The sequence below is a fragment of the Scatophagus argus genome, chromosome 5 (genome assembly GCF_020382885.2).
Source record: "Scatophagus argus isolate fScaArg1 chromosome 5, fScaArg1.pri, whole genome shotgun sequence".
Taxonomy (NCBI): Eukaryota; Metazoa; Chordata; class Actinopteri; family Scatophagidae; genus Scatophagus; species Scatophagus argus.
This window is the reverse complement of record NC_058497.1, coordinates 3785066-3910370: the sequence shown is the minus strand read 5'-3', so window position 1 is coordinate 3910370 and position 125305 is coordinate 3785066. Positions and strand designations below refer to the sequence as shown.

At 40.2% G+C, this 125305-nt stretch overlaps 6 protein-coding genes across 13 annotated transcripts; 1 reads left to right on the top strand and 5 right to left on the bottom strand.

The window, feature by feature from the left end:
• Positions 1–21419: 21419 nt before the first annotated feature.
• On the bottom strand, positions 21420–25185 carry dhrs13b.2 (dehydrogenase/reductase (SDR family) member 13b.2). The gene is made up of 8 exons (XM_046388467.1): positions 25033–25185; positions 24513–24689; positions 24166–24441; positions 23694–24023; positions 22741–23088; positions 22552–22644; positions 22355–22374; positions 21420–22238 (listed from the first exon to the last, which is right to left on the bottom strand). Exons 1-8 carry the CDS (start codon positions 25076–25078, stop codon positions 22224–22226), a joined length of 1305 nt encoding a protein of 434 aa, XP_046244423.1. The 5' UTR covers positions 25079–25185; the 3' UTR covers positions 21420–22223.
• A 264-nt stretch (positions 25186–25449) lies between these two features.
• On the top strand, positions 25450–32064 carry gemin4 (gem (nuclear organelle) associated protein 4). The gene is made up of 6 exons (XM_046388466.1): positions 25450–25731; positions 26478–28529; positions 29750–29906; positions 30009–30279; positions 30699–31433; positions 31646–32064. Exons 1-6 carry the CDS (start codon positions 25719–25721, stop codon positions 31865–31867), a joined length of 3450 nt encoding a protein of 1149 aa, XP_046244422.1. The 5' UTR covers positions 25450–25718; the 3' UTR covers positions 31868–32064.
• A 267-nt stretch (positions 32065–32331) lies between these two features.
• Positions 32332–35171, bottom strand: LOC124058871 (TLC domain-containing protein 3A-like). The gene is made up of 5 exons (XM_046388468.1): positions 34694–35171; positions 34117–34200; positions 33752–33971; positions 33543–33638; positions 32332–33258 (listed from the first exon to the last, which is right to left on the bottom strand). Exons 1-5 carry the CDS (start codon positions 34813–34815, stop codon positions 32992–32994), a joined length of 789 nt encoding a protein of 262 aa, XP_046244424.1. The 5' UTR covers positions 34816–35171; the 3' UTR covers positions 32332–32991.
• A 3941-nt stretch (positions 35172–39112) lies between these two features.
• usp2a (ubiquitin specific peptidase 2a) lies at positions 39113–80806 on the bottom strand. 5 transcript variants are annotated; one of them, XM_046388432.1, is made up of 14 exons: positions 80587–80806; positions 78024–78147; positions 66560–67391; positions 45893–45943; positions 44717–44840; positions 44296–44407; positions 44079–44189; positions 43379–43443; positions 43082–43185; positions 42718–42798; positions 42413–42491; positions 41390–41494; positions 41153–41273; positions 39113–40490 (listed from the first exon to the last, which is right to left on the bottom strand). In XM_046388432.1, the coding sequence occupies exons 3-14, from the start codon at positions 67331–67333 to the stop codon at positions 40406–40408; spliced, it is 1812 nt and encodes a 603-aa protein (XP_046244388.1). In that variant the 5' UTR covers positions 67334–67391; positions 78024–78147; positions 80587–80806; the 3' UTR covers positions 39113–40405. The 5 variants fall into 5 exon arrangements, with proteins under 5 accessions (XP_046244388.1, XP_046244390.1, XP_046244389.1 ...); XM_046388434.1 differs by having other exon boundaries at positions 42718–42795; positions 80587–80805; XM_046388433.1 differs by lacking the exon at positions 80587–80806 and adding an exon at positions 78967–79331.
• Positions 80807–82007: 1201 nt separating this feature from the next.
• On the bottom strand, positions 82008–98277 carry LOC124059091 (tubulin-specific chaperone cofactor E-like protein). 4 transcript variants are annotated; one of them, XM_046388856.1, is made up of 11 exons: positions 98192–98277; positions 96584–96659; positions 96363–96433; positions 95000–95179; positions 94525–94664; positions 93711–93892; positions 91852–92108; positions 89924–90050; positions 89682–89798; positions 89476–89587; positions 82008–88617 (listed from the first exon to the last, which is right to left on the bottom strand). In XM_046388856.1, exons 4-11 carry the CDS (start codon positions 95145–95147, stop codon positions 88411–88413), a joined length of 1290 nt encoding a protein of 429 aa, XP_046244812.1. In that variant the 5' UTR covers positions 95148–95179; positions 96363–96433; positions 96584–96659; positions 98192–98277; the 3' UTR covers positions 82008–88410. The 4 variants fall into 4 exon arrangements, with proteins under 4 accessions (XP_046244812.1, XP_046244814.1, XP_046244815.1 ...); XM_046388858.1 differs by lacking the exon at positions 98192–98277 and adding an exon at positions 97939–98185; XM_046388859.1 differs by lacking the exon at positions 98192–98277 and adding an exon at positions 96784–96860.
• A 3955-nt stretch (positions 98278–102232) lies between these two features.
• Positions 102233–121116, bottom strand: LOC124058818 (alpha-2-macroglobulin-like). The gene is made up of 36 exons (XM_046388370.1): positions 120957–121116; positions 120610–120784; positions 120241–120397; positions 119412–119464; positions 118541–118561; positions 117931–118096; positions 117740–117824; positions 117488–117638; positions 117064–117181; positions 116835–116944; positions 116576–116743; positions 116079–116306; positions 115022–115085; positions 114742–114887; positions 113592–113741; positions 113151–113291; positions 112957–113050; positions 112656–112845; positions 111636–111861; positions 111169–111295; positions 110904–111025; positions 110741–110792; positions 110313–110396; positions 109748–109924; positions 109476–109551; positions 108478–108634; positions 108046–108120; positions 107430–107592; positions 107160–107347; positions 105654–105866; positions 104009–104133; positions 103636–103726; positions 103480–103548; positions 103291–103396; positions 102620–102661; positions 102233–102386 (listed from the first exon to the last, which is right to left on the bottom strand). Exons 1-36 carry the CDS (start codon positions 121040–121042, stop codon positions 102382–102384), a joined length of 4401 nt encoding a protein of 1466 aa, XP_046244326.1. The 5' UTR covers positions 121043–121116; the 3' UTR covers positions 102233–102381.
• Positions 121117–125305: the final 4189 nt, after the last annotated feature.

Genomic DNA, 125305 nt, shown 5'->3' with positions numbered 1-125305 from the left:
ACTTTGATGTCTTTTATATTCTATTCTATTGTAGCTGTGTTTGATGGCAGGACAAGACAGACAGAGAAGCTGGCTGCTGAGGATCACTACCCTCCCCCTTGTAACTGGACCCCAGCAGAGCAAACATTCAACACCAAATAGCAAGTGTGTGTGTGTGTGTGTGTGTGCGTGGATGCGTATTCCTGTAGTTGTGGGGACAAAAATCAGTTTACACGATCACAATTTGAAGCCCCCCCCCCCCCCCCCCCCCCCCCCCCCATACTTATGGGGACAAAATGCAAGTCACAAAAACCTAAATCATTAAATATTATGGTGAAGAGCTGCTTTAAGTTTAGGTTGAGGTTAGGGTCAGGTTAAGGTAAGAGTTAGGATTAGCCAAGTAATGTTTATTGTTATGGTTAGGTGGTGGTTAATCCTCCAGGAAATGGATATAAGTCTATGTAATGTCCCCAAAAGTGATGGAAACAAGACTGAGTGTGTGTGTGTGTGTGTGTGTGCGCGCCTATGCAACAGAGTCTTGCAAATACTTTGACATTCCACCCTCCTGCTTACTGTCAACAGTGTGCGTGTGTGTCTGTGTGTTAAGAAGTGTGTGAGACAGTGGTGTAACCAGGAACACTGAGAGATGAGGAGGGGGCTTGGTGAGGTGATTTACTGGAACTCTGTCCCCCCACTTTTCCGTCTCTCTCTCACACACAGTAACACACACACACACACACACACACTCAACACCCCCTCGGGGTTTTATGTGAGTCTGCCGGGGGCAGTACAAGACACAGACAGCAACAAACCTCTGTAGAAGTCAGAGGTCACAGGTATCAGCTTCATCAGTCCTCTGAGGTTTTTAAATTGCTGTTGTGTCTTAGATTGTGTCTTGTGTCCACATTAATGCTGATAAATGTGTGTAAATATGTATTTTTTCTGTTTCACATCCTTGAAAGTTTTTTGAAAGCATTTGAGAGGAGAGGACACAGCTGAAAAGCCTGATTTAAAATAATGCTGCTCTGAATCACCATTTTTATTCAGCAATGGAACAAATGACATGTGAATGAATGTGCAATATGAAAAGGATCAGAGCTAATAATGAACCCACAGAGAGTTATTAGCCAACCCTGTTGTTTCCCTTTCAGCTTGTTGTTTTGACTGTCACAGCTTACACCTTTGCTTTTGGTTCTCCCTTAGCGCTCTGATCAACACTGTTTCCAGCAGCAGCAGGCAGATGTTTTTAGTTAAGAAGCTCTGATAAATTTAGGGTACACTACCTGGCCAGCACCAAAGGTACAGACACACAAAATCAGATATTTTTCTCAGGGGTTAGTGTGGACCAAAACAGAGGAAAAAAGAGAGTGAACACTGGGCTCATATTTATTCATATTTAAAAGTCCAAGTATTCAAGTAGAGAGAAGTAAGGTTAAAAATGAAAATGAAAATGGTGCTTCATGTCTGCTGGACAAGCAATTAAACTTTATGATGAATTTACATTTTTATACAACAAATTTGCAATATTAATGTTTATTAATTATTATATTATAATGTTATAAGGGAAATGTAAGGCTGATGGGGAAATGTTATTAACTAACAGATGTGAGAAGTTGCCAACATATATAGAGAGAAGTAAAATATTCACTAACAATGTATTTCATATGTTTTCCAGAACATTTAACCACAAAACAAGGCTTTCCCTACCTTAACTAAAGTGCTTTTATTGTCTAAATGAAACTGCAGACCAGAGTCTGGAATGGATCCATAGCACTTTACTCGCCTGTGATCCACCCCAGTCACCTCCCTGTGACTGCAGTGCAGCACACAAATATAATGTTTGATTCAGCTGATGAACACCATCTCTGAATATAATTCAGGTGCGATTATGTCTCCTCCTTAAACATACAGTATGTGCTGTTACAATTAGCTGTATATAAAGGTAATTTCTAGGTTATGGAGCTGGTCAGTGTTGTGTTCACCACTTGTTTGTTGTTAATAAATCAAAACTTTTTCGGTAGATTTGTTTGCAGAGCATAAGCATAATTCAGTGTGTGACATCATTGTGTAGTTCATTAAATTATTGTTATACTGTAAAATTAAATAAAGTTGATTAGTTTGAAATTAAACTATTTTTCATTTTTACTTAAGGCCTGTTAAAGTCCCTGAAGCCCCCTTGTGGGTCCTTAGACCCCATGGCGAGAACCACTGCTTTCCAGTAACAATGAGTCAGCAGGTTATGTGGTATGACCTATATGAATCAGAGGGGTATGAAATGAAAAACTTCAGCTGTAGTCTCAACAATGCATCTCTCTCTTTCCTTGAACTGCCTCCCACAATCCTAAGTGAGTTTTTTCATTGTTTTGGTAATGACTAGATATGTTTTGCTTCTAGAGTGTCCTTATGCAGACCTGAGGATGTTCAGTGCGATCATTGAGGAGGAGAGGTCACACACTTTGATTTTCTTCTCTTCAGCCAGTAAAAGTATTTGTTGATACTGCAGAGACATGTGCAAACACACTTCTTCCTCTGTGCAGGGCGTCTGCCTCAATTGATTAAGTGTGGATTAGGTCATGTAGCAGGCTGGTAGACATTTGGGTCTTGTGATATATTGGCCTATAGCACACTTGTGGATAAAAATATATCACTGTTGTCAAGGGCCAAACGTGTAAAATGTTTGGCAAGACGTGGAGAAAATCAGTGCTATGTCCCTGCTGATTTTCATGTATTTTTTAAAATAACTGTTCTGGGGGCAGGTTCTGAACTGTAGAAAAGAAGAGTGTGAGGAGAAAACACAGTAGTGTAAATCACAAAACCAATAAATAACTGACACCCTGCCATGCCTTAAAAAGTACCGTCTAAGTGCTCATGAGCAAGGAACTGAAGTGAAGACTAGTCATATACTGGTCATACCCTCCGTTTGCTTCCAAGGCCCACCGGCTCTAGATGGGCGGCCATCTGCCTTGACTGGGACCCTTCATTTCAAATATGTCAGATATGTCATATGTTTGGGGGTTTTACTTATTTTGAGACAAACTGGCATTCAGTACAGCAATACTACTAGAAACTTTAGCAAATTTTACAAAGTTAATCAATGATTCATTTGTTAACATTCAAAAGCTACAGCCCCAAAATGAATCCACAACTTTATCCAGTACAGGAATACACGTGCTCCCTCCCTGGGTCCAGAGATCAAAAATTCAAAGGCTATTTTAATGTATGTGACTAGATAGTCTGAACAAAACTGAAAACTGAAAGGTATTTGAAAAAATTTGCATCACAGAGTGTCTATACAGTAAATGCATGTTTGTTTGGCCTAAAAATTACACTACAAAATATGGTACATTATATTAATACTGATAGTTTGGCTAAATGTAAACCTTCTCTGTCTGTTCATTCACCTACGGGTCATACTGCCCTTCCTCTTTATACCATTCTATATTAATTGCAACACATTTGGTTCCATTTGAGACGTGGGTCTGTTTCATACTTGTCACGAGTCTTGTTTTGCTGACCTGTCTCCGTCTAAAGATTACAACAGTGAAACAAAACTGAAATGACACAGATCTAATCAGTCCAAACACAGATCTCTGATTCAGATAACTGGCTTCAGGTGCACCAAATGTTGCACAATAAATGAAAACAAGTGCAGACAAACACCAGTCAAATGGATGACACATCCTGAGGTAATGAAGGTTCTCACACTGTTCTCTGTGGCTTTTACAGGAAAATGTGATGACAGCATGATCCAGTTCATAAAAACTCAATGTATGAGGACAAAACAAATCCAACACACCTTTTTAATTCACAGGAAAATGCGATTACTGATACCTTTAATATTCTACGTTCACCGCAAATTTTCCTCTGATTCAGTTAGCTTACATGTCATAACTATTTTCTTTTATTTTTTTTAAAAAAAACCCACAATTACCTTTGTGCTAGTACTAATGCAGTGAATTACAACAAGCTGTTTTGGGTGTCATATTGGATTTTAAAATTTGCATTCTGTCATTCTGTCAGGAAGCATGAAATGCTGAATGTAAATCTTATTTAAATTATGGTTTTTTTGTGAGAAGGAAGAACTGTTCTCTGAAACACCAGCTCCTGTCTCCTTCGCCAGTGGTTTTATTGCAACACATTTTTGGCAGCTGTTTACAGCCGGCAAGATAAAAGGAGAATGCAATGCTGTATTTAAGTGAATAATGTCTGATAGATGGTCATTAGGGGATAAGTTGCTTATAATTAAGTTGTTAATTATAGGTACGTTAGTATGAACCTAGTGAAACTGTAAAGATGCCAAACTGAACCACATTGCCGCCTTGGTCCTCTCTTATTTTCCTGCCGTCATCTTTCATAAGCCCTTATACAGTATATAAGGGGGGGGGGGGGGGTTGGACACACACACACACACACACACAAAGAAAGAAACATTTAAACACAAAGACACTTACAATACCCTCTCTGCATCAGCATTATCCTCATATCACCAACATTCATCTAATTCAAACACACTCTTGGACTGCTTGGTTCAGACTGTAAACATTAACAAGAGTACTCTAAGTTCAACCACAGAGAACAGTTTACGTCACTGCCGCTTTAAACAGCACGCAAATATGTCCATGCTCCCCGAGGCTCCCATAAACACATGCATGCACACTTACAGACGCAAACATTGCCTGCAGAAAGCAGAGCTGTACGAGAGCAAACTGCCAAACCAATTTTAGTCTAAACATTTAAATGAGTACATGTGGGTTAGTTTAAAACAGCACTGCTACTGATAATGCACACACAGTGCAATACAGAAGTTGTATGATGTGCTCATTCAGCTGATTCAGCCTGCTCCAGTGTTCAGGGTGTGTAGTGAACTTGCCCATGGTTTATACATTTCTGGAATGATTTTAATGATGGAATGTGAAGTTACTCAAGGACTGTATTTATACATGTTTATTTTATTTTTTATCACTACATTTTTCTACACTAACTTGTTGTAACAAGTTAGTGATTTCATCCAATAATCTATACTGAACTTATGAAATACGCTTATGCATTTTTATACATCAAAGAACTCACCACTACAAAGCAGGTAATGCAACCACCTTCAAAATTGTCATATATGGTGTAACTATTTGGCCCTGCGATTGACTGGCGACCAGTCCAGGGTGAACCCCGCCTCTCGCCCATAGTCAGCTGGGATAGGCTCCAGCTCCCCCGCGACCCTGACGGATAAGCGGTATAGAAAATGGATGGATGGATGGTGTAACTATTAGATTTATATTGTTATGTGGAATACTTATGCGAACTCCAAGAAGGATAGCTGCTGTGGAACAGAGACTACTGTGGGGTAAATAAACAGTGGTGTAAGAAGTGTTCAGATCTTTTACTTAAGTAAAATTACTAACACCACATTGTGATGAATACTCCACTATAAGTAAAAGTCCTGCTTTCAAAAGTCCATAGGTTTAATTGTTATCATGAAAATTTACTTGAAGTGTGAAAAGTAAAATTAGTAGTATTACAGTAAAATGTTCCCTGTCAGTGTTTTACTATTATATCTGATGTTTTTGGATTAACATTATTGCTGCTTTAAAATGTATGCCGTCTTTCACTGCTAATGTTTAAGTCTGAGCTCATTTAAACTGCTGTTTGGTTTAATTTAAAGCCATGCATCATATTCTATGAGATCATCATATGTTTCTCAGAAAAGTTTCATGAGCTCAGAAAAACAATACTTAGTACTGTGTCGAAGTGCAATATTTGAGCAAATGTGTCATTAAAATAACGCCTCTAATAAGTTAATTGTATTTAGTTGTATTAAACTTTAACTCATATAAAGGTTCTTAATACTTCTTCCACTGCTGCTGACTACCTTACATAAGGTAGGCTATTCATGGTTGAGAAGTACTGCAGGACTGGAGTGACTTCTCTCACAGTGACTCACTCACAGAGGCAAATTCAGTGGCAATTTTCTGGCTATACGCAGCTTCAGTTTCTCCTTTGTGAAGCATGACTCAGCAAGACTTGTGGCAAACAAACAAGCTGAAAACTGCCATGGGGGGATTTTGTGGAAATGGTTTATTTTGCAATACTGTCAACATATATGTATGAGTTACATGTATTGTTTGACAAGTTTTTTATGGACATTTTTAGATTGTTTTCCTGCTGCGGCTACACTTTTGGAAGCTCTCTATCCCTGAACATTGTCCAATATTCCGGGCTTCAGGCCATGAGTAGCTAGTTGTTACAAATATCATGCACTTTCAAGCATCAGCTATTTCAACAGTTCCCAGCAATATACATGCCAGTAGTCACAACTACTCTATGGCTTTACGTCGGCATGTAAATAACCTGCAAGTTAACACAGACACACTTTAGGGGACTCTAGAGGTTTTTCTGCTACAGTCTGAGCTGTCTAATGGTGACAGACTAACATGCAGCGATCCGTGTAATCACACATCAAGGATGAGACTAAATACAGTCTTCCTGTGAAACTCACTGCTCAGCAAGAAATTCACAAAAATCTTACATTTCCCACGCACAAGTAGCATTAGCAATCAGCTAAATGTAATAATTATTCAGTCATTAATCGTGGAATCAATGGCCAGAATAACTTAATCTATCATGATTTACATATCAAGAATTTAGGGGAATAAGGGAACCAACTGACATTTTGGGAAATAAACTAATTCACTCTCTTGACCAGAGATCACGATCAGGAAGATGATATCATTGTCATGTTGTCTTGTCTGGTTACTATGAATCCACAGCTAGCAGATGGTTAGCTTAGCTGAACATAAACACTGAGAACGAGGAAACAACTGGGCCGATGGTAACCAAGTACACCTACCAGTACGTCTAAGGCTGGAATGTTAGATATCTGGCACATGATTTTCCCATAAAACCACACCTTGTTGTTTTTACACTTTGGTTTATGTTTCGTTCAGCCTTTAAACTATGTGCTTAACTAATAACATCCAGTCTCCAGCTGAAAGTGGTATCGATCTTCTCATCTAACTCTCCACAAGAAAGCCGTAATATTCCCTAATATGTAAATATAATGATTAAATTAGTGACATTAGGTTAGATTAAATTAATAGTTTTTGCTAGTTTGAAAATATAGCATATGTTTCAAATAAATTTCATGACAGCATTTGCACTTCGGGCAAGGGGAGAATTTTGGTCTAATGGTGGTCATTTCTCTCAGTCAGGTCATTTCTCTTTACATCAGTCTTTAATTCAAACTGCACAAATTCAGGACAGTTTGACTCCCATATCTCTCTGCCTGGGAACCAACATTGAGATACAATAATACTCCGCGGATCGTGACAGACAGTACATTATATGAGTCTCCAGGCTGACAGACAGGCTACCTGCTGGCGATGATCCCAGGCTGCTGACACACAACGCTTTTCCTGTCTGTCTGTGCGTTAACAGACATCACATTTCACACAGAAACAGGCCTAAAAACATCATCTACTCCAAATCCCCCCACCACCCATAACATCAGAGTTTCTATGGGAACCTGTCATGCCTAAACAGGGCCATGGGGACGGCAGCCAAGTCATGATGTCAGTGACACTTCAAGGCATTTAATTACCTGCATATGGTGCTGAGAGAGGGAGAACGAAAGAGAAAGAAATGCATTGTCTTTGAGTGCAGTTAGAAATGTTTGCTATTATCGTGTAGTGTTTGTACTGAATCTTATTAGGGTTCAAAAGTGTTTTGGCAGTAAGTAAACTCATTGCTATTGAGGCCACCCAGAAAAAGAGGAAGAAAATATCAATACAGTCTCTTTTCTAATCCTCAAATACACCGTGACAATGACAAGTCTGAAATAATTAGATGTGAATGGATGATGTTGTGAAAGTGCTCGCTTGAATGTTCACTTAACTCTCGAACAAAAATTGTCAAATCTATTACTATAGCTGATCAATAACATTTTTCTTCAGATGCCAAAATGGTATGCGAGTGTCTCCTCTTATGGTATCTAAAGAGTTTAGAGAGTGGTGTCTTCTTTAACCATATGCTAAAAATGACGCAGTTTGACTTAATCTTGGCATTCAGTCAGCGTGGTATCAGTGCAGTTCTGGGCAAACTTTGTCTGTTAGTATATGTAAACGTTCCCCCAGTCAAACCTAACAAAATGCATTGTTTTGGCCCAGTGTGAAAACGAATGCTTTTAGCCAGCATAATGTTATGTTCAGTCTTTATTGTATGATAAGTTAAATCAACAAAAGAGTAATTGTTTGACCCATGGGATCATAATTGACAAAATGAACATGATTCTAAATTAACTGAGATCATAAACTAATTAGGAGACGGTTTACTGAGGTGACAAGTGACAAGTGAGCTCATTTTTTCTTAAACTTACATTCTGTTTAGACTCGTTTTTGAAACCACCAGAGTCGCCCCCTGTTGACAGTCAGAAAGAAAGCAAGTTTAAGGCAAAATGGCTAAGCACACTTAGAGCAGGTTAACCAAAACTCTCATACACTAACAAACTTATAAGAGAGACAGGGCTTAGTTACCGGATGATTGATGAATAAAGGTTCCATTATTAAATGACAGAAGAATAAGTAGATGGAGAAGGATAATGTAAAGACAGGTGAGCAATGTGGTGTGACAGTCTCTGGGAAACTTTGGGGAGGAAGGAGGATGGTTGATGCTCCTCAATAGGGGAAGTGGAGGAGTGATAGTAGTAACTTTAGATTTAAACCAATTCAGACAGTGTCCTGGGGAGGAGGTGTGCCTGATATATATTTTCGGGAGGGTTAACTAGAGCAACAGAATGGGATTTGTGTATACCAGGAACATGAAATGCTGGGTCACTTTCAGTGTCAGGGTTTGGTTTATTTTCCAGCATCATCCATCTTTGATTTCAGAAGGACAAAGAAGCCTGTGCTCTTTGCTAATGTCTGTTTTTCATTTATTATTCAGCTTGCTATCTCAACTCAAGAGGCTATAGTACTTCATTGTTTTAACAAGAAAGGTGGATGAAATTACCAACATGAGCTATGAAGGCTCTCCATCACCATCTTACTGAACATGTAGCCGAAGCCAGCAAAAATATATTTTATGCTACAAATGATTCCAAGGAGTGTTTTTCTTATCAGACTGTAAGTGCTCCCTGGGCCTTTGAATATGATTAGTGTATGAAATGTAATAAGGAAGAAGGGAGGAAGATGTGGAACTGAAAGAAATAGCACATTATCAAGGGGGAGGAGAGAGGAAGATATGGAAGATATAGAAGATTTCTGCAAAATCGAGAAAACCTCCCAAGATCAGTTTCTCATAATTACAACCCTGTTCGCTGCCATCCAACATACACACAAACACATACGTCTTCCTGTACTTCTGAAGAGGGTTACTTTCAACAAATAGAAGCATGTGGATTTGCACATAATTGGAAACAAAATGTATCTGTATTGTAGTAGGGTGGAGGTAGAAAGCTCAGAGACAGATGTCTTTCTGGAGTCATCATCGTGAGTTTGCCAGACGACCAGTAGAGCCAGCGGAGAAGCTAGTGTGTCAGGCCAAGAAATAGTTGAGAACTTTACATAAATCCCCTTACAACCACATTTTTCATTTTTACTCTTTGGTTTTTGTACAAATTATACAAACAAATTTGTGTAATTCCTTTAACATTTGGGAAAATATTTTGGAGGTCATGGCACTGTGTTTAATTCTGCTGTATTTCTGATGCAGGTCTGTTTGTGGTGCTCATGGCACTGACATCATATATTGTAAATTTTATAAAAGAGTGTCCAGTGTCTCCAGAAACATTGCTCTGCACTGTGGACAACCAGCAAACTCCGTATAAACCACTTTCACTGGGACTGTTGACAGTATGTTCAGTGGATCGTCAAGTGTGACTGCAATGCTGATTTTGAACTTGTCATGAGAGTCATTTTTCAATGCTGTGAGCCGCAGAGTCCATTTGGCAACATTTTGTTGGGATGGAGGCAGAGTGTCTCAAAATCTGGACAAATAAAAGCAAAACTATCTTTATTGTCAGACAGCAGCAGTCACAAGACAAATGTTATTTTCCACTGGCCTCATCATGGAGAGACCTCCAGAGAGGTGAGTGATATCAGAGAGGCAGGGAGCAGACAGAGGAGACGCACAGTGAGTCTGGACTGGGTGTCCTCTGTGGGACGGTGTCAGGATTAGATAGCTGTGGAAGTGGACAGGCCCCTAATGTAAACAGTACAGAGGATACTAGGGACTGCTGTGAGGATGTGACCTCAAGAACTTGATGGACTCTTGGAAGTAAACTACATGTGAATAAACAAGGAGAGACACTAAAACACACGCAAATCTACACGTGCACACTTACGTGTCATTTTACCACCTCGATATTCCTTTTCGATCTCACTGCATGTCTGACATCCTTGAAAAGTGGACCTTTTGTGCCAACAGAATGATACCTCACACCCCTGTAAGGAGGTAGTGAATGACTACAGTAACAATATACACACACACATAGGCACAGTGTGAGGAAGTCTTATATTTTTTCCCAGGAGCCAGTGAACTTTGAACACACACTGATAAATGATTTCTGATTCTTAAACAAGCGTATGTACGTGCATGTATTTGAAAGTGCAAAATGATGTCATTCGCTCACACTGAGCCAAAATACATCTCACTCATATCCATCAATTGTTCTTTCTCTGCAATCTGTACCCACACACACACACACACACACACATACACACACATACACACCACACACACGCTGCTCTACCATATCAAAACCTCACAGCATTACCAGATTGGCCTTCTGCTGGCAGCAAGGCCCTTATTCAGCATTACATCACCCTTTCCTCATCCAGGCCCTGGAGCTGAACACACACACACACACACACAATCAACCACACACACTCACGCATTCACGAACAGAGCCAATTAGCAGGGTTTTTAGTGAACATCCATCACCGTGAGTTATTTTGTCTCAGAACTAAAGTTTGGAAGGACAACATCATTAGTAACACAGTAACATGTAATCTGTGAGCACTTCTGAAAACACGGGAGGAGATTTGTCAAAGCTGCTGATTTCAAACAGACGTGAAACGCTACAGCGCCACTGAGAGAGGGAGTCCAGAGACCTACACGCTGTCTTCAACTCAAATTAAGACCTGATGCTTTTGAAATGTAAAAAAAAAAAAAATGTTTGTACACGTGGAATGAATAGTTGCCCGTAATGGAAACAGATGAAAGAAAAACTGATGTCAGAGTGCAGTATGGAAGAAATTGCTCTCATGTGAAAAACAACACATGTACAAAAAGTGCTTTGAACTGAACTGTAGGTTTTAGTACGATAAACTTTCAAGTCACTATACAGGGTGTTTGATTATAACTAGTTTTCGGGATGAAAAGGCTTCTGAAATAGTATTAACAACCAGTTTTCAAAAACTGAAATGAAGCTTAATAGGAGTTCAATTAAGACTACGCTGACTACATTTCATACGCTTCCCATCCATTAATTGCTTTTGTGCTTCCAACTCAATCAGCTGATTGTGGACCTATTCACTTCAACCAAGTCAACAGGAAGTTCTGTTAACCAATCACCATCTTGCTGCAGGTTTTTAAAACTGTTCTTTATTGCTATTGCTCAACTGGCCCACGTAACCCACATCCACCCCTCCACTTCCATTTCTCCATCCGATCCACAGCCAGAGTGTGTCCAGGCTTAAGCCGCTCATGGTGCTTGCAATATCAAATAAATGAATTCTATAAATAACTCTCCTAACAAGCCTTTCTTCTTGCTGTTAGTCTCCTCTGGCTGAAATGCTTCTCTGTGTGTTAACACACACTCCACTTCAACAACGCATTCATTTTCATTTCTGCTATGGTCAAAATGTCTTGTTAGAATCAATTTAGGTTATAAGAAGAAGATCAATAAATATATAATCAATAATGATCCATCATACCAAAGGTGGAGGACACTGAAAGTCTTATATTTGATTGATATTTAAACAGTATAAGTAGTATAAACTGTGTGACACAAAGTTAAAACATTTTCCCATCAGAAAAGTGTGTATACAGGACCCCAGAAGCTCCTGCCTTAACATGTTTCAGTGGGTAAATGAAATTTACGTATTTTTATGCATCCCTAAAATACAATATTCCCTGCCATGATAGTAATGCTAAGATGCATCACGCTTTATTACTAGATGTTAAAGCCCTGTCTTAAAGATTGTCCATGTCCAAATCTGCTCTTATGACTCTACTTATCTCAGTTTGTATCTTGTGTGTTATATTATAATATTCCCAACTTATTTTGTGTTTAATCCCAGTAGAAATGTCTGTGGCCAGGTATTAGAGGGCAGAGAGCTGTACATATTGTGTGTACATTTTATTCCCATGTTCATAGAAACTCCTGGCTCAAGCTGTAAAGCACACAGTGCCTGTGAGAAACGCCCCTTCACTCTCCACTACCTGCTTATTACTTTTATTTCCTTCAGCCAAACTAAATCTAACTCAGGGGATGTTGACATGGCAAGTAACTGTTAATTCAATTCAATTCAACTCAGTTTATTTATGTAGCGCCAATTCACAACAAAAGTTATCTCATGACGTTTTCCAATTAGCGCAGGTCTAGACCAAACTCAGAGAACCCAACATTCCCCCATGAGCAGGCACTTGGAGACAGTGGCGAGGAGAAACTTCCTTTTAGAAGGCAGAAACCTCGGAGCAGACCCCAGCTCATCTGCCTTGACCAGGGTGTACATAGACAGAGATGCATGACAACAGCTTTAACAGAGCAGGACTGCAGCAGGAGGTCCGACCACGATCCATGGGAATCTGCGAGACGAGAAAGCACAAGGACTCCAGGGAAGAAGTTGAGTTGGTGACAAGCATTAATGGGACATGAATGTGTGCAGATGGAGAGGGAGAGGAAGAAAGAGCTCAGTGCATCATGGGAGGACCCCAGGCAGTCTAGGCCTATAGCAGCATAACTAGGGGCCAGCCCAGGCCAGCCCTAACTATATCAATTATCATATCAATTAGTATATGTAACCCATTTTCTTGACTGGATCTATTTTAATACACACTTCATACATTGGCATTTTACATTGATAGCGTGCACTACAGCCATGCCACACTTCAACTACAGCACAGAGCATAATACGGTATATTTACATAGTTTACGTAAAGGTTGTGTCAGGGTTGGACATAAAACTCTGCAGGTGTTTTCATGAGCCTGTAAATCCTGCTGAATCCCACACTTGGCCAGACAAGACCATAAGTAATGTTGCGTCACACCACTTTGTGTGTATGTCTGTGACTCATGGCGGGATCTGTAACCACTGAAGGTTGGAATACTTCTGGATCAAACTCTCACTGACCCTCCGTCCTCTGCAGACGGCTGCTGCTCACTGATTTATACCTCAGCTTAATGGGGAAGAGGAGAGGAGAGAGGACAGTTACATAAGTGAAAACTATCTATAATATATGTACATATGAGAAATATACTGTCTACTAGTGTTGTCTGTGACATCTTTGGCCTCACATCAGTGAAAGTCTGTTCAAAAGCACAGTATTGAGATGCATTATTTCATGGAAGAGATGTTACAGTATTTCAGGCATTAGGACTTAAAACTGTCCTGTACTTCTTTAGCTGGGATGCCAGATCAGCCCTTTAGATTTAAGGCACATTTTAAGTTAGAACTATTGGGTTGAATTTTTATTAAAAATACAGAAATACTTTGCAAGCACTGGTTCATCCTCACTGATGCTGAGGAACACCAAAACAGCCATTTTTTAATGATACAGTCCGTAAAACAGACCATGTTCAGGTCTCTACAGTCTCAAGCAAACGCCTGGTTTGACAGCAGTGTGTATGACCTGACTCCTGAATGGTAACAGGAACGGGATTGACCCTGGACCAGCGGTCCAAACGGCAAACACGGGACGGACGTGAGTGTGACATCTCACAAAATTTAAGTGTTGATTACAGCATCTGCAAATTCCACTATTACTTTCTCTGAGAATATGTTTAATGAATGAATGAATTACAAAAACAGACACCACACTCACCAAAGAAAACAAGACGAACACAGGAAAGAAAGAGAAACAGATGAGAATGAGTTGTGTCATCTTTTAATTAACCAAAACACAAGTGTTGCAAAAGAGCAGGCCTGCCACCAACCTTAACACACACACACACACACACACACACAGAGTGTCTGACTGCCTGTTCCATCTTCTCGCAGTACAAATGAGGTCATTCAGGATGAGTTTTATCAGGGCCTTGCAGAGCCAATAAATCAGGAGTGTGTTGTCTTTACAACATGCATGTTTATGTGTGTGTATGTTTGTGTGAGTGTGAAACAGAGACACACCAAGAGAGACAGACATGGAGAGAGAAAGAGAACGTAATGGTTGTATTCCCCTGAATGTCCCTTCTTGCTGTTTAACAGTCTGGGAATCTGTCCCGCTGACCTTTCCCGTGTTACGGTGCTGGGCCACTGCTCTTACCTCAACATCAAAATCCATACACACACACAAACATGCACACGCACACACACACACACACACACACGCCACACATGCGCAAACATACAGACATGCACACACACACACGCGCATCTGGGCTCCTCATTAGGAATTACACTGTCAGCAGGGCTTACAGTGTGGTTGTTACATGCTGTATCACCACAAAGTGTTTTTTCTGCTCTGAGCCTCCTACCCTTCGGTTATTTAAATCATATCTCAGTATGGATCAATCCTGAATACCACCTACTCATAAAATCAGAGATGGATTCCACGTAAGTAGTATTTTGACTTCTGCTTTTAAATTATAGTGTACAACATGTGGAGAGATGGTGTTTGGAAAAGGGAAGACCATCTGTCAACCTTGTCTTTCTTTTGGACATCATTCTTCCTGCTGACGTGGCTACTTTGATAATTGAATCAGAGAAATGTTGGATTATGTGGGTTGGAGTTAGGAAGATTTCCGTATAAATCTTGGAAAATGCATACAGTAGATATTTTTATGGCAGAGCTTAACCATTCACAAACATGTAGAGGACACACAGTTGGATAAGTAATGAAGAAGAGGTCTGAGATATATGGTCAGCTGAACAGGAGGCAGACCAGATTTGGCAATAGTGAACTATTGGATAAGTCAGAGAACTGTCAAGAATTCTAATAGTAATATTCAACGTTCAACTTTACTTATCCAGTATTTTAGTTACAAAGTGCTCTACAAGTTTAAAACATCATGAAACACTGAGACAAATAAAAGCAAGCAATTGAAATAGAAAGAATGAAATAAAAGATATAAGAGCTTAAGGAAGTAAGACAGTGTGGATTTTTTTTTTTGGAAAGGTGAGTTCTGAGAAGCAATTTAAGAGATGTCACGGAGTCTGCCAGCCTCAGGATCTCTGGCTGGGAGTTCCACAGGGGGGCCTTGACTGCAAAAGCATGGCCACCTTTGTTCTTTAGTCAGGACTAAGGATCAGCCAGCAGAACCCTGGCCTAGGAACTGGGGCTGCACTCTGGCTCACAGGAGAGCAGCAATTTAACAATGTAGCTGGGAGCTAAAGTGTGAAGCGCTTTAAAGGTGATCTGAAACCTACTAGTAACCAGTGAAATGAAGCTGAAGCAGGGCTGATGTGATCTTGTCTCCCAGTATTTGTTTAAAGCTGAGCCGATTTTTTCTTATTGGGTTTGTTTTTCCTTAATGCTGAAATACAGTTTATATAGTTTGTAAAATATGGTGAGGACCATCAGAGTTGTTAACACAAAGTTGACATGGACACTTGAAGTTTGATAACATGGGCCTGAGTACAGATGTGCTTCAGCTGCTCAAATAAAGACTCTAACTTCAGGGACAACCTGAAGTTAGAGTCTTTATTAGTGAACTCATATACATTTCCCAGTTGAAACTACTACTATCAGACTATCACCTTCAGAGGTACAAAGACGTTTTATGAGACAGGACGAGCTGGAGCTAGCTGGTTAGCATGCTAACTTCAGCAGACATCTCTGCAAAGCAGCACACAGACAACTTTGACATAAGGGCATCACTGATCACATTCTGCTGATAATGTCGGCTCATTCATAAATGTTTTGACTATCCTACTATCTTCTTTTATTTTACAAACTGCACCTTTCAATTTTGACAGATTTGAAAGACCCACACAATACAGCCTATTATCATATCACATTTATGTTATCACCTTTAACTTGATGTGTTATCGAACAGTTGACTATGTACATATCCAACAGATAGAGAGCGACTTTAGCGTTCATTCAGTCATGTTTCTGGCCAGTTTGTGAGTCCAGTGTTCACTCTCTTTTAGCTCTGTATCAGGTGAATGCAAATGTTATTCATTTCCACTTGACATCACGGAGCTCTAATGTCCCCTCAGAGCGTAAGGGCTACCTTTAGAGCCAGCTGGCAAAACAGACCCCTCAGAGTTCACTTTTCAAATGTTGCTGACCAACATGAGAACCAACCTGTGACTGTGTTGACAACCACACACAACAAACACTTTTACAAAGCACAACATGGTCACCATGGATCCACTTTGTCATCTGACCTGCTGCTTTTCCCCTCAGTGGACGCCAGTGGAGACCCAGTCCTATCCTGAGAGTGTTTACCCTATGTGCCCTGCAAGTGTGTGTGTGTGTGTGTGTGTGTGTGTGGTTAACACCCCCTCAAACTTGGAGCCAGTAGTAGCCATTTGGAAAGGTATGGCACACAGTGAAGACATTTAAAACTTCTCAGAGAAGTGTATACAAGGGGTGGTTGGACACTGCAAACAGACACACACACTGACACACAGTCTCGAAGGTCCACTATCAATTACAGTAATTCCCCTTCAGTTTCCATGTAAACACAAACAAACAGACAAATAAAAGTTAAAAATACTCACTGTCATTAATCTCAATCTGTCCCATGCTGTCCAAAAAGTCGCCAGTACTAATCTCTATAATGTCATCATATAAATTGAATTGCTTTGTTCTTGTGGTAGTGCTACACAAGCACAGCCACATTTTCTTTGTTGGATCACTTCCCCAAAAACACAACCAAGAAATTCCCCTGTGGACTGGTCCGGCTATTTTCTTCGAACATTTTCATGACGCTAGCTGCATTGCAACGCAATGACACATCCTCGTTTTACGATCTGACTTAAATGTTGGTTTGCTGCATGCCATATAAATCATATTTCACTCTCTTTCTCTCTCTCTTATGCAACTATGGTGTTTCAACATGAAAACCCAAAGCGTCCACAGCTGCTGGCTGATAGCAGCGCGCTGTCAGCCAGGTCAGAAACAGCACGCATGAGCTCATCGCCTCCACGTTACTGCAGGTTTTATTTTTATTATTATTATTTGGTGAGACCTCATGCAACATGACCTCACAAGAGAAAGTGGCAGGGCAGAGAGTTGAGTTTGAACATAAACGACATGAGTCAAGGTCTGTCAGCGAGAACAGAGATCACAATTAGCTGCTTTACTTTTCCAAACACCCTTTGTGTTGGAAATGAGTCTGGTGTTATTCCAGATCTGTCACAGCAGCTCAGGAGAGGAGAGGCAGACGGTTGGACCATCATTAGAGCTGTTTATTATTCAAAGATCATAGGACTGGGCGCTGTGAACTCTGAGCTGAGGTCAGGAGACAGAAACAGAGGAATGAACAGCGGGAAAGAAATAAAACTGGGGTGTTTGTGGGGATGAGGAAAAAAGAGATGCAGGAGAAAAGGGGAAAGCTGAAGCCACAGACAGATGAAAGCTCGAACAGAAAGACCATCACACACAGCCTCAGAACACACTGAATTTTCCACTAGCTCTATATGGATTTTCATTATGCGTGCAGTAGTTAAGTGTGCGGCCAGGGTTTTGGGCACAGCGTCTTGTGAGCAGCACACACACACACACACACACACAAATGGGACTTTTGTTGTCTCTGATATTTCCACAGAGTTTCAGTTGTTTATTGCTAGGACACAGCAGGCTCAGACTGACAGTCACACAGTCACACACACACACACATACACACACTTTGAAACAGCCTCCCTTTATAAAATTAGCCAATGTCCTCCATCTCCAGTGACCGACACCCTGACAGAATGAATGAACGTGTGGTGCAGAGGGAGAGGAAGAACCTGAAATGATTTTCTTTTCCAGATGGCAAAGTTTGTGTCACTTGGTATATTGTGATTAGAACTTGTTTTATATTTCTCATTTATCATCAGGTAAAGAACCAGAATTTGTAAAAAAAAATAAATAAACAAATTAATAAAATAAAATAATCTAAGCCAGCATGTGACTGCAGGGCAACGTGCAGGAGGAGTTGTTTGTTACATTGTTTGACTGCCAGCGTTGAAGGATTGGAAATATGATATTTTTTTGTTTTTAGTTGCATGACAGGATATTCTTTTGTTAAATAACCCCAGTGTACTGTGCTGTACTGTATAATGTTCACGTACCATAACTTGAGAATTGGAGCAGTCTATGAACATTTTACAATGTGCTATGTGAAGCTGGGAGTTAAAAAGTAAAATAACAAAAACAAGAAAGCTAACCCAACAGTCTCTAACCATGTTTTGGTTTATGACCAAGAACTTCCTTGTACATAACATGCTAAACTGGTGGGTATAATTTTGTCTGTCCTTTACTTTTAATTGTTCAGCTTTTAGTCCTTGGTCTTGGCTTCTTTGTTTATTTCTGTTAAAGTACAACAAAAGGAACAATGATAAAAAAAAAAAAAAAAAAAAAAAAAAAAAATCATATTTCTTGCATGTGCACTTTTCCAGCAAAGCTGATCCTGATTCTGCTAAACATCAACATGTTAGTGTTGTCACTGCATGCAGGTTAGCATGCTGACGTTAACATAACAGCACAATCATCACAATGTCTAATTTGAGAGCCACCGTCATATTTTTACAAGTGTTTTTTTAAACTAACCACAGTGAGTGAAAAGATATAAAACTGATCTTTCACTATGTTGTTTATACTGTAGGTAATGTCGTGTGTAGGACAGTGGGTAGTAAAGGTTTGAAGATAAAATCGATAACCAAAGAGATACTTAAGCCCTGGTCAAGAAAAATGTCACATCTAAATCATAAAAAGGACTCATGCCTCTCTACTCAGCACACTCAGACATGCCCTCACTTTGTCGGTAACCTGTAACAGCACACTTGCAAACACAGGATCACTGATAAAGATCTAGCAGTCAAACAGCAAGAAGGATACAGCTAGAACAGCATGAAATCATCTACTGGCTCTTGCAATATCCTGAGCTAATTGTTCTCTGTACAGCTACAACATCCAGGGATCAGAATGTATCTGTTTCAGCTGACCTCCACCAGCCCTGGCTTGTCTCCTGTCTTACAAACTGACTTATTGCCTTAAGATCAGTGACTCCATAAAGAAACTGTAATTATACAGAACTGCTGAAACATGAGTCACAACTGTCATGTTTTTCTGTCTCTGAGGAATCATCATTTATGACAAACAGTTGTTGTCTCAGAACTGAAAGCCCAAAATGAAAGCAGCAAAATACAAAAATCAAACAAAACTAAACTAAACCGTGGGTTTCTATAGCTAATTTCACGACAGCTGTGAAGGGGGGTGACTTTTTATATAAAGCACTTGTTTTAAGGGTGTGGCTGCGTTCACTGACAGCTAGCCGCTACCTGTCAGCACCAGGCTTCATTTGGCCTGCCACAACTTCATCCACGCTCCATCTCCTTCCCCATTTTTGGATTGGACAGAATCAGGCACAGCCACAGCCGCAGACAATACTTCTGTTTTCATGATTTCAAAATCTGACAGTTTGATACTGTCAGTGTAAAAAAAACTTCTGAATTATCATGTACACAACAGGAACTTCCATGATCCGTGAAAGGCTAATCAGTGTTCTGAAGCATTCTGAATAATTTTGTTTAAATGTGTTAATCCTTTTGGTCTTTGGCAGGATGTTTTTGTCATATATACAGTCTCAATAAATACACCCTGCTTGTCAAAGGCAACGTCTTTGTATAGTAATTTTCTCAGGAATGAAGTGTCATAATGTGGGATGTTTTGGTGTTGCACAACGGGAAAAAAGGCTCTGACTGTTCAACCATCAAATCACATTGGGGTTTTGGTGTTAACATGAGTATAGTTACAATCTGTATGAAAACATGTATTTAATATCATCCATATGTTTCTGAGGGAAGCTTGCCTTCGGGTTTACCGCTCACTGCCATCTTTGCTGGTAGGTGTTCAATTTAGTTGCAGCAGGAAGAAGTCTGAATGAAGCTTAGGAGGGACAATCATGAAACACCTGTGACACCTGTCACTCCGATACAGCACAATTTAAAGGGAGGATCCATTATTTTATTTCTCTGATTCACTGCTTTGTTCATGCTGCTGTCTGTTTCTCTGCCTCCCTCACTGAGGTGGAGAGTAACTTTGAAAAGTGTTTTTACAAAATCCTACAATATCATCTTCCACCTCCAACATCTAACACTTTAGACACTCTTCATCTTTACACTGTCACTGTCATTGAAGCTGAACTAATTCATTTTTTGATATTAACAATGAATCAAATGACTGTCTCGAATGCTGATCAATTTATTAATAGTTATTATATTATCTGAAAATGCTGCATTAGTATTATATATTGGAACGATGATGTTAATTGATACCTATCTGTCAAATACTTTACTGTCGTCCACCTCAGCCTACCACACACACAGCAATTCACAAATTACAGTTTCAGGAGTGACCTTCTGAAGCGTGTTAAGTTAAGCTTGTTCCTGCTCATCAACACTGCAGTGTTGAATCAGTATCAGTATTTGGATCACGTCGCCCAATAATAAAGGACTTCAATCAGGGGCCAAAAGAACTTGACTGGGACAATCAAACTGTCTCTGAATTTTCGGCTCTGCTTTCCTTTAAAGGGCCACCCTCTAAAGACCATCAGACGTCAAAGGTGTTTCTTCTCCTTTCTCCACAGCTCACTCTCCGTTTTGTTCTCCGTGCCTTGCAGACAAATATACTGCTGATTTATTCTGTTTGTCTTCTCGGAACATTTGTGATCAAATTTGGGCCACACACACACACACACACTTTGCCCTGAGGGCAGAGGGTGCTGGCAGCACACACACAACCACACATCTGGTATCAGTCTAAGCAAAGCTCTGTTTATCCCTGTAAATGGACTCAGACCTGACTGACCACTTTAGGTGTCCTCTGTGTGGACTCCAACTTAAAGTTCCTCTTCATCAGTCCACTTCAAAGCTGATGGATGACATATACAAGCAGTGAGGTTCAGTATGTTTTACAAGCATGTTTTATGTGAGTGTGTGTTCCTAATGAGAGGGTATGTTAAACAAAAGCAGAGGATTTCTAGATGTTTTACAAGAATCTTTGATTTTACTTGTGTGCGTGTGTGGGTTTAAGGGGAAGCAACAGAAAGAGAATTAATGAGACCATTATGGTTTGTGATTTAAGGCTTGTATTTATCAGAGTTCCAAGAATCACAATAAGAAATGTTCTAAAGAGCCAATACAGTTTAAGAGTGTTTGATAAAAAATTAGTAAAACGACACATTTATCAAATGACCCAATCTGACACAAGGATTTTTTAAACATCAATTTTCTTTGTGAAATCAGCTGATTTTGTTATGTTTTAGGTTCACTGCAGCTTTATTTCATTAAAGATGTCATTAAAGATCAAGTTACATCTACTGTGTCTCACCACATCCAGGGTCTTTGATGTCACACAAATGTGTTCAATTTATGTGCTTCCTCATAACACTTGCGAAGCCCATTTCAAAAATGTTCCAAACCATGCACTGTTCACATCTACGTCTGCTAGCTAGCAGTGTTCCTCTTCACTGCCTTCATTGCAGCATTTCTGTGCTTCTTTGTATGTTACCACAGCGTGTACATTAGAACAGCAGAAACCACTGGCAGCAAAAGTGTTGTCCTATAGCACTACTAGTGGTCAAAAACTGTCCATGGTACCTTTAAACTGTGATTGCTGCATGTTCGCCAGCTTTGTAACTTGTGTATCAATATTAACCTAGGGACCAATCATTTACTTTTTTAATTTACTTATAGCATGGGCAAAACTGGGGCAATGTGAAAAACATTTTCAGTTTCATAGAAACCTAAATTCATCTGAAGAAAACAAACCACAATCAAATGTCATTCAAGTAAAAATCAGTGAGGAGGAAACGTGAGGAGGACAGTCACTCTCCAGTCACTTTCCAGCTGGTCTGCTGAATCTTCCAGGACTGCTCAGTATGGTTTCTTCTGCTCAGAACACACGCACATATATGCAGACACACAGAGATCACATATTGGTTTGCATCAATGGTGTTAGTTAAATCAAAAGGTGAAGGGAATAACAAATTTTTATATTGTCTTACCCGTGCAGACACTTTTCTTGCTGTGGGGAAAATAAATGATAATCACTTCATATGAGATGCTTCACATGTCAAAATGGTGATTTGCATTGGCTGTAATTTGTCTGCACTATACATAAACATAATTGTAGTGGTGACAGTGATACCTGACAAACCTACTTTTGAATCTAGTGTGTTTGTTTGTGGGTCTCCATGCTCACCTGCGTGCAGGGAGGGCAGCATCAAAAACAGGATGACCAGCAGTACGACCATAATGGATCCAACAATGAGGGTAAACATCCAACTGCTTGGCTCTGAGAAAACAAACAAGTATTACAACAGTTTTCAGATATGCTCCTCTGCTGCCTCTGTGTGGTACTTCATGGTACTGCAGTCTATCCTGTCCTCACCTTCAACACTCAGGATGAAGCTCTTTCTGATGGGCACCCTCAGGGACTGATGGGAGACACTGCAGGTAAACTGTTTCCCTGAGTCCCTGAGCGACGCCTGGAGGTAGAAGAACGCAGACAGAGAGTAGGTCGCGTCTTGGTTGCGTCTGTGGCTCGACAGCAGAACGTTCTGGATCACCTTGGGGAGCGGGGCGCCCACTCTCTGGCCAGCCGCTGTCGGGTGCTGCTCGGACCAAACTATCTCCACATCCAGAGGGTAGTAACTCTCTGCCTGACAAATAACCTTCTGCTCGTCGCCTTCCTGCAGCAAGAGAGTGGGTCCAACACTGATGGAGACACGGGGAGCCTCTGAGGAAAGGTAAATTCAAAGCCATTCAGAGGCAGAGGTGGTCAGGACTTTGTACAATTGCACAGCACGATTTTTAATTTAGCTCTGTGGTCAAGAAACAAAGAAGATCCAAGGTCCTGACATCATGTCCAGGCTAGCCTCTGTTGCACCAGTAACGCAGTACATTCTCTCATTCAGCATTTCTTTCATCTGTCTTTCTAAAATAAAAAAAAACATGTTCCTGTGGATTGCTGTTCATATTTTAAGACAAATCAGCCCTGCTACAGCAGTTCAGCAGTACAGCAGTGTAGCTGTAGTAGATGAAGGTCAAAGCTCCAGAAAAAAAACAAAATAATTAGATCACTTCTGGTGAAAATATGGACCAGGGCTGGAATCAGTCTCAATCCAGCCCACAACGTCCTCAAAGAAAAATGATTCCCAAAAATCCAACAAAACGCAGCATTAAACTCAAGGTGAATGACTACAATGAGTCTGTCTTGGTATCTAACTTGACTAAAAAACAGTTTGCCCAGACCTGGAGTAGATGTTCAATTAGATTTAAACAGTCAAGAATTTTGCATGACATTTGATGCTAGTACCTCTCCTTCTTAGACCTACTTCTCACCTTCGATATGCAGACTTATGTCCAGAGTGGCAAACAGTGGAATCACTGACAACGAACAAACATACATCCCTTCACTGCTCATCTTGGCGAAGGGGAGAGTATAGGACGCATCTCCTCTTGCTAGGCTCTTTATCTTAACGCCAGTCCCCTGGGTGTGTCCTGAGCGGGTGTTATGGCTGAAGAGTCTGGTTCTCTCTCCACGATGCTGCCAGTGCCACTCCACAGTGAGATTTGGGCTTTTGTGGTCAATAGCAAACTGGCAGTGGAACTTTGGTTGGGAACCAAGGCCTGCTTTCACTGATGGAGACTGTGTTTTAATGACCAGGACAGCTATGGAAACATATGTGACAAGTCAGAGGCAGAAAAGGTTTTAGTTGTTAGACATGAGTACAGACTGGGACTAAACTGAGATGTAAGGAGACTGATATTAACCTGAGATTATCAAATCAGTACAAAGTGTCATGAGCGCTACCTGTTGTCATGAGTATCTCTCTGTCTGCAATAGGAGGCCAGCTGCGGTAATCCTGCTGTCCTGAGGGAGCTTGGTCAGATGGGTGTCTGAGGAAGGCGGTGGCTGTGAACAGGCCCTTGGTGTGTTTGAGGGTGCAGCTAAACCAGCGGTTGTACTCCTGAGCCTCCTGGACTGGCCAGCGGATGTCGATGCCGTCTGTGCTGTACCTACGAAGCTCACAGTCCAACTGCTCTGGTTCCGCTCCCTCTACGTACCACCGCAGGTCCACCTCAGATCCTAGAACAAAATGCATTAGCGTAGAATACAATAGTGTTCAGTGTGTTAGTTGTTTAGGCTCCAGGTCTTACCGGTGACTAAGAAAGTGACGGAATGCGGGTTAACTGGAGTGTCTCCTTTTTGACCAAACTGCAGCATAGCCTCTCTATGAATGAGTTCAGTCTCATAGTGACCATCAGCATTCAGGAACACACGTTCATCAGTGAATTGACAGGGCAGCCATGACATCTGATGGACACACTGCACACCTGAGAGTCACAGAATCAAACAGTATAGCAGTATAGTTAGATAACACATAGCATACTGTGGTGTAGTATAATATTGTACAATACAGTACATTACACACAGTGCAGTACAGTAGAGGGTATTACAGTACAGTACAGAATAACATGCTGTTGTATACTACAGTATAGTACAGTATTTTATATTATCGTATACTACAGTGCATTAAAATGTAGGCCTACTATAGAATATCAGAGTATAGTATGGTGGTCATTTCATGTATGTCTTACGAGTAATACAATCGTCGATCCAACACATAAACCTTCAAACACACCATAATCTGTGACAAAGCTGAAGACAGTAACGTACCTGCACACAGGTGCAAATAAATAAGCATCTTTAAGATCAGGGCCATGATTATTAAGTGGTAGAAATCTCTCCTTTTTGTTCGAGCGCCGTACTGAGTTGTTCAGAGTCGACGGGACAGCCCACTTTCACTTTCACTTTAACAGAAAGAAAACTCGTTACGCCTGCCGTCTCGCATCACGTGTTGGTCAGATACAATATCATTGACACAACATATTGAAATCTATATGGCATATGTTACTAAAATGTAATATTTTAAAATGGAGGGTTTGTGACTGATATAGTCGTCGCTCGGCTATATGTTTGATGAACACTACGGCAGCCTCGTATTTACACCGGGAAACCTGTAGTACCAACTCCGTGCTGTGGAGGCGCTGTGACATCTTAGAGCAACCGGTCCCTCTTTTGTTTTGACACGCTGATGCGGAACAGCGGAAGCGCTCTATACGAAATTGTTAACATGCTGCTGAAGACCCGTGAAAAGCCTTTCATGCTGACGAGCTTTATCTGTGTGACAGGCTACGTTACGGTATATTTTGTTGTGCCAGTGATTTAGTGGACTAGATAGACTCTTTTGACCGACCCTCTGCTGAACCTCTCATGAATGGAAATCAAAAACTGGAATAAAATTACCGAGCTGAATTAACTAGCTTAACTGCGTGTAGCTAGCTACAACAGCTGTGACACTCATGATGAACAAAGGTAACGTTAAGTTTTTGTATAATATTTCTCTGAAACACCTCTCCCTGTTTTAAATGGAAAGTTTGACGCTAAGCTGCCCTGCAATGAGACTGAAGCCAGTTTTTAGAATCGCAGTGAAACAATCGTAACTTTGACATAATTAGCAAATAGTTACTTCATCTCAGAAAGAATTTACATTAATAAATAGTTTATTGCTGCTCTCTTCCAAGTCCAGACATGTATTCATGCTGGGAAAAAAAATCATAATATAGCAACAAAAGCAAAGTGAAACATTGACGTTTTATGTAATTAGATTGTGTCTTGTGAATGAATCCTATCCCGAACTGAAAAGTACCTACTAACGATCCCAATAAAGTAAAGCATATTCTATCTGGTAGACATTTTTACGGATGATACCAGCATAATCTTGACAGCAGTTATGGCAAACTATTACTTAATGATAAATGAATAAAGAATTGAAACAATTAGGGAGACTAATTGATTATTCAATTAGCAGAAAATTAATAGGGTTTGGTCTTTGATAATCAATTGTTAGTATCAATCATTTTGCAGTCAAAAGAAAAGAATGTGTATTGCACATCTAAAACTGCCAAATTAATTGATAATGACGACACTTAGTTGTCACCCTAGTGTGTAAGTATGTTAGTTAACAAAATTACACCATTGGTCACTTCACAAGTATAGTATAATATACTATAATATTGTTTCTTTGCTTAGTTTTGACATCTGCTCTCTTGTGCTTTCAGATTCATCTGTTCTTCAGGGTGCTTTCCTCCTGGCTGATAAGCTATGCTTCCCCTCATCCCTGTCCTCCCTTCAGAAGGCTGACTGGAGCAAGGTGGGGCATCCTGTCCTGGAGGCAGTCAGAGAAATTTGTGGACAAGATGAGCTCGGTGCACATCCTACCACCACAGATGGCAGCTGGATAAAGAAAGTAGTTTGTGTTGTGTGGCTGAAGCTGTTGTGCAGGGAGACTGGAGAGGACATAGAGATGTCCTGGAGGGAGAACCCTTTGTTCCCTCTGCAGAATGGCCTCCCAGAGGTCAACAGTGTTGTCTTGCTGGAAGTGGTGAAGTCGATGGCAGCTGCTCACATATTTGCCAATTTCCTCTTGTATCTCCCTCGGTCTCAGATCTGCACTGAGCTTGAAAGATTAATGCAGCACATGAGGAGCAGCCCTACTAGAGAAGATGATGTTAAACTTTTTCTGGAGGTGTGGTGGGAACTGTGGAAAGGCAGAGATGAGGAGAAAGCACAAAGAGAGGATAACATAGAGACAGTGTTTGCCAGACAGTTTTCTTGTCTCTCCTCTAAGTCTTCCAGTCTATCCATTCAAGCTGCCAAGAGATTAAAGCTAGACCCATCAGAGCTACCAGCACCATTGCCAACCCCTGATGTCCTGCACATTCTGTTCTGTGCACTTAAAGACATTAAAGATCACATAACTTCAACAGAGCTTTGCATGCAGGCCCTCTTTGTTTCTCTTGATGCACTCTACACAAACTTCCTGATAGACCAAGCAGTTGTTCTTCCACCCAAAGAGAAGATGCACTTCTTGTCTAAAGTTGCCAGCATCAGAGAAAGGAACGGTGAGAAGCTGAGTCCTGAACTTATTCAGGAGGCTCAGAGAGACCTGCGTGCTTCTCACACTCCGTCTCAGTTTCAGCAAAGCAGGATGAAGCTTGATGAAGCCTTGGCGATTATAACAGAACTTGCTAAGTTTTGGCAAAGCAGTGGAATTCTGAAAGCAAGTGACAGCACTAATCCTAGCTACTCAGCTTTCAGACTAGAACAAAGTGTCCAGAGAGTCCTGACAGCACTTCAGAAAGCAGAAGTGTCTGAAACAGATCATCAGCAGAATGAGAAGAATATACTGAGAGGTTTGCTGCAGTCCCTTGCTTTTCCTGAAATACAGAGTACCCCTCAGGTGAATGCGAGGGTCACTGCTACCATCATCAGTCACCGCTTGGATGACTATCAAAACTTTGCTATGTTATTTGCCACTGAGGAGAGTTGGACTGACTGTGAAGAGCATTGGATGGACTGCCTGGAAAAGAACCAAGCAGCCTTCCAGCAGTGTGACACACTGATCAAACTCACTTCCACTGTCATGAGTAAGATCCACCATGAGAGCACAAATGTGAGCCAGTGCAGGAAGCTGGTGAAAGTCATTGTGGACATTTTCTCAGCACTTTCCTTAAAAGACAAGAACAGAGCGTTGGCTGCCATGTTGAGACTGTCCAGCAGGGGTTTCTTTGGGAGCTCCGTCCCCTCTGCTGTGACTGATAGTTTTGAACAAGAACTCAACATGGCCTTCAACTGCATCATCCAAGGAGGGGGTGGAGCGTCAGCAGCAGCATCGCAAGGCAATCTGAACACAGCAGTCTCTTTAGTAGCAAGAGTTGCCTTTCAGAACCCAGAAGCAGCTTTGAGGTCTTGCTGTCATTCAGCTATTTTCAATAAAGGTGCTTTCTCTCTCATGGCTAAGATCCTGCAACAGCTGCCTGGACTCAGAGGACAGACGAAAAGGAAAGATCAAACTCAAAGTGGTGAAGAGGCAGAAAAAAGTATAGATGAAAGAAAGGATGATCTGACCAGTGGCAGTCTATTCTGCAAGTGTCTGCAGGAAATTATCAAGAACAAATCATTGTCAGCCAATGAAAAAGAGCAGTTCCTCAAGTGTCTGGCTCTGTTGATGATGCCTGTCATGACAGTTGAGGGAGAAGAAAGGATGCAAAGCTTTCTCCCACCTCAGGAGGTCGTGAACATCTTTGTCCTGCCTAACCTCTCCCCAGTGGGTGAGTGTCCTGTGATATTCCACCTTTAAAGCTTTATACATTGCTAATTTATCTCTTTAAAGGCTAAAATACTAATTTAAGAATCGTGTCTTTTTTTTGTAAAGTGCACTTACACAACTATAAATGGCATGTTAATGACACAGCTAAAACATTACGATGCTGATGTTGACCTTTTGAAGAAACAGTGGGATAATTCCTGACCATTTTCATGATGGCTATCATCAACTTTGTGAAAAAAATATCTGCAAAATACTCTTAACTCGGGGTCTAGCTTTATTTGGCACTTTTATCCACATCTGACAGTCTTTATCAGCCAGGGAATTTTGCTTTGTTATCGTGGTTGTTTACAGTTTGATTGTGTACACAGAGACCATCAAAAAGTGGTTCAAACCAAGTTCATTTGCTGCTAAAGCCTGTGAATAAAGATAGTAAGTGGTCCTTCAGTTAACAGTGTGAAAGAGAGACTTTATTTTTCTCCATCTGTAGACAGTACAGTGCAGAACAAAGAAGAAGGAAATAGTTCCTCTTGGTCCGTGGTGCAAAACAGACAGAATGAATGATGCAACATTTAGTGGGACACAGGGCAACTATACAAGAGAATAAACGTAGATAAATCGTTAGTAGTGATAGTTAGTTTGACCCTGAGGATGTTTATGTTTACAGGATATGTATGTTTTGAAATGTGCAAACAGTCAGACAGTCCAGTAAGTCACCTAAGTCAGTGAGTGTGTGTTTATGTGTTTGGTGGGAGGTATAGAAATATAGAGACATGTTTTTGCAGCAGTTAGTTTAAGTTTTCCAGATGAAGAATGAGCCTTATCAAACAGTTGTATATTGCTTCTGCTGGAAACAACGCTACTGAGACTGAGTCACAACACTGAAGCTGTGATGTGAAAGATGCTGAAAGGCTCCTTAGTGCCACAAAGTCTGATGATAACTGTCTGTGGGTCCGTCACTACAAACGCCACTTTTCTCCACAGGTTATTTTATCTATTGTTAGCGTAAAATATGTGCATTAGGATTTATCTGCCACATTGGTGTTGCCTTCAGCAACATAATTAATGCGATGATGCTGAGAGCAGGTTTTGTTGGTTGAGCACAGGACTTAAATCCAGGAGAACAGGATTCGCTTGTGAAGAATGTTTGATTATCATGTGTTTGTGTAAAGAAAGCCATTGTGACCCTGACTGCTCCAGCTTACTGATTTGGGTTTCCTTCAGGTCAAAGATGCTTTGATATAGAACTGACTCTTCAGCTTCTTCACACTGCACTGTCTGTGGATGTCCAGGAGGCACGCTTGTCTCCTCACTGGGTGTTGGACTGCTCTCCCTTTCCCCTTCTCTACGTCCTGGCTCAGCTGCTCAGCCAGACTCTTAGGTTTGTACTGTTCCATTGTTTTACTCGTGAACTTTTCATCTCTTTTGTAATAACTGTTACCAGCCCTTGATTTCAACTGACATCCCTCAAAATCTCTGCTAGATGTTGGGAGCAGCCATTAGAGGGCGCTGTCCACCACTGGTCCATGGAAACCAAGGAGCTGCTGCTGTCGGTGCTGACCGCACTGGGGCAGGTGGTGGGTGAAGAGGTGGCGGCGGCCTCCAGCGGCTGGTCCAGAGCTCTGTTCTGGCTCTATAACAAGATGGAGGAACTGGATTGGACTGTTCGTTTCCATCTGAAGCCAGTTTGGGGAGAACACTTTAAAAATGAGGTTCCCTCGTCTCTGCTGACTGTGTGTGATCTACCAGAGCAGGTAAGAACTCTTCTGGATTTTACCTAGTCAAGGTTTTATCATCCATGCCTAAACCCCAACTTGTCCACAGTGTATCTCACTTCTGAATTGACTCCAGACCCCCCCTTAACATGGCTGGGATGTTTTTTTTTAATTTGTTTTTTAGATGAAACAATTGGTCAATTAAGAAAATTCTCTGCAGATTAGTTGTTTGTTAACGTTAACGTGTTTCCTGCAGAAATGTAAATGGTTCAAATAGTTGATGATAAGAGGCATGAACTTTTCACTTTAATCTGGATTAGAGCAGCTGGTTTAGTGGTCCCAAAGGAGGACTGATTCATTTATGTGTCAAATTTAGTGCTGGCTTATTTCTCTGGACCAAACTATGCCTGCTAATATATATATATATATTTGTGCATATCCTTTCTGGTCCTGTGCAGGAGTGGTCAGGGCTGGACCTGCCTCAGTACGGCCAAGGTACAGGTCTCCTGGCCTGGATGGAGTGCTGCACTATATCAGACTCGCTGCTGTCTGCCATGCTGTCCCATCTCTCTGTGGACCAGCGGCGGCTTGACCACGTCAGCATGTTCAGCAAAGGCCTGCTGGTGGCTTTGACTCAGACCCTGCCCTGGTGCTCAGTCTCCCAGTGGGCCAGGCTGCTGAGAGTCCTGAAGGAGCTGATCACCTCAGGCCGCCTCCACGTTCCCTTCTCACTGGAGTATGTGGACTATCTGCCCCTACTGGATCTGAGGAGATTTTCATGTGATCTCCGCCTGTCTGTCCTCCTGCTTCGAGTCCTTCAGTTGCTTTGTGGGTCCAGCTGCTCCCACTGGCTGCCAGCAGACGGCTGGGCACACGTTGGCAGGTTATACGCCCACGCAGTGAGGGAGATAATGAACTCTGTAAGAGCCAAACTGCCTCTTCCTTCATCTGCTGCTTTGACTGCCTCTGATTCAACATCCCCCAAAACACTGGCCTCTCGAGACTCCAATCCTTCATGCACTTCAATCAAATCTCCTAAAATGTCCAGAGACTCTCAGACAGACCTTAGACAAGCTGACGTCTCTCCTCTGAAGTCAGAAGAGTCCCAAATGAAGGAGGAGGTGGAGACAGTTCCCAGCCAGGAGGTCCTTTTTGTACTCAGCCAACTCTTCTGCCATGTTCAGCATGTCCAGGTAAGTTTTATAAACGTTAACACTGAGAATTCTAGCTTTTGGTCAGCTGGAAGATGTGAAGTAACAGAAACAAAAAGATTATCTAAAAAGGTGTTTTGATGGCACAAGGTTCCCAAATATTGTATATATTCAGTATGGCAGAATAGATTCTCTGATGTATTGATTATCCTGAATATGAGTTAAAGTCTCATTGGTGCACTTCCTTCTACCAGGTGATGATGCCAGGAGGCCGGTGTGAACCAGTGTTCCTGTCCAGTCTGGAGATCCTCAGCCACTATGAGGCTGTCATGGCTGCTTTCCCAGACAGCAGCAACCCTCTGGAGAGCGACAACACCCGACACTTCTTCTCCACCATCACCGACAACCTGGAGAACCAGGAGATGAAGGCTGTACTGCAGCAGAAGATCGCTCAGCTCGTGTCATCAACAGCTTAAGACACACTGGCTCCTCACATGTTCTACTGGAGTGTTAGCCTTCTCATACACTCAGAAGTCTCTGTGTAGACTCTGAGTTTGTTTACTGATAAGTTAAGGACATAATGTGAGCTATCAGTGTCATACTCTGTACATAGTTGACAGAAAGTCATAGGTAAGGAGTCTGAATAAATAAAAAGCCACTATTTCAAAGCAAAGGTCTTTTTGTGGTGCTTCAATCATCATTTCTGCTTTGAGACTGAACTGTTGAAGGTTCTTGAACAGGTTGTGATGGCTGAGCTAGTATGAGAGGATACATCTGCAATTTAATTAGAAATAGATCTGTGAGGGATGAATGTTTACATCATTATCTCTTATACTCTGAATGTGTATTCCCTATCATCATCATCATCAAACCCTTCAGAGGCTTGCAATTACTATCAATAATCACCTAGTAAGTTAATGAACAAGTCATTTAAAAGTTATCAATTAAAGAACTTATTTTTAATTTTTTTTTCAGTTTTATTCATACAAAAATATTCTTTGCAAAGCCCTAACAATGTACTGTACTAGCTGTAACACAACATTTAAGAGTTTTATTGCATAGTAACGTGACAGATCAGATTTCACCAATACAGGCTACATAATGGGAGATTGCACGACAAACACACTGAACTGTACGATGATATAGTAAGGCCACAGTCAGAGGAAAAAGATTTAGAAAAAGTTGAGTGTTTCTAAGAAAAAAAATACTTTGAGGGAAAAAAAGTCATAATAGTCTAAAATACGGTAGAGAATCTACCAGAAAAATGTATTTAAGGAAAACAATTACTGTCCAGAGTGTTAATGTCCAGAAAAAGTTTAAAAATTTCAGACAAAAAATGTCAAAAATATCAACATATTTTTAAAAAGAGAAGTCTATTTGCTCTCTAAACTGTATGAATTAAATCTATAATATTGTCTTTTTATGCCAAATATTGAGTTTTTCCTCATAATTACAACTTCATTCTCAAAATTTAATGCATATCCATCCTCCTACTTTTACTTGTTCCATAAATCTTCTTTTCCTAACAGTGGCTCTAACACTCTGTTGTGTCTTTAGTTCAGTGTAAAACCTGTTTATTTTATTGACATCAGTCAACTCATCAGTCCTTCCCTCTCCTCTGTCGCAGGTACACTCTGTTAGCTTTCCTCAGCAGCAGGATGAACCAATAGATCTGTGGAGCCAGGATCACCAGATTACCCACGTTGCACTGCAGGGGCAGATGGAAGGCCACTCTGTGCAGGGGAATCCCAAACTGCCGGCCATACATCCAGTACATGAAGGGGAAGACCAGGATCCGACACATGAAAAAACTCAAGAGGACCATGATGCCATTGATTCTGTGCAGCCTGGTGTCATCAAGTCCCAGCTGGATGTCAGGGGAAGGAAAGAAGTAATGAAATTACAACAAATAACAATACTGTGAAACTTTATATCTTTGCTACATGCATAGATGGGTGTCAAATAAAAAAAACATTACAATAAAAGTTGATGCTTCCATACAGGGCACAAGGGCTCATTGGATAGTTTGGTCACAGGCACTAGACCTGAACCCTATGGGAGAGTGTGAAGTAACTTGCTAGACCGTGCACTCCACAATCATATCTTTAGGAAGCTTGGCCCCTCATTTATGATGCTGTCCAGATGGTTTACCTGGATGAGAATCTTTCCTAATGAGACGAAAGGAGTGCTGAACTCTGTGATGAACAGGCAGCCGATGAAGAAATCACCCAGTCCTCTTCTGAAGAACTGCACAGTGTTAAAACACATTAAACTTGTCATCAGACACAGTCAGCCCTTAGCCAATGCCAAACAGACCATCTACACACACACACACACACATATTTCCTCCCAATATTTACCAGAGTTATGGGCATAAAAATGATAAGCAGCAGCAGGTGATGGAGGGCCAACATCCAGTCCTTCATGAGGAAAGCCTTCACAGTCTGAAGAGAGTGGCTGCTGTATGACCTGGAGTGACCTCTGACCCTCTGAATATGGAAGTGGCTCAGATACATGGCATAGATGTCATACACCATATATGGAGCTCCAAACAAAACAAACTCATTGACCAGCCAGTGACTGTAATATGTAAATCAATAAACAGAACGTTAAAATGCATTAAATTTATATTTGCTGCGTGTTATTTTTCCCCACAAAAGACTTGAGGCTGAATCACTGACTTTAAGAGTATATGTTCGTCACAGTAATACAAACTGCCTGTCACCTGTCAGTCATGGTATCCCTACAGGATGTCACAACTGTGACTCCAGCTGCAGTGGCCAAAGACCCATGGACAGCGGAGACCAGCCTGCAGAAACAGCCAGCAAAACCGATCAATGCTTGCTTAATCTGTCGTGCATGAAAATAAATCCGGACTAAAGAATTCACATCGTTTATAAACGGTTAACACGAAACTCCATTGAATTACATGCCAATTTATTTTGTGTTTTGCTTACCGGCACAAACGCTTACATCATTAAGTATTGTCTACATATAAAACCCCCTCAGAAATCGAATTAGATGTCTTCGGCCGACACATTAGACACAAATCACATAATAATTAAGTAAACTTTCAAATTTCCATGCAGCCCGTCAATGTAGCGTTAGAAGAAGTGAATGAGTAATCTTTCTAAAACTTGACTGAAACCAACTTTTGGTTCATTATGTGAATGCCGAATTTACTAACTCTTTAAACAAATACAAACCAGTCAGTACACAACGCATTTAAATGCATAGATGGGCAAGAAAATATTAAACTGTCGTGTCTTAAAGAAGTTCGGTAGAGCGCAGAGCTTGCTGACCTCTCACTGACAGAAACCACGTCTGCATCATTCCAGTGTGTGAAAGTGTATTTTAGCACTTTCCGGAAGCTGTAGAAAAGTCCTGGAAACACCGCGGCTCCACAAACCAGGGCGCTAAACATTATTTTAACTAATCTCTTCCTGGAGCTGTCAAACCGTCTTAATAATCGAGCAGTGGCCAACAACAAGTTTAACAGCTGCAGTGCCAGAAGCTAATGTAGCTAACGACCGCCAGCAGCAGCGTAAGGTTGTTCTGAACTCTATTTGTACTAAGTCGTAACTTTGGATGAGGAGTGACGTCACATCCGTTAAAACCCGAGTTGGGTTCCATCAAGGAATCTCCAATCCACCCAAGTACTTCAACAAAGTCTTCATTGCATGACAACATGGTGTTCCCTGACAAGCTACGTTGAGCAGTTTCAGCAGCTAAGGTCAACATGCTATCACTGACACCACTAACATATCTGCACAATGGCTTCCGCGACCTGGTGCGTTTGCTTCGGCCTGAAGATAACCACGCCCCCGTATTTGCATATTGGGAAGGGAAATAAATAGAGCCTTGAAATATATGTGGCATGATGAAATAAAAGTCCTGTGAAGGAACTAAATGTAGTCTTATGAAAAGCATAATTTTGACATTAATAAATGTATTTATTTATTGGGTTTGTTTCATAGCCATATTTATTTATTTCATTCTGAATGAAAAGGCTCTCCACAGATGAAGGTACAGCCGTTATTTCACCTCCAGAAAGTATATTGTGGGCGGCATTGTATTATACTGCAATATATCCCACCTCATATATTAAAGTCCTCACGAATACGTATCCTTTTGATTATATCTGGCCAGTACTTGTCATCTGCAAAATGACTGCTCCAAAGAACAATCGTGTGTTTAAGTTTTGCTGAAGTGAACAAACACTGAACAGCTGCATGAATGACTCACATTTGGTGTAAGACTGATAAAAGATTCTACAGCTGTGTTTTGATTGTTGGCGCTTGAGTTATATTTTACTGAGCGCCCAACTTTTAATATGAATACAGACATTTTACCGCCGTTGAAACAGGGCTTTAGAGAGAGTCTTAGTAAAATTGTACACATCCGATGAGCCTTTGACATTGCAGATGGGGATATATTTTTCCCTCTCCAGACGCCACCTGAGCCTGCGCACTGATGACGTCGCGTTTGGAAACCCTAAACCTCTGTGAATGAAGGCTGCCTCGTGCCGGGTGCTGTGGCGCGCGCCTGTAATCCAAGCCACCGGGAGGCTGAGGCTGGCGGATCGCTTGAGCTCAGGAGCTCTGAGCTGCAGCGGGCTATGTCGATCGGGGGTCCGCGCTAAGTTCGGTATCGATATGGTGGTCCTGGGGGAGCTCGGGTCCACCAGGTCGTCTAAGGAGGGGTGCACCGGCCCAGGTCGGAAACGGAGCAGGTCAAAGCCCCCGTGCCGCTCAGTAGTGGGATCGCGCCCGTGAATAGACGCTGCAGTCCAGCCTGAGTAATACAGCGAGACCCAGTCTTTTTTAAACAATGTTTCTGCTACTCAACAAGCAGCTGTAACAACCACAGTGTGTTTGTATGTTTCACCAGCGTCTTCATTGCTTCTTTATTTACTGATTTATGTGAAAAATACCTTCAGAAACAAGTTCTGTTTATTTGTCATGCAGCGCCTCCACTTGGACGAGAGGAGCAACGACCATCACTCACACCAGCCGGTGCACACATGCGGAAGACTAACAGGCTTTTCTTACACTGATTGAATGAACCTGAATGAGAAATGATAATCAGACATAACGACCACCAGGGCTGCAGAAAACACACCACTGATAACACATTATTGGGCACTAGTTATACTGCTTCAGTCTCCGCAAACTAACAACTGCTTATACTGATTTTGTGAAACCCACACAGCACTGGAAATCATCACTTATCGTACTGTTTTACTGTTCATTTATACTCCTTTTTATATGATTGTATTTTATTTGATCTCTTTGTGAGATTCTTTTCTATTCTATCTTTAGATTTATCTGACAATTTATTTTTCTGTCAGATTAATTCTGAAGAGTTTTGCTACAAACTATCAGGGTAGAACCGGGTTGCGTTATTACAGTACCTCAGAATAGTTTAAATGTTCACAACAGAGACGTTCCTGATGGCTTTAAATAAATGTAATATCACATCAATTCAGTTAAATCTGCTTGTTTTTAAGCAGGCAACTGTTGTTAGAACTCATTGCACATTTTATTCTCTTACAAATGAAAAACTGAATTAGTCAGTAATAAAATGTACTTCTGTTTAATTCAGTAGCCTAATGTTACACTCTCATTTGTTTTGGTATGACCAGTTAGCTTATGGCCCTAACATCAGCTGAGCAAACTTCGATCCTAACACTTAATTTTGGGTGTATGTAATTCCCAAGTTTTTCCAAATAATTTTCAATAATTTTGAAGCAAGTAAAATTTAAATTTCTATTCTTTGCATTTCGTAAAAAAAACATGAATATCTGTGAATATGTTAATTTAAAGTGAATCTGTGCTTGGGATTATATTGATTTTTTCCCTGAATAACATTCCTATTTCTCATACTTACTACCAACATAAACCTGCATAGTTCCCCCCAGCAGACTTCCTTATTTCCTTAATGGAATTTTTTTTTTTAGAATAATGCGCATCAGTGAAATATTCTATGCAAATGACATAGCTGAGTGTGTTTGCTGACTTTGTGATTATTTGTTCCAGAGGTTGCTGCTCTTGAAATATTCAGATGTTGTTTATTCACATGTGAGGACAGAGGAAAGAGCTACACCTGAACCTCTGCTTTAATTCCTTTGTGCTTCACACTGAACTCCCACCCAGCTGGGTTCCTTTCATATCCGCGCTTTCACATTGGCTGCAGTGAAATCAGTCCTCGGTGAAAGACGCAGACTTTAAAATAGTAACTGAGAGCTTCAAATTTCCAAAGCGTTGTTGTGCAACATTGCATGCTGCTATTTCCAATTTTGCAGATTGTGTGTCACTAAGTGAAGTGACACCAATACTTCACTCTGCTGATATGATGCATGTTTCTCTCTGCACATCAACTAATTCACATTGAATGAACATTTCACTGCATGTGAATCAGTTTGTATTTCTTTTTTTTTTTCCAGCGGTCTGAGCAGATGAGTCCTAACACTGCGATATGGGAATCTCCAGTGTGCTCAGCCTATAGAACTATTCCCAGCTGCCGGACCCTTTTGTGGCGTTAAATCTCACTGTGAGGCCGCAAAGCTCGGACCAGAGAAATAGGCCAAATACGGATAATGGAGCAGCAGGAAGTAGGCCAGGCCACAACGCGTTCATAATGATTACCGAGCAACCCATCAAAAAAAAAAAAAAAAAAAAAAATGGCGTATGTGTCTGCAGTGTTAATCTGATAAAGGCTATTGAGCTGTCTGCCCAAAGATGAATTATATCACATAAGTGTGGTTTTACTACGTCCAGTAGTTCAGGTTCATTACAAAGAAATTTTCCGACCAAAGCATATTTTCAAACAGAAACACACGCGTATGAATTTCTACAGGCCAAACATTTGCATTATACTTTTAGAGAGCTATGATATTTCTTATTCATATTAAGCAGGGATATTTACAGTGCAAACAATTCCTTAATATTGCGAGTATTCAGTGCTTCCCCCAAAGATTTTTTTTGCTAAATAAATCCTCCTGTTCTAACTGGACCATGCTCAAGTGTCTCCAGTGTAAGTGATGGCTTACAAAATCCACAATCCTTATTTCTTATATATAATCTAATAAAATGTACAATGCACTCAGTCAGAACCAGAAGATATCATCCAGTGTTTGTGTTTTTAGTACAAAACTGTCTCTTTGTGTTTTCCTGTTTTCATTGTGTATCTGCAGAACAGCAGACATGTTGTTTTACGGCTTGGAAAACAGTGAAACTATCCTTAAATGAAATACTCTAGTGATTTAACAGTGCACTAACATTAAGTTGTGAGGTGGGGTTGGTGGAACTTCATATGACATACAGAATGTATTTAAAAATACCAGGATTCTGTAGGACGGAGCAAATGACACATGCACTTAAGCTCCTACACCATAAATTATAAAGGGATGTAGTCCTGTCATGGCCCCAGTGATGCTTATCTCATGCATCATTCACTCATGTAAACTACTTGGCCTAATAACATTCTCCTTCTGTCTTCTCCTAGGACATTTTTTGCCCTATATAAAATGTCAATTTAATTTTTGTTTTTATTACCTGGGTTAGTAAAATATTTGTTTTCTTTTAATATTCTGTATTTCCAGCTGGCAATATAGAAAGGCAATGAGAAAATAAATACAAACCAACTAAAATCTCCACCCAAAAGATAAAGTTGGGGGTTTATAAGAAACAGTTATGATAAAAGACTCTGAGTAAAACCACTGTTTTGTTAACTTTTATTCATATGTATATATATATATTTATGTACTCATGTCTTTGACTGCCACTGTTAAAAAGTGTGACTCATCACATTTTCACCTGTAAGCATAAATAATCACTTTTTTTTCTCTCTTGAAACCTGGGAAATAAACCAACTGAAAACAGTTATGGGTCATTTGCAGCACCATTGAATAGTACATTCTCTATATTGCATTAGGATATAAAAATATACAGATATAGTGTGTGTTTTTTTTCTTTAAAACATTCTTTCCGTGTTGTTCAATGGCATGAAACAAGAGAGGAAGAAAAGACCTCATGCTGACAATGAGGATTGTTACCATTATTATCGTCTACACTATTAACGCTTAGCAGATCTGTACTGGACTGACCATTCATTCATTCACAGCACTTTGAAAACATCAGTAGCAGCCACACGTGGGAGAAACAAATGAAATAAAAACACGGTAGAGGGTTGTCCTCTGAAACATGTTATGCTCACAGTGCCACCGGCCTCCCATCCACCTTTAGATAAAGAAAGAAGGTGAAAACAATGCTGACAAAGACATGGGAGTGTTGTAGTGCAGTGGCAGGGAAAGCCAGGAAAACCAAGCAGGCCGGTGGGCTGTAAGCTCCATGTAACATGACCAGTCCTGTTACAGTCACACACTAAGCACAATTTATCCACAGTCCATAGTGGTGGTGGTGATGCTCATGGTACTGGAGTAATAACCCCACACCCAGAAAAAAAACAAAACAAAAAAACAGCATAAAAACAACATGAATTCAAAGCAGAAAAAAAGTCAAAAAATTGCAATAAGTCAGTTTTAATGGTTTGAGGCAAACGAGAAGATCAAGAGTTAAAGAGAAAGAAGCGAAGGCGCAGTCAGGATGAGAGTTCGGTTTGCAGTGCATAGAGAGGGACTTCTGAGATGGAGACGGATTCACCGGTTGGTCGGTCAAATTGGATTATTGCCCTGTGTCAGCCTTGTACACTCACACACACACACAGAGTAAACACACACACACACACACACCTCCAAGACACAAGAGTAAAGACAGTGAGGGAAAGAGAGCAGGGCTGGTTGATCAGATTCCTGTGGTTTCCAGAATGTTCCCCTCTCCAGCTCTCTCTGTGGAGAGCAGCAGCCTCCAGGCTGGTGGAGGCGTGTGCTGTTGTGTGCGTCTGTGTCTGTGTGTGTGTGTGTGTGTGGCGCAGCTCCACCAACACACACATATTTTTCATCCGTCTGTCCATCAGTCAGAGTGCTGCTGCGGCCCGCCGTCCTCCAGGAGGCTTCACATCCGTGAGGAGGAAGACAGCTCGTAGAACAAGACGTAGGCGTCGCTGCTGCGCACTTGGCTGGAGGACATTGGCGTTACTCTGGAACGACAGAGAGGGGAGACAGGCAGCACGGTGAGGAACAAGACCAAGAAACTCCTGACTTAGCTCTCATGTAAGCTGTTGTGTGTGGTGATGTCCTGAAGCGCTGTTCCAGTATTGTGCCGGGACACAAGAGCGATATGAGAGACCTGTAAATATATGGTTGAGTAAGAATGACAAAGGGCAGTGGAGTGATGCGTTATGAATGACTGTAGCGAAGAAGGAAGAAGCCCAGAGGGAGCGACTAGATGCTCATGAGGAAGCAGGGCAGAAAAAGGAGGTGAAGAGGATTATCTGCACCTTCCACCACTATGTGCTGCTGCTCCTGCTGCTACGCTCACTGCAGTGTGACTGGCACATGTAACTAGTATGTAGCGTAGTTAGGAAATTGTATATCATAAAAAGCTCAATTAAAATTCTCTGTTTGTTTGCCGTGTGGGAACAGTTTTTCAAATAGTGATATGTATAGTAGCAACATGGTTTAGTCAGTGTAAGATTGAGGTGACTAATAAATCGCCCTGCTGCAGCAGCATCATCAGTACTATCAATCAGTAACAGGAAATCAACTTGGAAACAAGCTGCATCACCAATGAAAAGCTCTTCAAGCTGTGTGTTACACCTTTGTGTTAGTGTCTCGCTTGTTTCATGGTGTTCAAACCTACCTGGAGTCATTAAACGTGTACCATTCTCCCGAGTTGGGGTTGCGACAGTAGGCCGTGTAGTGGCCGCCCATAGTGGTGCCTGAGTGGTTGGACACTGCATACAGGTTGTACACTGCATTTACTACAAGGACAGAAGTAAAAACAAACTTAACGTGTTTACAGTACTGCTCTGACACTTCCTTCATTATTATGTCATACTGGTTACAAACAAACATGAATCTCACAGTCTATACTTACTGCTGTTTTCGGAGGCAAACTCCCGTAGGTCGAGATCCTTCATGGGGAAGTTAACAAAGGTGGACAGTTTGCTGGTTCTTCGTGCCTCAGAGAAGCGTTTCAGGTCTGGACAGGAGTGAGAGTCAAGGAACAACTGCCCTGTGTGTATTTACATACATTCAGCAATACTGTGTACAAGGTTTCCTCACACCTTCAAACATCAGAAACATTTGGTCAACGGTGGATATGAGCGATCGCTGCAGCCAAGCATGCTACACTGGACAGTTATTCCATAATCAGCAACAAGAAGCCATCATATAAACACTTACTGAATCGTTTTTACTGGATATGGATGTGTATGTGATGATGGGACATTTCCACAAACTGTCTGCAAAAGACACAATGTTTGTTTCTCTTATTATGCCGTAGCTCTGATAAATCTAGTGGTGGTTACATGCCAATGCAAAACAATGTAAAATCGCACTGCCTCACTTGTTTCATGGCTCCAGCATATCTGATAGTAATAGCAATTACGATGAGAGCTCAAGTCTGTAGCTCAGGAATTACTATGAGAGTAATTCTTGAGCTACAGTCAATTATTGTGTACTACAGCAGTGATTGGATCCGACTGAGAGCCTGAGGACATGCTGTTGAAGCAACCCGTCAATCACATGGTAGCCTACTCCCTAAAGCATTCCCTGCTTTATGTTCTATTTTATCTGAATGGGACCATAATTTACGAAATTAACATCCTGCTGTTTTGACTTGAAACGAATGTCTGAGACCCTCAACTCACCAGAAAACTGTTTACTGATATAAGAAATCAAGTGAGAAAGAGGCTCATTTTCTCATAAATTCAGCTTACATCCAGACTTTTCAATCAAACCAATGCAGTGGATCCCTGTTGGCCCTTAGAGAGAATGCAGGTTTAAGGTAGTACTGCATTAGCTCCACTTTTCAGACCTGGCAGCTCTGCCCAGCTAGTATACTGGATGGAAACACAACACATCAGCATCAGACCCTGATGTTGAGAGGGAAGGATACGGAGCACTAAGATCTTGGGGAACTTCTGTACTGTGAACTTCTTAGTGCATCTCCTCCTAGCTTTACACCTGTAACACGTCTACAGAGAAGAAACACAGCACAATATTAAGTACACGTACCTACATCTACTGAGATTACTACTACAATCACATGGCTACTGGTTTTAAAATGTTTAATAAGGACTGCTAAAAAGTTAAATAAAGTTTTAGAGAAAAATGATCAAAAAAAAACAAAAAAACAGTGTATCAGCCAGAGTATGAAATGAAACATACTGCAGTTCTACTAAACTGTCTATTGCTTCTTACCGGCTTCTCATCCCCATCGAGGACATCTTCTTTGGTGAAGAGCCGCATGCAGTCCATGAGACTCACCTCACCATAGCCCTTCTGAGCATAAACATAGATGCGTTTACATTAGCAGCACACAAGCAAACCACACAACACATATGCACACACACACACACAAAGCAAAGCACAAACAGAGACAGGGAGGGAAACGAAAAGCTTGTGTTACAAGGTGTGGATGGATAATCATTAACGCTTCAGACAACTTGAAATCACTATGCAGAATATATCTACAGGAAGACACAAAGTCACCACTGCACCAACTGTTGACCACCATCCCTGTGCCTGTGTGTGTGTGTATGTGTGTGTGTGTGTGTGTCCTAACCTTGGCGATAGGTAGCGAGAGATCCCAAAAGGGGTCGAAGACAGTGGAGCAGAAACCACAGTGGCTGCAGGTCAGAGAGCTCTTCAGCTGCCCTACAAACAAGTCTGAAACGAGATGACCAGAAGACTGGATCAACATGAAAAGTATGAAGAGAATATCTATAGAATATCTATGGAGAATATCGATTGTGCCTTTCAAGATTCAAAAGAGCCAACTCCAAAATAGGTCGAAGTCAAAAAGAGGCCTCCACGGTGCCTCTCGGCCTGACGGTAACCCTGTTCACTTCGTTGTACTTACCGACTATCTTACTGTCTTCTCTCTCCAGGTATTTACTCCACATCTTCTTTCCTTTCTCTTCATCCCTGAACATGGAGCGCAGATTGGATACAAGATGATTAGATTCAAAATGGACGCGCTGCCCTGATTCAGTAAGAGGGCTGATAATATAATGAGTAATAGCAGAATACAGGCACTATTGAGGGAGCTGAGCTACTTTATTATAGGTGGCAGAATACGGGAATAAGGGATTAAAAAGACACTTTCTACCCTGACACACATTTTCAAACTGGAAAACAAGCATTTATCAGCACTGTTTTTCCTATTTAGGCAGAATTTTGAGGGCAATGCTGAACTAGATTAACTCTGACCGTTAAACAAGCTATGGTTAGATAACTGATAATTATATCCAAGAAGAATTGGAACATTAAGCTGATCTGGGACCCAGAGAGGCAACACCTTCACACAGGAGGTGAAACTGTAGCATGCAGTCATACAGCTTTATGTCGCTTTGGTCAGTGGTCCTGATGTCTTTTTCTCCACTAAGTAAAGTGTGGTTCCTTCTTCTGGATATTCCATTTGTAGTTCCTAACATCAATCAAACAAATCAAACTGGCAATTCCACCGAATTTATGGGTGTTTCCATCTACTTCGGTACTCAGGTGGTTACTGACCTGTACAGAATCAGGTACACACACACACACACAAACAGATTACTCACGGCAGGTGGTCAAAGTCCTCCACGGTCCCTCTCGGCCTGACGGTGACCCTGTTCACTTCGTTGTGCAGGCCGTCCAGGAGGAAACGCAGGAACTCCTGAGCGTCCTGTTGGCTGCATGACACAGACACAGACACATTAGCTGATGTTACCGTTACTCATGCAGTCATATCAGAGAGAAGCAATGAGAAACGGTAGGAAAAGATGTACGGCAGCTTACTTGTAGCCCACAAATCTGGGAGCGTATCTCTGGATCTGAGTTTTGAATTCGGACGGGCTGACCGCCTCACTACTGGACGACGTCCACATGGTCTGTATCAGCTTGGCAAATTCTATCAGAACAGCAACACTCAAGTTACTCACACACTGGCAAGTCAAGTTCTACAACTGTAAGTTTAACTTATGAAATATTTCAACGTATTCAGGTTAACGCTGAACCGAAGTACCAGCTCATTTGTTAATTCTGTGTCAGATCTTGTAAAACATTCTCAGTGTCTCTCCTACAAAAAAACAAACCAGCTTGTCTTCTAAAAGACCCAAATTTAGCTCAGAAGTAAAGAGGGATGGAGTGTGTTACTTGTGAGCAGCTGTTACAGGTGTTTGTTTTGGACTCTAGGGGGCCTGTGTGACACGTCTCTCACCTTCCATGAGGGCTGTGTTGGTGCGGCTGTTGTTGTTAAGGTCTCTGCGGTGCGAATTGTGCAGGCAGTAGTCTCGCAGGCTGTGTGTGTTGCTGAGACACTGCAGGATACTGTTCATGAAACACTGTGAGGAAAAACATCACAAACAGTTTGGTTCCCTTGCAGATTAAATACAAATTATAGAAATGGAAAAACTGAACTGTGAATTTTGGAGGATTATAACATGTTGTTGGTCACAGGCTAAATTAAACGTCTGTCTTCGGATGTACATGATTTGCATTGTTTAAAGACAACATAATTAACTAGTGTTACAACAACCTAGTTAAAAATAAACCATACTTGACATTATTTGACCTACTTGTTGCCGTAATGGTTTGCACTGATCCATAAGTTAAAGGTATAATTGGGATTTTTTACAAAGTTAGATGAGAAGATTGATACCACTCTCATGTCTGTACAGCAAACATAAATCAGATGGTTAGCTTAGCTTAGCATAAAGCCTGTGAGACATCTCATCTCAGTCAAAGAGTAAAAATGACTCGCCAACGGTTGCCTGGCAACCTCATTGTAAGATCATGACTCCAAGAATTCACTGCACAAAACCTCCCTTAAAACCATTTTTGTTCTTGCATGCACAACATGCAATGAAAATATCAAATAAATAATACTATTTAATATTAAAACATATATTATGTTGCACTTAAATTCATTAATTCAAGTGTACAAGACAAAGAGGCCTGGTATAATTACTGGGCATAAACAAGTATCACACACATGTTGTCAAAGACAGCACTGTGTATTAAAGGCTCCCATCACGTGTCCACGAGACACGTGCAGTTTGCTGAGATCAGACCGGTCAGGGAGAGGAAGTGAGAGCCAGTCCTCCTCGGTTCATAGTTCAGGGCTCTCTCATTAGGTTACCGTGTACATACACACACACACACACACACACACACTGTATCGTTTATTTTAGGAGTCGTCTTTCTGCCTGTTGCCTGGTAGACAGACACTCTGCTGGACCATCACCATACTTGAGTGGACTAGACCTGCCATCTATCATATCAGTGGAACACCAACTGGATTATGGGAGCTTGGAGGGAGCTTCTTCCTCTGCTGTGAGGGCTAAGATGTCACTACTGGCACTAGACAGATGTAACATATGGCTGCTGCACTTACAGTGTTTCCTAGGTTCTTCAGTCCCACCAGGCCTTGGGCACTCTTTGAATTCTGAAAGACAACAGACATAATATTTATGATGACATTTTCAAGACAAATCTACTTTACAATCATCTTCTGTGGCAGCTAGATTTCTAATTTTTCCTTCAAACGGGAATAGAGAAATGGCTACCTTAACACTGGAAATATTTAAATAAACAGAGCAAGATATGTGAAGAATGAAAATTAGATTTCATGTCCTAAAGAATACCTTGTTAAACAAAACACGTGTGACTGTTTTTAAATTGCATGCCCTTTGGTTTTATGCTCATGTTTATGTGCATGAATGATATTAAAGCTTTAACCTTTATCTGAAGTGTTTTACCTTGAATTGATCAGTATTACATTCTCTCTCTCTGTCTCATTCATGCAGCTGCTTCACTTTTAATTAGCGATCTCCTAAAATGCCTCTTGACAAACCCAGATGACTGATGGGATGTGCAGTGAAAATTTGACAAGATTTCAGTTTTGTGGTTGCAACTTGATCATTTGTAAAGCATACAGTCAACACACTGCGTTTCAGATTACTGGGGGGGGGGGTTAGAACCACATTCAAAAACATCAGTCATAGTTCTATATAAGAAAGACGTTCTCATAGATACTGGTTGTTCTACCAACAGATGCATATTCAGCACTGTGTTTTTCCTGCAGGCTGGATCTGTACTGTAATGATATCTGTGGGGAATCGGCAAAAACATGTGACAAAGATGTGATCTATCTACATTTTGTGTGTGCTGTGTCTGTTTAGGAATGACAGACAAGAGGCTTTTCTCGATTAGTATTATCTTTGGAGAGGAACTTGTTTTTGTTATCTCGCAGTCAGTTCCTCTCCTGGTAATCACTCCCAGATGGCACAGATCTGATCAACAACAGCAGATAACACGGAATCGCTGCACCTTAAGGAGTTTCGCCATTGTAGCTTTTTTGTAGCAAATTCTCAGGGCAACAAACCATAAAATACACATATTTTATCCTTGTGAAATGCAACAGTTGGCATGTTATCATGATTTCAAAATCTTAAAATGGTACAAAATGTGTTGCAGAACTTATGTCATCACTTGCTGTTGTTAACTTTCATTACATAAGTTGAGTGGTTATATAATTGAGAAGCTAGAGGAAGAACTAACACAGAACACGGGGGTGGATAAGGAATGCATTTGTGCCCTCGACTAAGGAGCAGAGGCAGCGGACAATTACACTTTAGAAAACACCAGCTATGCCAGAGTCAATTCATTTCCCGCATAACTCAGTCCACCAGCATCACTGAACCAACTTTATGCTCCATTTTGTTTCTGTAATTGTGATATTTGACAAGCTATTTCAAGATCAAACTGCTCCTCTGCCAATCCCGCCTGCATGTGAAATGATCGCTGTGTCATAATACAGTATGTGTACAGCAACAACAAAAGATGAGCTTCAATTTTATGTAGACAAAAAGACAGGCTGACCAGTGGCCCAGCAGAGAAACCAACAGTGTGGTAAACTTGAGCTTGTATTTTTTAGGCAGAGAGCAATGCTGCAGGGCCAGCAGCTTAACACCAGTCACCTGATCTCACCGGCAACTGAAATCTACCTGACCCCTGTTAGCCTCACCTGTGGTGAAGCTGGGCCACATTCACTGAGAAAGCTGTGTATCAGGAACACCACGAAAACTGTCCCAATCCAAGACCGCACAAAAGCTACAGTCACTGAAGAGTTCACACACTGAGGGGATATGGCTTTTAAAGGGTGATTGTTAAAGCCCTGCTTAGGGAAAAGACACTGAAAGTACAAAATTGTGATAGTGGTTCTGAGCATGAAACCAATTTTTAATCAAACAAGTCAATCACTTATAAACTACAAACTCTACTGTGTTTAACCTTTCTTAATACAATACAACAGAACAATACAAATAATACAATACAATAAAATATCATCTACGATACGTGCTAGAGAGGCTGGATGCAGATCACAACACGCCCTGTGTGTGACCTGACAACCTCCACTGGTCAACAGGCCACACAGGTTCATCATCATACAATGCAGGAGTGGCCACAGTCTGTACTGTCCATGACCTCACTGACCCAAAGGAGTAGCCCTCCGTCATCGCACCACTGTGAGAGGCATCCAACAGTCTCAGAAGGTGTCATGAGACTGTGCTGGGGAAATTTTCTGAACAGTATCCTCAACCTGCTGTGCATCAGCACGAAAACAATCCACAAACACATTGCCAAAATGTTGCAGTTGTCAAGTGATTTTCTGTCATTGCAGATGCATTGCAGGTTCAGAGAAAGGACGCTGAAATCAAAGTGAGTAGTCCTGTCCTGAGACCTGCTACTGGCCTCCTGGAGGTACACATAATTGGATGCATGTTCTTTTGTTCATCACTAACATGAGCCTGCAGCTTATCTAGTTATGAGTACTGATACAGAAAGGCTTTTTAGTATTATATAAACAACCTCTGCCATCTGTCTCTTATTCAGCAGGGAGAGAGTCAGCACAGCATACAGGGGGGAAAAATCTACTGTTTAATTAACTATGGCTTATCTAAATCCTACTTTTTTATAAATTCTACTTCAGTGATTGGAACATTTTATTAGCCATAGAACATAAATATACACACACACACTCCCTGTTGTGTGTGCAGCTATGCTAACGCGGTGATGAGTCCCCAATGACAGCGTGCAGGACAAATCCTCTCTGGTCACCTCAAATGGTATTTCATAACACACACTCAGACAGGCACACACACGCACGCACGCACACACACCCAGGCATATAACAATCTGCTGGAATGTGTACGTCTGACTTTGCTGCACTCTGCTGAGTAATGCCACAGCCAGTCCCAAAAATAGCAGCTTTGCTTTTAATAACGCTTGCTTGTCCAGTTGCGATTGGCTGATCCTTGTGCCAGCCTGGAAGACGTCATGATGATGAAATAACATCCAGACTCTGTCTCCGTAGCAACGCTATTCTTATTTTTTGTGAGATGGAAAGGACATAGTGACATCACAATGACAAGGGCCAAGCACGGAGTGTGTGTGTGTGTATGTGTGTGTGTGACTCAGTGTGTGAGGGAGTTTAGAGTGTGAGGAGCCGGGAGTGAATGACTTGGCGCAGATGTGACTTTTAGACTGAGAGCATCATCCCACGTTCACAAAAAGTTGATTCAGTTTGTGAAGATTTTACTCTCGTTTAAAGGCAGCACTTGCGTTATGGGGCACACCAACTCTCCACTAAAAGCCCTAATGATGTTATTTTTGGTGAGTTAGCACCTCCTTAGGGTAGAGCCAAGCTGTTTTTTATTGTAGCTTTTATAAACTGGGAAAATCTCCCATGCCACACTGGAGGGGTTTGATCATGAGGATACTGATGAATTCTAATACATCAAATAGCAATGGTCTGGGATGAACACTGTTTAAACTGGGAGTTAATGAGACCAAATTTAAGAAATGACATTATTTGTAAAATGGCAATGTGTTGTGTATAAATGAACAGATTTCTGTCTTACTTAATCCTACCAGTGCTATGCATTTGACACTGTGTAAAATTGAATTATAATGCAAGTCATTAAGTCCTCATTGCTAAAGCGGTGTGTCAAACAGGATTCTTTAATGTGTGTATGTGTGTGTAATGATCTGTGAAGCGCTGGCTCTAACCACGATCCCAGCCTGTAGCATGATGATAATGACGGGTAATTCCGTCATGCAAATTCTGCTGTGAGTCTTCTGTATAGGCTGTGCGAGTGTGTGTTTGTGTCGCAAAGTATGACTGAAAAAAAAAAACAAAAAAACCCAAAAACAATTAAAGACTAAAATAGGTGACTAAGGAATGATGCACATATATTCAAGTCAGAAGAAGGGCAGTGATATTAAAAGGAAGGTAAGCGTTTGTTTTGCAATCAACAGATGACTCAAATCTCTTCTCAGTGAGTTTCTTATGATTAGCAATGAGGGTTATAGGTGAGCACAGTATATTCTGCCAAAACTATTTAGTCCTGATAAATAATATCTGAGGATGTTTCTTTTCTGTATTTGAACTTTATTTATGGATACTGATTGAGAAATATCAAAGATAGGATCTTTACATTCCACACTACATGTTCCAAAGGCTCTTCATAGTTTTAACCAGTAACACTAAGAAAACATACATCTTAAACATTAACAGCACAAGAGGCGGTCTAAATAAATATTCCTGTTAACTCCCTAGCACCAGTGCTGTTGTGAAGGTTTTCTTACAGTTCGGATCCCGTGACTGCAGTGTCACATGCTCCAAGGATGAATTCTCATCATTTTTCTCGCCTTTCTACATCTGGCTACTTCCCCACTGTAGCACATCAAATTCTAAAATCACTGTACAAAAAGGAGATATATATGTTTAATGTCTCAATATCAAATTAGACTGTTCAATAATCTTTAATTATTTTATTATTTAAGATTTTTGTTTGACTGTTAAAAAACAATGAGGATCATGGCTAAAAAAACCATCCCAAAAAACCAAAATCAACTCAGTGGAACCCACAGCAAATTCAGTTTACCACTCATCATGGATCACTTATCAGCCAATGAATTCAAATTCCATGCACCCCTCTGGGGGATTTAATAACATAATAAGATGATCTAATAGCTATAGTACATGACACATTCATTAATCATTTCATCTAATTTTTACTTGCTGTTGTCAGATTATAGCAGAGAGAAGAATCATTGTGTGCCACAAAATCATTTTCTATTTTGTGGAAGATGAGATGAACGGACGGAGAACTGAAGAGAGGGGATGAATCAAGCCAACAGTCACACGGGGGAATCATACATTCACTGTATATATTCCCGGTCGTTCCATGTGAGTGGACTGCACACAAAAGAGGTAGCCCAGGGGGATAACTTTGCAAAAACGCTCTATTCATAAATGTCAGAAGCAGCATCGACAAGTAGCGAGCTACTTCTGAAACCCTACTCCTTTGAGGCTAGAAAGCGCGGTGCAGTGAGACCACATTAAGAAGCATTCTCCTGGCTACAATGAACTGCTTCCTAAAGCCGAGAATAAGACACATGTCCCTTTGGCGGGTTCCCAGCTTGGTGGGAGTAAAATCTACCCATCCACTGTGCTTGATTAAGTCAAAGATGTGGGACTGAGAGATGGAGGGTGATGTCAGAGCAGAGGAAATGGGTCAAAGCAAGGTGAGGAGGCTGGAAGAAATGAATAATCCCTCATTATGCCTTTCTAGGGTGACTTCAAAGAGGACAACAACAAACTGTATAAAGATAGAGAATCTGCATTTTTGCTTCTTGGACAGACTCTGAACTCTGGCACCCAGCAGAGAGATTAACCTGTCTAGCACGCATTCTGTGTTTACATCAGGCTTAATTTAAGGAATGCAAAGCGTAACAAATGTCTGACATGCTTATCTTTATCACATCAGCTGATACTGATCAAAAGGTGACGTCAAAAGGACGGGCTCAACTGACGGAAAGCTTTTAAGGCTACATCCTTGTCTTAAGGAAATAACCATGTGGGAGTTATGAATTCATTGTGTTCATGCATATATACTGTTAAAGCTATTTTTTTCATTTCAAACTGTCTCCACATTAATGGCCTTGGAGAAATCATTAGTCATCAACATGTTCATTAGTAACCATGTAAAGCTGAGGTGAACATCATTTATGACTTAGAAGCTCCAATTTATTGTCCTTTCTGCAGTATTAAAGGTATTAGTAGTGCGATGGGGCAATATTTTTAGGAGTGGGTCTCCATTTTGTTTGTATTGTGGAAACACAGAGAAAAGACAGATTCAAAGTCCTGCAGCCAGGTTCATGCTATTTCCCCTGATTGGCAGCAGGCAGCAAACACAGCAACGCAGCAACAAAGGAGGGAAAGAGGATGACTGCTGACATGGATATAAACAATGCAAAAGTTAAAATACTCAAAAATTCGCTTTGCAAAAGTTTTAGGAAGACAGAAATGTATTCAACATAATTTGTTAGACCTCAAGGATGTATTATTAATTTTTAAACGTATTTGTTGCTAGAGTCTCTGAAGTGTAGCGACGTGAACATACGTCCCAACGTTTTAAACTTTAAACAACCTGCAACACACAAACGTTACAGCAGCACTTCCTTCGTAAGCTAAACCTTGTGGGGTCTGAAGATGAAAATAACAGGCTCAGAGAACAAATGATATAGCCTAATGAAATCCCAGAAGGGAGCTAATTCCAAACTATAAATGAGTGCACAGGAGCACTGTGACGATCTCCGTACCATCTGCTATCCAGATTTAAACTAGACATGCAGGTTAGGCTAACTGGCATCTCTAAACTGGTCGTTGTGTTTTATATGATATATGCATTTTATAGGCAGACTAATCTAAATTACATTTGCGGTAACCCAATTTAGAAATTGCTTATGGACAGAATAATAACTTAGAGTAAGATTTTTTGAAATACCTGATAAAGCAGGTATCTCATCACTTTAATCCAAACATCATTAAAAAAAATCCATAAAGCAGTTCTGTCCTTTGATTTACAACACTGCCCACGCTGGCAGACATTAAAGAGATAGAGGTGCTATGAACACGGTAATATGTGGTGCGGCAAAAGCCTTATTCATATTCATAGACGTTTACAGACATATCTGTATCGTCCCACAGTATATTCAACAATCCATATAGTCCAACCCTATATAACTTCATTCCATTCTCAATTTTAAAACAATTTTGAGAGTCCTGAAGAAGTTTAAAACGCCTCTGAAGTAGCTTTTCAACCATCATTAGACACTAAAACTTTCCAATGAAACAAAAATAGAAATGTGAATTGATCAAAACTCAATGCGGATGATTCATATCTAATTGTTCTATTGGCAGCGTTCTAATAATATCCCTAAAGCAATGCAAATGCCATTTTACCCCCTCCCTGCTCTGTTTGTGTCTCTGGGGTTGTAAACTAAACTTCACACTACCAGCAGCAGGATGCCTGGGTCCACCTGGCAGCGCAGAACACCAACTGCTGATTGGCTGGCATACCAGCGTGAGAGTGAGCAGCAGAACAGTCTGTTCTGACCTGTCTCTCTATTTGGCAGACCATCATAAACAATCTCTGTCTCACTCTCTATGAGTTACCTTGTTGACTGCTGTCGACTTTCTCACATGTGAGAAGAGGTGACACACTAGCTTGTGTGTGTGAGTGCACTGACACACACTGTGGGCTGGCACTGGGTAGAGAGACTATTTATTTCTCTCTCTTCTGAAAAGCTCACAGAGGAATGAAATCAGTCATCAGAGCTTGCGGAGCCAGTGCTGGTTGACATGGGGCCACAGCTCAGCTCTCTCACACACACTCTCACACGTTTAGAGGCAAACAAGTAAACAGTAAGATCGTCTTACTGGGAAGAATGGGTGTCTTTCTCAGAAATACAAATAAATATAGCCTCTGATCTTATGAAGTAGCACCTTAGTTGAATTTCAATGGGTCAAAGACTGTGAGAAGACACTCTCCACGCAGCTTCCTCGCTCACCACGGTATCATCTTGATATGCAGCACTGTATAGATAACAGCTTGAGAACATGTGGCCATGAAGCAAGACACTGTATGTCTTATGTAACAGTTCTGTTCATCTTCACACTTCTCCACTGGTATGCGTTTGTCTACCAGAAAAAAAAAAAATCCCCTTCACTGGTAAAAGACTCACTCATGTGCTGAAGCCTGGGCTTCACATCTCAACATAGCACACAGAAAGATCGCACAATAGGCTTTGACAAGTAGACAGAAAATAACTAATGTGTAACAAAGGGCCTACACATCAAAACTGTGTAAAAATACCACACAATATCCTCATGTCAGAGATCTACTGCCAACTTATTCCCACTGAAGTAAATGCCAATGTGCTACACTCCGGTTTTCACTGCTGGTACATGTCTTCGGCATAAAAAAAAATCTATATGGATTTACATCTCTGAAAACACCTTTGAATGGTTTGTTATAAGAACAAATTACAAACAAGAATGAATACATAAGTGAATGAGCAAAACTTAAATTGTAGGACGACATATGTATTACAATAACACATAATATTAAGAGCAGTAAATCTTTATGATAGGGATTTTAGCGTAGGCAATAGACATTCTTCCAAATACAAGTTAAGGATTATTCTCATAAATCAATTTTTTCATATTAAAATATATAAAAAATTATGCTCATCACAAGCTCCCAGAGCCAAGAGAGAAATTTTCAAATTTCTTTTTTAATCAACTAGGCTGAATAATTTTCAATGTGAGTTTGATTTAAGTAAAAGTCTGTAGTCCAAATTCCACTAAATGATTAATCAATTATTAAAATTGTTGGTAAACGATGTTCCGTTGATCTCCTAATCATTTCATCATTAAACACTAGCTTTAACAGGAGAAACTGCAGACGAGCAGTTAGAAAGCTGCTGCAGAAAGCAACCTTTAACCTTACAGCTGTTAGTGCAGGTGTGCTGTAAGCCTGCTGAGCAGAAACACGTGTATGATCACAGATAACCACACACACACACACACACACACTAATGTAAGTTCACAAATTCACATATGCACTCACAAAAAAGAAAGCCAGAGCACCTTTCTTTGCCATACATGAAGAGCTCTGTAGGGAGGGAGGAGTAGAGGACAGATAATAGGCAAGAATGAAGGGAAAAGGACAGGACAGGACAGGACAGGAAGAGCAGGTGGACGGTGACAACAAAACAGAAAGCGTGCCAAGCCACAAGGCCTGGCCAGCACTAAAGTGTATTCTAATGTGATTTCTCATTACATAACAGAAGCTGGCACACAGCAGCCCCACTCCATGCTGTAGCTTGGGAACATACACTCATATACAAACACACACACACACATACACACACACACACACACACACACACACACACACACACACAGTGGCAGCAGCAAGACACAAACTAAAAGTTTCATCTTCTCATATTACAAATAGAGCTGACAAGTAGGCTTGTAAATCTCACTTTGCCCCACAACGCATGTTTAACTTTAACCTCCATTTCTCTACATGAGGTGTGGACAGCAGGGACAATGTCAATACAAAGAAGACAAATCAGAATTGAACTGTCTCTTATCATCAGCGGGGCTATGTGCTAAATGCTGGACCCATTTCTGTCCCCATCAGCACACACTTCAGGACAATATATTGGTTTACTGCAAAGATTTGTTTATAAGATATTAGCAAATCACTGTCCAACACATGTAGTGACTAGATTTTAGTTAATCATTTACTTGAGTAGATATTTGAACTCAAAGACTGTAATAAGTAAACCAATTTAAATAAGCACAAAACTTCCATAACAACTTTCATGTAAGAACACTATTGTAATTCCTTTGCTTAAAGTCTGGACTGGCTTAAACCCAGCGATTCTCTGTACACTCTGTACTCAGACCTACATTTGAGTGTATATGTAGCTGTGTCCATATGGAAACAGCTGGAGGCAATATTCATATTCTAGTTAATGTAGTGCATAAAGAAAGTCCTGTCAGAATGAGCAATTTCTTTATTTGCTTCCATTATAGGTCTACAGTGGGATACATAAGAGCAGTATAGTAAGAGCAGCTGTAGTGTATGAGGCGGATTAAACGGCGGTTATATAACCAGTGACCTGCCAGTGCAGGCCGACTGATCCTGGCACAGCGGAGTACAGCGGCTTAAAAGCGCGGCTTACCTCTGCAAATGACTCACTTCAACGTTAAACTGACATCATCTTTGACAAGAGACGTAACGTTGTCAGTGAAATAAGCATCTGTGTCCTCTTTGTGGTTCCAAAAGCTTACATTTGTGCCTGGAAGGGAACCGTTACATCTCCTACTAAATCTGTGAACCGTAGTTCCAACTCGTCTTCTTACAAACGTTTACCCTGTAGAACTGAAGTGTAGCTGTCGAACTGTATAATGAGCTTTCAATAAGGTCAGCACGACACTTAAAACGACACTTTCATATATTTATTTATTTTGTCTCTACTGTAGCCTATGTACGTTCACGCTGCTCGTGACCACCCACCGTGACTGTTTTGGTGACAGAGGATAGTGGATACCAGACACGAACCAATTTCACAATATGAACGACTGCTAGTTAGTGTATTCCACATGCCCCATTTTATAACTGATGCCGGACAACTGTCTCTTAATGAGCGCTATATGAGTTTTGTTGATAAGAAACTAATAATGCGATATAAACACGTTAATACCCTAATATTTCTATGGAGATAACGGAACGCACCGGGCTCCATCTCTTACCTTGGCTTGATTTATGAGAAGCCCCACGAAAGTTGAGACCAGCACCGAGCCAGACATGCTGCCTTTTCTCCGCATCTCCTGCTTCAGAAACGGGAAAGCAGCGGCCGGCGGTTCCTCGGGTACGGTTACCGTGTAGGACTGTCGCATGCTCGGCATGCTGGCGGAGGAGTGAAGCCGACGACCGGTGCGAGTTATTCAGACGACAGCGGAGGTTTTTGGAGCGCTCCTGCTCTTTGGCTGTTGAGCAGTTTTCCGTTGTGGGAACGCGAATTAAATGTTTCACTACGCTTCTGATAGGCTCCCTGTCTGCTGTCATTCATTCATTCAGATAACGGCACCGACCTCACAAATCACACCGTACGGAGGACCTGTCGCTTTCCCTTTACGCAGATAAATTACTCAAATATCCCAAAACGGTGCGATGAACTACAGGTAAAACGAATAAAAAACGACAAAGGAGCTACTGGCTGCTGTATCATTATACGCAGGTGTAAGCAACGCGCGTCTCCAGTCACTGAGCGGGTCTAATATATATATGCATACATATATAATGCGTTGATCCCACTCCGTCTTTCAGGACTTGAGGCCCGCCCCCTTTGACTCGGGTAAAAGTCGGCCTACAACAAACGTCAGCGACCGCCTCCAGCCGTGCTGTCTACGTCAGAGTCCATCCTTCTCCAGGCTGCTGTAGCAATCTGAAGGACTAATGCTGTGGTCCAAGGAGACTACTCATCTCCATAATGATGATGACAGAAAACAAACCTATATCATCTCTCCATGGATTATATGCCACAGCACATTCTACTATATAAAATGTAGCAGCCAGAAAGTAGCAGCATGAGTGGCACACTGTGTAAATGTGACAAAATGGATGTGCATCTACTACAGGCTGACACTGTGGGTCTATAATTAGTCCTTGCAGTCCTAAACGGGTCTTTAATGAGGTTCCGGTGAATCACCAGCCATTCAAACAACAGGGATTTAGTAGTAATTAGCCACACTTTGTCACAATAAGGGGATGAGGAAGAATGACTGCTGCTATTCTAGATTTCACCAGAATTACGCAAGTGCAGGCAGTTTGTCAACTGCTGACAATTACATTTGTCAACAGATCGTATCAACGACAGAGGTCCTTCATGCAGGGTCTTTGGGAAAATCAAATAGGATTCAGCCTATGCATTATTTCAAGATATGGATTCCAAATAGGTACGTTAAATATGCTCTCATGGATTTCTGGCCATTTGGGGACAGCCAAAACAAGTTGTGAATATCACCTTCACATATCACCTTTTTCATTAATATGGTAAAGTTGTTAGAACATAGTAGCTTATTTAAAAACTCAGTGCGTTATGGAACACAGCTGAAAGAAACTGAAATGCTTCGTAAAGCTGACCTCCAGAGATTTTGTGATAATTGTTTGTCACTTGATCCATTTTACATCTAAAAATATTAACAATGAAGCAGCTTTCCATGTTTTTCAATGGTTTACCATGGAATTGGTAATAAGGAATAATAAGCAATCAATGATAGAATAATAGCTGAAGAGATATGAAATAATGCTTAACAGACAATACTAAATAAAAAAATAGCACCAGCGGTGACAACTAAAAAAGTTTTGCCTTTAAGGGGCCCAACAATAACTAACAATAACAATAACTTAACAACAATAACTTGTTTACAATGTTTTGCTCTTAGTGTTAGAACAAGCTCATCCTTCTCTAGCAATAAGCAAGCTCTAAGTACAGCTCGTTGATTGCTAAAGCACCATGAAACAAAATTTGAAAAACATGCAGGTCCTGTATGAGTGTTTGAATGTATACTAAGTCCATGACCATGGTCAGCTGATACAAAAAAGTGAGACCGAATCCAGCTGAGCGAGAAGCACATGTTGATGTGCTGTTAATATGAGGGTTATATTTCAACATTTTGGACAGTTAAAAATAAAATCCTAAATATTAGATGTAGCATATTATTGTACTGCTGGTGGTTACACAAGGCTGTTAACTGAAAGCACCTGATGACACTGCTGAAGGTTTTGATGACACTGGTCTGAGACTGAATGCTTGGGCCATTTGGGCCATTGGAAACAGAAGTTTCCATACTGATGCAACTAACTAACAAAGACAACAGAATGTGCTGTTCCTTGCCACCAGCCTATGGGCAGTGTAGTTCCAGGACACCAAAATGCGTGTCATGTCATGAAAGTCAGCCCTTTATTTCCTTTACCGTTAAAGGGACAGTTCAGACAGTACAGAAATAAATGTTGCATCAACATGGTCAGTAGTTGATTCTTAGATGAATAGTTCCATTATATTAAATTGTTCCATTATATATCAGTGTCTCTTTCCCAAAATATTGACCCATTTACTCAAGATAATCCACAGACCTTGTTTTATGGGAAACATCTGTAGTAACTAAACTAGCTAACATTACAGCTCAGCTGAGGGGGACGTCATTAATGTCAACACTCCGCCCTGTCATTTGTGTACTTCTCGTCCCTGAGCAGGTGGACGCTTTGTCATGCGCAGCTATATGGTGTAGTTCAAAGGAAGGAAAATAGTTCTAACATGAGACTGATCACAACAAGGTCTGTAGGTTGTCTTAAGTTACACAGTCATGATTTCTGGAAGTTCCATTATACAGGAGAGAAGGCAGACATCTCTATAGCTGATATCTCCAAACCTCTACAGCTCACACCAAAACAATCCAGATGGATATATTAAATAGCACTACATGTAAGATGAACAATGCGTGTTTTGATTTTGGGGAGAGCTGTCCTTCTCAGCTACTGACTATGTTGATGCAACAAGCATGCTTCTGTACTGAAAGGCACAGCAGATTTAGAGTCAGTGTGGGTGATCTTAGCTGAATGAATGTGTAGAGAGAAAAAAGTGCAGCGTGTCCCCAGCAGCAATCTCACGACATGGGCACAAGTGTGTGTACACAACAAATAGTGCAAAGAGCACATTCCATCACCAGGCTAAACATGTGTCTGTGTATGTCTGAATGTGTAAATCCTTAAGGTGGAAAACTACAACATGAGAGAATGGGGCAAAGAGTCAGTGTTTGTTTTCTGAGATCTGATGCAAAGAGCTAAGCGGTCTGGTATAAAAATGGGACAAAAGCAGTCTCTGAATAGTGTTATCTAGGAGAAGCTTCAGTACAATTACCTAGGGATGGCTCATCTATTCCCTAAGCTAAATTAGGCACATTAGACTGACCGTCTCTTCATTCAAGTGTTTAAATTTAACCAATGTACAACAGATTCCTTTGGAGGGCAACTGAATAATTCATTGTTGTTAAAGGCAGATCTGGGCCCCCATTCTGCATTTCTGCAAGGTACAGAGCATTCTTTAACGTGCTAGCACTGATGCTAAATGCTGACATCACTTCATTCGTAGTATGCGGGAGAGTGTGTGTGGGAGAGTTAAAGAACAGAATGAAGCCTTCTGTGTTACTGTTCGAGAGCAGAATGAAGTCTTCTGTGCAGTCTTTGATGTGAGAATCAGATAAGGTCTGAAGTTGGCTACAAAATTATTAAGCTAGCAAAATCAACTAGCTATTAGTGTTTGGGCTCATTATTAGTGTGTGTGGGTCTAAATGATGGGTATTCAAAGTCAAAGTCTGACTCAAGGTAGGGCCCACGCTACCTTGAGAAGAATGATATATGTTATAGTCTTGGGATGTGTAAGTCACAACGTGACTGACTTACGACCCCTTCAACTCTCCTAATCCTCCTGGGGAAGCACAGCTCACAGTCTGAAATAATGACCAGAGTTCAATACTTGAGTAAGTTGATAACAACTGAGCAAATTCCCACCAAGAACTACTATTTCCACTGTTAAGAATGAACTTGAACACTCAGTGCTTCTATGAGGCCTGGGACCAAAGAAAACAAAATCTAGGTGTGATTGGCCTCTCATGCTGTAATGCAACCATTATATCAGACTATGATGGTGGAGGGACAGTTGACCCATAATGCAAAGCTCTTGATTGATTGGTAAACCTTTATCAACCCTTGAGAAAATGAGATAAGACTCACTAAGCACAAGTGGGTGATTTTTGCAATTTCAGAGAAACTCCTGATTCAGCCGCTGTATTAGAGTCATTCCTTCAGATGGTTTAGACGACTGATAATGAGCTCTACCAAGCACAAGTAACCACTCACACATAAAGATGGATGACATGCCTCCATCTCTTTTCACTGTACAAAAAAAAGAAATCTAAATATCTTGGATACAAGCGCATGGTGTTTCACCCCCTTTTTTATATCAAAAACTTGAGCAAGATAAGAACTACCTAAAAGTACAAAAACTATCTTTGAGAAAAATTTATTTGACATGCACTTTGAATTCTTGGTTTGGCCCATGTTCCAAGTGCTAATATCGAGGGGGAAAGGTTAATGATTTGTACTGGAGCCAGCCATCAGGCGACAATCAAGATGTTATGGCCTCACTTTTGGGGAGCTGTCTTGTCATCTATCTTCATCCACAGTCAATGCAAACGACCACACAGTAAATGTCATCTTCCTAGCTAGCATAGATGTGTTTAGAGACCTGCAGAAGAGGGATGGTAAAAAAGGCATGTGGCCTGCTGCACATCCTGTTGCCACTGTGACCTGGATAAATAGCTAGAAAATGGGCAGATGGATAACATTACTGACTTGGAAGCCTTATTGCTCCTTATTGTAAAAAGGACAGTTAAAATTGATAGTGACAGGCAGAGAAAATATTAAGAAACCCTGTTTTGATGAAGTCCAGTGTTGATACTACTATTGAACTGACAACAGCTTTAACATAATAATAAAATCGTTGTCCTGATAGACATGCCACACACTGACCCACAAATCCTCAAGCAGACTCATAACTGAACTACTAAAGTATTGGCCCTCATTTGCCAGAGAACAAAATAAAGCTCCAAATGGCATCAGACTGTTTTTTTTTTCCATCAAACCGTAAGCTGTCTGACCAAGGTGGTGAACTGAGAGTCGGACAGTCTAAAAATACTGTTGACTCAACAGAAAGTCTAGACACAAAGCCTGAGCAGAATAATTTGGAGCAAAATCAAGACCACTTTCACTCAGGCATGCCACGCTGGCCTTACACTGGCTGTTTGTTTATAGACGCTAAAATGAGAGCAAAAGGTTGTCAGTCCTTCCACAGAACGGTGACACTGTCTCAGGTTAGAAGACAACTTTGGACAGTAATAAACAAGGACTGAGCTTGAAACCACATTCGGGCAGGCTGTAAACAACCCAACAGTTTAGTCAGATTACCCAAACTACTTTATTTTTAAGTAGAAGTGAATGTGAATGAACCTGTAATATTGGCAATACATCATTGCACAACTAAGGCAAACTTGGGTAATAATTTTACTCCTGTCTTCCAAGTCTGAATAACCTGAGAGTTTGTTTACAGCTTGTATGATCACTGCAAAGCTCATGTGTGTCACACTTTTAGACCTATTTTTAGTGATTCTGAGATCACTGCAATTCATTTGCTGCCAGAAACAATGGCCAGGACTAAAAATAAATAAATAAAATACAAGCTGTAGTAAACTGCTTTCTTCTAAGCTTTGTTGGTAAAGCGTAACTGTAAACCCTATGCTAAGTGAGTGTTGTGACTTCAGTTTCTCCAATTAGTCACTGTACGCCAATCATAGAATCTTGATATTTCTCTTATAGTAGTTTGTCTCTTCTTATTATCTAAATGGACCTTTACAGATTGAATAAAATCAAAAAAGTAGCATAAATCTCTCTAAAATGTCTGTCTTTTCATTTGTTTGTTCTATATTCTTCTCGTTTCTTCATGTGATTACTTGCAGTTGAGAACTATTGCTTGAAGACATCCTCCTGCTATATCTTGCACTTCCTATATTCCATTTGCTAACTTTTCACCCATTTTTATCCTTAACGAAATAAAACAAAACTGGCCCTTATTATGAGTTTTTCCTTATAGGTGTACTGGCCTGACTTGAACATTATGCACGAGAAACATGGAAAACAACAGTCATGTTTACCAGCTTGCCTAACTCAAAAACATGGAACAGAATGAATGAGACCATGAGACATCAGCAGCTGCTATTCTCATGTTGTAAGCTTGGACAGAGTTTACCTTGATTTGCCAGTGCTATTTCAAGACACCCTTCAACAACAGCATAAGTGACTTTAAACATTCATATTACAACAATTTTGTAATATGAATTAACCATAACAGAGACTTAGTATTTCCTGAGGTTGTTCTCCAGTCATTCTGTAGCACTGTAAACCCTACTGTAAACAGGGAGCAGCTCTGAGGTTAGGGTTGTTTGGGTTGAGCAATAGAATTTGCTCACCTATCTGTAGTAGAGGCAGTGTTTATAGAAAGCCATTTCAAAGTTCATGCAGTATTTACCTCTGCTGATCATATTATGTTAGCTGGAAATTTGTTGCAGCTATGTCATTATTTCAACATCTGTTACACTGTATTGTAATAAAATAACCATATAATTACCAATATTAATAGTAAGAAGTGGCACAGGGACATAAAGAGACATTTCAAAACACAGCATAGTGAACTGAATTGGGAATCAAATATCTATTGAAATTTCAGTAATACTTCACACACTTGCACATGCATACTTAGACTGCTATATGTTAAAACCGGCTTCTTATTTAAGGTTTAGCTTATTTAAATGTTTATTTTTATATTCTTTTATATTCTATTTTCTTTCTGTTTAGCTTATATTCTATTCGTACTTTATATTTTTATATTTTTATATTTTTATATTTTATAGTCACTTACTGCTCCCGGGACCTGAGTCCTAATTTCGTACCATAAACATGTGAATGTGAGCTGGTATGACAATAAAGTTCCTTGAATCCTTGAATCTTGAACACCAATATCATAAATTGACAATTTTGTTATATTGAAAAATTAAGTTCTATAATCCTTATTTTCACAAAGAACAAAGAAGTAGCTAATATCAATTACTGCTCTAACTCTGTTGTGACGACTTCATTTGTAATTGCTCCACATCAAAAGGTTTCTGACACATCTGAAAAAAAGCTGTAGTCAAAATAAATAATTACATGCAAATGAAAAAGAACTTCTAAAGCAAAACTTTGAAAATTCTCTAGCTTTAGCTTGTCAAAAGTGTATTATTCTTTCCTCTTGTATAACAGTAAATGGGATAATTTTGGGTTTTGAACTGCTAGTTGGACAAATTAAGATATTTTTAGACATATTAGACAACTTGTGATGGATATTTTTGTTAATTCAAGAAAATAATCAAATAAGTTGGGTTCTGTATAAAACATAAACAAAAACAGAATTAAATAATTTTCAAACAAACTATGTTTACATAGTACATAATACAAATCAAGTTTGGGTTGTAGCTGATGTTTATTCTCTCTATTTAAAATATACTGATCTGATTGATGCGATCATTGCTTAGTTTATAAAATGTACGAAATAATTTCCAATAATCAAATAAGTTGAGTCATTTTCACTTAAAGGAATAGTCATTATTAGACATTTTTTGTATAACATGCTTACACACTTTTGAACTCTCCAAGAGTTTGATGAGATGATTTTGCTCTCATATCTGTATACTAAATATAAAGCTGAAGCCAGTGGTTGGTCAGATTTAAAGCTCACTAATTAACATGATACATTGTTTGTTGTACAAGTTGTACAAAAACAGAAGAGCAAAAACAATTTGCCAGTCTCTGCTGGTTGCCTGGCAACTGCTCCTGAACAAAAAAGTAGTCAGGCACATAACTACCTATAAAATAATTATGATAAAATGATTCCTCAATTAACAAATTGACAATATATTCTAAATGAATCAGCTAACCTATTAAAGTTAGATTATGTAATTATTTACCCAGATAATACACACTCTTCCTCTTACAGATAAAAAGGCTAATTTATAAGCACTAAAATGCAACTGCTGACACAGCCAGACTTGGTCTGGTATGACCAGTAGATTGTGGTGGCTAATGTTAGCAAGCCTTAGACAGATATTCCTGTAGAAAATAAATAACTGAGTCATTTCAAGGACCTGGATACGTCTTCTTCCCTACTTGTCCTTCAGTTAAACTAAATTAACCATGATCCCATAATTATGGGTCACAGAAATTGCTGGTTAGCAACGTTGCGTCGTCTTGCTTCAACTATCAAAATGTTCAGCAGGACTACTTCTATCATTATAAAAATATAAAACAATATCAAGCTCAGAACCCTGACTGAGGCTGCAGACTGTGCTCTATAATGTTTATCAGTACAGATGCCCAGTCCTGTGGGAACAGGGTGATTAAGTGTGTTTGGAGTAACAGAGGCCTGGGGTTAATTAACAGTACAAATAGCCCAGCTGGTGACATCCAGTTAAAGCCATATATTCCTCAGTCCTTGCATGATAGATAGGTGTTGATTACTTCATAGTTTAAATGAGAACAGAAGCCAAGTTCAAGCTTGCCAAATCCACTGGAGGAAAGGGTCAGTTATACTTTATGTTGATGACGTGATAATGTGTATGTCTCGTTGGGTCAAGTAAACCTTCTGAATGGAGAATTGTATGAACTGAAACAACAGCTAACTGGTTAGAAAATGCATTCCCAGCAGGTAATCCCAACACAAGACCAGTTACTAAATAATGATAAACCTCACTTATTCTATAAGCTAAGTGCATCCATGAGAGCAACAACACAGTGTACAAGACCTACATAATTGAACATTTCAACACATTCTTATGTTTTCAAATGGATGTTTCTTTCAAAGGCTGTGCACTGCCATGATAAACACACAACGGTGATTTTAATTAATTTAGCTGATTAAACTTCCCCAGAGTGTGTGGGGCAGGTACTCTGATCTGAGTAAATAGTGAACAGTGGCCTCACATAACTTATCAGCCAGAATAGGTGAAAAGAGCTCTATCAAAACAATACCGGTACTGAAATTCAGTGCTAGGGTATAAATGATTCTAAATGTTACCAAACCAAATTAGCGGTAAACTGGTGTATTATTTGTCAAAATAAACCTCATATAATGAAGCATTCATGTGCTGGACACTGAACACTATAAATATAATAGTTCAATATCCAATAATAAATGTAACCTTTAGTTTTTTCTGTTATGTAAAATAGGACCTGAACTGACACTGGAACATTTTGAGGAATTAGCTTATGATATGGTTGTTTAGATTATTTTCATTATCAGTCATTCTGCAGATTATTTTCTTGAATATCTGATTAGCTGTTTTGTCAGTAAAAAACCCTGATAATAGCACCATTGTTGGAGAAATGTGAACAAGTCTATGCTTCAGTCTGACACACGCACATTAATATGCTCAAGGAGGTCCATAACAGCTACATGTTTTACTTCCAGTGGTACTTCTGAAGTATTTCAATGCAGTAGATTTACAGGTTCATGTGAGAGTTTGTGGTAATTAGTTTAAGAACAAATGTTACAACAATAAGTGTAATGAGTGTAATATAATGAACATGATGTGTAACAGAACTTGCTTTAAATGGAAACTTTTGTATGCCTCGTGCAGTATAATATTACAGTGAATATGTGTTCGATCCACTCATTCTAAATATACAGTATTTTAAGAGATATTCATGGTTATAAGTTCTTGGAATGCAAAGCAATACACTTTTGAGTGTATCTCCTCCCCACCCCACCCCCATCCCTACTCTTCACACCCTCCTCCACTCATGTAAGTGGTTATCGGGACTAATCCTTAGGGAGAAGTGGGTCAGTTGTGCTTTCTTACTTGTACCGAGGAAGCTCAGGTGATTAATACTGACCCTGGGGACGAGGCAAGTGGCCTGAAGACCCAGCTCATCATAGACACGCAGAGAGGTTTAAGCTAGCTAAGTGCTGGGTTCTATGGGGTCAGGTATCCATGCTGAGAGCTTATTTGTCGCATGACCATGGAACGACTTACGTGCACTACAATAATGACCTCCAGTTTGCATATGACAGGTTTCTAATTATGCTATGTATATATATATGTATATATATATATATATAAATAACACATTTTGTAAGTGTTATTTGACTGAATAACTCACACAACCTTCCAAAAGAGCATGTTAAAGCCATGTGGGAGAGTGAAACATGTCTGATATATTACTGTAAACCAGCGCTTCAAGTGTATTGAAATTCATCTGAGCAATAGTGCCACCATTTGGTAAAAAAACAGTACTGTCGGAAGCCACAAAGCATTGTAGAGCTTTACAGTGTGTGTGAAACCAACACACCGAAACCAGTGTGCCTCAGTGGTGACGACTACAGCTATGATTCCATTCAGCCTTATTCAGCCCCTGGATATTGATCCCTCTGGAGCAGTATATCCTCAGTAAAAACCAGCATGCGAGAACAGAGGACATTTTCTTACCATGGAGTCCCTGGTGGGGGAGTGAGACAACCCGTTACTGCTCGGCTCCCATGTTGAGGAGCTGAATGCTCTGCTGCTGCTGCTGCTGAAGGCCTCCTGGGTGGAGCTCCGCGACAGGGCCTCCTGAGTAGAGCTCCGCGACAGGCCTGAGTAGCCCGGGCGGGTGCTTGTGCCATATGAGCTGGCCACATCGTTGGTCCGACTGCGGTAGCTCCGCAGGGCACTGGTGGAAGAGGATGGGGTGGAGGAAGAGGAGGAGGTGTCACCAAGGCCCAAAGAGGCCAGGTCCCTGCTCAAGTCACTCTGGGATACAGATTTTCGTCGGTTGAGCGAGATGCTTGAGGCCACCGGTGAAGAGGAGAGGTAGCTGGACTGGGTAGAGGACGAAGAGTATGTGTAGCCGGTGTAAGCTGACCCCCCACTCAGCCCTGACCCTCCACAGCTCTTCACCGGGGTTCTGCTGAGGCTCTCACTCCGCCGGCTGCTGCTGCTGCTTCCGAGGATGTCGGTGCGTGGTATGGTTCGACCCCTGTCGCGGTCAGGGTCTGAGGAGGTGCTGTAGTTGCGGCTGCGGGCTGCGGAGCTGCTAAGATAGCTGGAGGAGGAGTAACCTGAGGAGGAGGAGGAGGAGGATGTGGGGGACTTGTAGGAGGACAGCCTGTCTCGCTCACTGTAGGAGCTAAGGCCCGAGGTCAGGGAGGAGCCGTAGGAGCTGTAGTGGCTGGTGTAGGATGGGCCGGCATAGCGCTTGGCAGTAGAGGAGACGCGGGACATGCTGCTGCTGCTGGTTTCTCAGCCACAGGGAGGGAGAGCCTCTGGAAGACTGCATCGACTGCAGCCACAGCCACAAAGAGACACGAGTATTAGTTCATCAGCAACAATCAGATCAATACTTACACTCAGTGTAGCCAGCAGTTAGGACACCATTAATGCTTGCTTCATGAAGCATTAATCTGCTTTCAAATACACAAAATGATTCAAGACTGCGCAAATAAAGCTCACACCTTTTGACATAATATCATAAACAAGTAAATCTAAGTAGATGTATTTCAGACTTACTGGTAACACATTACCACAATCACACTAATTGTCCTCTTATTTAAAGGATCAGTATTGTGTTCATGTTTTCTCCACCAAAAAAAAGAAATCACATTTCCTCTACATTACTGAAACCCATTTTCAAAGACTGATATGGTGCTTTAGCTTTTTTTTATGTCTTTCAAGCAGCCATTGGCTTTCAGCCAGTGCAATATGTTATCAAAATCAAGTTACAGCTTGAAACTTCCTTCATTTAGACAGTTTATTGGAGTGGACATCACATCTCCTACTGTCAACAAAATTGATTTTTTTTGAGTGGGTGAGTATTAATGCAGTCGAAATTGATCTGAAATGTCTCCACTGCATTGGCCTGCAAAGATATTGTTACTGTTTCCAACTTTAAAGCACAATGTATATCTCACTCATGCAACTCCTTGTGGAGGTACAATAAAAGACACTGTGGTCAGACAGCAGTGCACCACATGCACTGCTCTCCAAGCATTTTGCCTTTCAAATGTCCTTCAAACTGCACAGCCTCTGCTTTTAATGCAGACGTCCTGGTAAAAATCTGTAGTTTGTTGATACAAATGAAAGTGTTTCATCATTCCATGATCAGGCAAAGGGCATTAAAAAAGTATTCCTAGTTCCACCAAACGTGATTTTCATCCTTAATGCCCTTTTGAAAAAATCATTGTTGGAAAAACTACCAGGAGATAAACTAACGTACAACTGGAATAAGGTGTGAGGATGTGAATTATCCTGTAGCACTTTAATGATGTATTAAAAAAGGGTCACTGATAGTTTTACTAAAATGTGTTGTTTCCAAGGCAAGAGATCACTCAAGTAATGCAAATTGAGTACGAGTACTTAGTACTTGAGTGCTAGATGAGATTACTGTACATACACTATTTGGACAAAAGTAGTGGGACACCTGACCATTATACCAACAGGGACTTTAATGACATTGCATTTTAAATACAAACAGCTTCCACTCTTCTGGGAAGGCTTTCCACAAGATTTTGGAGTGTTTCTGTGGGACTTTCAGCCTATTGACTGATGTTGGATGAAAACGCCTGACTCGCAATCTCCAGTCTGTTCCAGTTCAGTGGGGTTGAGGTCAGGGCTCTGTGTGGGCCAGTCAAGTTTTTCAACACCTAACTCATCCAACCATGTCTTTATGGACTTTGCTTTGCACTGCAGTCATGCTGAAATAGAAAGGGGCCTCCCCTAAACAATTGGCATAAAGTAGGAAGCATGGCATTGTCCAAAATGTCTCGATATGCTGAGGCAAGATTTCCCTTCACTGGAACTAAGGGGCTAAGCCCAAGCCCTGAAAATCAGTCCAATACCACACCTGAATTCAATAAAAAAGAGGTGTACAGATGTGTGTCTATCTAGGCCCAGTGACATGAAAAGCCTTCACTGTCTAAGTAGTAGTCTATATTACAGGCTTGGTTACCCTGGCCTGAGGTTTCCAAGAATGGCAGAAAAATGCCTAAAGCATGGATACTTTACCATGACCCTGCTTAATCCCCATACGACTCTGAGGAGCATGATATACAATCCAGTAGAGACAGATCTGTAGTGACACAATTAGCACTAACTAGCAAGCATGCTGGTACACTACTGAGGCATGATCTAATGCTTAAGGAAGGCACAGCATCTTCTACTGGGCTTTCAATCCCACTCACTTGGAAAACTCACTGGAACCAGCTTCTCCTGCCAAAACAAATCCCGTTCTAAAATCAAGGAGATGATTACGAATATGGAACAGAATCTCTCCCAATTATTTTGACATCTCAAATTGCAAATCCCCTCTCTAGCAGGGCAACATCGCGCCCTTCCTCCATCTCTCAGTCCAGCTGGGTGTTGCAGGTGAAGCCAGGCAGGCTGTACAGTGTGTTCCTGTGCCGGCCGATGCAGGGATAGGCTGTTGCTCACATTCACAGCAGCGTCTGAATAAATAAAAGTATCTGGTGTTGCTGATCAGTGTTGAGTTCAGTAACAGAGGCTCGTATTTCTTTAATCTGTCCCTCTTCCCTCATCTCTCTTTCTCTCTCTCTCTCTCTTCCTTATCCTTTCTTCCTCTCTGTCTCTCACTCTCTTTCTTCCTGAGTTGCACCCTGGCTGCTCCCTGAAGGCACCTACTTTTCCTCCTCAATGTAATTTCCCCTCCTTGTTGGTCTCTATCGCTTTCTCCCTATGCCTCTCTCTCTGTCTCTCTGTGACCACAGGTCTATCAATAATTCAGCATACAGATCTGAAGTAGGCAGACAGGCAGTGAGCTGGCCAAAGCACACAGAGGCAGGCCAGGCGGCTGTGGCCACATGGGATACTGCTAAGCCAGCAAGGCTAACAGCACCAAGAAGCTGGCCTTGCTTTAAGTCCGCCAGCTACAGCAAGGCTTAGTCGACGAACAAGGGTTGTTTCGACAGTCTGCCAGCAGTGGTGTTCAGAGGGCTACTTTTTCTGTTCTGACATTGTAATGCAGAGGACAATGGTAAAACATGGACACTGTACTTCCGCATCACCAGTACGTGTCTGACAGGCGTAGGCCATGTATTTGGATTTACTCTCCACCACTACCTTTGCCAGTTACCAAAGCCAAGTTTTTTGCAATGTGGGATAAAGAACAACATGGGATAAAGAACTAGTGTGTTAGTTTGAGTCACCTGTCCTTTAAGACACATAAGGTCCAAACATCTCCTTAAGACTAAAGGTGATCAGTGCATAATTGAACAAATTTTTAACACTGAATCCTGAAGTGTAAAACAGTATCATTCTGGTTTGTAGCTCTCCTCACTGGTGAATGAAAGCACCAGCAGCCAACTGTGAGCTCGGCTGTGATGGACAGCATTTTACTGATGGTTTCAAACATAACCACAGAATAGAGAATCTAGACAAACAAAGCTGGTGCAATAACTCTTATGCAGACAGAGCGGCTACCAGGAAATTAAGCCTTTTACAGTGATTATACAGACCTGATTTTATGCTGAACTACAGCAGAACGAGCCAGGCTGAATTCAATCACTTTTCAAGGCCTAAACAAAAATGTCCAGACTTTTAAAGCCTTTATTATCACATCTAAATTGTTATGCAATAGAGACCAGGAGTGATGTGGTCCTACACAAACACACAACTTTCCAAAGTTACAGTGAAGTTATTTCACATGACAGAAGGGTGAGGCTCACTTGGAAAAAGGCGATGCCACATACCGAACACAGCACCAATCAGGATTTAGCAACACTTTAATTAAAATCGGATGATGTTTGCTTATGTTACCAGGCAACTGTCAATCAAATCTGCTCCAGTCCCACCCACACAGTCCTGCTAAAGCAAACTAGCTGAATTTGTGGCTGTTTAGGTGTAGCATCACGGCCAAATTCTTGCTAAAACCCAGCACATTTAAAAAAAAAAATGCAATAGTCAACGTACATACAACTGTGTGTGAGACACAAACCATGGAAGCATTATGAACTAGTGACTACATATAAAGATCATGTCACTTTCATTCCTACAAAGGTTGCTCACTGACCACGCGTTTCTGTGTTTGAGCATCAGTCCTTCACCAGCCAGTAGCTTCAAATCTTCTGACAATAAATATCAGGTGTGTCGTGTTTTCTTACACATATTCTTCCATGCTGGGGTGTCACATTATATCTGTATTGACGCTAACCACGATATCTAAAAATGAAATATTGATATCATGTTAATAATACACATCTAATAATGTGGTGTCAACAATCCGGTACAGATCTTTTGTTCATCGGTTCATCTGTTTGCCTTTCCACCATTCATTAAATATAACTGTTTTCTTTGCCACAGACTCCATTTCCACCTCCCTACACCGATAATTCAAGCATAATTCATTTGCCAAAAGAGACAAAACACATAATAAATAAAGATAAACATAATTTGACTAATAACATATTGTCTTTCAAATTCTCTATAGATATTGTGATAATATTGTTATCGTTAATTCTTTTGGTCACAATAATTGGGTAGTGAAAATCTAATATCCTGACAGCCCTAATTCCATATTGCCTTCAACATTCAGATTTCCTGTACCCATTATTTTTATATTCATTATTTGTTATGTTTTATACAATATGAAAGGGAGTATTTATGCTTATAATGGGCTCATAATCTGCGTGGAAGAGATTCTAATAAAATATTGCACTACCCAACACCTGATCATTTTTTGCAGTGCACATGCTCTGGTAATTTGAGCTGGTAATTTCCTGCCTGAATGCAACCACGCAGCATTGTGAAAGCTCATAGCTGACTTTGATTTAGGCAAACTTATTCATCACTGAAAATTCCACCCACTAACAAGGCTGCAGCTGGTAAGACCGCAGCATCCTTATCATCACACTAGCTCAAAACTTCATTACGTGACTTCTCACACAGTGTAAACAGAGGGATTGAAAAAATTGTGTGAGTGAAGCTAACCTGTCAGTAAGATGTGCTGTATAGACATATTTTTTTGCTAAAGCATTGGGTCATAAATTAACAGTTATGCAATACCCAGTAATGAACAACAAACAAAGACTCTGCGCTTTTCTTGTATTTATTTGGGGCTATTATGATATTTTGGACCCTTTCAACCTGTTTTTTCTTTCCAACCCTTGACAGTTCTGCCTTGACCTTGATTAAACCTCACTCTAACTACCTCAAGCATGTACCTCTTTGTATTCCCCCAGCTGTGTCACAGCCAAAGATCCAGGGCAGCTGAGTGAAACAAGCTCAGGCTAGTCTGGTGGGCAAACTGTGAAGTGTGTGAAGTGCAAGCAGCAAGTCACACCCGTGGGAGTAACACCACACAAAATGGACAACCAGGATTGATAAGATGATGGCGAACTATGGATTTCACTTCTGAGAGAAGATGTCTCCACGGAAACAACAACACACGCACGAGCTCGCATCACAAACACACACACACAAGCGCACTCTGGCTATTCTGCATTTTCGGCCTCCCCTGAGGTTGCGCTAACCAGTAGTTACCATAGCTACCGTGGCAACAAGCTGCATTTGTTTGCTTGCTACCTACACATAAAGGACTTAAAAGTATCAGCAGGGCATATTCATTAACCAGTGCAGACTTACTATCAAAGCTGCAGAGTAGTGGTTGCACTTACTGCTCTGTATTCCTTTAAAAAATACCAAGGAAATGAACAAAGCTCTGCCTAATGAGCCACTGTGCTGCTGTGTAACAGAATCAAATATGAAAGGTCAGAGGAAAACGCTGGGTAAAAATACAGCGACGTGAAAATAAAACATTCTACTACTTTGAAAAAGCTGGCTGGTCTGCCAAGCTTCTATTAAATCTCTATTAAGGGAGCTGTCAACAGTGTGGCAGGAGTGACCACATTAGCACAGTGGAAGAGAAGGTTTTAGCAGCTGACTGCTGGCAATCCTTGGCAAAGAGCTGGAGAGATGAGGTTTCACTTACTGGGCAGGTTTCAGGAAACCAAGCTACAAACATTTTAGGAACCTCACTTTCATTGCCTGGAACTGGATTTAAGACTCAGAGAAAACACAAATAGTGGTTAGTGGTTAAAGCAAAAAAATTACTGATGGAGCACTTTTTACTTTTCAACATGCAAGCCCCCACTGTATTCCTCGGTACTAAAGCTGTGTGGTTATAATATTTTCATTGTGTAATGTCAAAGATCTTGCCTGTGGTGACCATAGATAAATATCACCTGACTCTGCAATTCTCCTCAGCTCAATGGAGCTGTTAGCACCTTTCAGGTCAGTGTTTTGGGTTACAACTTGGTTCATGACTTAAAAAGTTTAACTTGGAGGTTAAATATCTGAAATTCTGAAAATGTACATAACTACTTGCTACGTAAAGATACAGGAAAGTAATGTCATCCTGAGCAGAGACTGAAGTCACAATCCCTTTGTGTATGCGTATGATTTGCTTGTTCTGGTAGCCGGACTGGCTGCACGTGCATTGCAGTGCATGTGAGTGTGCACGTTAGTGCATGCCAGTCCCTCTTCTTCCTTCCTGAGCTGGTTATTAACATGGTGGACAGAAGAAACTTTCTCCTAGTACAGCTAAACAGTACACTAAATGATGGTTCTGAAAACACCTGAAGTGTGCAACAGGCAATGCAGTAATATAATCTTGATTCATATTTGAACAGTGCTGCTGTTTATTTTCAGCAGGTGTTCATCATGTGGGGAAAACAAATTACCTTTTATTCTGATTTTAAGGATCTGAGAAATAAGAAATAAGAGTTTTGAAGATGTGATTTCTGTTATTATAATAATATAAACCATACGTATGACCGCATTTCAACTATGTTTTATGAATATAAATATAAAAATATTTATTATATATACATTTATATAGACATTTCATAGCCACACATAAATTGCAAATTCTCATTGACGTTGATTGTGTCTGCTAGATTGCCAAAATGTGCCTCTGTGTAAAATCCATCATCCAAATGAGTCAGATCTCCTACGGTGCATACTGTCCCGCCAGGTATCCCCCTGGCCTATCAGAGAGCAGAGCCAATCTTAAGCGGGGCAGGAGAGTGCGTGTGATGACGCAGGATGCCACACTCTCCGTGCCCCAGGGTGACATCGCATGAATGTAACATCAGCACGGATACTCTCCGGTGATTCTGAGCGAGAGGCTCTGGTGGGAGTATGTGCACTATAGTAAATGGTTAGTTCATTCTTAGCTGAGTCAGAGGAGCTCTGAGGCGCGAAGTGCGATTGATAATCAGAATGGATTGCAATTTTGTTTTACTTTTTTCCCTCAGCCTGAGTTTTTGTTCCCTGAGCTGATGGCATCGCATTCATTTTAATGGGACTTCCTCCTAAACTTTCGTTCATATGATATGAACAAGTTAAGCTGACCAACTTAATATGTTACCTAAGGTGCACCAAAGTCAGTAGACACCACCTGTTGTTTATTGTGGCACATACATGTTTACTTCACATTCCGGGTCTTGTGCTGCTATGTAACTGTAAGTATCAGGTCTGACTTGGTATTGGCAGACAGCTAACATTAAAGGACTCAGATGGGGATTATAGATAAAAACACTTGATCAGGACTGTCTGACCTATTTTTCATGCATGTAACTACGGTACATAGCTAGCTCACTATCAAGGAAGATTACATTCTTATTCTTCATCCCACCTACAAAGTTTTGATTGGTTGGTTGAATTTCAAGGATGTTAAGAATCGAATGCCACCAAAAGATTGTTCGGATGTGCAGGATAGTTTAAATTTCCTTTAAAAGGACTGAGTCCTTCACACAAACTATTAAAAGGACACCCGAGTGTATACTTGCAACTGTACTCTTTTAGTTATTCTTTTGATTAGTGACTTGCATCCAAGCTGAGCATTGTCATCACCATCTGTCGTCTACACACAAAGTGCTTTGCTGGTCTTTTAAAAATGGTGAACAAAGAGCAAAGGGACAGCATTGCAGAGGATGCAACGTGAATTAAAGGACTTTACAATGACATGTTGACACACACTCACTACTCTGCTACAATGTATGTGTTCTCCTCATGCCAGTATGGAGACTTGACAGGCCCCTGTAGAACCTGATGTGGAAGGACCTGTTCTACCAAGGGCAAATCCTTGAATTTGAGAAACCCCATGCTCCATTTTTCTATGCTTTCCAGGCTCAATGACATGCTTCCTGAAAACAGTGCGCAACAGTTTTAAGATATGTTTTCTCTTGTTTGGTGTGTGTCAGAGGTATTACCAAATGTAAAATCATTGCCATATTAAAAAGGCAGCATGCTTGAACAAAACGGTTTTCAACACATCACCACTTTTGTTTAAAATTAAGTTTTGCTATGTTTTGTCAGGGCTGAACTTGCCCAAGACTTACACCTGCTGAACAAATTAGAGATGGAGTCAATCTTTCAACCAAAGTATAGAATTGCAGAATTCAGCATGTGACTCATTAACTTCTGCCTGAATAACTTCTGTTCGATCTCATCAGATCATTTCATCTTCATCATCTATGTAATGGTATTGTCACTATCAATTAACATACGAGGAAGAACGAGCTGTGCTAACCAGCCTACAGTGAATGGTGGCAGTCCACTCCTGAATTAATTGATTTTTTCTGCTTCTTGGGGGCAAGATATAAAACAAAACATGTTAGCAAAAAGTTCACAAAACCCTCTGACTGATGGCTTTTTGGCCTTCTCTATAACACCTAAAAATCCACAGGACATTCTACTGTTACCATCACCACAATATAATATTTGTACTGGCACAAACACAAAAACTATCATGATGTAGCTGCAGTGCTGTTCTCACAGGAAGTAATGTTAGATATCACATGAGGGTTATTAGGAGGACTCTGAGATGTTCTGGGGCTGGCTTGCTCTTACAGGCGGCTATATATACCCTGAAATGTGAGCGAATAAGAGACCGCTGATGTCTGTGAGGGCCACACTGACGCCTCTGCGCTCCCTTTCTGCCCGTTACAACTAGTTGCCAAGCTGTTTCGTATTAACACAAGGCTTGACTACTTGGCTATTCTGACAGGCCATAGTTGGACCTTCTCCAGCCTTCCCTAGCGACTGGTTAGATGCCATTCAACACTTGTTGTCCCCCTCAGCCAAGTTAAATGTGCAGCAGTACAATGTTGTATATAATTCAGTATTTACAGCCAGATATGAAGAAAAAAGGGAATGAGCCAGAGGAATGCACAGTCCCGGAACGAAATAAAACCCACAAAAGTGACAATAAAAAATACAATGACAGAGGAGATGAAATATCCATGATTTTGCTCAGGCCGTAACAGCTCTGTCACCTTTCATTTCCCACCCATGAATATATTTTACTGAACTCTCAAAAACAATTCACACCCTTCAAACACTGTAAAACACAACCAAGTTTCTACAACATGACATGTGTATGGAGAGGAGCAGCTAATTAGCATTTATCATTACCACCATCTGTTGGTGGCTCACAGGAGAGGCCAGAAAAGCAGCAATGACCTCAGAGAGGACTGGATCAGCAGGCTACAGTGATTGATGCTCTCGCCTCTGCAGCTGACTGGCATAATTCTTTGTTTATAGAGCTAATCATTTGGTCAATTAGATACCATTATTATTTGAAACACCTATCAATCTCTGTCACCCCTGGGTGATACTGAGAGATGTGTTAGATACACAGAAGTGGCTTGAAGTGATTTGAGGTTAAAGCATTAATTCACACTTTTAACACACATGCTTCCTATCCATTCACAAAGAGACAGTCACCGGCCACAGTATAGCTCATCAGTACCAATGAAGATGTCATAAACTTTTGATTTTAGAGACTTTGAGACTTGCTCAAAACATTTTATAAACACTTCTTCCTGTACACAGATGAGATATTTGGTAATGCAATGGGAAATTTAATAAATTGTAATCTGGTTTGCAATGGCAGGACACATACATGATACTACTATAGTTCTACCAGGAACAGTTTAGCACAGTCATGCTTCACCTACTGTAATGTTTTGTCTCTGTCTGCCTTTGAAAATCCTGTCTATCTCAGTTCCAGGCAGTGATGCTTTTAATAAAAACCGATCATAGATCCCACATAAGACCAGTTTTTTTCACTTTATTTCAGTCAGCTTAGCTTTTAGGATTGACTTTAAATTCTTACTTTTGACATCGAAGGCAATACTTGGCCTGCTTTAAAAGCAACTGTCGTGCCCTGTGGCCCCTAGGAGGAGCTTCAGATCATCAGAGCAAAGACTTCAGGCGGTTTGGCGGTCAAGGCTGAGAACTACAGGTGACTGTGGTTTTGATGTTGTTGTTTCTTAAATCCCTGCATAGTTTTAGAAAAGACAAATCAGTGCATAACTTTAAAAAGCTTCTTAAACCGTTTTTGTTTTTTGTGGGCTTTCTCTTGATTATTTTTCTCAAACTCCCAAAATAAACTCGCCTCCATTAGATATACAAACATGCTACCATTACTGTATTACATAACAGATGCATTGCATGGCATTTTTGGTGTTTAATGCTGTGGATGTGTTGACAATTTGTGTGTGAAAACAAAACCATTAAATGTTTTCCCACTTGTTTTTCAATGTTATTATCATCATCAAACGCTTTTAGCAGTGTAAGCTGCAACTGAAATGTCCTATTAGTGTCATAGTCTAAATGTCTGCATGGCAGCACTGCTGTAAAATGAGAAGGAACTGACGTGCAGCATCACCTTTCCAGTTTAGTCATTTCTGAGTCACTGATAAGCTGAAAAACACGTAATTTATTAGTATAACTTTTTATGACTCTCTTTCATGAGGGGACTATTCAGCTCTGATGTCATACATCTGAACCATGCAATAACTTATGTTATACAGGAATGCACTGGTGGATACCTAAAGCTTCACACTGTCAACTGGGTTAGCTTCTGTTTATGTGTGTGCGTGTGTGAAGTAGTTACCTGCCGTATTTGTAGTGGTGTGTGTCAGTCCCCACAGACTGTGACGGCTCCGGGGCAGCTCATTCTACTGTTGCTACCCCACAGTGCACACACAAACGCGCAGGCTTTGTGACACTGATCAGCCCTGCGGAAACACACACAGACATGTTACATGACAAATACCATTCAACAGACACAACAGACACAACAACCAAACAGCAACATTAAAATGGTTTTATCTTTTTCTGTTAACTGGGGCATTTTATTTAGATAGCGTCATCAGAAACAGCATCACTAAATCGACACGCTGCCAAACACAGTCCAGTTGGGCAGAGGATAGCAAATGCTGCATGCGAGAAATATCATATTGCCTGTTCAGCCTATAAACTGACAAAGCTAGCAGAAATCAGTGTCTCCTTAATCTGTTTCAGCTCTCTCTCTCTCTCTCTCAGCTCAGCAAACTGTTTGTCTTTAAAGTAGACGTGTTCAGCATGAAGTGACCGTACAGGCCAGCGGCCTACACATTGTCCTGATTTCATGTCCAACCATTAAAGACTGGTGATGCATCCTTCAGCCCATATATAATCAAATCCAGAAAAGTCCAGTTAAGTAAGTTGACTCCACCTTGCACAGCTTCAATATATGGCTCTAGCAGCACTTGTTTCAAAGCTCTTACTTTGCTGTCACAACCTGCTAACACACACGTTTTTCTCTATCCAATGCAAACTGCACCCATCTCAGTCGGTGGTATGCCCTACCCCAAAGAGTTGTTCTTCTACTCATGTTAGAAAAATCCAGAACTTTCTGAAACCATATCCCGTGTCTTCTATCACTGTCTCCTTGCGAAGACGTACCCTACAGCTGAGCAAACAGCCTACGCTGTAGGCATTCTACTGACAAGCAGGTACCTAACAGAAGAAAAGGGAGGAAGAGCGGTGGTTAAGTTGGTTTGGAAGAGGCTCACCCTTGTTGTTCTGAGCGACCAGGCCAATAGGCAGAATGCAATGGGGTGCTACTTGGGAGGCTGTGGCCCCAGAGTGTGAGAGGATAGTATGAGCACAGCAATCCAGAATGCCACAGATCAAGTTACAGAGCCGGTAAATATAGCAGATGCCTATGACCTCTACAGGTCAGTCAACACTCAGTGGAATTCCAATTTGCTCTTAAAGGACTAGCATTAGGCTTTTTATAAGGCAGGCTGGGTGAGCATCAAGTCCTTTACTCTGCTGTAGCCAGCATATCAGCTACTTTCACTGAAATGAAAATCTGACGTGAGGGGCAAGTTTCACTGGTTCATGATTCAACTGCTGGTGTCTCTGAGTTCCTCCACTAATAGTGCCACAGCATATCAAATGGCATAGATACTGTATACACTGCCATACTAAGTCATTTGCTGGCTGTCAGTTATTCAGAAATTTCACATATCAAAGTGAAATTTGTCATCACTTTTAACACTGATGGTAGTAATTGCATTTCAGCCCTATATGACATACAAAATCCTCAGCTTATAATTAAAATTTCTTCCAAATTAAAATCATATTCCAAGATATCTCCCTTACTCTGGCCACAGACGCATATTGTACTACTGGTATATGAAAAACACATGGTACCAGTTAATTACCAAATAAAGCACAGGAAGCAGAGGAAAAGAATTGACGTATGTATGTGTGCAAGACAATGGAAAAAGACAGACGTAGTGCTGTGGTGGACGGTCTCTGTGAGGGGTATAGCGTTACATGACACTCGGAGGAAATGGGACGACACTGGCACAGAAGCCATAGCTGATGCACTGCAGTGCGGCCGTTTGTACGTGGCTCGAAATACACTGACATGAGACAGATATCGCTGTATTTATAAGACTCTATCTCAGAAACTATGTGGACAACGTTATTCCACGTGATTAGATAACCACTCAGTCCCTGGGTGCGTTACTCGGTAATGGAAGCGGGGCAGTTTTTGACAGAGTACTGTCCATGAAGGGGGCGGAGAGGAGACTGAAACAGCGAAAACTTATCGTCCCCCCAAGTCATTTGAACTGAGAGAAAACTGAGTACTGATTTAACACGACGCAGAAGAATGAACCTGCATTATTATGTCGTCGATGTAGCCTCGGTCAGTTCGGTAGCTATCTAGCTAACTCAACAATAGTACATTATGGTTGTAACCAGGGCAGCCACGGGGATACGACGCCAGTGTGTTCAGAGACCACCGCGCTCATCTGAGGTGTGAGCGCGGACACCATTAATCTTTTAGACATTGCTGTATCATACAGAATAAGCGAGACTTGACTTGACAAAAAGCTGAACTTTTATAGTGGGTTCAGCTTTTATTCTTGTCCCTGAATACGCCGCGGGACAGCTCTTTAGTACATTTCTTAAAACTTGAAATTGCACATACATTAGGAACTGTCAAGAAGAATATTTTAGTGGCTCAGAGTGACTTCTTAAATGGGTTCCAAGGTGACTGGTAAGAATGTGTTTATTCCCGACAACACAAGTGGAGTTTGCGGTTCTGTGCACAGGAGAGGACGGTGCCTGTCAGCGTTATGGTGGCGTAAGGTAGCTAGTTAAATGCGTTCACTCACCTCACAGTTGGAGATCATCCCGATGCAAACGGCCAGTGAAACGCCCCCCAAAAAGTGTTTTTATGGATGGTTTGTGACCATAACTTAAGACGCTGTGAAGGATCATGTAGAAGACTGCAACGCCATGGTTTTTAATCAACACAACGCTGGTATTCAACCATATGTACTATCCCTTGGCAGTTGCAGAGTTCAGCAACCAAGTAACGGTCGTTTTCGCTTTAAAGGTGACGTCAGTCCGGTAACAGAACTTGTTTCTGATTGGTTCATACCTCTATGCAAGCGTCACCAGCCAGAACAGTGAACCGCCTCCTACACCATCGCCATGGTAATGAGCGTAAACATCACAGTTCTCTTTCATTGAAAAAAATGCAACGTTCACAAATATAGGAAACATGGCTACTTATTTCAGATAATCGTTCATTTACAATACCGCTTTGTAATTGTAGGTCTGAGCGCTGCTAGAAATGCTATTTAGGTAAGTTTTCCAGTGGTAAACACTGCTAAATATGCTAACTCCAAACAATATCGTTCATGTTTTTAATGAAAAACTGTTGGAAAATACAAAGCCTAAAGCAGAACTTCAGTCACTTCAAAAATACAGGTTTTGTTGAGCTTTGTTGGTATTGTGAATGCAGCTGTAACTGTCATTAAATACTATGATATTGGTATAAAAAAAAATTGGTGTAAAAACATAGATGACATAGTGATCATTTTGAAAGTTTTTGCTGTTATCTTTGTAGTAATAGGGTAACATAGGACGGATATTAATATTAATATATAAATATAACGGATTTAAGAAAGCAAATAAAAGTAAACTGAAACATGTATGTGATCATTGTTGTTAATTTGTTACGTTCAGAGCAGTTACACATATTTTCTATACACTATATTACGCTATACAAACCTGTTTTAGTAGACACTTTTGCGATGTTCTGAATGTATAATAATTTAAAAGTCAACACAAAAATGCTGTGAAAAAAAAGATTTTTTTTATTATTATTTTGATTTTGTCATATTAACTTGACATGTTCCATCTGTGTTCATCATAACTTTTAATTCTCCTACAATAATCAGGTTTATTGAAAGAATACCTTGTGTTTACTAATGGCTGGTTTGGTCATATATTGAAGGAGATGTCATACAATATATGTATATTATATACTAATATATCATAGTTATTTAATAGATCACTTCTGAGACTGTTTCTTCCAGCACTCAAGCAGTCACTCATGCTGGAGTGTGCAAGCGTCTGCATCAAAGTGAATGAGTCATAAACTCATACTGCAGTATTGGCGTCTGTACCATGAAACACATTCAGACTCCTGATCAAAAGCTGCTGAATGAAAGAGTCGCACACTGAGGAAGGAGAATGGCATTTATTTAGTACCCTTTGGTGATGCATCCTCTTTACATATACTAACGCAAGAAAGATGACTCATTCCGTTCCATTTAATTCTTCATATAGGTCCCTACAAAAAAGTATTACACTTTAATTGCCACAGATTATGAACAGTCTCGTGTTACATGTAGGTGAGCTGATGAGCTTAAATACTGGTGTGTAAGTCCAAGCGGGGATGAAACTTGCACATTTAGTCCAACCAAAATCTATAACACCATAATCAAAGACAAATATAGCCTTTTGAGATCAATATGAGCTCTGGTACGTTGCTTTTAGAGGCAGATGGTGACTTAATGAATGTATTTACCGATATATTCAGAGTAGCAAGTATCAATTTAGTTTCACAGGTTTCCATTCAAACAGGCTGTGCTGTACTGAAGCTGCCAGATGTCTAGCATTATGTGTTGTTTATTTAAGTAAGCAAAGGAAATATGGAGCTATTCAATGTGTGAATTATCTCAATTTCAGCAGGCAAGCCCTAATCTAACAGAGGAGTGTTTCGTGTTTTGAACACATTTGATATCAGTTTATCACATTTCTGAGAGGTTTTTCAGTATTTCAGCTCAGCTTTCAGCACCCCATTTGCTTCTTGTAGCTGCACTGGTTTGGAGGGGCAGAGAACATCAATCTTATTATCTAACTCCTGGCAAGAAAGCATATAAGCCTGTTTCCCCAAATGACAGTACAGTATTCATTTAAATGTCATATTCATCTGTAGTATGAATGAAGGTAGTGAAAGCAATCAGAGTGATAGTGATGGTGGCAGCAAATTGAGAGTTTAACAACAAGCAAGCCACTTTTTACTCAAACTACAATTACAACATGTTCAGTGATTGCAAGGCATTCTGATGTATTGATGCTACTGCTGGTGGAGTTATTATCGCTGCCTCTGATGACTGTCTCCCTGTAAAACTGTTGAATAACTAATAAAGGGTGGCTCTGGAAGGCCTCACAGCATGACTTTGTGGCATTGTTTACTGTTGGTCCAGTCAGCAAGAGCAATGCAGCAATCCCAGCACAAAACTACTGAATGGTCAAATAAAACTTAAAGGGTGTTGAATGGTTTGTAAAGGTCCTGAGAATCAGTTTTCTCATTCAGCTTGTTACTAAAAGAGATGGGATCCCACATATGTACACCAGGTTCTTTCAAAATTAGAACAATCTGGGGTATTTTACATATGAAGTTTTTATTATCTTTATTATTATTATTAGTGGTTTTATCAGTTCTTCTCACAGGCTTGAATGAGCTGGTCTCAGTTGGGAAAAAAGTGACATAATAACATGTACCCATCAGGATTTGGATCAAAATCTGTTGATGTTTGGGGCTGTCAATCAAATCTGCTCAATCTGACCCATATATTCTGTGAATCAGATTAGTTGGGCATTGTTAAACTCATCAGAAATAATAACTAACAATGTTTTTGTTACATGTTACAGAGAATATTTTAAAATCTTTAATCAAGTTTTCAATGGAAGCAAGGGCCCTAGAAAAGCCTTAGCCAATATTTTTGGCTTATGGCAGGTTGGACAATAAGCAGAGGACAAAATAAATAACATGATAACATAATGTTCTTAAAAAATCTGGATGTACTCAACAATTTAACAATAAATTAATATCAAGACTTCTAATATTTCCTTTGGACTTATTTTTAAACAAAGTTCCATCTAGTTCATTGTTCCATAAGCCTAAGCAGGCACAGTGACCACTTTCCTCACAAACACATAATTTCAATAAATAACATGCATACAAATAAATAAATCATCCACACTGCAAACATTAACGTACATGTTCTCACTTCAAACATCTCACACTAATTAGCACAGATACTATAACTCAGTACTAAAGTTGGTGCCAGCACTGCACTGCTGCCTCTCTCTCTCTCTGTGCTGGTTTCTATGGCTCTATGGCTTCATGCTATGCTAACATTTAATCAGCACTACTGTGATAAAATGGGAGAACAGGTCCCAGCATTATATCTCTTTTCATAACCCGCTGTGAGTCAGTGCTACACCTTCATACTGACTCCCTGGTTTTATTATATCACACCTTAGAGTATTCAAGTATAGCAGTTGTGTTATAAAATAAGTAGTAATCTGAACAGCAACGAGGGAAATACTGTTTACATTTACATACTGGAGATATTCATACGTTTAGAGGGTAAAAACACTGTTAAAAAGAGGCCGTAGTGCATTTAGCTAAGTTTTCTATCAAGTGGATGGACTGAGAGTCTCAGCCTCAACACATATTTGTTTTCAAACAGCCACTAAATGTGAATATTTAATTCTGTGGCTTGACGAATCATAGTCGTAACACTGCGCACTGTCGGGAATCACCTACTCTGCTAAGTTGCTTGCTATAGGAAAAATCAATAGCACCAAACATCAAACATCAATGCTCCTCTTATACAAGGTGGAGGCTTCATAATGAAATCAATACATAATGTATATGCTGTATACTCCACATTATAGTACTAACCATAATAACACACTAATGAGCTATCTTTGGTGGAAGTATTTCTGGGCAGGATGGAGTGAAATGTACAATACACTAAAGTGGAGAAAATGAAACACTGATGTAGGCATAAAGGAATATTTCACTGAATAATGGGCAGTGTACTTAACTGAGATCTGTGTCTGCTCCAGGAAAATTGATAATTATATTTCTGAAAAAATGCAAAACAATCAAGAGATGTTTTGATTAAGCATTTAAAGGTCCATAAAACAAAATTACATTCAATCAAATAAGTAAATTATACAAGGCTACAATCTAAACTCTTACGACCATAAAAATAACACGACATAGAAAAAGGAAAAACTACTCAAGTCTCATAGTCATGTATGCAATATAAGGGAATTTGGCAAAACCACACTGCTACCATATGGTTTTAAAGTAACCATTAACACACACATTTTTGGCAAACTCTCAGCATCATCTTTCACCCTAGAATGTGGACAAATGAACTAATATGATTTGGATAGGTAGCGACGGATAACGGATAGATGGATGAATACAATCAAATCTGCACTTCCATGATGTTTTAAAGTTAAGTTGTGCTGTACTGCTCAGAATGTGCGTGATGATGAGATATTCTTTTGTTTACCGTCATGCGCTGTGGCATCTCTACATTAGGGGCCCCACCAGATGTTGCTGTTGAGTACTGTACGACATGAACAGTAATTCAGCCTGACAATATATAGTTTTCTTCACAACTAAGGCAATTATGCGTATTTAGTACATAGGGAAACGATAGCAGTGTAATAAATTCCAAATATCTCGCTATATTTGTTGCATCAAAGTCAGGACAGCTCGTAACATTCTTCTTTTGGTGCACACAGGGCCTGCCCTTCCCCATTTTTTTGAGCAAGTTAGCGGCTGAAAACTGTATGTGCATGTTAGCGACCACCAGCAAGGGTGGTAAAATGAATCAGGTGGACAGTTGATTAAAAGTCAGATTTAGCACCTTGCTAAAGCAAAAAGCAAAATTTAGAGATTAAACATTGGGGATGACACCAGAGGACATCAGCATCATTCAGCCGGGAAAAGACAAAAACTGCTCCTTCAATCCAGAGTGGTTCAAAATAAAAAAAAAAACTAACTACAAGTGTTGCCAAAAAGTCACTCTTCTGCTTTCCTTGTCTGCTGTTTGCAGGGGACACCACTTGAACCACCACAAGATTCAAGAATCTGAAGCATTTTTTTGGTCAAACACGAAAGGAGCATTTCGCTTGTGGAAAATGCCGTTAGATTAGGTTTGCTTGGAAGGACTACTATAGCAGCTCAGATCGATGCTGCTCACAAATGTGCCATTGGCCTTCACAAGCAGTAAACAGTAGAGAACACGTATGTTCTTGATGGAAATAACGTGGGAAATGTGAAATTGCTCTGTGGGGCCATGATGAATGTTAGCTTCTCTAAAACAAGCAAGTCCCTTTGCTTTGACTCTAAGTTAGGGACCCTAAGTTTGGATTTGTAATTTGATAGTGTAATATATCAGTACTGTGAGTCCAAATGCTGTTCTTTCTCTGTCTCCACCTTCATTTACTCCTGGCCCATATTACATTAATGCTTACTTGTGATTTAATTGATGAGGTGCATGTGTATTTGGATTCACTGAGCTAGTACTTTGAATTTTAGTATTTGTGCCCCAACAGTCACTTCTTTCCTCACTAAAAACCTCATGTACTGCAGTCAATGTGACAGAGCTGAGCACATATTAATAAAGACACTGTGAATCCTGTGAGGGGACAGCACATAAAGTGACACCACAGCTCCTTTGTGGCAACTTGCGTGTGCACACGTGTGTGTCTATGTGTACAATAGGTGTTTTGTGATAAGAAACACAGTAACATCAGAACTTAAAACAGTTATAAAAGAAACATCCATGCATCCATCCATTTTGTGCTGCTTATATGGGGCTGGGTTCCAGTGAGAGCTGGCTAAGCAAGGTAGTATGAATGTCCTCCCAAGCAACTTTTTCCAGCTCCTCCAAGGGAATTCCAAGGCATCCCCAAGGAGGATGAGATATATTATCTCTCCAGCGTGTACTGGGTGCATCCTAGAGTCTCCTCCCAATTAGATGTGCCCATAAAACCTCCGAAGGAAGGTGCCAGGAGGCTTCCTAATCAGATGCCTAAACCACCTCGACAGACCCCTTATAGCCTCAGGGAGCAGCAGCTCTACCCCCAGTTCCCTCTGGATGTCTGAGCTCCTCACTCCATTGCTAAAGCTGAGAACAGCCACACTATGGAGGAAACTTATTTTGGCTGCTGGTATCCAGTTTCATTGAGAGCTCATGACCATAGGAGAGGGTTAGAAGGTAGACCAACTGACAACTTGAAAACTTTGCCTCCTATCTCAGCTCCCTCTTCACCACAACAGTTCAACACAATGTCTGTATTATTACTGCCGACTCCACAACAATCTCTCAGTCAAACTCCATGTCACCCTCACTCATAAACAAGACCCTGAGGTACTTGAACTTCTCCATTCAGGGCATAAAACTCACTCTCAACCCAGAGAGAGAAATCCATTCTTTTCTGGCAGAGAACCACGGCCACAGACTTATGGGTGCTAACTCTCAGCCCAGCTGCTCATTTAACTGCAAACCACCCTAACACATGTTAAAGATCTTAATCTGATGAACCCAACAGAGCCACATCATCTGCAAAAGATAGATGATGTGGATGATTTTGCAGATGATGTGATTTTGTCCTACATAATTGTCAAAATCGACTTCCTGTCCGGAAATATGCACACAGCTCTTGTTTTCGTTACAAAAGAACTGGATGGCTAGTAGAAATGATCCAGATACTCCATATTCCTGCAGTACCACACACAAACCTTCTGCAAGTCCACAAAACACAGGGAGAGAAGACATGATAGAGGATGAAAGATAACACACAGGAATGCCAACCCTTAAATAATTTTATACTCTGAAGTCATAAAGTAGTGTCATTTTCCTTATTCATATAACCAATTATCACACAACCTGCCTTTCATTTAAGCCCCCCCCCATAGGTTTTTTTCAGTGAGGGAGAAGGAGTAGATGCACTGTTTGTGGAAAAACTATATTAGGCAATTCATTAATTAAAAACAATGCATTTCTATACAACTTTTAGGATTTAAAATCTAAGTTTTCTATGATAAATTTCATGCCCATATGCTTGTTGATTGTCATTACGGCTCTAGAAAGAACCCGTTGCTTTTTGACTCTGCCGGTGTTCTGTCAAATGGTCTGAATGTGATGTAGCATCCTTCAACTTTCACAATCATACGCAAAAATGCAAACAAAAAACACCACTGAGCAACAAAAAGGGCCCAAAATACTAGTGTAAATACAAATCCCTGTGTTTAACTGCTTTAGGCATGATTTTTCCTTTAACAACTGCTACTTTTCCTGGTAATGATCCCACATTAAAAGTGCAGATGAGTGCAGCACTCTCTCTCCACTCAACACTACTGCCTCACTACTAATTACGGTAGCTTTTGCGACAAGTGGGCAAGCCAGTGCGGTTGGATACTTGCCTATGCAGGTGCTATGGTACATGCTGTGCACTAAGAGATAGAGCTGCTGTGCTGGTATAGCAGTGCCCTCCCCTCTGCTTAAGCTGTGAGCTGACAGAGAGTTGCTCTATTGGCCTGTTCTGCAGTGTGATTTGTCCACTATCTCCAGTGGATGCCCTCAAATAAAGCTGAAATAAAAAAAAGTTCCAGCCAGATCCTCCCAGCAGCCCACTGCAGTCCACTGCGCAGTTGTCAGGATGGCGTTCATATCATTTTCTTAGTCTACTCCCTCCGCTCCAAGTGGGCCATTGACCCTGTTCCGTATGCATTCCCCAATTATTTTGTGTTGTCAGTTAACCAATCAACAAATAATCCAATCAATCAATTAGTCATGATAATCAGCCAGTTGGACACCAGCTGTTCATTTGGTTTTGGGCACCACCAGCAGCTCATCACCATCTTGGATGCTATAGGAGTGGAGAACCCTGGTGTTGTACTTCATTTCCTCTGGACCGAAGGCGCTGCATTTGTCAATGTAATACAGCCTCATGTTATTGGTGGACAGCTGGACCACTGTTGTCAGCTGCTTCTTCAGCTCAGCAACTGTCTGGTCCAAACGGATATTCAGCTGAAACAGACAAACAGTTTCTATGTTTTAGGCATAAATAGATATCCATTTCAGTCAAAATAACTACATCAGTAAAATAATCCAAAATATAGAAGTTTTAAATTGCACACATAATGGTTCTAAGAAGAATGGCTGATGGGTAGTCCTATGGTAAAAAAACAAAAGAAGCTGTCTTTCTGAGAGAGCATTGATGAGTATAACGTCATGCAAGTGTACAAGCATATTAAGCAAAAACATGACAGTTATAACCATGCCATTAAAAAATGAGGTTGTCCTGTCGCTCATAAATATTACAGTTATAATAAGATTTCTACTCAACACAGAATTCCTTAAAATTGGCGGTCTACAGAGGTATTGCTTTTATTGACTGTCTACCTTTTCGTGATTTGGGGGCAACATAATTAATAAAGTTCTATCTTCATGCAACAAGCTGTAAACACAACACTGACATCCTATCCCCTCATAAAGATGGTGTGGTGAATTATGTTAGTCAACAACCGGCTACACATCAAAAAGTTATGGAGAAACGTCAGCATTCATCATGCTGTGTAGAGCACCTTCCAACGGGCTGACATCAATGTTAGCTTCCTGAACTGTTATCTTTTGAGTAACCTTTCAATCATTCTATTTCAGTGTTCATGTTGTTCCCCACCTTTGTTGTCATTGCCATACAGAACCAATAAGTGACAGGATTTTATTTTACAGTGCCTATAAAAAGTATTCACCCGCTTGGATGCTTTCCACTTTTATTGCTTTTATAAATGGAATCATGGTCAGTATAATTTGGCTTTTTTGAGAAAAGGTTCTTCTACATTTGTGAACCATTTAGAACAATACTCTATTACATGCTGGACACACCTGTTCAACTTTTTCCTCACAGTGAACCTCCACCTGGGCACGGCAGCGGGGGCGAAGGTCTATCTCAGCCAGAGGCTCCAGCCTCCCATACTTGTTTACTAGTGAATGGTATCTGAGGAGGAAAAGTTTTACTGGTACACACACATATGTGACAAAAACACTCACAACATTGTAGTTAGTGAGTACAGACGGCGAGTGCAGTGTACCTGTAGGGCAGTTCCTCCTCTGGGTAATCTAAGTAGTAACGAATGAAGAATCTCTCTGCGTCCTCTCTCTCACTATCAGTTACAACACTGCCATTTAGCAGCGATATTGAAGGGAGCCTGAAGGGAAGCACATACTGTATTATGGAGTTTCAAATGTACCAGATTACAGATACCGAGCACTCCTCGTGTTCTACCTACTATAAAGGAAGTCCATTCTAACTGATAACACTGATGAGACTCACTGTGCTATCATGAGGCTGCGTCGCTCTGCGTTGGTGTAGGCCTGCAGCAAGGGAATGCCCTGTAGCCGCACCTCCTCCAACTTGGGGAAGAAGTTCAGCTTCTCAATGTCATCCCATTGGTTGAGACCTAACAATATACAAGTCATGTTACAAGTTCAGATAAGGAAACAGGGACAGTACACAGGTACTGGAAAGAGAAGAATGGTGTGTTAAGCAATAGCAGGCCAGAATAAATGACACTTTAAAATGTTTTTTCCACCTCACCTTACTATCACTTATTTAGTCATCAATATTCAGTGTAACAGGGAAATAATTCAGATTTGAAGCAATGTTTTCAGGGGCTTTATGGGATTGTAAAAATGACTTTAATTTACACAGAAAGTTAATTATTTTAGGTATAAAAGCCAAACTTTTCCACAAATGATTTGTTATGAATTCCACGAACGAGACATCCAAAACCACTGAAGCCTCAATCCAACATGCACAACTGTCAGATTTACGGTTGTTGTGGTTGGCCAAAAACTAGCCGGAGTACTGCACCCTTAAATACTAGACCTCTGGCAGCCACAAATGACAGGGCTGCCAACTCTCACGCATTGACTGTGAGACTTTTCACACGCTCTCACACCATACGTCAGTTTTCTCACACAGTGAAAACAACTTTGGAATCAATGACGTTGCTGTGCAAAAAGAGGACGTCCAGACGCAGGTAGGAGTGAGAGTGTACATAGTTAACATATGTATGACAGTATCAACAAAACCGAACATTATAACCTTGCTAAAGGTAGAATTTTAGGTTTACAATCTTATGTATCTCTCATTTATTCTGCATATTACATTTATTTTGAAATATAAGGCAAGATTTATCAATCGTCACGTGTTCAGATTCATTCAAACATTTCAGCTGCAGATCTCCTGCTGACTTCTAAACAGCCATGCAAATAAGAACTTAGTTGCAATAAATCATTTAGGCTAGTCAAAGTCCAACAGACAGACTAGCAGACTAGACAGGCCGTTGTCTAATATATGCATTAGGCTTCACAATATACTGCAATAGTGTATGACGCAGTTTTATTAGTTGCTTGATCACACAGTATGATTAGTCAACAGCTTAAATTAGCTGTCAAAGTGTCAGAAAATTGAATTGTCTTTGTAGTTTCATTTTCATTTCAGTAAGTATGTGGAAGAGCACATCTATGCCAGATGTGTGATGTGTCAATAAGAACATAAGACAAATCAAAACAAAGTGGTTGAGCTCGGAGCTTTGTCCTGTTCTTCTATTTCTGGGCTGGTCTTCTACTTCATTTAAATTTAGTTTGTTTGATTGTTGTTCTTTTTTATCCACGACAAACTTGTTCTGTAGAATGGGCTATCTTCGAACAATGTGTTGGTCTCCTTCCTCCTTATTTTACATACAATGTTTGTAGATATTTCTTTATTTGCCAACCTTCCAGAACTCATTTTGTCATAAGAAAAATAAACCCTGAGGGCTTAAGCTGAGACAAATTGACTTGCAAGAGAGATGTTTTCTTGTGCCTCAGGTAAAGAAGATATGAAAAAGTGACATATTTAAGTCAGTTTGAACATGTCTTTGTATGCAGTTTCTGTTCCATCTACTCTCAACAGCCCTCTAAAAATATATTCACCAATGATGCTTCCAAAAATAGAAACGATTCCAGAGATGAAAGCTGACGTTTAGAAGAATCAGTTGTAATACTCTACAAATAACACAAAGCTTTGAGGATACAGTGACATGCTTGCTTGTGCTAATTTTATCAGCTGTTATGAAGTCACTGGAAACAGATTCTGATCATTCTGGACGGTCAATTCAGTGTTTCCACCTAACAACCACCATGGGACACTAAAACACTCGTTTAAGACAAAAAAAGACCAAACCTCATCGCAAGTCAACACTCAGTTCCACTGACCTGAGTTGTGCAGGTTGATGCTGCGTAGGTTGGGGAAGAGGCATTGCAGGATATCCTTGCTGTCCTGAATGGAGGCCAAGTTGTTGTTGGCCATGACCAGAGTGTCCAGGCTGGGGAACATGGAGCCAAACTTGCGCACCTCGGCCCAGTCCTTGAGGCTGTTGTCGGTGATGTGAAGCAGGCGCAAGGTAGGGCAGGCCTCGCTGGAGGCACTCACACTACTGTACTCGTTAAGGCACAGGAACAACTCCTCCAGCCTGCAGGACAACACAGCAGAAAACAAGGAAGTGCTTTATGTTTGCCTTTTTGGGACCTTGATGGTTGTGGCTGTGATTTTAAAACGGTGGATTAGTTATAAAAACCCCAAACACACAACCCATACATCCAGCACTCACCCACTTCTTAATATTTTATTTCTATTCTGTATTATACTATATTATTCTATAAGGTACTGCATTGTATATATTGTAATCCACATAAGAGATGTAGATCCTCCATCATACTACACACATACTGTCACTTCACCTAGATCCAGTTGATGCAGTACAACTCTATTAGATTACTACATTTGTATTGGTTGCTTTGTAATTTTGACTTAAATTGCTGTTTTATTTTAAGTATTTATTTATTTGTTACTTTTTCTTCTGCAGTCACTTCTCTGACTTGGAGCTGCAACACCTGTATTTCCCCCTGAGGAATCAAAAATGGCTTATAGCATGTTATTATCTTAAATATGTGTCAGTTATGTTTGTTTTTAAAGTGTTCAGTGTGATGATTATTTTATAGGAAGTGGAGGATTATCTTATTTCTGTAGGCATTTAACTCTTTCTCTAGCTATTTACTGAAAAACCAAACAAACAAATGAGAAAGTAGTTCCAATGACACTGTTCAGTGTGGGTTGAGGATTATGACAGGGATATTTTACATATGCATCCGTAAAGTTTTCACACCGCTTCACTTTTTGCAAATCTTGTTATGTCACAGTCTCATTCAAAATGAAAGACAAAGTGAAATAAGTTTGCTTGACTTTTTGCAAATGTATTAAAAATAAAAAAACAAAAGTATAACATGTACATAAGTATTCACACCCTGTGATCAGTACTTTGTTGAAGCCCCTTTGGCAGCAATTACAGTCTCAAGTCTTCCTAAATATGATCCTATAAGCTTGGCACACTTATTTTAGGGCAGTTTCTCCCACTCTTCAATGCAGAACCTCTCAAGCTCCATCAGCTTGGATGGGGGGCGTCGGTGCAAAGCCATTTTCAGATCTCTCCAGAGATGCTCAATAGGGTTCAAGTCTGGGCTCTGGCTGGGCCACTCGAGGACATTCACAGAGTTGTCCTGAAGCTTCTCCTTTGTGATGAGTGTCATGGCAAAGGGTGTGAATACTTATGTACATGTTACATTTTTTGTTTTTCATTTTTAATAAATTCGCAAAAAATCCAAGCAAACTTGTTTCACTTTGTCATTATGAGGTATTTTGTGTAGAATTTTGAGGGAGAAATTTAATTTAATCCCTTTTGGAATGAGACTGTAACATAACAAAATGTGGAAACGGCAAAGCGGTGTGAATACTTTTCGGATGCACTGTGTCAATAAAATAAATAAAATAAAACTAAAATATTTGCACGGAAGACAACAGCAGGGAAAAATAAATCTTTTGAGTGGTCAGCAGCCCACTGTGGTAATGATTTAAGGGCCAGCATCATTCATGAAAAGAATGCTTTCTGTGTCAGCCAGTTACTAAACCAGCTAAAAGTGCAGTCTCAAAAGTACAGGACTGAAAATTGGTCTTCCTGCTCGACCACCTCACGAGCCTGTGGGGAAAAAGAGAAACAGTGATCAGCTGTTCTTCTTACTCAGGCATCTCCTTGGTGAGCAGCAGCACAGTCTCCCACGACACTTGAGTGTTGTTGAGGACGAGGCGTCGGACATGAGAAAAGGCTTCAGCACACTGCGGCTCAAGGGTCATTCCTGCCAGGGGGTTGGAGCTCAGGTTCAGGAACTCCAGGTTGGGGATGTTGGACACGATTTTACTGATCTGCACAGGACACAATGATATGTGCTTATTTTTGTCTGCTGTATAATCAAAGAAGTATAAACACAAAATTAGAAGACTGTTTTCAAAACCAGACAGCGCATAGTCTGTCTCTCAACTTTTAACAGCCATACTATGTGGCACTCATCTCCAATTCCACTGCTTGGACAAAAATCTTTCACAGTGATCACATCTTTCACAAATATATACTTTCATTTTTTAAAACCCCTTAATCATGTCTAAACAAAGTTGATCACTGTATTGCTCAAACAGGGGGAAATGCAAAACAAATGCATTTGTTTACTTTCAGGTGCAGAATAATAAACATTTTGTTCTCTAGTGAGCATTTCCAGCAGCAGCAAAACAATGTGTGTGAAACTGAGTCAAAATAAACTAGTGTGTTCACGATAATGAAAAAACATGTCACCCAGTGCAACAGCGTGACTCACTGATGTGATTTTCGGAGAACTATGGAGCTCCACAGAGAAAGAAGCTATATCAGGCTTCAGATACAATACTGCTTAGCATGATCGATTCATTGTTGGTCTTTTCACCAGATTTATTGACAATAAATAAAATCTGGAATATCAGCAACCTTATCATTTAAAGGCAGTTAAAGGACCCAGAGAGAGCACCTCATGCCAGTCCTGTAGCTTGTTATGAGACAGGTCCAGCTCCATGACATGGGCACAGAAGGCAGCAATCTCAGCCTGGTCTCCCGCCCTGCTGATCCCACAGCTGTTCAACACCAGCACGCTGGGCAGGTTCAGGCGGTCTGGAGGTGAGGTGGGAGATGATGGAAGGAAGAATTAACCTTGATATTAATAATCCACTATAATCTTGTATGACAGAAGTCCACAAGGGCTCAGTCCAGAGGGCGCAGGGTGTGCACGTTTGGGATTCAGCCATGTTATATTTTAAAGTAATGGATGAAACTGGCTAGAAACTCTCTGTGTCACTCACAACTGCCCTGTATAATCACATATAAAACAATCAACTTATAATAAGCCTGGGCTCATTCTGTAAAGGCTGTAGTGAGGTAATAAAATTGACATGCTCATATCTATCAGTTAGTTTAACAAAGCCAGTCATTATTCACCTAAAGCTCACCTTTCATCGGAGAGCCTTGAGGACCTGCGGTAGGCACCACCACCACCCCCATACCAGGCCCTCTGCGGTACGGGAAGTTCTCTGGACTGTACTTTTCACTCATCACCTCCACGAAGGTACGACCCTCCGTGTCCTCTGGTGTCTCCATGGCTCCGTCCCGCTGAGCAGCCCCCCCCTCAGCTGGTCAGCAAAGTGAGGAAGAGACAAAGCTGTCAGCTCATACGTGGGCCTTCTTTTACCTGTCTAGTACACGCTTGTTCGTTGCTCATACGCATTATGCACTTCTCAACTCAGACTTTTACACACCTTTACACACCTGTGCCAATCATGACAGTGTCAAAATAGCTCATATTGACTTAACCAATTAAGTCAATTATCTATCAAAATCGTCATCAACTAACTTTCTGACAATCATCCAACTGATTAATGGTTTCAGCTCTCTTTAGGCTAATGGATGACAATGGTTGATGGACTGAACATCAAAGTTCTGTAGCACTCCAGGAATTCAATGATTAACAGGGCACTGCAGCCCAGGGCACTGCAGCCCAGTGTAATGCTGCGGCTTCTGAACTGGTTTTACACAGTGTCCTGTTGATAAAGATGATAAGTCTGTTCGTTTCAGGAATTCACTTTTACTAACTCCTTGTTCCATGATGTAGCCATTTATAACACATTCAACCTAAAGGCACGTTTTGTCAATAAACCATTCCACTTCTGTCTGTTCTAGCCTCCATAGATCAGCCATCCCTACAGAAATACAAGGGTGTCCAGGTCTGATAAATGCCTGCATAAGAGAGGAACAAATGACAATGATAGCAGGGAGGGACACAAGGAGGTGTCCTCAACTCTTTATCAGCACAAGACAGATTTGCCCACTTGCCCAAATGAGAAAGTTGAACTTTTTAAAAATGCAACACAAAGTGAAGAAGGCCCTTTTGACCTAGCTTATCACTTAACTTTCTATAATTAAAATGACGAGTAAATGTGTATGTTCTAAAAAGCCTGGCCAGAGCGTTGCTGTGGAATCTGCTGCAGGCAAGCATAAATTATGTAATGGTTTTGCTGAAATAAAAAAAATAAAAGCATCCTGTTACAATATCTTATTTGATGAGAATGCAGTGCAGCAAATTGAGGCAACGTATGAAAGCACTTGGTTATCCATTGTAGTTAATAAGTAAAGCTGTAACACCACAGTTATTTTTACAGACATAACAGAAATAAAACACAGAGTCGATACAAACTTATGCGAGGTGTTTGACCCTGTGTCCTGTTTAAGAGAGGTCATACCTATTTCTAACCGGTTTCTGTAATCGCCAACTGAAAATGGATATAGCTGAAAGGACATGAGATAACTTCCTCTTACCTGAAAAGACGGTTCCCTTGCTGTGACTAGTATCACTGCTCGCTGTCGTCTTCTGCGCTTGTACTGAGGGCCTGTCAAAGAAATGATTTTGTATCCACTGACAGACGTATTTGTTCATTCATTTCAAGGGCAACTGAAAACTAAATATCATAAACTTTTACATAAGACAATGTTGTCTATTTGGAAGATGTAGCCCACAAACATAGTCAATAGTGTCTTACTCCAGAGTGGCTGGTAAGGCTGACAGACGTCTCCAGAAGAAATGCTGCTCCCTCTTTGATCACTGGTCAGGATTTCCTTTGAACAGGCAAGAAAAGAAAGAACTTGGAGGGAATTCACCACATGGCACTGGAGAGCCAACAAGGTCAAAGATCATTTTCTGCCTTGACAAAAGTCAATAAAACCATGAAAGCAAATTTACATTTCAGCAAAGACTGCAACTGCCTGGCTGGTGTAACAGTGCGGATACACGCCCAACAGATATTTCTCTACAACAAGGGCGAAATAAAACACAATTATCTGTCAGTGACAGTCCGGATATACTCAGAATAGAGTAAATAATATTTACACTTTCCACCACTGTCAGTGACTGATGATTGTGCAGTATGTAGACAGTGTCATTTGAATAGTGAAGAAAACACCGGCCTGTTTTGTGAAGTGTGAAGTTTTCTATGACAATTAAAATATCTATGCTTTAATATTAATGTACACACCTAGATCTACCACATTGTAAGACATGACAACAGTCGATTAAGCAGGAAGTTCTCGTAAATTCGGCATACATCCTATTGACAAAGCAGCAACTATTTGAACGAAACTTCAACCTACAAGCGGATAACCAGCACGAGCTTCTCACACAGGGATGCATTTTGTGTGAAAATGAAGGTGGCAACATCAGAAAAAACGATTATAAAAGCTGGTATTGCATTGTATTGCAGCGTTTCTTGCGATAAGACTTACGCCGACCTGAACTCTTTGTGTCACATCATATATCGACCAACACGCAGGCACTTACAAAGTAATAGAATTTTGAATGGAGTTTGGCTTCTTCTGCTATGGGGAGCCCGCTATGACAAACTGCCCTTATAAAATGTCACAATTTTCTGCTTCCTTTCTTATCAGTAAATACACACATATAATAGTTTATGCAACAGGACGACTTGAGACTCAGCACGACATTCTTGTAAATTCGGCATATACCTTTTTGACAAAACGATAGTTATTTAGATCAGATTTCAACTTTTATAGGTGCTTTAAGGTACCCCCCACACACACGCTCCGTATAAAGCGATATGAATTTGGTGAAAGTCGTCCTGACAATTACAGGAAGATCGGCTACAAAAGTTAATATTTTACTGCCGTAGGTGCCGTTTCACCCATGAGATTTACGCCGAACTTCTATATAACCATAGGTTGTTTGTATAATGTCTCAACATGTATTTTTAGGATAAACACCGGTCGATAAGGCTAGGACCACTAAAATCAACGAATTTGTAAATGTGATTTGGCTTTTTTTTTATTTTAAAGCCAATAGCTTACCCTGTACAAACAATAATAACACGTTTCTCAATTTTACCCATCTGAAGGAAGCAACATTTAAGCGGAGAATAGCAGGTGCAAATTGCCTGTTGTTGACAGCCGAGAGGCAGACAGTGTCCAGTCCAGACTCAGCATCAGTGATTCTGACCCCCAGCAGCAGCTCGATGGAGCCCGAGATGGATTACAGATGGCAACGATAAAAATAGACTTCCATTGACCACTAGCTAATGACAGTATGCTAAGAGAACGTCTCAAAACCCGATTAAATATAAGGTCGTCGTTCTACATACCCTCAATATCTACTTTGAATTTTCCTTGTTGATAAAAACAAACCAGCTGTCATTTTGCTCTCCCAGCTATCCCGGAAGTGACGGAGCTTGTTAGCTGAAAACGACTTTTTTTTAAATTTTACTTTAATTTTTTAACTTCAGTTAAAGTGGCACATTTTTTAGGTACCACCACATAGTTTTCAAGATTTTTTTCTGCGGGATTTTATCAAATTTCACAAAATTGAAAATAAATAAATTAGCAGAGTTACCCCCCCCCCCCCGTGATGTCATTGTGTTGCTGCCCGGCGCTACTGCTGATTATGGTAATTGATAGTGATGATGATATTTGTCTTGTTTTGTTTATATAGCTTGCCTGTCACTGCAGATATTGTCCTTCTTACTCTGTTGATAGATTTTTTTTTTGTCTTGAGAAGAAAGCACAGGTGTAACTAATATCACTAATGACTGTATTCAATTTAGGGTGATAAAGTACAGGGCCCCTGCTGGCTGGCCCCAATGTAAGAGTCATTAATTTGGTGAGCAAAACCTGTGTGTGTCCTGCTATGACAGCTCAAAATGTAACAGGCTTGTAACAGGCTGAAACAGGCTTCACCTAAATAGCTTAATGCTGTTTAAAGTTTATTCATACATTTTGCAACTTGTACAGAGCATTGTCTAGAAAAGGTCATCAAAGTACAGTGCCCAAGAAACTCACCCAAGAAACAATATTTACACCTACTGTATACCTAATAACCCTAATTATGCATTACATTAACTACAGTGTATACCCAGTTGTTGATAGATATGAGGCAATTAGTGTCTCTTTTCAAGTGTATGTAATAATAGTTTGTCAAAGCGATTTCTCATAATCTGTTTAGGTGAGAGAATAAGGACATGCAATACACCTCATTACATATGACATGCACTCATTAACTTGTGCGTACTGAAAACTGTGTAAACCACAGAAACAAGATATGAGACAGGTCACTTGGAGGCATTAAAGCACCTTTCCTCAAATTTAACATCAGCAGTAAGATGTTAAGTTAAGTTTTATGTTTGACCTCAACCTATAGCTTCATCTGACAAGAAATTAGCGAGTGATGCATTTTCTGTTTGGAGTAAAGAAGTGAACAGTGAATCCTAAATCACAATTCATCAAATGTTAATCCGGAGGGGGGAGTAAAGACTGTGTTGTATTATTATGATCTACTATGTTTTATGAAGTAAGAGAACAGAAATCAGCAAAAAACAGTGAAGAACAATGCAAAATCTACTAATCAGTTTTTTATTATCTTTAATGTGACTCTACTGTTACAAACACGGCCCTTCAGCCACGCTCAGGCATCACTCATCTACATCACTCAGTGCCTTAGAGCCATCTAGTGGTAGTGTGTCATCCTGAATGGAATAAAGAGACTTCTGACAACATACATAAGCTACCATTGTCTGCAAAGCATAGACACGTATTTAGATTCACGCGTTGCCTGTCTGCTGCGTTGTTTTGTTCATGTGAGGTTTAACCTTACTGTCCACTTCCTGTCCTGTTGTGTATATCTTGAAGAGAAAACATGGATACTTTAAAGTAACAGTGAAGACAGTCTTTAAGTCTTAAGTGTCATCTGACTCAGTAAAGGCCGAGCTTATAGATGGTCTATTTGTTAAATTGGTCGCTAAAAGCCACATTGGTCATTTCGAGACAGACGGTGGTTGGCCCATTCATTCTCGATCATAGGGAGACAGAATGTATTCATGAATGCAGAACTTCATGAAGTCAGAGAACCAAAAAAACAAGCTAAAAAAGGCAAAAGAAGCTGACAGCTGTGTTGAGCTGCTATGCTGCGTGTTGATTCATGGCACAACATGAGCCACAGTCGTAATACTTGAAGCTGCACTAACCAATATCTTTAAATAATAATAAAAAAAATGGATCAAATGACCAAATGTCATTTAATGTGTGCTGCAGTGCCCCTCAGCTACAGTGTTCTACTGGGTTCAGCTTATTGTTTTAGTTTCACGGGTAAAAACTGTTCTGGTTTATTCTCACCTCTGACTCGCTGTACACTACCTGCTCAGCACCAGGCAGTGCCTAGCTGTCAAACACACATCAGTGGCTAAAGACTCGGATGATTACATATTGAACGTAGATTCACCAGGTGGTCAGAAACATGACCTCAAATGAATGCTAATGTTGTTTCATATCTGCTGGATGTGTAATAACAGGCGACACTTTGCTAACATGTTCAAATATCAGCTTTATGAAGTGATATTACTGTTACTGCATGCTAATGTTGGCAATAAAAGTCAGCCCCCCCCCCCCCCCCCCACACACACACACACACACACACACACAGTGTCCATGTCCACAGAGCTATCGTCCTTTCACCCACATCCCACAAGCACACACATCACTTCTTACTGTCCTTTAAGTCAATCATTCACAGTACAGACAAAGTCAAACTCCAGATGTCCCGATGGAGGACATGAATGACATTTTGAATGAGGCTGTTGAAGTTCCAGCATTATCTACAATTACATTCATCTTATTCTCTGGTTAGGTGACAAGGTGTGGGGATGTGAGTCCTCCGTGTTCGAAAGTTCCTTGAAGACGGACGTGTGCGTGTAACCTATCAGTGTTATTTGATGATGACCACACAGTCCACATGTTTGTTTACAGGAAAATAGTCACTGTTTTTATGGCATAAACAATCCATGCAGTTTAAAAAGCACAGTTGCAAAACTCAGGATCCTGTGTTAGTAATTACAGGGGAAACCCTATGAGGCCCTGACCCTTCCCGTGCTTCCTGTTCTTTAAAACGCAATGTTTTAAACGCAACTATGGGCCTAAAAGTTTCTCTTATTCAATTGTTCATATCTCATACTTGACAAGTGAACAAAGCAGTTCATTGAAAGAGTATTGTACAGGTTTCAGCCATGAGTGGTCAGGTGTGCAAAGTTTTCAAGTGGTCCAACAAGCTCATAAGTACTCTGTGGAGTTTCCCATCATCATTCACCACTACTTATTGAAGTTTCTCTGCTGGTGAACTATTTCCATTGACTCAGTAAGAAAAGCAAAGTGTCTAACCCACCCTAACCCTGTGGAAATGTTCCATCCAAATATATGCTCCCTGCTGTCCACACACTAGATTTACAATCTAACACAATCTAACTTTCTCATATCTAGTTTTAAACTCTCATTTGTTAATATACTGAGATGTAACAACGAAATTAGACATTGTAAGAATAGTAATGATTCAAATGAAACATGTCTGAAGACTCTCTTGAAACCCAATATGTTTCACACAGATTTTGTATCTATTTATTATTTATTTATTTATTTTAGAAATATAAAGGGGGGAAGTGTTGGAATATGTACCATTATTTCTATATGTCAGGTTTAATGGTTGTTGTTGTTGTTTTTTTTTTTAAATGTTCTTAATTTTTTTTAACAGATAAACAGTAAAATAAATTGTTAATAAGTTGTAAATTATCTTATCATGAGAGACTCGGAACAACAAACCTTCAAAGGGCTTTTAAATTTTAAATGGTGACTTTGGTATGTTTTATTGTCATTTTAATTACAAAAAAAAAAATTCACAAAATATGGTAAATATTTTCACTAAATTCATGAATTTGACATTTTTGCTCCCCAGCTAACATTCAACTTCAACATTAACATTAACTAATGAGGAAAGGCAAGATGAAAAGCGGATCACCAAGTTACTATAATTCATTCTGAGGGGTCATGGGGGTCTGTATCAAATTTCATAATAATCCATCAAATCTTTGGCTATAATAATAATACTAGTAACATAATAATAATAATAATAATAATAATAATAATAATAATAACAAGAATAGCAATAATAATATTAAGATTGGCTAGGATTCCACTGGTCATCTTTTAATCAACATTGTCTGAGCCAAGTTATGTGAATCTCACTAAATGAACAACTTCTAAGAGAGCCATAGCCATTGTTGACCTGTGCACTTGCAGTGGATGAAATACATAGAATAAATAAACTGCAAAGAGTAGAAAGACTGGACAAACAGAGTAAATACAAGCCCAGTTTTAAGATCACTTTATTGTCCATTATGTCTGAATTTGTTTGTGTATGTTTAAACAAATAAAAACATAAAAAACACATAAAATTGGTCTTTAATAAAATTTAAATTATACTGTAATCAGTAACAATCTGAGGACCGGCGACTTTTCAACCTGCAAAGAAAAGAAATTCATGGTGAAGATTTACCGCCTAAAGTCACTGTTTGCTTATTTGGATTTTAGGTGACAAAATTGGCACATTATTGCGTTAATGATTGATATCTAAAATGTCAAAAGAGTAATTCTGACCAATTTAAGACAACTGAGGTTGGGGTAAAAATTATCATGAAATAACTCTCATAAGACAGGTAGTAGAGCTTCTGTACTGTGTTATTACAGACTGTTACCTGCAACACAAGGGAATGTGTATTCTGATTCAGCCTGGTCACCTGTGAGGAAAAGCAAGAAGTAGAAGAGAGATAGATGAGAGAAATAAACAAGAGTAAAAATTTGTTTGCTTTTGTGTGATCAACACATTAAATAACTCAAAATTCAAAATAACTCAAAGTTCTGATAATCTCTATAAATAGACAACTCATATCAATGAGGAATCTGTAGGTAAGGGATAAGATTTTGGCATTGGAAGCATTCTGGTTTCTGTTTGTAGTTTGACTAGTCTTGACCAGTCGTGTTTGTGTGAGTTTTGGTTAAATACAATTTTGGTAGTCATTAATTATCCTTACAAATTAGCTTTTTACTACCATTTTAAATGTGTCTGCATGTTCATGCAGGTGAATTAAGAGTCATCTGTCAACACCAACTACATTCTCACATCTCAAGTTGCTAATTGGATGGTAAACAATGGCCAGCGCATGAAAGAGGAAGCATTGGCCCCGATATACACGAGTTAAGCTATGAAACATTGGCCCCTACAGATAAAATCATCATCAGAGGATAGCCGATGGGTTGCAAGATTGCTATTCTGATTAATGTTCAGGCTGTTCTACAGCTCAACAAGGCGGTGTGCGGCATCTGTAAATGAGGTTTAAAGAGAACCATAGTTGTGTATCTAACTTACTTGGCTGGTAGTAGTCATAGATCTTCACCACAGCTGGCTTCAGGTTCTGCACTGAGTGCTCCTGTATGAGTTCTAAGCTGTGATTGATGGCTACGTCCTTTGATAACTGTCAGACGTAAAACAGATGCCACAGTTAGAACCAAATCTGGACAGCACCATCTATTGTACTGCATTGTGAACTCTTCTCACCTCCCGTATGTACATGAGAACGTGATCTTCATTTTGTTCAACACGATCCACCAATACGGCACCTTTGAGCTGTGAGCAGACGATATTCAGCTCAGTCGTTCATCAGCAAAACATGAAAACTATTCAAATTCAGTTAAAGTTGCTCAAATTACTCACCTGTTGCAAAGACTCTGGGGCTGGGACAAAACCAGAGAGCATTTTGATATCCACAATCACCATGTTGGTACTGTTCTGATTTCCACTGTATCTATAATGCAACAATAAAAATGTGATGTTACTCAGTGAGGCTTCATCCTGTCCTTTATTGTTCAAGCCACTAGTTGTGTGCTGAGACACCTTTTAATATGAGGCTTTGAAAAGACTTCATCTACACTTAAGATATGTTTGAGTTGAGTGTTAATTACTTGATTGTAAACATTTCCCACATCTCCATCTGCCAAATGTTACTTAGTTCATGTTGGTAGAAGCACAGAATTGTTGGTTCGCTACTCTTTTATCATTGCTGTAACGTGATCTAGATTTTACTTACAAGGAGTTTAACATCAGAGTGACTTTGGGTCTCTGAGATTTGTTGGTGCAGTCAGCCACTGGTTTCACCTGCACACTCAGAGTGGAAACATCACTAGGAGTTGGGATGTTGTAGTGAAGAGAAATCTGTGAAAGATGTACATAAAAAAATGTTTGATATTCTTAAAAAGCAAACAAGGGGAGTTTAAGTAATAGTACTTAAACTTAACCACAAGGCAGGGCAGTCTTCTGTCACCCCTTCTGTTTTTGACCTGGCAACAGTGTCATTGACTATTTGCCATGTCATACAGCACAATGTTTCATTTTATGCCGATGACATGTTCTTTATACCCAACCCCTTCTTAACATTCAAATACTCCTTAAGTTGTTTCAGAGTTTGATGAAATAGTCTGGTATGTTAATTTAGTTGACTAATGCTAATTCCAAATGTGACAAGATGACTCCCTGTATCAACTCACTTCAAGTTTAATCCAAAAAACTGGATCGAACATAGCTATAGTGATATTTAGAAAGCTAATTATACTCTTTTCCAAACTGAAAGAACATGGGATCAACAGCCTCCCTCCTTGGGTGGAATAATAAATGCAGTTAAAATATATTTCCAAAGTTTTAATACATCTTACAATCTTCCAGTCTTTTTATTAATTTAAAAACCTGGAGCTACACAACTTAAAAACTTTATGCATTAATTACCCACTTTTAACTTTGGTTCCCTGAGTTAATTTGCCATTCATTCACTCCACTGTCAGAAGTTTCTTATAAAGAGTTTTAAGCTTGGAACAAAGCCAACCAACTAAAATAGTACTGGAAAATGGAAAAAAGCAAAGGTACAAGACAGTATAGATAATTATCGTAAAAGTAAGGACGTACTCACTTCATAAATCTGAGGTCATCAATTACATTTGTCCAAGGGCCAGACTGTGTGGGAGCCGTACTTTTAAATTAAAAGATACATGTATTGAGGCCTATTTAGCCTTCTGTGGTTTCATATTTTTATGTCTTAGAAATTAATATTAAAAACATGAGAAATCCGTACTGATCACCAGAAACACAACTAGAAAATGCTTTCAGACCTCCATCCACAGGGCAGTCAGTGCTCAATATAAAAGCCACAATTTAACTAATAAATGAAATCTTATCTCAACAAAAACCTCCACTTCAGGATCTCAGGAAGCCAACATCAATACTACTTTGAATATAACAGTTGGCCAACAAAAATAAATCCACATCTAAAAGACAAGCCAAATGGGATATGGTTGAACAAAGGTGATGATCACTGCCATACATTCTTCTTGAATTTAACCTTTGTCATTATTATTGTATAGACATCACTGTTACACTTTATGATTGTGGGTAGTGTAGTACTTTCCCACGACATCACGAATGTAACATGTTTCTTTCAAAACAAGCTCAATATCATATAGACTTCTACAGTAGCATATACCATTGTTTTATAATCTCACAGTTTGTGCTATGTCTGCATTGGATGGTTATGACATTGTGGCTAATTCTTGTTTCAGAATATGAATGGGATTTTCATTTCCGAAGCCTCACAGTTGAGCTTTGAGCTTCTAACATTAGAGCACAGTTACATGAGTGTAGTGTTGTGGCTGTGGTGGTGTATACACGTGAAAGAGACTACTGACCTGCACTGACGCGCATGCAGTGCCCTTCACCCCCACACTGTGCTTTCCTGTCACGTCCTTCAGCGCCTCCTCCTGGTAGAGCAGTTTGTTGTCCTGGTTCACATCAAATGTGAGCTTGCCGCTGGGAGACAGGACTGTCACTGTGCTTGAACCCTCAGGACTGAACACCAGAGTGGAGTAGAGAGCCAGAGCCTGAAGAGCCACCACCGTGTCCTACAAAACACAGAACAGAGAGCAGAAACTTTATTAAATTTTACACATGCAAACATTTACTTTTCTTTCCAAAAGGTTTCATATGTAGGAGTTCACTTCATCAGTTTCAGGTCTTTCTCAATAATGACTTTCATACACAAATCATATAACAATAATGGCTGCTTGTAAGGTGAAACGAGCAGAATTTACTGAGTGAATGTAATTTGCAATAAATTAAGTATTTATGGTACAGATTATGCAATACTGAAGAATTTAGTATTACATTATATCATATTTCATACAACAAATACACATTTGAAAATAGGTATGAACAACGATATCAGCAGGTTAACAATATAAGTCAGTAAAGGCTTTAAAATGAAATGTCAGCACCGGCCCAAAAGGAACATTTTCGCTGGCATGACAGGCTAATAAAATGATTCTTCAATTATGAGAATTAAATTGTTGACTAAATATTGTAATTTTCCCAGTCAATGCGCAATTTGAAAGTGCCTTGTATTATGTGGTATGTCCGCATCAGTCAGTGTCAGTGGACCATCACAGTAAGAGAAGGCACAATAATATGTTCATTCCACAACAGGAGAAGGAACATATTATTCTGCATCTGCAATCCACAGTTGGCTGGAAAATTAAATATCAGCAGACAAAACATTCAAAATCATACACCCCTTTTCAAAAGTTCATTGAAACAAATGCAAAGATAAAAATAGGACTGGTTTGCATAGCTCAAGAAAAACTGGCATTTTAGAGATTCATGGTTTTCACAAGACAAACACTAAATAGGCTTAGGAATGTTAATACCATTTTTAGGGCTTCAAAGGGCTCAAAGGGTCTTTTAGGGCTTTTTTTTTATTTGCTATTTGCTGCAGTGGTATTATTGTGTGACTGAAAAGGCTTTAAATTTAGCCAAAGTGCTCGTGGATGTTTTTGTGTGCTCGTATCCCATGCACATGTGACACCAGCGTGTGATTTTAGAGTGCGCAGGTTCAGAGACTAATTAAACACTGAAGAGGAGCTCAATTGTGGGTCCTCGCTATTAAAGATATTTTCCATTTTCTAAGTATTTTCCAAATATCTTCAGTGCAGCTGATGCAAAGTCTCTTTCCTCTTAGAAATTAAAAAGGTGGTATTTGAAGACTGATTCAGACAAATTATCAGCCCTGGTTAAGCTTATTTATTAGGTCACAGCTAAGTCACAGACATTTCAATTAATTTTGTTGTCATCATATTTGTCAGAGGAGAGAATACAGTATATTTTGCTCAGAGTCCAGCTTTACACTGTTTGTGTTGTACCTGTGTGGAGGAGAAGCCTCCGTAATAGTTCTGCTGCCCTGTGAGCCATCGGACGATGCGGGCGGCGTAGCCCAGGTCTTCAGCAGTAGGAGAGGCACTGAGTTTGGCCAGCAGCACGTAGGAGCTGATCTCCACAGACAGAGAGGATGACGTTTCTGTTGCTGTCTGAGACCAGTGGAGGAAACCTCCTACAAACAGACCGACAGGCACAAGGTAAGCTGCATTCACAGTAATGAAGCCATGATGATTTCCCTGAGGACGGTGACTCACCTTGGTTTGTTGCAGTCGTGTCCAGGTGCTGCAGAAGGTGAGCTCGGGTCTCCATGTCTCCTGCCAGGGTGAAGACGTATGCCAGTAGAGCTGTGGTGTAGGTGTTGCTGAGGTCACTAATGGAGGCCCTGAGGCAAGACAGGCTCTTATTCACCACTGGGTCCTAAAAAAAAAACGGGCACAATATAATAAATGGCCTCAGGACTCAACTGACCTAATCGAATAATTGATTGATAAACACAGCAAGTTTATTATATGTTATGATAATTTAGTCTTTGACCACTGTATGAACAAATATCTAAATACACCACAGGCCACCTTTTGGACACGGCCCTGATGTTATTTTATATTTTTCTGTGTTGTCTGAACTATGGTTCCTAACATTTTGTGTATTTTCGCTGCTAACCACAGTGCAGAGCTTGGATTTCCATTAAACGACTGCCAGCTTCACAGGAAAATTTGCCATGGTTATGTTATGTATCGTAATTGTGCATGTGTTGTGTGTTGGTCAAAATTTCATTCTATTAAATATTGTTATATTATATATAGAGAGAGAGTTAGTTGTTTACAGATAAGAAAACAAAAGCCATTTGTACTGCAAGAAGTCTGCACTCACATTTGTGGACACGTTCATCTCCAAGAAGGCAGCAGTGACATAAGCACTGAGAGTCACTTCATCAGACACACCACCCTGTAGAGAGGAAACATCATACAGACATTATCTCTCATATCTCATATGTCTGAATCACAAAAATGATTCCAAACACTGATTGCAAATGGTGGCAGTATCCTGTGTTATAAATGTCACTCTGAACCTGCAAATTAATTTGCTTTTCCAATACAGGACTTACAGCTAAAGGAAATTACTTTATGTTGTGAATTGCTGCTTTTATGTTGCAAATTTTGCTCAAGAGGCGATGCTTTACTACTAAGCTATGAATGAAAGGGGTGCTGATAATAATAAGTGCAAATGAACATGTCTCTCCTTCTTCAGTTTCATTTATCATCAGTTATTTTGATACAGCCTCAAAAGGGATTTTCAGCTTACCTTCATTCTGTTGTTGAAGAGTTTGCCTGACTGTTCAAAACAGCCATTTTGTCGTTGCTTGCGCTCCAGCCAAGACTTAGACTGTTGAATCTTTGCTGGGTCGATGTAGATGAAGGACCGTGCTTTGGCAAAAGACCTCAGCACAAAAGCAGTCAACCTGAGGAAACAAAATAAGGAAAGACAAAACTGACAAAAGAAGACAACAGGAAGCATTTGATCTGCGTAATGTCTCACGATAGTCACTTCAGTATACCAAACATAACAGTTAGGTCATTAGCCAAGCTAATTCACGGTGGAATTACTGTGAACAACGCCCAGACACAGACTCTGAGACCAGCAGAGGCCAGTTTGATGTCAGCAGATACAGTATGGAGGTGATTTACAGTGACTATGACTCTGATGAGAGGATACAGCCTACAGGGGAAAAAACAGCGAGTAGAGTCAGAATAATTTCACATCTTATTTTGACGAAATCAAAGTTGATTGTGGAAAGACAAACCACAATGATTTTGCTGCGTTTTATTTTGCTTATGTCTCCATTTATTGAAGTGTGTTTTATGATGAGTTTTCATGGGTTTTTGGTTAAAAAAAAAAGAGAAAAATGAAATGAATATTCACTTTCTTGACATTTTGTGACTTTGTTTTGTTTAATGATTAGACTAAATGCTAAAAAGCTTGTGAAACTTAACAAATTTGCCTGGTAAACATCTCGCAGCTGAAACTGTGGGGGTGCAGTCATTTACAAGCAAACTGTGTTTACTGTCAGTGGTTTTACAAAGTGTTTCTGAACACATGTTGTAATATCCTTTGCACAATCATGTATTTCACAAATCGGTGCAACAAACTTGCTCCAGCTCTGCTTGTGAAAGCCTTTTGAAGGTGTCTCTTTCACATCACCTGTTACCAGCAAACCTGTGTATCTTTGTGAGGTACATTAATATTGAATACCATGTATAAATACTTATTTTTTGTGGACGATCAATTAGCAGTGTTCTCACCAAGTGTTTCCTTGTCCGGATCCGAATGTGCTGTAAGCACCATTGGAATGTTTGTAGTTCAACTGTCTCTGGTAGCCTGTACAACAACAGAAACATGTTTATTAGGACATTAATGATACATATATTGTCAGATTTTATGGCGTATTTGATAAATGTATAATTGGAGGTAAATTTTCTTATGATGTTTCAGTAAGTCTGACATAACACAAACATAAAGAAAAACAAGCAATTTTTTGCCTATATTGTACAGTTCTTAGCAAGTAGAGACTCACCACTGGTCAGGTAGTTGGTAGCCTTTTCGTTGACGACTGAGGTCAGCTGCTGTGTGTTTTTCAGGTATTGGAGAATGTAAATGTTGGGGGCCAGAAGCGCCATGTTCTGCTCACCACATCCATATGGCATCGTCAGCAGCCCATCAAGGTTCTGCAGGGCCCGGCCCAGGATGTCACCTGCACGAAAACATGGATTAACTAAGACCAAACACTCAACTAACATTATTTTTAGTTTCTATGTTGATATTATCATATGCACATGGACATGATCATATATCTAATTTGGTAACTTAACAATGAAAATAAATAAATAACAGTAAAATGTACAAATTTTCATGATGTGTTTTTTCCGGTAGACTAAGTGAGATTTCTGCTTACGGAATTATTAAAATATGTCTGGATGTTTAAATCTCCAAAAGGAAAATCTAAACACAGAGGTTTTGGGTCTGGTTGTTTTTTGTTTTTTTTAATTGGTACCTTTAATAATGAGGCTTTGAGGGAAGTAAGCCTGTTAGAACATGTATTTTTAAAGCAACAGGCAATTTAAATGAACTTGTTAGCTTACCAAGAACTGATACTGTGGCACGGACAGATCCATCAATCACGTTCTCTGGGAGTTCTATGTCTACTTCCTCTGTCAACGCTTCCCCTGTGTAAAGAGACAGAGAACAAACACCTTGTAGAGAGAAACCCAGAGTAAAGCTCAGTACTGGAAAAAAGGCCATGGATCAACAATTTAGACATTTAGACATTTAGTCAGACTGGAAATAAGAGGTTACCTCAAGGTTGTTAAGGCATGATTCTTCTTTTCATAAAATGAGATAAAATGTATACAAATAATGACATTTGAAAGAATATGAGATACCTGCTCTAAATCTGGAACAATCACCGTAATGAAACTAACTGCTACCTTCCTATCTTCCTAACTTATAGCGTGGGGTTCTTCTGTTTCTTAGTGTTTGACAGGCCATCCCTGGTGTAAACCACACTGACCTTTGGGACAGAGCAGCCAGTTGTAGGTCTTTGTCATCTCAGTTCCCTCAGCCTGATAGGGAAAGAAATCATTTGAGTTCCAGTGTTTCCAGTTGGTATTAGATATAATGCAATAATGGTTAGCAGATAAACTTCTTTGTCAATTTGTTTTTAAGTTACCGACCTTTACTATGAGAGATCGTGTGACTATGTCAACACGACCCCTTTCTGGCACGGTCACAATCTCATTGTCACATGAAGCATGGGATGCTTGAGCCTCGGCAGTCACAGTCACATTCACAACCCCTAAAAAAAAAAAAAAAAAAAACAGAAAAAAAAACTGTGGTGGATCTCACTGATTTCAAAGAGATGAAAAGTGGTTCTGCTGTTCCTCTACCTTGGCACCCCTTTACATTTCACACCAGTGTGGATGATAGATTGACCCTCACCTAAGGCTGAGGGAGCCATGGTCCAACTGAGGGTCCTGCGCTCATTGCCACACAGACAGGCTGTGTACTGGTCACCAGAGAGGGGGGTGAGGGTGTAATCTAAGGAAGGCGCTGGAGTCACAGTGACCTGTTAAACAGGGCCAGCAAAACATATTCTCTAACTGGGAATTGATGACAGACGCAAATAATCATTCAAATTGCAGCACAATAAGGCGCAACTTTGGTATTTTGATGGTGCATATGGTGAACATTTTTATGCCAAACAGAAGCAGACATCAAATGTCAAGTAGTTTGAAAACAGATCTTTGGATTATTCTAAATATTTACAAGAATTTTGGTTTTTAAGATTTAAGAAGGCCCGCTAGAGGGATGGGAATATTTGATCAGCCTGATTGTTCGGTCCAGTTAATTATATGCTTCAGCAGTGCTATAAAGGTATCTTTGAAACGTGTAAAAGCATTCATTACCATGATGCAGCTGGGCAGGTAGTTGAAGGTGGTTGCCTTCAGTTCAAAGTGCTCCCCCCGGATGATTGAGTAAGGCAGGCTGAGTTCAAGGAAGAATGGCTGGAAAACGTTGAGCTCCTTATGAGGAGCCAAGCCAAAACCTTGAGGGGACAAACAGAAAGCCTCCGTCTGCCAGGTGGTGATGGTGTCTGGGACAGTGAACGCCACGTCCTTCGTTCCAGACTCTCTGGATCAGCAGATGCACAGAGACACATTCAGTTATCTGGGGAACGTACTTACATCCGACCCCATGTCGATGTGAAACAGTTTCTTCTATATGCTGCATCCTTGAGCTTTCAGAAAGTCAGAATGCAGTAATACTGAGTTTGAAGAAATTCAACAAAATATCAGACCTTTCTCAAGTTAAATAAAGAGCATAAACCTGAACATCATGCACACTGGCCCCAAAATACAATTATTATATAAAAATACCTAATCTAACCCTATCTATCTCATCAAATATCTAAATTTCCTATTATTTTTAATTGCAATAATATTAAATAAAAATAACGTCTCATCCATCCATTTTCTACACCGTTTATCCGCCTAGAGCTAGAGCCTATCCCAGCTGACTACGGGCGAGAGGCGGGGTACACCCTGGACTGATTGCCAGTCAATCGCAGGACCGACACATAAAGAGAGACAACCACACACTCTCACACTCACACCTAGGGGCAATTTAGAGTAGCCAATTAACCTAATGTGTATGTTTTTGTTATTGTGGGAGGAAGCCGGAGAACCCGGAGAAAACCCACGCAGGCACAGGGAGAACATGCAAACTCCATATAGAAGGGCCCAGACCGGGATTCGAACCTGCCCTCTCGTGCCGCCCTCTCTAAGAGCAGTATCAGTTAATTTTTAATGTCACTTATGTATGCAGGGAAGACAGTAAGAAATCAAAGAGATGTTGATTCTGTGAACAAAAATGTATTCAGACAACCCATTTCACGACCATCAAAGACCTTTACAACTGAAACTCACCCAACTTTCACAAGGTCCCATATCCAGGTCTCAGGGAAGAAAGTACGGACTGTCTCTATTGGTGGACTAGGAGAAAAACTGGACCCACTAAATCCTGAAGCAGGACGACCAGGTGAACTTCCCACTCCCATTCCTACATTCATTCTGCTCATTTGAGGAACACTATCATATTCCATAGCAACACGCATACCTGGAAAGAAACCATTAAACATTCCATCAGAAGCGGAGGGCAGCAATGACACAGTGAGCTGTTTCAATGGTAAATTTCATCGTGTGTCTTAGATAGACCAAAAAATGTCACCATAGCCGTGGCCTTGGTGGTATTCTCTTCCTTTGTACTTGAGACATGGAGGCACTCGGATAAACAAGTTTGTTGCCATCTTCAGCCCTACATTCTAGATAATCCAACACAATACAGGCATCACTGAAAAGTTCATTAAATGTATAACACCAAAATACATCAATTTTATATTGTCTACCATTTTTGTGCAGTACCTGGAAAACTGTATGAGCATCATCTTTCTCCTGGGGGTATGGCAAGACGTATCTTCTAGGTCTCACATGCAAGCAGTGGACAGGATCCTCAGTTTCATATGGAATATAGGTTGCTTTTTTTACTGGCAACAAATTAAATATCTGAAAAGAAAGGTATGGTTTAAAGCTATTAACTACCAAATGTTTGCTCTTCTATGGATATCTACAACAGGGAACAGCAGGGATTTAAGGCCTTTTACAGAGGGATACACTTCACAAATCTCTTCACAACTATATTGTATATAATTCATATCGACATGCTTTGCAACTGGGAAAAAGTAAGAAGAAAATCTGCGCCATGTATGTGCAACCATGCAAATGTAACAAAGGAAGAAAGACTAACCATGACACAAGGAAATATGAGCAGAATATGTATCTGTTTGTGTGGGCTCCGGTAGTTACCTTCTCTGCATCCAGAGACTTTCCTGGCTCTTTGATAAGGACACTCTGGTCAACCGCACTCAAACCACACAGAGAGTGTGAATGTGCTGTCAGCTGCACGGTGGTCTCCTCTCCTGGGATGGCTGGGGATGGAGAGAATTTCAGGGACACCTGATGTGTACAGAAAACATATATTAGAGCATTTGGATTTTATTGCTTTGAGGTGAGAACCTATGATCTTGTCAGTGTGATACAAATGTGGATTTCACTCCAAAAAATACCCCTGATTGATTTTTATTCAGAAGGACTTTTTAAATTTAAACACCGTCTTTTTGTCATTAGGTTGATTTTATTATACTGATGGAGTGAAAAGGAGTGGGTATCTAGCAGCACTTCCTCCTACTATACTAAAGTGAAGTCAAACTATTCCGGACACGAGTGCTGAAATAGAGAAGTAGAGAGAGCAGTAGTGATCAGGTCGTGGAGCTTTGGTATCGAGTTCCCACCCATACAATCATACAATTTTTTTATAACATCAAAGAAGTTAAATAAAAACAAATTAGAAAAATGACTACCTGAAAAGAGATCAGTGTGATAAGAGTTACCTAAAATGACAAAGACCATCTTTGGGAAAAAATTTTTGACGTGTACTTTGAGTTTCTAGTTAACATGGAGAAGGAGGGGTTTTTGACCTGTACTGGAGCTCAACCACCAGTGGGTGTCTGAGATGTTTTTGACATTTGGGGGAGCTGTCATTTTTGTGCATCTTTATTTTCTAGACAATGGGCCACACAGAAGTCACTCACTAGATATTATTATGTTCTTGTCATGGTTTGAATGACAAGGCAGAGGAATGGTCTCACGGCTCTTAATTTTGTTTCACACACCATGGCTTGAGACAAGGAATATGTACATGAATATTCATGAATATGAATGTGTTATGTTCACTATGTTAGCAAGTACAGCAAGTGAGGACTGCACAGGACTTACACTGCCATACCTGTGAAATATATATTTATATATATATAAATATGTGTTGCCAGTGTTTTATTTATCTCTTATCAGATCACTGGTAAAGGGCTGCATACTGACTTACTGTACACAACTACACACAGCTACAACTACACCAGACAGCCACAGTCATTATCATAAGTCTTCCTCTTACACTGACCTGGTGACTGAAGCATTTCTCAATGGAGAAGTCAGCACTGTGAGCAATCACAGCCTCACTGGGGAGGACGGCGTATGCCACAACCTGGACCTCTGGTGCCATTTCTGGAGACACGTTCAACTTGAAGGACACCTCACCCTTAGTCACTGAAACAGAACACTAACTGTTATTAATAACAGTCATCATTCACGTGTCTCCATGGATCAATAAAAATGCAGTTCAAAAATGATTTGGCCATGCTAACTTAAAGGGTTATTTTAAGACATCATTCTTTGCCCACCTGATTTATCTTGCACCTCAAAGTTTCTAACTGCTTGCATGACAACAGCTCCTCTGCTTAAAGCCTGGGGAACGGGAGAGAAAAGGGCACAAGGAATGGATGATGTAACTTCATTTCTTTTAACAACAGATCACCACACTGTTCTGGTGTATGGTCATTTGTCATCTTATATTTATTTCTACAAGTTCTGTGGAGCTACATATATAAGTAAAATATATGTAGCTACTAAAATTAAAATACAGCTCCTTTAAAAAAAAGTTGGGCAACTGTGTCACCAAGCAAGTTCAACTTTTAAGTGGCATTACTAAACCAAACACTTTTAATCCTAAATAATAATTCTCATGAAGCCTGTTACCAAGTGACACTGTCAGCTCTCACATCAGCTGCTCATCTTGATGTGCTCAACTCCTGAAACACACTTTAATTTGTATTTTCTTCTGCCAATTTTCTGGAAAGTTGAGCAAACTTTGCACTTTTAGAAACTGGGTTACTGACAGCCAATTTGCATTGGCATTTGTCCCAACTACAAGGCTGGTCAGTAGGTTACTGGGGCACAGTGTACTTCATTAATTTAATTATCACATCATGATCCTATAAAAACTGTTCACAAAGTGGCATCAAGGACTGTTTTACAGTGCTTCCAGGACACTGCTTGCACAGTCAAAAATGAACCCTTGTTACTCCTTACTTTAGCTGTCAAACATTCTTAATCTACTAATTTTTTTAAGATTTCCAAACACTTTTTGCATGCTTTTGGTATCCTCACTAAGAATGTAGTTCTTTCTCAGATCAAGCAAGTTTAACTTTATGCTTGCAGAACAATCAGTTGTTTCATATCTAACATTGCTCATCACAGTCCTTGCCAAAATGTTATGCTGCAAGGCAAAAACCAAAATGTCCTGTAGCCATGTAAATCAATAACTGACATAAGTGTGTTTCTTTAAGACAGATGCCCATCTGATATGAAAGTCATATTTAAAACAATGTCTCTCTGTCCATGTTTCTGTGAAAGGACAGCTGGTGACACGTAGAGAAATAGTTCTAATCCATCACCCACCAGACACATAACATCCACAGAGCCCTTTGCCTCTCCAATCACAGTGTATTGGATGGAGATGTCGACATCGCTGTTACAGGGAAGTGGTCCATCCATCTTCTTCACCTCTAGGGAGCTGATGGTTTTAGTGTCCGGAGAGGAAGTTTGGGCCAAAGACACTGTGTGATCAGCAGTCTCATAGTATGCAGTTCTGTAGCCAGAGTAGCCCAGTGTTGGTGTGTTGCTAATCTATATTGCAGAAAAACAATATTATGAATAAACAAAATGACTGAGATAGAAGAAAGAGGACAGAAATACTAATAAGAAGAAAGCTTTGAAAAGCGTGTTCTGCCTTTACAGCCAATATGAATGTTTAGTTGTAGAAATAGTAAACAGTTCCAACATGGCTACAAGCAACCCTGGTCAGTTGCAGCATTAAGCACCTTCATTAAAGTGTTCTGATGTGACTGACAAGCGTTGGTTTACATGCTGTAGTTTTAGTGCTGCTTCTTACTTACGTGGAGGTGGATGCTCCCTTTAAGATCAGCCGTGCTAAATAAGAAAGCAGCAACACCATCTTTGTCTGTTGTGAGATTCTGTAGCCGACGTGATGACCATACTTCACCCTCAAACAGGTACACCGGCATGTCAGGAATGGGTGTATTATTGTAATAGACTGCTTTAACCTGTTGGAAGCACGAAGTAGTATCAGTGAGAATGCACATCACCTCATTTGTGAAGAATCGCAGTGAAGAAGTGTGAAGCACATGCACTTACTTTTCCTGCCACGTTTGCTCCTTCCTCATATATCGTGGGTGTGTCAGTGAAGGACAGCTTTCCAATAACGTAAGAAAGTTGTACCCTCTTTTCTTGTAAAAATGAAACACCTGTAAGAAAAGGCTCCTTGTTACAACTATGTGAGTGTCACAATGTTTAAATTCACAATATTATAATTTTCTTAATTGATTACCCGTCTTCTTAAAGTATAAGACATTCTAAAACTTGCCTGTCCCTTCCTCTTCCACTTTCACCTTGAGCTCTAGCACATCCTGCAGCACTTTCATGTCAAGTTTTGTGAAAGTGGACATCTTGAAGGCAAAAGTGGCACAGCCTGTCTTGTCTGTCTGTAAAATTCAGTAAAAGAAGATAAAATAAAACAAGATGCAAAAGAGTACAGCAGTATATTAATGCAGGGACAATAACCTGGCTTTTGATACGTTCCAGTCTTCACTGAATGCATTATACCTTCATCTTCATTCAGAAATTGAAATTTATTGGCAGTTAAGTGTCAGTCTTTGTATCAAAAGATAAGTTCCTTGATTTAAAATTAAAATTATTTCTAACCCTGCTCTATTTCCTTTGGCTTTGCTGCTGTCCATGTGTTAATGGAATTTTCTGCATGCAGCCTTTTGGAAATAGAAAATCTGCACCTGCTTTGTCTCCTTGTGGCATGGGGCCGTAATCTCTGGTACTCCGTCTGGATGATCAGGGACGGCTAAACGAGTACTAAAGATATAGCGCTGAAGAGATCGGCACATCTCAGCTTCAATACTTGCTGGTACAGGCTGTCCATATGTATACCTTGTTAGATGGACACAGAAAATTGTGTTGTTAAAAATCTGCCACAGTGGACCTATTTTAGATGTTTTAAGAGGATAATGAGTGCAAGGATTTTAACTTACTTAGCACATACTTCAGCTTCAATTTCATCCTGCCCAATACTTGCTTCATTAGATGAATTTATTTTTACGTCAAATTTGGGCAAAACTGGGGACAAAATAAGATTGTTAGCATTCTTGCTTCATTACAAATGAATTGAAATGGAAGGTTAAAAAAAATAAATAAATAAAAATAAATATCAATTGTGACTTACCGTACTTCTCCACCTTGAAGCTGTGACGTATTTTGCTTCCATTAATGTCCACAATAACCGTGTAGTGTCCTTCACGGGCTTCGGAGTTCAAGGAGTAAGAATGCTGCAGTATTGTACCTTCGGATTTTTGATTCAGCCATTGTCCGATCCTGTTGCTGTGAGGATCCTGTTAAAGAAAATAAACAGGAAGATGTCATTTGTTTTATATATATATACGTATATATATACATATATATATATATGTATTACAGATGAGTCTGAGATTTCAAGTACTTGTTCTGGGTGTCAGTATTTGTCCAATGTATGGAGTGCTCCCATGTTCTATATGATAAAATATAAAAGTAAATTGGCCCTGTTCTATATTTAAGTTTTATATGTTTTGAATTGGATGCAGTGATGTAACTGCTATCTATGAATATCTGTGCAGATCCATATAGCAAAAATGAAAGGTCTGTTTTCAGTCATTTACCATCTGAACTAATGTTACAGGCAGAATGTTGAACTTGAGGTGTTCGAGTCAAGAACTGTTGTTTTAAAGAAAAAGAAAGCTGAACTGTGAAATTTTGATAACAGAACTGACATAAAAAATGGTGTGTGGTTGCTGCCTTACCTCAATTTCAATGATATTGTACTGAAAGAAAGAAAGAGAAAAATTACTCAAGGACAAGTTGGTTCAAACTTATGTCATTATACAGTGTCGAAATGAACGAAATGAAGGCTGCACATTTTTCTTCAAGAAATCAGTGGTTGAGGTGAGCAGTCAAGACGGATACTTTATGGGTGTATGGGGGCAATCGGTTTGAGATATTTTCATTATGATTGTTCTTGTATTTTCTGCAACAGAAAAATTGCATAATGAGAAAGCAGGGTTAGAGTTTGATAGAATTATTACAGCATCAGCAAAATGTAGTACAGGCGAGCTTACATAACGTGACCCTGGTTGTACTACTGACCCTGACCTTCATCTGGAGGGGACCGGCTAGAGACAAAACTCTGTTTAAAGAGCATACATGTCAATCACCCACATAAGTCAGTTCATTATGTAACTGACTCCACTAACTGGTGTGTACAGTCTGGCTCACCAGGACTAATTCCCTCATTTATAAATGAAATTAGTGATGTCCAGATCAGGTTCTTTTGGTTCCAATTTCAATTCAAGTCCTCTTATACTGGGCCAGTACCAAGTACAATGTGATACATGAATGTAAATCAGTGTTATCTGTCACACTGTCATACTGACACCATATTTTTCATGCACTACTTGATCCAAATGCTGTTCCTGATTAAAAACTATAAACAATCTTTTGCATCTTTTGACCTTACAGATTACATCACAGATTACTCACAAGATTAACAATAAAGCTCAGATAGTAAAGCCATTAAAACATGTCCTATTCAGCCATGATCCCCGATCTTTAGGATCAGCTCGAGACACCTCTAAATGGTATGTAAAAGAAAGGAGAGACATTGCAAACACTCACAAGCTGATCAGCAGGTCTCAGTTTGGTGTCCAGTGTGACGACTCGGAAATGCACTGGGAGAAATGCAAAGAGATTACACTGAAGCTTTGACAGTTCATTTACAGCAGTGCTAAACACTCCATCCATCCATATGGAGCCTATCCCAGCTGACTACAGGCGAGAGGTGGGGTGCACCCTGAACTGGTCGCCAGTCAATCACAGGGCCGACACGTAAAGACAGACAACCACACACTCTCACCTAGGGGCAATGTAGAGTAGCCAATTAACCTAATGTGCATGTTTTTGGGATTGTGGAAGGATGTGGAGAACCCAGAGAAAACCCACACAGGGAGAACATGCAAACTCCACACAGAAGGGAATAGACCGGGATTCGAACCTGTAACCGTCCTGCTGTGATGCAAGAGGTGCTAACCGCTGCACCACTGTGTCGCCCACGTGTTAAACACTCTTTAGTATCAAACCTACACATTGGAAAAGGTTTGAATAATAGATAATTCACTCTTGGCTACATTAATCCCTCTGTTATCTGACTATTCTTTAACATTCAAACAGTACTCAATCGATCAAAGACAATGTGACCCACTTCTTCAGCTTCACCACAGTCTAATAGATGTTATCACTGTGTTGCTCACTTATGGTTACTTATCACTCACTTATCACTTAGGGTTTACACTGTATCCTGACAATGTTCATTTAGATGAGAAGATACTGTGACATTATGGTAGTGTGGAAGAGTTCTCTGCCTCATGCTTTGTGTACATCTGTAGTTTTTTTGTAAAGGGGAAACTTATCTACAGTGGTACCATACTGATGCATGATGCCTACTCACCTGTTTGTCCAGGGAGATAGATTGGTTTATCAGTCTGGATGAATGTCATTGGACGATAGACCTTGATCATGACTTTCCTGACTTCTTTTGAGTAAAATGTGTCACCTTGTACCTCCACCCTCAACCTCTCCACCACATCATTCTCCACTAAAGGAACCTGGGACAGAAAGATATTTCATAAACACCTATAGCCATTAACTGTTTTCACCTGATCTAAAAACAAATCCACAAGTACATTCTGTATTACAAAAGCATCAACACCACTATGAATACTAATCTATGTGTGTGAATTATTTAATTAACACATTTGCAAAGAATGTTGTTAAAATGCACAAGTGAATTAAATTCAATCACTAGAGCTGAGCTGACCTTAAACTGAACGCAGGTATGAAACTTTTCATCGGATGTCTCCTGGAAGAGGGTTATATTCCGAGGCTTCAAAGTGATGGTCATTTTCACAGTCTCATTGGTCTGCAGGAGACTCGCACATAATCTGGTGTCAGCTCCAGCTTCAAGAACTGCAGGAATGGCTACCATGTACTGCCTACAGACACAGAAACGTACACACACACAGCAGATACCTCACTCAGTTTGACATGGAAGAAACTCTGACGCATAAGTTTATGCAGCAGAAATATAAGTAAGGTCATGTAAACTCATGTTAACCCTCACATGTATGCTATTTTTATTCTGTTGTACAGTACAGGTAAACTTACGGTCCTGCCACTGCTTGACCCCCAGACATCCAACTCAAGAAGACACACAGTGTCCATGTCCACATCTGAGTCCCAGTATGAGCCATGACTGACTGAGATGAGCCTCACTGTCAGCATGTGTTAAATAGCCTCTGTTACAGAAATCTACCCCCGCTTCACACACATGAAGCAACTCATTATGCAGCCCACTCTATTTGACTTCCAGTCACTGGAAAATCAATTATTTACAAATTTTGAGCTGTAAAATGTGATGTACATGACCAGTTGCAGTTAAGGAGAACCCTTTTTAATCAATTCAGTGTATAATTAAGTTCAACTACAGTTTCAACTACACAAATGACATTTTTTTTATGAAACCAAAATTAAAAAAATAAATAAAAATAAAACAACGAAATCAAAATTATGTCAAGTCAGTCATAAAACATATTTTATGTTTTTCACCAGTTACCAGTACATATAGCAGTTCATTTACTTATACATTCACTACTACATGTGGGTAGACACACAATAGCAGGAGTTGTAATATCTCTTTTTAAAAAAGAACATTACAGGCTTATTTATTTTAATTAATTTGGCTTGTAGTCAACTATTCTCCTCCATCAATCTGTACGCATAAGTGTCACAGTAAGCTTGGTTCTGCAACACTGACCTTTACCCAGTGTGGGATGTTTGATTAACGCAAACAGCGCTTATTCTGATTACTAGGGCCAAAGTAGACATTTGTTTCCAGTAAGTAAACTTTTGTGAACTGACAAAGTCCTCAAATATTGCTCATACGTTACAACACAGTAAGAAATGTGCTTACTGTGTAAAATGGTGTTGTATGCAGCCCCTCTCTTTCATCCAAATAATACACCTTTGAATGACCCTCTTTTCAAGGAGAAAAGGTGCATGCACTTTAAGTGGCTTGTGCTGCACAGCTATACATGGTGGCAGTCACAGCAAACAGGAAACCTGAAAAACCATGTCCTGTTTATAGATGACGACAAAGGTATAGAGACCCGTCTTTTTCTTCTGATTTGATTGATCAGCACAGACAAAGGGCGCTTCAGCATTCTTTGTATTATGCCATGTGTTTTGTTTAGTTTCTGGCTTTTGTGGTCTCAACTCTTTGTCTTTTTCATTGTAATAATACTGTAATAATAATAATAATACAAGCATGTTGAAACACCATATAATGCCTAAGTGTTTATGCTACAAAAGAACCTCGGGATAAAAGTAAAATAACTATGTGGAAATAGCTGTAGAAAGTTGCTAACAAAAGGTGGTCAGTGTTTGCTGTGGAACATGAAATCCCACTTGTGGACCTCGGTCACAGAGGCTTTCAGTTTCCAAGTGGGAGGCTCCCGACTGGTGGGAGGGTGGACTCAGCTTACTCTGCTGCATCCCACAGTGTCTCGATCAGGTTGGGATCTGGGGAGTCTGCAGGCTGTTGTTGTGCTCCCTGAGATGTTCATCCAGCTGTGGGGGAGGCTGCTGCTGAGGGGGTGTATTTGGTCTGCAATGTTTAGGTGGGTGGTGTTTGTCAAAGAACATCTCGCCAGAACCCAAGGTCTCTCCGCAGAACATTACATAGTAACAGAAGATTAATGTCATTCCCTTCACCTGTCAGTGGCATTAATGTTGTGGCTGATCAGTGTATATTTTTCCGCTTACCTGCAGTACTATTTATCCATTAGGAGTAACCACGTTATGCTTTCTGGAAAGAGACATTGCTGTCAACCTTTTTAAATGTATTTTGTTAACAGTGAAGAAACTGACCTGCACCTCCACACCGTGCTTTCCTTACATGACCTGTCACGTCCTTCAGCGCCTCCTCCTGGTAGAGCAGTTTGTTGTCCTGGTTCACATCAAATGTGAGCTTGCCGCTGGGAAACTGGACTGTCGCTGTGCTTGAACAATCTGGACTGAACACCAGAGTGGAGTAGAGAGCCAGAGCCTGAAGAGCCACCACCGTGTCCTACAAACAAACAAACAAACACACACACACACACACACAGATACAGAAGAGTTGACAGTTTTGGTAAAATCACATTGCATCAATTATTTGGACCTCAGGTGGTGAAACCTCGTAGCAAGTAGAGCTCCAAGTTTTTTATATTCATTTTTATTTTAGACAGTTCATATAGCACCACCATCAGGAGAATCTCTACCACTGTCACTGACATGAAACAGTTTCCTGGTGTAAACCACACTGACCTCTGGGACAGAGCAGCCAGCCATATGTCATCTCAGTTCCCTCAGCCTGAGGGGGAAGGAAGTGGGAAATCAACTTACACCTGTACAATGTCACTACTGTTACTCAGCGAACATCACTCATTTCATTCATAACTTCATTTCATAATCACATACAAACAAATTTGTATTTTTTTTTTTTCATTTGTTTGTATTTAACCCACACATACAAGTATCCCTCTGTTATTTTAGGTTGTAACCAGAAATAAATAATCCAAACATCATCATATCAAACTTGCCTACTACTGACCCGACTCATCATAAGTCTTTCTTTTCAAAGTGACCTTGTGATTGAAGCACTTCTCAGTGGGAAGCCAGCACTGTGGGCCAACACAGTTCCACTGGAGAGGATGGCATAAGCCACAACCTGGACCTCTGGTGCCATCTCTAGAGACACTTTCAACTTGAAGGACACCTCATGCCCAGTCCCCGAAAAAGCAAAACAACTGCTTGAAATAACAATAGTCATGCAGGTGTCTCTGTAGATCAGTAAAATAGCAGTCAGCCTATCAGCATATAGGACTTGGAAAATGAGGCTTTTAAATGTAAATTACGTTATAGTTAAGTGTTGGAATATTTTATTAACATTATCAACATAAAACTTTAATAGACTAAAATTAAGTAAACTACTTTTTGTACAGCTCTAGGCATTTTATATAGAATCTTAAGGATACGAGTCAACAGCTAAACTCTTTTTCTTCTCTTCAGTCTTTTCCTGCCTTGTTGATGCTTTCACTTGATGCATCATTTTCACTTGAATGCGTCAGAGATACAAGATTGTTCAAGGTACCAGTTCAAGAAAAGGGCTTCTTCACCAGGACTCACCAAATGCATCACATCCACAGCGCCCTGGCTTTGTCCATTGGATGGAGATGGGCTCTACTCTGTCACAGAGAAGTGGTTTTTCCTACTTCTTCACCTCTGGGAAGGGCTTAGAAGTAGCAGAATGCAGCTGGATCATGAACTGCAGACTTGTAGTATGATCTTCTAGATCTGGGCTGTGGCCGTTTTGTGATGCTTGCCTGGATTATAGAGAAGAAGCAGTTTTTATTTGTGAATCAGGAATCTGGTGAATATGATCTGAAGCTTTGCTCCACATGTGCTTCTGCCACAATTATCCAACCTCAGTTGGATTAGCGCATTACGGATTGGTACTATCATAGACTCCATGACAACACGAGCATTTTAGAATTAACAAGCAGATTACAAGGTATTTTAAGAGTGCTGCATCCTCATTCTGTCAAACAAGCATTGCTGAGTGTGTGAGTAAGTGACTGACCATATCTCTAGCTGAAGTATGTATACAAGTGCACACACTCAAGTGGTGGATTCCAAAACAAAAGGGCTGTTACACCCATCCCTTGGGTGGCCCTATGGGGCTGTTACGGCCCCATTGAGGTGGAGTCTAGGGGAATGCTGGAAGCTGTAACACCTCAAACAAACAATTTGAAGGAGTCCATGTGGTGGAGAAAAGTAAAGATGCTTTTATTTCCATCAGAAACCAAATACAACAGGAACAACAGAAATTAAACCTAAACAAATGTGGGGGAGAATTGGGAATGAGTGGTTGTGCCAAAACAATCAAAAAACAGTACAAAAAAACTAGGCCTACCTGTCTCTGATCTAAAAAAAAAAAAGACTTAAATAAATTAAATACAGTGGGTGGCACCAACCAATAACCCTAGTGTGCATTAACAAAAAACCACTATGTGCTGCACAAATGTATGGGGTACCCCAAACTCACCTACTTCGCCAAAATCTCCCACCACATACTTTTACCTTTATTTTTGCTGCTTGACAAACACAGACCAATGTCCAGAGAGAGAGAGCGCAGACAGGTGTGTGGTATATATATGACAAGGTCCCTGAATGATGATTGGCTAGACGTAAGCTTCAATGAACCAATCAGCAGGGCAGCCTGGCAGCACAGGTGGATCCACTCACAGCTGACACCTGTGGAACACAACAGGGAACAAGAGACACACACAAACCTGCCTGCATGTAACAGGGGCAAATAACACACCGCCGCTGATCCAAATCAGCTAAAGAAAAACACCTTCAAAATGGCAAAACCCATGGCATTTATTAATATAAAGAAAAAAAAACTCAAAGGC

Excerpts from the sequence above, each read along its gene's own strand:
- dhrs13b.2 (XM_046388467.1), bottom strand. The coding sequence starts at position 25,078 with ATGGCCCTGATCTTAAAGATGCTTATTTATTTGCACCTGTGTGCAG. Across the intron at positions 22,645-22,740 it reads CTTCATCCTGAGTGTTGAAG|AGCCAAGCAGTTGGATGTTT; the intron begins GTGAGGACAGGA and ends TTGTTTTCTCAG. Across the intron at positions 22,375-22,551 it reads GCTGCCCTCCCTGCACGCAG|CAAGAAAAGTGTCTGCACGG; the intron begins GTGAGCATGGAG and ends TTTTCCCCACAG.
- gemin4 (XM_046388466.1), top strand. Across the intron at positions 28,530-29,749 it reads GCCTAACCTCTCCCCAGTGG|GTCAAAGATGCTTTGATATA; the intron begins GTGAGTGTCCTG and ends GGTTTCCTTCAG. Across the intron at positions 30,280-30,698 it reads TGTGTGATCTACCAGAGCAG|GAGTGGTCAGGGCTGGACCT; the intron begins GTAAGAACTCTT and ends GGTCCTGTGCAG.
- LOC124058871 (XM_046388468.1), bottom strand. The coding sequence starts at position 34,815 with ATGTTTAGCGCCCTGGTTTGTGGAGCCGCGGTGTTTCCAGGACTTTTC. Across the intron at positions 33,972-34,116 it reads AGGGATACCATGACTGACAG|TCACTGGCTGGTCAATGAGT; the intron begins GTGACAGGCAGT and ends TACATATTACAG. Across the intron at positions 33,259-33,542 it reads TAGGAAAGATTCTCATCCAG|CTGGGACTTGATGACACCAG; the intron begins GTAAACCATCTG and ends CCTGACATCCAG.
- usp2a (XM_046388432.1), bottom strand. The coding sequence starts at position 67,333 with ATGTCCCGCGTCTCCTCTACTGCCAAGCGCTATGCCGGCCCATCCTAC. Across the intron at positions 45,944-66,559 it reads CCCCCACCAGGGACTCCATG|AATTCAAAGAGTGCCCAAGG; the intron begins GTAAGAAAATGT and ends GTTGTCTTTCAG. Across the intron at positions 41,495-42,412 it reads CCCCAAGATCTTAGTGCTCC|ACCTGAAACGCTTCTCTGAG; the intron begins GTATCCTTCCCT and ends ACTCCTGTCCAG.
- LOC124059091 (XM_046388856.1), bottom strand. The coding sequence starts at position 95,147 with ATGGAGACACCAGAGGACACGGAGGGTCGTACCTTCGTGGAGGTGATG. Across the intron at positions 93,893-94,524 it reads AGCTACAGGACTGGCATGAG|ATCAGTAAAATCGTGTCCAA; the intron begins GTGCTCTCTCTG and ends TGTCCTGTGCAG. Across the intron at positions 89,588-89,681 it reads GAGGAGGAACTGCCCTACAG|ATACCATTCACTAGTAAACA; the intron begins GTACACTGCACT and ends TTTCCTCCTCAG.
- LOC124058818 (XM_046388370.1), bottom strand. The coding sequence starts at position 121,042 with ATGGCTCATACTGGGACTCAGATGTGGACATGGACACTGTGTGTCTTC. Across the intron at positions 110,793-110,903 it reads CACGATCTCTCATAGTAAAG|GCTGAGGGAACTGAGATGAC; the intron begins GTCGGTAACTTA and ends TTTCCCTATCAG. Across the intron at positions 103,727-104,008 it reads ACTCTGATGTTAAACTCCTT|ATACAGTGGAAATCAGAACA; the intron begins GTAAGTAAAATC and ends GTTGCATTATAG.